The 121,896-nt window shown below is 53.9% G+C and overlaps 2 protein-coding genes across 3 annotated transcripts; one reads left to right on the forward strand and one right to left on the reverse strand.

Moving 5' to 3' along the window:
- Nucleotides 1-80,972: 80,972 nt before the first annotated feature.
- NELFB (negative elongation factor complex member B) lies at nucleotides 80,973-104,062 on the reverse strand. Of its 2 annotated transcripts, XM_075439045.1 has the most exons (14): nucleotides 103,873-104,062; nucleotides 103,493-103,656; nucleotides 103,202-103,301; nucleotides 102,187-102,417; nucleotides 99,978-100,163; nucleotides 98,521-98,633; nucleotides 97,743-97,845; nucleotides 96,670-96,765; nucleotides 95,774-95,916; nucleotides 94,704-94,810; nucleotides 93,606-93,747; nucleotides 92,690-92,798; nucleotides 84,660-84,778; nucleotides 80,973-84,250 (listed from the first exon to the last, which is right to left on the reverse strand). In XM_075439045.1, exons 1-14 carry the CDS (start codon nucleotides 103,972-103,974, stop codon nucleotides 84,175-84,177), a joined length of 1,791 nt encoding a protein of 596 aa, XP_075295160.1. In that variant the 5' UTR covers nucleotides 103,975-104,062; the 3' UTR covers nucleotides 80,973-84,174. The 2 variants fall into 2 exon arrangements, with proteins under 2 accessions (XP_075295160.1, XP_075295161.1); XM_075439046.1 differs by lacking the exon at nucleotides 80,973-84,250 and having other exon boundaries at nucleotides 84,696-92,435.
- A 2,471-nt stretch (nucleotides 104,063-106,533) lies between these two features.
- LOC104335359 (ectonucleoside triphosphate diphosphohydrolase 2) lies at nucleotides 106,534-120,079 on the forward strand. Its single transcript, XM_009941088.2, has 9 exons — nucleotides 106,534-106,647; nucleotides 108,893-109,010; nucleotides 110,675-110,825; nucleotides 111,585-111,732; nucleotides 112,994-113,221; nucleotides 114,314-114,586; nucleotides 115,459-115,554; nucleotides 117,146-117,280; nucleotides 118,335-120,079. Exons 1-9 carry the CDS (start codon nucleotides 106,534-106,536, stop codon nucleotides 118,563-118,565), a joined length of 1,494 nt encoding a protein of 497 aa, XP_009939390.1. The 3' UTR covers nucleotides 118,566-120,079.
- The last annotated feature ends 1,817 nt before the right edge of the window (nucleotides 120,080-121,896 follow it).

Below are 121,896 nucleotides of genomic sequence, written 5' to 3' on the forward strand. Positions count from 1 at the left end.
GCGAAAGGAGCCTGGAAGGGACCCCCCCCATTTCCACGGCTACGTTTGAAGTTTGAGGTGGCAAGACAAGCAAGCAGCCCCAGTCTCGGTGCCTCTGTGCGAGCAGTGCCATGGGCAGATGACGCTGAGCAACAGCTTTCCAGGATAGACCCTTCTGTCTGCCAGCTATCTGCAGACGTTCGCATTTTCGGAGCAGGGCTGCGAAAGGAGCCTGGAAGGGACCCCCCCCATTTCCACGGCTACGTTTGAAGTTTGAGGTGGCAAGACAAGCAAGCAGCCCCAGTCTCGGTGCCTCTGTGCGACCAGTGCCATGGGCAGATGTCGCTGCGCAACAGCTTTCCAGGATAGACCCTTCTGTCTGTGACCTATCTGCAGACGTTTGCATTTTTGGAGCAGGGCTGCAAAAGGAGACTGGCAGGGACAACCCCCATCCCCGGAATACGTTTCAAGTTTGAGGTGTCAAGACAAGCAAGCAGCCCCAGTCTCTGTGCCTCTGTGCGAGCAGTGCCATGGGCAGATGAGGCTTAGCAACAGCTTTCCAGGATAGACCCTTCTGACTGCGTCTTATCTGAAGACGCTCGCATTTTCAGAGCACGGCTGAGAAAGGAGCCTGGAATGGACCCCCCCATTCCCAGGCTACGTTTGAAGTTTGAGCTGGCAAGACAAGCAAGCAGCCCCAGTCTCGGTGCCTCTGCGCGACCAGTGCCATGGGCAGATGAGGCTGAGCAACAGCTTTCCAGGACAGTCCCTTCTGCCTGCGACCTATCTGCAGACGTTCGCATTTTTGGAGCAGGGCTGCAAAAGGAGCCTCGCAGGGACCCCCCCCTAAATAATTAGACTACGTTTGAAGTTTCAGGTGGCAAGACAAGCAAGCAGCCCCAGTCTCTGTGCCTCTGTGCGAGCAATGCCATGAGCAGATGAGGCTGACCAACAGCTTTCCAGGCTAGACCCTTCTGGCTGCGACCTATCTGCAGACGTTCGCATTGTCGGAGCAGGGCTGAGAAAGGAGCCCGGCAGGGTCCCCTTCCATTCCTAGGCAACGTTTGAAGTTTGAGGTGGCAAGACAAGCAAGCAGCCCCAGTCTCGGTGCCTCTGTGCGACCAGTGCCATGGGCAGATGACGCTGAGCAACAGCTTTCCAGGATAGACCCTTCTGGCTGCCAGCTATCTGCAGACGTTCGCATTTTCGGAGCAGGGCTGCGAAAGGAGCCTGGAAGGGACCCCCCCCATTTCCACGGCTACGTTTGAAGTTTGAGGTGGCAAGACAAGCAAGCAGCCCCACTCTGTGTGCCTCTGTGCGAGCAGTGCCATGGGCAGATGACGCTGAGCAACAGCTTTCCAGGATAGACCCTTCTGGCTGCCAGCTATCTGCAGACGTTCGCATTGTCGGAGCAGGGCTGCCAAAGTAGCCTGGCAGGGGCCCCCCCAAGTCTTAAACTACTTTTGAAGTTTGAGGTGGCAAGACAAGCAAGCAGCCCCAGTGTCTGTGCCTCTGTGCGACCAGTGCCATGGGCAGATGAGGCTGAGCAACAGCTTTCCAGGCTAACCCCTTCTGGCTGCCAGCTATCTGCAGACGTTCGCATTGTCGGAGCAGGGCTGCCAAAGTAGCCTGGCAGGGGCCCCCCCAAGTCTTAAACTACTTTTGAAGTTTGAGGTGGCAAGACAAGCAAGCAGCCCCAGTCTCGGTGCCTCTGTGCGAGCAGTGCCATGGGAAGATGACACTGAGCAACAGCTTTCCAGGATAGACCCTTCTGGCTGCCAGCTATCTGCAGACGTTCGCATTTTCGGAGCAGGGCTGCGAAAGGAGCCTGGAAGGGACCCCCCCCATTTCCACGGCTACGTTTGAAGTTTGAGGTGGCAAGACAAGCAAGCAGCCCCAGTCTCGGTGCCTCTGTGCGACCAGTGCCATGGGCAGATGAGGCTGAGCAACAGCTTTCCAGGATAGACCCTTCTGTCTGTGACCTATCTGCAGACGTTTGCATTTTCGGAGCAGGGCTGCGAAAGGAGACTGGCAGGGACACCCCTCCATCCCCAGAATACGTTTGAAGTTTGAGGTGGCAAGACAAGCAAGCAGCCCCAGTCTCTGTGCCTCTGTCCGAGCAGTGCCATGGGCAGATGAGGCTGAGCAACAGCTTTCCCGGCTAACCCCTTCTGGCTGCCAGCTATCTGCAGATGTTCGCATTGTCGGAGCAGGGCTGCGAAAGGAGCCTCGCAGGGACCCCCCCCCCAAATTCTTAGACTACGTTTGAAGTTTGAGGTGGCAAGACAAGCAAGCAGCCCCAGTCTCTGTGCCTCTGTGCGACCAGTGCCATGGGCAGATGACGCTGAGCAACAGCTTTCCAGGCTAGCCCATTCTGACTGCGACCTATCTGCAGACATTCGCATTTTCGGAGCAGGGCTGAGAAAGGAGCTTGGAAGGGACCTCCCCCATTCCCAGGATACATTTGAAGTTTGAGGGGGCAAGACAAGCAAGCAGCCCCAGTCTCTGTGCCTCTGTGCGACCAGTGCCATGGGCAGATGAGGCTGAGCAACAGCTTTCCAGGCTAACCCCTTCTGGCTGCCAGCTATCTGCAGACGTTCGCATTGTCGGAGCAGGGCTGCCAAAGTAGCCTGGCAGGGGCCCCCCCAAGTCTTAAACTACTTTTGAAGTTTGAGGTGGCAAGACAAGCAAGCAGCCCCAGTCTCGGTGCCTCTGTGCGACCAGTGCCATGGGCAGATGACGCTGAGCAACAGCTTTCCAGGATAGACCCTTCTGGCTGCCAGCTATCTGCAGACGTTCGCATTTTCGGAGCAGGGCTGCGAAAGGAGCCTGGCAGGGACCCCCCCCATTTCCACGGCTACGTTTGAAGTTTGAGGTGGCAAGACAAGCAAGCAGCCCCAGTCTCGGTGCCTCTGTGCGAGCAGTGCCATGGGCAGATGACGCTGAGCAACAGCTTTCCAGGATAGACCCTTCTGTCTGTGACCTATCTGCAGACGTTTGCATTTTCGGAGCAGGGCTGCGAAAGGAGACTGGCAGGGACACCCCCCATCCCCAGAATACGTTTGAAGTTTGAGGTGGCAAGACTAGCAAGCAGCCCCAGTCTCTGTGCCTCTGTGCGAGCAGTGCCATGGGCAGATGAGGCTGAGCAACAGCTTTCTAGGCTGGCCCCTTCTGGCTGCCACCTATCTGCAGACGTTCGCATTTTCGGAGCAGGGCTGCGAAAGGAGCCTGGAAGGGACGCCCCCCATTTCCACGGCTACGTTTGAAGTTTGAGGTGGCAAGACAAGCAAGCAGCCCCAGTCTCTGTGCCTCTGTGCGAGCAGTGCCATGGGCAGATGAGGCTGAGCAACAGCTTTCCAGGATAGTCCCTTCTGGCTGCGACCTATCTGCAGACGTTCCCATTTTCGGAGCAGGGCTGAGAATGGAGCCTCGCAGGGATCCCCCCCATTCCCACGCTACGTTTGAAGTTTGAGGTGGCAAGACAAGCAAGCAGCCCCAGTCTCGGTGCCTCTGTGCGACCAGTGCCATGGGCAGATGACGCTGAGAAACAGCTTTCCAGGATAGACCCTTCTGTCTGCGTCCTATCTGCACACGTTTGCATTTTAAGAGCAGGGCTGCCAAAGTAGCCTGGCAGGGGCCCCCCCAAGTCTTAAACTACTTTTGAAGTTTGAGGTGGCAAGACAAGCAAGCAGCCCCAGTCTCGGTGCCTCTGTGCGAGCAGTGCAATGGGCAGATGACGCTGAGCAACAGCTTTCCAGGATAGACCCTTCTGGCTGCCAGCTATCTGCAGACGTTCGCATTTTCGGAGCAGGGCTGCGAAAGGAGCCTGGAAGGGACCCCCCCCATTTCCACGGCTACGTTTGAAGTTTGAGGTGGCAAGACAAGCAAGCAGCCCCAGTCTCGGTGCCTCTGTGCGAGCAGTGCCATGGGCAGATGACGCTGAGCAACAGCTTTCCAGGATAGACCCTTCTGGCTGCCAGCTATCTGCAGACGTTCGCATTTTCGGAGCAGGGCTGCGAAAGGAGCCTGGAAGGGACCCCCCCCATTTCCACGGCTACGTTTGAAGTTTGAGGTGGCAAGACAAGCAAGCAGCCCCAGTCTCGGTGCCTCTGTGCGACCAGTGCCATGGGCAGATGACGCTGAGCAACAGCTTTCCAGGATAGACCCTTCTGTCTGTGACCTATCTGCAGACGTTTGCATTTTTGGAGCAGGGCTGCGAAAGGAGACTGGCAGGGACACCCCCCCATCCCCAGAATACGTTTCAAGTTTGAGGTGGCAAGACAAGCAAGCAGCCCCAGTCTCTGTGCCTCTGTGCGAGCAGTGCCATGGGCAGATGAGGCTGAGCAACAGCTTTCCCGGCTAACCCCTTCTGGCTGCCAGCTATCTGCAGATGTTCGCATTGTCGGAGCAGGGCTGCGAAAGGAGCCTCGCAGGGACCCCCCCCCAAATTCTTAGACTACGTTTGAAGTTTGAGGTGGCAAGACAAGCAAGCAGCCCCACTCTCTGTGCCTCTGTGCGAGCAGTGCCATGGGCAGATGACGGTGAGCAACAGCTTTCCAGGATAGACCCTTCTGACTGCGACCTATCTGCAGACATTCGCATTTTCGGAGCAGGGCTGAGAAAGGAGCTTGGAAGGGACCCCCCCCATTCCCAGGATACATTTGAAGTTTGAGGTGGCAAGACAAGCAAGCAGCCCCAGTCTCTGTGCCTCTGTGCGACCAGTGCCATGGGCAGATGAGGCTGAGCAACAGCTTTCCAGGCTAACCCCTTCTGGCTGCCAGCTATCTGCAGACGTTCGCATTGTCGGAGCAGGGCTGCCAAAGTAGCCTGGCAGGGGCCCCCCCAAGTCTTAAACTACTTTTGAAGTTTGAGGTGGCAAGACAAGCAAGCAGCCCCAGTCTCGGTGCCTCTGTGCGACCAGTGCCATGGGCAGATGACGCTGAGCAACAGCTTTCCAGGATAGACCCTTCTGGCTGCCAGCTATCTGCAGACGTTCGCATTTTCGGAGCAGGGCTGCGAAAGGAGCCTGGAAGGGACCCCCCCCATTTCCACGGCTACGTTTGAAGTTTGAGGTGGCAAGACAAGCAAGCAGCCCCAGTCTCGGTGCCTCTGTGCGAGCAGTGCCATGGGCAGATGACGCTGAGCAACAGCTTTCCAGGATAGACCCTTCTGTCTGTGACCTATCTGCAGACATTTGCGTTTTTGGAGCAGGGCTGCGAAAGGAGACTGGCAGGGACACCCCCCATCCCCAGAGTACGTTTGAAGTTTGAGGTGGCAAGACAAGCAAGCAGCCCCAGTCTCTGAGCCTCTGTGCGAGCAGTGCCATGGCAGATGAGGCTGAGCAACAGCTTTCCAGGATAGACCCTTCTGACTGCGTCTTATCTGAAGACGCTCGCATTTTCAGAGCACGGCTGAGAAAGGAGCCTGGAATGGACCCCCCCATTCCCAGGCTACGTTTGAAGTTTGAGCTGGCAAGACAAGCAAGCAGCCCCAGTCTCTGTGACTCTGTGCGACCAGTGCCATGGGCAGATGAGGCTGAGCAACAGCTTTCCAGGACAGTCCCTTCTGCCTGCGACCTATCTGCAGACGTTTGCATTTTTAGAGCAGGGCTGCCAAAGTAGCCTGGCAGGGGCCCCCCCAAGTCTTAAACTACTTTTGAAGTTTGAGGTGGCAAGACAAGCAAGCAGCCCCAGTCTCGGTGCCTCTGTGCGAGCAGTGCAATGGGCAGATGACGCTGAGCAACAGCTTTCCAGGATAGACCCTTCTGGCTGCCAGCTATCTGCAGACGTTCGCATTTTCGGAGCAGGGCTGCGAAAGGAGCCTGGAAGGGACCCCCCCCATTTCCACGGCTACGTTTGAAGTTTGAGGTGGCAAGACAAGCAAGCAGCCCCAGTCTCGGTGCCTCTGTGCGACCAGTGCCATGGGCAGATGACGCTGAGCAACAGCTTTCCAGGATAGACCCTTCTGGCTGCCAGCTATCTGCAGACGTTCGCATTTTCGGAGCAGGGCTGCGAAAGGAGCCTGGAAGGGACCCCCCCCATTTCCACGGCTACGTTTGAAGTTTGAGGTGGCAAGACAAGCAAGCAGCCCCAGTCTCGGTGCCTCTGTGCGAGCAGTGCCATGGGCAGATGACGCTGAGCAACAGCTTTCCAGGATAGACCCTTCTGGCTGCCAGCTATCTGCAGACGTTCGCATTTTCGGAGCAGGGCTGCGAAAGGAGCCTGGAATGGACCCCCCCCATTTCCACGGCTACGTTTGAAGTTTGAGGTGGCAAGACAAGCAAGCAGCCCCAGTCTCTGAGCCTCTGTGCGAGCAGTGCCATGGGCAGATGAGGCTGAGCAACAGCTTTCCATGATAGTCCCTTCTGGCTGCGACCTATCTGCAGACGTTCCCATTTTCGGAGCAGGGCTGAGAATGGAGCCTCGCAGGGATCCCCCCCATTCCCACGCTACGTTTGAAGTTTGAGGTGGCAAGACAAGCAAGCAGCCCCCGTCTCGGTGCCTCTGTGCGACCAGTGCCATGGGCAGATGAGGCTGAGCAACAGCTTTCCAGGCTGGCCTCTTCTGGCTGCGACCTATCTGCAGACGCTCGCATTTTCGGAGCAGGGCTGCAAAAGTAGCCCGGCAGGGACCCCCCCCCATTCCCAGGCTACGTTTGAAGTTTGAGGTGGCAAGACAAGCAAGCAGCCCCAGTCTCGGTGCCTCTGTGCGAGCAGTGCCATGGGCAGATGACGCTGAGCAACAGCTTTCCAGGATAGACCCTTCTGTCTGTGACCTATCTGCAGACGTTTGCATTTTTGGAGCAGGGCTGCGAAAGGAGACTGGCAGGGACAACCCCCATCCCCGGAATACGTTTCAAGTTTGAGGTGGCAAGACAAGCAAGCAGCCCCAGTCTCTGTGCCTCTGTGCGAGCAGTGCCATGGGCAGATGAGGCTGAGCAACAGCTTTCCAGGATAGACCCTTCTGACTGCGTCTTATCTGAAGACGCTCGCATTTTCAGAGCACGGCTGAGAAAGGAGCCTGGAATGGACCCCCCCATTCCCAGGCTACGTTTGAAGTTTGAGCTGGCAAGACAAGCAAGCAGCCCCAGTCTCTGTGCCTCTGTGCGACCAGTGCCATGGGCAGATGAGGCTGAGCAACAACTTTCCAGGCTAGCCCCTTCTGACTGCGACCTATCTGCAGACGTTCGCATTTTCGGAGCAGGGCTCAGAAAGGAGCCCGGCAGGGACCCCTTCCATTCCTAGGCTACGTTTGAAGTTTGAGGTGGCAAGAAAAGCAAGCAGTCCCAGTCTCTGTGCCTCTGTGCGAGCAGTGCCATGGGCAGATGATGCTGAGCAACAGCTTTCCAGGATAGACCTTCTGTCTGCGTCCTATCTGCAGACGTTTGCATTTTTGGAGCAGGGCTGCCAAAGTAGCCTGGCAGGGGCCCCCCCAAGTCTTAAACTACTTTTGAAGTTTGAGGTGGCAAGACAAGCAAGCAGCCCCAGTCTCGGTGCCTCTGTGCGAGCAGTGCAATGGGCAGATGACGCTGAGCAACAGCTTTCCAGGATAGACCCTTCTGGCTGCCAGCTATCTGCAGACGTTCGCATTTTCGGAGCAGGGCTGCGAAAGGAGCCTGGAAGGGACACACCCATTTCCACGGCGACGTTTGAAGTTTGAGGTGGCAAGACAAGCAAGCAGCCCCACTCTCTGTGCCTCTGTGCGAGCAGTGCCATGGGCAGATGACGCTGAGCAACAGCTTTCCAGGCTAGCCCCTTCTGACTGCGACCTATCTGCAGACATTGGCATTTTCGGAGCAGGGCTGAGAAAGGAGCTTGGAAGGGACCCCCCCCATTCCCAGGCTACGTTTGAAGTTTGAGGTGGCAAGACAAGCAAGCAGCCCCAGTCTCTGTGCCTCTGTGCGACCAGTGCCATGGGCAGATGAGGCTGAGCAACAGCTTTCCAGGCTAACACCTTCTGGCTGCCAGCTATCTGCAGATGTTCGCATTGTCGGAGCAGGGCTGCCAAAGTAGCCTGGCAGGGGCCCCCCCAAGTCTTAAACTACTTTTGAAGTTTGAGGTGGCAAGACAAGCAAGCAGCCCCAGTCTCGGTGCCTCTGTGCGAGCAGTGCCATGGGCAGATGACGCTGAGCAACAGCTTTCCAGGCTGGCCCCTTCTGGCTGCCACCTATCTGCAGACGTTCGCATTTTCGGAGCAGGGCTGCGAAAGGAGCCTGGAAGGGACGCCCCCCATTTCCACGGCTACGTTTGAAGTTTGAGGTGGCAAGACAAGCAAGCAGACCCAGTCTCTGAGCCTCTGTGCGAGCAGTGCCATGGGCACATGACGCTGAGCAACAGCTTTCCAGGATAGACCCTTCTGACTGCGTCTTATCTGAAGACGCTCGCATTTTCAGAGCACGGCTGAGAAAGGAGCCTGGAATGGACCCCCCCATTCCCAGGCTACGTTTGAAGTTTGAGGTGGCAAGACAAGCAAGCAGCCCCAGTCTCGGTGCCTCTGTGCGACCAGTGCCATGGGCAGATGAGGCTGAGCAACAGCTTTCCAGGCTGGCCTCTTCTGGCTGCGACCTATCTGCAGACGCTCGCATTGTCGGAGCAGGGCTGTGAAGGTAGCCCGGCAGGGACCCCCCCCATTCCCAGGCTACGTTTGAAGTTTGAGGTGGCAAGACAAGCAAGCAGCCCCAGTCTCTGTGCCTCTGTGCGAGCAGTGCCATGGGCAGATGACGCTGAGCAACAGCTTTCCAGGATAGACCCTTCTGTCTGCCAGCTATCTGCAGACGTTCGCATTCTCGGAGCAGGGCTGCGAAAGGAGCCTGGAAGGGACCCCCCCCATTTCCACGGCTACGTTTGAAGTTTGAGGTGGCAAGACAAGCAAGCAGCCCCAGTCTCGGTGCCTCTGTGCGACCAGTGCCATGGGCAGATGTCGCTGCGCAACAGCTTTCCAGGCTAGACCCTTCTGTCTGTGACCTATCTGCAGACGTTTGCATTTTTGGAGCAGGGCTGCGAAAGGAGACTGGCAGGGACAACCCCCATCCCCGGAATACGTTTCAAGTTTGAGGTGTCAAGACAAGCAAGCAGCCCCAGTCTCTGTGCCTCTGTGCGAGCAGTGCCATGGGCAGATGAGGCTTAGCAACAGCTTTCCAGGATAGACCCTTCTGACTGCGTCTTATCTGAAGACGCTCGCATTTTCAGAGCACGGCTGAGAAAGGAGCCTGGAATGGACCCCCCCATTCCCAGGCTACGTTTGAAGTTTGAGCTGGCAAGACAAGCAAGCAGCCCCAGTCTCGGTGCCTCTGCGCGACCAGTGCCATGGGCAGATGAGGCTGAGCAACAGCTTTCCAGGACAGTCCCTTCTGCCTGCGACCTATCTGCAGACGTTCGCATTTTTGGAGCAGGGCTGCAAAAGGAGCCTCGCAGGGACCCCCCCCCTAAATAATTAGACTACGTTTGAAGTTTCAGGTGGCAAGACAAGCAAGCAGCCCCAGTCTCTGTGCCTCTGTGCGAGCAATGCCATGAGCAGATGAGGCTGACCAACAGCTTTCCAGGCTAGACCCTTCTGGCTGCGACCTATCTGCAGACGTTCGCATTTTCGGAGCAGGGCTGAGAAAGGAGCCCGGCAGGGACCCCTTCCATTCCTAGGCTACGTTTGAAGTTTGAGGTGGCAAGACAAGCAAGCAGCCCCAGTCTCGGTGCATCTGTGCGAGCAGTGCAATGGGCAGATGACGCTGAGCAACAGCTTTCCAGGATAGACCCTTGTGGCTGCCAGCTATCTGCAGACGTTCGCATTTTCGGAGCAGGGCTGCGAAAGGAGCCTGGAAGGGACCCCCCCCATTTCCACGGCTACGTTTGAAGTTTGAGGTGGCAAGACAAGCAAGCAGTCCCAGTCTCTGTGCCTCTGTGCGAGCAGTGCCATGGGCAGATGAGGCTCAGCAACAGCTTTCCAGGATAGACCCTTCTATCTGCGTCCTATCTGCAGACGTTTGCATTTTTGGAGCAGGGCTGCGAAAGAAGACTGGCAGGGACACCCCCCATCCCCAGAATACGTTTCAAGTTTGAGGTGGCAAGACAAGCAAGCAGCCCCAGTCTCGGTGCCTCTGTGCGACCAGTGCCATGGGCAGATGAGGCTGAGCAACAGCTTTCCAGGATAACCCCTTCTGGCTGCCAGCTATCTGCAGACGTTCGCATTGTCGGAGCAGGGCTGCCAAAGTAGCCTGGCAGGGGCCCCCCCAAATTTTACACTACGTTTGAAGTTTCAGGTGGCAAGACAAGCAAGCAGCCCCAGTCTCGGTGCCTCTGTGCGACCAGTGCCATGGGCAGATGGCGCTGAGCAACAGCTTTCCAGGATAGCCCCTTCTGGCTGACAGCTATTTGACAGACGCTCGCATTTTCAGAGCACGGCTCAGAAAAGAACCTGCAAGGGACCTCCCCCATTCCCAGGCTACGTTTGAAGTTTGAGGTGGCAAGACAAGCAAGCAGCCCCAGTCTCGGTGCCTCTGTGCGACCAGTGCCATGGGCAGATGACGCTGAGCAACAGCTTTTCAGGCTGGCCCCTTCTGGCTGCCACCTATCTGCAGACGTTCGCATTTTCGGAACAGGGCTGAGAAAACAGTCTGGCAGGAACAGCCCATCCCTGTGCTACTTTTGAAATTTGAGGTGGCAAGACAAGCAAGCAGCCCCAGTCTCTGTGCCTCTGTGCGACCAGTGCCATGGGCAGATGAGGCTGAGCAACAGCTTTCCAGGATACCCCCTTCTGGCTGCCACCTATCTGCAGACGTTCGCATTTTCGGAGCAGGGCTGCGATAGGAGCCTGGAAGGGACCCCCCCGATTTCCACGGCTACGTTTGAAGTTTGAGGTGGCAAGACAAGCAAGCAGCCCCAGCCTCGGTGCCTCTGCACGACCAGTGCCATGGGCAGATGAGGCTGAGCAACAGCTTTCCAGGATAGACCCTTCTGGCTGCCACCTATCTGCAGACGTTCCCATTTTCGGAGCAGGGCTGAGAATGGAGCCTCGCAGGGATCCCCCCCATTCCCAGGCTACGTTTGAAGTTTGAGGTGGCAAGACAAGCAAGCAGCCCCAGTCTCGGTGCCTCTGTGCGACCAGTGCCATGGGCAGATGTCGCTGCGCAACAGCTTTCCAGGATAGACCCTTCTGTCTGTGACCTATCTGCAGACGTTTGCATTTTTGGAGCAGGGCTGCGAAAGGAGACTGGCAGGGACAACCCCCATCCCCGGAATACGTTTTAAGTTTGAGGTGTCAAGACAAGCAAGCAGCCCCAGTCTCTGTGCCTCTGTGCGAGCAGTGCCATGGGCACATGACGCTGAGCAACAGCTTTCCAGGATAGACCCTTCTGACTGCGTCTTATCTGAAGACGCTCGCATTTTCAGAGCACGGCTGAGAAAGGAGCCTGGAATGGACCCCCCCATTCCCAGGCTACGTTTGAAGTTTGAGGTGGCAAGACAAGCAAGCAGCCCCAGTCTCTGTGCCTCTGTGCGACCAGTGCCATGGGCAGATGAGGCTGAGCAACAGCTTTCCAGGACAGTCCCTTCTGCCTGCGACCTATCTGCAGACGTTCGCATTTTTGGAGCAGGGCTGCAAAAGGAGCCTCGCAGGGGCCCCCCCAAGTCTTAAACTACTTTTGAAGTTTGAGGTGGCAAGACAAGCAAGCAGCCCCAGTCTCGGTGCCTCTGTGCGACCAGTGCCATGGGCAGATGAGGCTGAGCAACAGCTTTCCAGGCTGGCCTCTTCTGGCTGCGACCTATCTGCAGACGCTCGCATTTTCGGAGCAGGGCTGCGAAAGAAGCCCGGCAGGGACACCCCCCCATTCCCAGGAATACGTTTGAAGTTTGAGGTGGCAAGGCAAGCAAGCAGCCCCAGTCTCGGTGCCTCTGTGCGACCAGTGCCATGGGCAGATGTCGCTGCGCAACAGCTTTCCAGGATAGACCCTTCTGTCTGTGACCTATCTGCAGACGTTTGCATTTTTGGAGCAGGGCTGCGAAAGGAGACTGGCAGGGACAACCCCCATCCCCGGAATACGTTTCAAGTTTGAGGTGTCAAGACAACCAAGCAGCCCCAGTCTCTGTGCCTCTGTGCGAGCAGTGCCATGGGCAGATGAGGCTGAGCAACAGCTTTCCAGGATAGCCCCTTCTGCCTGCGACCTATCTGCAGACGTTCGCATTTTTGGAGCAGGGCTGCGAAAGGAGCCTCGCAGGGACCCCCCCCTAAATAATTAGACTACGTTTGAAGTTTCAGGTGGCAAGACAAGCAAGCAGCCCCAGTCTCTGTGCCTCTGTGCGAGCAATGCCATGAGCAGATGAGGCTGACCAACAACTTTCCAGGCTAGCCCCTTCTGACTGCGACCTATCTGCAGACGTTCGCATTTTCGGAGCAGGGCTCAGAAAGGAGCCCGGCAGGGACCCCTTCCATTCCTAGGCTACGTTTGAAGTTTGAGGTGGCAAGAAAAGCAAGCAGTCCCAGTCTCTGTGCCTCTGTGCGAGCAGTGCCATGGGCAGATGACGCTGAGCAACAGCTTTCCAGGATAGACCCTTCTGTCTGCGTCCTATCTGCAGACGTTTGCATTTTTGGAGCAGGGCTGCCAAAGTAGCCTGGCAGGGGCCCCCCCAAGTCTTAAACTACTTTTGAAGTTTGAGGTGGCAAGACAAGCAAGCAGCCCCAGTCTCGGTGCCTCTGTGCGAGCAGTGCAATGGGCAGATGACGCTGAGCAACAGCTTTCCAGGATAGACCCTTCTGGCTGCCAGCTATCTGCAGACGTTCGCATTTTCGGAGCAGGGCTGCGAAAGGAGCCTGGAAGGGACACACCCATTTCCACGGCGACGTTTGAAGTTTGAGGTGGCAAGACAAGCAAGCAGCCCCACTCTCTGTGCCTCTGTGCGAGCAGTGCCATGGGCAGATGACGCTGAGCAACAGCTTTCCAGGCTAGCCCCTTCTGACTGCGACCTATCTGCAGACATTGGCATTTTCGGAGCAGGGCTGAGAAAGGAGCTTGGAAGGGACCCCCCCCATTCCCAGGCTACGTTTGAAGTTTGAGGTGGCAAGACAAGCAAGCAGCCCCAGTCTCTGTGCCTCTGTGCGACCAGTGCCATGGGCAGATGAGGCTGAGCAACAGCTTTCCAGGCTAACACCTTCTGGCTGCCAGCTATCTGCAGATGTTCGCATTGTCGGAGCAGGGCTGCCAAAGTAGCCTGGCAGGGGCCCCCCCAAGTCTTAAACTACTTTTGAAGTTTGAGGTGGCAAGACAAGCAAGCAGCCCCAGTCTCGGTGCCTCTGTGCGAGCAGTGCCATGGGCAGATGAGGCTGAGCAACAGCTTTCCAGGATAGTCCCTTCTGGCTGCCACCTATCTGCAGACGTTCCCATTTTCGGAGCAGGGCTGAGAATGGAGCCTCGCAGGGATCCCCCCCATTCCCAGGCTACGTTTGAAGTTTGAGGTGGCAAGACAAGCAAGCAGCCCCAGTCTCGGTGCCTCTGTGCGACCAGTGCCATGGGCAGATGGCGCTGCGCAACAGCTTTCCAGGATAGACCCTTCTGTCTGTGACCTATCTGCAGACGTTTGCATTTTTGGAGCAGGGCTGCGAAAGGAGACTGGCAGGGACAACCCCCATCCCCGGAATACGTTTTAAGTTTGAGGTGTCAAGACAAGCAAGCAGCCCCAGTCTCTGTGCCTCTGTGCGAGCAGTGCCATGGGCACATGACGCTGAGCAACAGCTTTCCAGGATAGACCCTTCTGACTGCGTCTTATCTGAAGACGCTCGCATTTTCAGAGCACGGCTGAGAAAGGAGCCTGGAATGGACCCCCCCATTCCCAGGCTACGTTTGAAGTTTGAGGTGGCAAGACAAGCAAGCAGCCCCAGTCTCTGTGCCTCTGTGCGACCAGTGCCATGGGCAGATGAGGCTGAGCAACAGCTTTCCAGGACAGTCCCTTCTGCCTGCGACCTATCTGCAGACGTTCGCATTCTTGGAGCAGGGCTGCAAAAGGAGCCTCGCAGGGGCCCCCCCAAGTCTTAAACTACTTTTGAAGTTTGAGGTGGCAAGACAAGCAAGCAGCCCCAGTCTCGGTGCCTCTGTGCGAGCACTGCCATGGGCAGATGACGCTGAGAAACAGCTTTCCAGGCTGGCCCCTTCTGGCTGCCACCTATCTGCAGACGTTCGCATTTTCGGTGCAGGGCTGAGAAAGTAGCCTGGAAGGGACGCCCCCCATTTCCACGGCTACGTTTGAAGTTTGAGGTGGCAAGACAAGCAAGCAGCCCCAGTCTCTGAGCCTCTGTGCGAGCAGTGCCATGGGCAGATGAGGCTGAGCAACAGCTTTCCAGGATAGTCCCTTCTGGCTGCCACCTATCTGCAGACGTTCCCATTTTCGGAGCAGGGCTGAGAATGGAGCCTCGCAGGGATACCCCCCATTCCTACGCTACGTTTGAAGTTTGAGGTGGCAAGACAAGCAAGCAGCCCCAGCCTCGGTGCCTCTGTGCGACCAGTGCCATGGGCAGATGAGGCTGAGAAACAGCTTTCCAGGATAGACCCTTCTGGCTGCGACCTATCTGCAGACGTTTGCGTTTTTGGAGCAGGGCTGCGAAAGGAGACTGGCAGGGACACCCTCCATCCCCGGAGAACCTTTCAAGTTTGAGGTGGCAAGACAAGCAAGCAGCCCCAGTCTCTGTGCCTCTGTGCGAGCAGTGCCATGGGCAGATGAGGCTGAGCAACAGCTTTCCAGGATAGTCCCTTCTGGCTGCCACCTATCTGCAGACGTTCCCATTTTCGGAGCAGGGCTGAGAATGGAGCCTCGCAGGGATCCCCCCCATTCCCACGCTACGTTTGAAGTTTGAGGTGGCAAGACAAGCAAGCAGCCCCAGTCTCGGTGCCTCTGTGCGACCAGTGCCATGGGCAGATGAGGCTGAGCAACAGCTTTCCAGGCTGGCCTCTTCTGGCTGCGACCTATCTGCAGACGCTCGCATTTTCGGAGCAGGGCTGCGAAAGAAGCCCGGCAGGGACACCCCCCCATTCCCAGGAATACGTTTGAAGTTTGAGGTGGCAAGGCAAGCAAGCAGCCCCAGTCTCGGTGCCTCTGTGCGACCAGTGCCATGGGCAGATGTCGCTGCGCAACAGCTTTCCAGGATAGACCCTTCTGTCTGTGACCTATCTGCAGACGTTTGCATTTTTGGAGCAGGGCTGCGAAAGGAGACTGGCAGGGACAACCCCCATCCCCGGAATACGTTTCAAGTTTGAGGTGTCAAGACAACCAAGCAGCCCCAGTCTCTGTGCCTCTGTGCGAGCAGTGCCATGGGCAGATGAGGCTGAGCAACAGCTTTCCAGGATAGCCCCTTCTGCCTGCGACCTATCTGCAGACGTTCGCATTTTTGGAGCAGGGCTGCGAAAGGAGCCTCGCAGGGACCCCCCCCTAAATAATTAGACTACGTTTGAAGTTTCAGGTGGCAAGACAAGCAAGCAGCCCCAGTCTCTGTGCCTCTGTGCGAGCAATGCCATGAGCAGATGAGGCTGACCAACAACTTTCCAGGCTAGCCCCTTCTGACTGCGACCTATCTGCAGACGTTCGCATTTTCGGAGCAGGGCTCAGAAAGGAGCCCGGCAGGGACCCCTTCCATTCCTAGGCTACGTTTGAAGTTTGAGGTGGCAAGAAAAGCAAGCAGTCCCAGTCTCTGTGCCTCTGTGCGAGCAGTGCCATGGGCAGATGACGCTGAGCAACAGCTTTCCAGGATAGACCCTTCTGTCTGCGTCCTATCTGCAGACGTTTGCATTTTTGGAGCAGGGCTGCCAAAGTAGCCTGGCAGGGGCCCCCCCAAGTCTTAAACTACTTTTGAAGTTTGAGGTGGCAAGACAAGCAAGCAGCCCCAGTCTCGGTGCCTCTGTGCGAGCAGTGCAATGGGCAGATGACGCTGAGCAACAGCTTTCCAGGATAGACCCTTCTGGCTGCCAGCTATCTGCAGACGTTCGCATTTTCGGAGCAGGGCTGCGAAAGGAGCCTGGAAGGGACACACCCATTTCCACGGCGACGTTTGAAGTTTGAGGTGGCAAGACAAGCAAGCAGCCCCACTCTCTGTGCCTCTGTGCGAGCAGTGCCATGGGCAGATGACGCTGAGCAACAGCTTTCCAGGCTAGCCCCTTCTGACTGCGACCTATCTGCAGACATTGGCATTTTCGGAGCAGGGCTGAGAAAGGAGCTTGGAAGGGACCCCCCCCATTCCCAGGCTACGTTTGAAGTTTGAGGTGGCAAGACAAGCAAGCAGCCCCAGTCTCTGTGCCTCTGTGCGACCAGTGCCATGGGCAGATGAGGCTGAGCAACAGCTTTCCAGGCTAACACCTTCTGGCTGCCAGCTATCTGCAGATGTTCGCATTGTCGGAGCAGGGCTGCCAAAGTAGCCTGGCAGGGGCCCCCCCAAGTCTTAAACTACTTTTGAAGTTTGAGGTGGCAAGACAAGCAAGCAGCCCCAGTCTCGGTGCCTCTGTGCGAGCAGTGCCATGGGCAGATGACGCTGAGCAACAGCTTTCCAGGCTGGCCCCTTCTGGCTGCCACCTATCTGCAGACGTTCGCATTTTCGGAGCAGGGCTGCGAAAGGAGCCTGGAAGGGACGCCCCCCATTTCCACGGCTACGTTTGAAGTTTGAGGTGGCAAGACAAGCAAGCAGACCCAGTCTCTGAGCCTCTGTGCGAGCAGTGCCATGGGCAGATGAGGCTGAGCAACAGCTTTCCAGGATAGTCCCTTCTGGCTGCCACCTATCTGCAGACGTTCCCATTTTCGGAGCAGGGCTGAGAATGGAGCCTCGCAGGGATCCCCCCCATTCCCACGCTACGTTTGAAGTTTGAGGTGGCAAGACAAGCAAGCAGCCCCAGTCTCGGTGCCTCTGTGCGACCAGTGCCATGGGCAGATGAGGCTGAGCAACAGCTTTCCAGGCTGGCCTCTTCTGGCTGCGACCTATCTGCAGACGCTCGCATTGTCGGAGCAGGGCTGTGAAGGTAGCCCGGCAGGGACCCCCCCCATTCCCAGGCTACGTTTGAAGTTTGAGGTGGCAAGACAAGCAAGCAGCCCCAGTCTCGGTGCCTCTGTGCGAGCAGTGCCATGGGCAGATGAGGCTGAGCAACAGCTTTCCCGGCTAACCCCTTCTGGCTGCCAGCTATCTGCAGACGTTCGCATTCTCGGAGCAGGGCTGCGAAAGGAGCCTGGAAGGGACCCCCCCCATTTCCACGGCTACGTTTGAAGTTTGAGGTGGCAAGACAAGCAAGCAGCCCCAGTCTCGGTGCCTCTGTGCGACCAGTGCCATGGGCAGATGTCGCTGCGCAACAGCTTTCCAGGATAGACCCTTCTGTCTGTGACCTATCTGCAGACGTTTGCATTTTTGGAGCAGGGCTGCGAAAGGAGACTGGCAGGGACAACCCCCATCCCCGGAATACGTTTCAAGTTTGAGGTGTCAAGACAAGCAAGCAGCCCCAGTCTCTGTGCCTCTGTGCGAGCAGTGCCATGGGCAGATGAGGCTTAGCAACAGCTTTCCAGGATAGACCCTTCTGACTGCGTCTTATCTGAAGACGCTCGCATTTTCAGAGCACGGCTGAGAAAGGAGCCTGGAATGGACCCCCCCATTCCCAGGCTACGTTTGAAGTTTGAGCTGGCAAGACAAGCAAGCAGCCCCAGTCTCGGTGCCTCTGCGCGACCAGTGCCATGGGCAGATGAGGCTGAGCAACAGCTTTCCAGGACAGTCCCTTCTGCCTGCGACCTATCTGCAGACGTTCGCATTTTTGGAGCAGGGCTGCAAAAGGAGCCTCGCAGGGACCCCCCCCATTTCCACGGCTACGTTTGAAGTTTGAGGTGGCAAGACAAGCAAGCAGCCCCAGTCTCGGTGCCTCTGTGCGACCAGTGCCATGGGCAGATGACGCTGAGCAACAGCTTTCCAGGATAGACCCTTCTGTCTGTGACCTATCTGCAGACGTTTGCATTTTTGGAGCAGGGCTGCGAAAGGAGACTGGCAGGGACACCCCCCCATCCCCAGAATACGTTTCAAGTTTGAGGTGGCAAGACAAGCAAGCAGCCCCAGTCTCTGTGCCTCTGTGCGAGCAGTGCCATGAGCAGATGAGGCTGAGCAAGAGCTTTCCTGGCTAACCCCTTCTGGCTGCCAGCTATCTGCAGATGTTCGCATTGTCGGAGCAGGGCTGCGAAAGGAGCCTCGCAGGGACCCCCCCCCAAATTCTTAGACTACGTTTGAAGTTTGAGGTGGCAAGACAAGCAAGCAGCCCCACTCTCTGTGCCTCTGTGCGAGCAGTGCCATGGGCAGATGACGGTGAGCAACAGCTTTCCAGGATAGACCCTTCTGACTGCGACCTATCTGCAGACATTCGCATTTTCGGAGCAGGGCTGAGAAAGGAGCTTGGAAGGGACCCCCCCCATTCCCAGGATACATTTGAAGTTTGAGGTGGCAAGACAAGCAAGCAGCCCCAGTCTCTGTGCCTCTGTGCGACCAGTGCCATGGGCAGATGAGGCTGAGCAACAGCTTTCCAGGCTAACCCCTTCTGGCTGCCACCTATCTGCAGACGTTCGCATTGTCGGAGCAGGGCTGCCAAAGTAGCCTGGCAGGGGCCCCCCCAAGTCTTAAACTACTTTTGAAGTTTGAGGTGGCAAGACAAGCAAGCAGCCCCAGTCTCGGTGCCTCTGTGCGACCAGTGCCATGGGCAGATGACGCTGAGCAACAGCTTTCCAGGATAGACCCTTCTGGCTGCCAGCTATCTGCAGACGTTCGCATTTTCGGAGCAGGGCTGCGAAAGGAGCCTGGAAGGGACCCCCCCCCATTTCCACGGCTACGTTTGAAGTTTGAGGTGGCAAGACAAGCAAGCAGCCCCAGTCTCGGTGCCTCTGTGCGAGCAGTGCCATGGGCAGATGACGCTGAGCAACAGCTTTCCAGGATAGACCCTTCTGTCTGTGACCTATCTGCAGACGTTTGCATTTTTGGAGCAGGGCTGCGAAAGGAGACTGGCAGGGACACCCCCCCATCCCCAGAATACGTTTGAAGTTTGAGGTGGCAAGACAAGCAAGCAGCCCCAGTCTCTGTGTCTCTGTCCGAGCAGTGCCATGGGCAGATGAGGCTGAGCAACAGCTTTCCCGGCTAACCCCTTCTGGCTGCCAGCTATCTGCAGATGTTCGCATTGTCGGAGCAGGGCTGCGAAAGGAGCCTCGCAGGGACCCCCCCCCCAAATTCTTAGACTACGTTTGAAGTTTGAGGTGGCAAGACAAGCAAGCAGCCCCACTCTCTGTGCCTCTGTGCGAGCAGTGCCATGGGCAGATGACGCTGAGCAACAGCTTTCCAGGCTAGCCCCTTCTGACTGCGACCTATCTGCAGACATTCGCATTTTCGGAGCAGGGCTGAGAAAGGAGCTTGGAAGGGACCTCCCCCATTCCCAGGATACATTTGAAGTTTGAGGGGGCAAGACAAGCAAGCAGCCCCAGTCTCTGTGCCTCTGTGCGACCAGTGCCATGGGCAGATGAGGCTGAGCAACAGCTTTCCAGGATAACCCCTTCTGGCTGCCAGCTATCTGCAGACGTTCGCATTGTCGGAGCAGGGCTGCCAAAGTAGCCTGGCAGGGGCCCCCCCAAGTCTTAAACTACTTTTGAAGTTTGAGGTGGCAAGACAAGCAAGCAGCCCCAGTCTCGGTGCCTCTGTGCGAGCAGTGCCATGGGCAGATGACGCTGAGCAACAGCTTTCCAGGATAGACCCTTCTGGCTGCCAGCTATCTGCAGACGTTTGCATTTTCGGAGCAGGGCTGCGAAAGGAGCCTGGAAGGGACCCCCCCCATTTCCACGGCTACGTTTGAAGTTTGAGGTGGCAAGACAAGCAAGCAGCCCCAGTCTCGGTGCCTCTGTGCGAGCAGTGCCATGGGCAGATGACGCTGAGCAACAGCTTTCCAGGATAGACCCTTCTGTCTGTGACCTATCTGCAGACGTTTGCATTTTCGGAGCAGGGCTGCGAAAGGAGACTGGCAGGGACACCCCCCATCCCCAGAATACGTTTGAAGTTTGAGGTGGCAAGACAAGCAAGCAGCCCCAGTCTCGGTGCCTCTGTGCGAGCAGTGCCATGGGCAGATGACGCTGAGCAACAGCTTTCCAGGCTGGCCCCTTCTGGCTGCCACCTATCTGCAGACGTTCGCATTTTCGGAGCAGGGCTGCGAAAGGAGCCTGGAAGGGACGCCCCCCATTTCCACGGCTACGTTTGAAGTTTGAGGTGGCAAGACAAGCAAGCAGCCCCAGTCTCTGTGCCTCTGTGCGAGCAGTGCCATGGGCAGATGAGGCTGAGCAACAGCTTTCCAGGATAGTCCCTTCTGGCTGCGACCTATCTGCAGACGTTCCCATTTTCGGAGCAGGGCTGAGAATGGAGCCTCGCAGCGATCCCCCCCATTCCCACGCTACGTTTGAAGTTTGAGGTGGCAAGACAAGCAAGCAGCCCCAGTCTCGGTGCCTCTGTGCGACCAGTGCCATGGGCAGATGACGCTGAGAAACAGCTTTCCAGGATAGACCCTTCTGTCTGCGTCCTATCTGCAGACGTTTGCATTTTAAGAGCAGGGCTGCCAAAGTAGCCTGGCAGGGGCCCCCCCAAGTCTTAAACTACTTTTGAAGTTTGAGGTGGCAAGACAAGCAAGCAGCCCCAGTCTCGGTGCCTCTGTGCGAGCAGTGCAATGGGCAGATGACGCTGAGCAACAGCTTTCCAGGATAGACCCTTCTGGCTGCCAGCTATCTGCAGACGTTCGCATTGTCGGAGCAGGGCTGCGAAAGGAGCCTGGAAGGGACCCCCCCCATTTCCACGGCTACGTTTGAAGTTTGAGGTGGCAAGACAAGCAAGCAGCCCCAGTCTCGGTGCCTCTGTGCGAGCAGTGCCATGGGCAGATGACGCTGAGCAACAGCTTTCCAGGATAGACCCTTCTGGCTGCCAGCTATCTGCAGACGTTCGCATTTTCGGAGCAGGGCTGCGAAAGGAGCCTGGAAGGGACCCCCCCCATTTCCACGGCTACGTTTGAAGTTTGAGGTGGCAAGACAAGCAAGCAGCCCCAGTCTCGGTGCCTCTGTGCGACCAGTGCCATGGGCAGATGACGCTGAGCAACAGCTTTCCAGGATAGACCCTTCTGTCTGTGACCTATCTGCAGACGTTTGCATTTTTGGAGCAGGGCTGTGAAAGGAGACTGGCAGGGACAACCCCCATCCCCAGAATACGTTTCAAGTTTGAGGTGGCAAGACAAGCAAGCAGCCCCAGTCTCTGTGCCTCTGTGCGAGCAGTGCCATGGGCAGATGAGGCTGAGCAACAGCTTTCCCGGCTAACCCCTTCTGGCTGCCAGCTATCTGCAGATGTTCGCATTGTCGGAGCAGGGCTGCGAAAGGAGCCTCGCAGGGACCCCCCCCCAAATTCTTAGACTACGTTTGAAGTTTGAGGTGGCAAGACAAGCAAGCAGCCCCACTCTCTGTGCCTCTGTGCGAGCAGTGCCATGGGCAGATGACGGTGAGCAACAGCTTTCCAGGATAGACCCTTCTGACTGCGACCTATCTGCAGACATTCGCATTTTCGGAGCAGGGCTGAGAAAGGAGCTTGGAAGGGACCCCCCCCATTCCCAGGATACATTTGAAGTTTGAGGTGGCAAGACAAGCAAGCAGCCCCAGTCTCTGTGCCTCTGTGCGACCAGTGCCATGGGCAGATGAGGCTGAGCAACAGCTTTCCAGGCTAACCCCTTCTGGCTGCCAGCTATCTGCAGACGTTCGCATTGTCGGAGCAGGGCTGCCAAAGTAGCCTGGCAGGGGCCCCCCCAAGTCTTAAACTACTTTTGAAGTTTGAGGTGGCAAGACAAGCAAGCAGCCCCAGTCTCGGTGCCTCTGTGCGAGCAGTGCAATGGGCAGATGACGCTGAGCAACAGCTTTCCAGGATAGACCCTTCTGGCTGCCACCTATCTGCAGACGTTCGCGTTTTCGGAGCAGGGCTGCGAAAGGAGCCTGGAAGGGACCCCCCCCATTTCCACGGTTACGTTTGAAGTTTGAGGTGGCAAGACAAGCAAGCAGCCCCAGTCTCGGTGCCTCTGTGCGAGCAGTGCCATGGGCAGATGACGCTGAGCAACAGCTTTCCAGGATAGACCCTTCTGTCTGTGACCTATCTGCAGACGTTTGCGTTTTTGGAGCAGGGCTGCGAAAGGAGACTAGCAGGGACACCCCCCATCCCCAGAGTACGTTTGAAGTTTGAGGTGGCAAGACAAGCAAGCAGCCCCAGTCTCTGAGCCTCTGTGCGAGCAGTGCCATGGGCAGATGAGGCTGAGCAACAGCTTTCCAGGATAGTCCCTTCTGGCTGCGACCTATCTGCAGACGTTCCCATTTTCGGAGCAGGGCTGAGAATGGAGCCTCGCAGGGATCCCCCCCATTCCCACGCTACATTTGAAGTTTGAGGTGGCAAGACAAGCAAGCAGCCCCAGTCTCGGTGCCTCTGTGCGACCAGTGCCATGGGCAGATGAGGCTCAGCAACAGCTTTCCAGGCTGGCCTCTTCTGGCTGCGACCTATCTGCAGACGCTCGCATTTTCGGAGCAGGGCTGCAAAAGTAGCCCGGCAGGGACCCCCCCCCATTCCCAGGCTACGTTTGAAGTTTGAGGTGGCAAGACAAGCAAGCAGCCCCAGTCTCGGTGCCTCTGTGCGACCAGTGCCATGGGCAGATGACGCTGAGCAACAGCTTTCCAGGATAGACCCTTCTGTCTGCCAGCTATCTGCAGACGTTCGCATTCTCGGAGCAGGGCTGCGAAAGGAGCCTGGCAGGGACAACCCCCATCCCCGGAATACGTTTCAAGTTTGAGGTGGCAAGACAAGCAAGCAGCCCCAGTCTCTGTGCCTCTGTGCGAGCAGTGCCATGGGCAGATGAGGCTGAGCAACAGCTTTCCAGGATAGACCCTTCTGACTGCGTCTTATCTGAAGACGCTCGCATTTTCAGAGCACGGCTGAGAAAGGAGCCTGGAATGGACCCCCCCATTCCCAGGCTACGTTTGAAGTTTGAGCTGGCAAGACAAGCAAGCAGCCCCAGTCTCTGTGCCTCTGTGCGAGCAGTGCCATGGGCAGATGAGGCTGAGCAACAGCTTTCCAGGACAGTCCCTTCTGCCTGCGACCTATCTGCAGACGTTTGCATTTTTAGAGCAGGGCTGCCAAAGTAGCCTCGCAGGGGCCCCCCCAAGTCTTAAACTACTTTTGAAGTTTGAGGTGGCAAGACAAGCAAGCAGCCCCAGTCTCGGTGCCTCTGTGCGAGCAGTGCAATGGGCAGATGACGCTGAGCAACAGCTTTCCAGGATAGACCCTTCTGGCTGCCAGCTATCTGCAGACATTCGCGTTTTCGGAGCAGGGCTGCGAAAGGAGCCTGGAAGGGACCCCCCCCCATTTCCACGGCTACGTTTGAAGTTTGAGGTGGCAAGACAAGCAAGCAGCCCCAGTCTCGGTGCCTCTGTGCGAGCAGTGCCATGGGCAGATGACGCTGAGCAACAGCTTTCCAGGATAGACCCTTCTGTCTGTGACCTATCTGCAGACGTTTGCGTTTTTGGAGCAGGGCTGCGAAAGGAGACTGGCAGGGACACCCCCCATCCCCAGAGTACGTTTGAAGTTTGAGGTGGCAAGACAAGCAAGCAGCCCCAGTCTCTGAGCCTCTGTGCGAGCAGTGCCATGGGCAGATGAGGCTGAGCAACAGCTTTCCAGGATAGTCCCTTCTGGCTGCGACCTATCTGCAGACGTTCCCATTTTCGGAGCAGGGCTGAGAATGGAGCCTCGCAGGGATCCCCCCCATTCCCACGCTACATTTGAAGTTTGAGGTGGCAAGACAAGCAAGCAGCCCCAGTCTCGGTGCCTCTGTGCGACCAGTGCCATGGGCAGATGAGGCTGAGCAACAGCTTTCCAGGCTGGCCTCTTCTGGCTGCGACCTATCTGCAGACGCTCGCATTTTCGGAGCAGGGCTGCAGAAGTAGCCCGGCAGGGACCCCCCCCCATTCCCAGGCTACGTTTGAAGTTTGAGGTGGCAAGACAAGCAAGCAGCCCCAGTCTCGGTGCCTCTGTGCGACCAGTGCCATGGGCAGATGACGCTGAGCAACAGCTTTCCAGGATAGACCCTTCTGTCTGTGACCTATCTGCAGACGTTTGCATTTTTGGAGCAGGGCTGCGAAAGGAGCCTGGCAGGGACAACCCCCATCCCCGGAATACGTTTCAAGTTTGAGGTGGCAAGACAAGCAAGCAGCCCCAGTCTCTGTGCCTCTGTGCGAGCAGTGCCATGGGCAGATGAGGCTGAGCAACAGCTTTCCAGCATAGACCCTTCTGACTGCGTCTTATCTGAAGACGCTCGCATTTTCAGAGCACGGCTGAGAAAGGAGCCTGGAATGGACCCCCCCATTCCCAGGCTACGTTTGAAGTTTGAGCTGGCAAGACAAGCAAGCAGCCCCAGTCTCTGTGCCTCTGTGCGAACAGTGCCATGGGCAGATGAGGCTGAGCAACAGCTTTCCAGGACAGTCCCTTCTGCCTGCGACCTATCTGCAGACGTTTGCATTTTTAGAGCAGGGCTGCCAAAGTAGCCTGGCAGGGGCCCCCCCAAGTCTTAAACTACTTTTGAAGTTTGAGGTGGCAAGACAAGCAAGCAGCCCCAGTCTCGGTGCCTCTGTGCGAGCAGTGCAATGGGCAGATGACGCTGAGCAACAGCTTTCCAGGATAGACCCTTCTGGCTGCCAGCTATCTGCAGACGTTCGCATTTTCGGAGCAGGGCTGCGAAAGGAGCCTGGAAGGGACCCCCCCCATTTCCACGGCTACGTTTGCAGTTTGAGGTGGCAAGACAAGCAAGCAGCCCCAGTCTCGGTGCCTCTGTGCGACCAGTGCCATGGGCAGATGACGCTGAGCAACAGCTTTACAGGATAGACCCTTCTCTCTGTGACCTATCTGCAGACGTTTGCATTTTTGGAGCAGGGCTGCGAAAGGAGACTGGCAGGGACACCCCCCCATCCCCAGAATACGTTTCAAGTTTGAGGTGGCAAGACAAGCAAGCAGCCCCAGTCTCTGTGCCTCTGTGCGAGCAGTGCCATGGGCAGATGAGGCTGAGTAACAGCTTTCTTGGCTAACCCCTTCTGGCTGCCAGCTATCTGCAGATGTTCGCATTGTCGGAGCAGGGCTGCGAAAGGAGCCTCGCAGGGACCCCCCCCCAAAATTCTTAGACTACGTTTGAAGTTTGAGGTGGCAAGACAAGCAAGCAGCCCCAGTCTCTGTGCCTCTGTGCGAGCAGTGCCATGGGCAGATGAGGCTGAGCAACAGCTTTCCAGGATAGTCCCTTCTGGCTGCGACCTATCTGCAGACGTTCCCATTTTCGGAGCAGGGCTGAGAATGGAGCCTCGCAGCGATCCCCCCCATTCCCACGCTACGTTTGAAGTTTGAGGTGGCAAGACAAGCAAGCAGCCCCAGTCTCGGTGCCTCTGTGCGACCAGTGCCATGGGCAGATGACGCTGAGAAACAGCTTTCCAGGTTAGACCCTTCTGTCTGCGTCCTATCTGCAGACGTTTGCATTTTAAGAGCAGGGCTGCCAAAGTAGCCTGGCAGGGGCCCCCCCAAGTCTTAAACTACTTTTGAAGTTTGAGGTGGCAAGACAAGCAAGCAGCCCCAGTCTCGGTGCCTCTGTGCGAGCAGTGCAATGGGCAGATGACGCTGAGCAACAGCTTTCCAGGATAGACCCTTCTGGCTGCCAGCTATCTGCAGACGTTCGCATTTTCGGAGCAGGGCTGCGAAAGGAGCCTGGAAGGGACCCCCCCCATTTACACGGCTACGTTTGAAGTTTGAGGTGGCAAGACAAGCAAGCAGCCCCAGTCTCGGTGTCTCTGTGCGAGCAGTGCCATGGGCAGATGACGCTGAGCAACAGCTTTCCAGGATAGACCCTTCTGGCTGCCAGCTATCTGCAGACGTTCGCATTTTCGGAGCAGGGCTGCGAAAGGAGCCTGGAAGGGACCCCCCCCATTTCCACGGCTACGTTTGAAGTTTGAGGTGGCAAGACAAGCAAGCAGCCCCAGTCTCGGTGCCTCTGTGCGACCAGTGCCAAGGGCAGATGACGCTGAGCAACAGCTTTCCAGGATAGACCCTTCTGTCTGTGACCTATCTGCAGACGTTTGCATTTTTGGAGCAGGGCTGCGAAAGGAGACTGGCAGGGACACCCCCTCATCCCCAGAATACGTTTCAAGTTTGAGGTGGCAAGACAAGCAAGCAGCCCCAGTCTCTGTGCCTCTGTGCGAGCAGTGCCATGGGCAGATGAGGCTGAGCAACAGCTTTCCCGGCTAACCCCTTCTGGCTGCCAGCTATCTGCAGATGTTCGCATTGTCGGAGCAGGGCTGCGAAAGGAGCCTCGCAGGGACCCCCCCCCAAATTCTTAGACTACGTTTGAAGTTTGAGGTGGCAAGACAAGCAAGCAGCCCCACTCTCTGTGCCTCTGTGCGAGCAGTACCATGGGCAGATGACGGTGAGCAACAGCTTTCCAGGATAGACCCTTCTGACTGCGACCTATCTGCAGATATTCGCATTTTCGGAGCAGGGCTGAGAAAGGACCTTGGAAGGGACCCCCCCCATTCCCAGGATACATTTGAAGTTTGAGGTGGCAAGACAAGCAAGCAGCCCCAGTCTCTGTGCCTCTGTGCGACCAGTGCCATGGGCAGATGAGGCTGAGCAACAGCTTTCCAGGCTAACCCCTTCTGGCTGCCAGCTATCTGCAGACGTTCGCATTGTCGGAGCAGGGCTGCCAAAGTAGCCTGGCAGGGGCCCCCCCAAGTCTTAAACTACTTTTGAAGTTTGAGGTGGCAAGACAAGCAAGCAGCCCCAGTATCGGTGCCTCTGTGCGAGCAGTGCAATGGGCAGATGACGCTGAGCAACAGCTTTCCAGGATAGACCCTTCTGGCTGCCAGCTATCTGCAGACGTTCGCATTTTCGGAGCAGGGCTGCGAAAGGAGCCTGGAAGGGACCCCCCCCCATTTCCACGGCTACGTTTGAAGTTTGAGGTGGCAAGACAAGCAAGCAGCCCCAGTCTCGGTGCCTCTGTGCGAGCAGTGCCATGGGCAGATGACGCTGAGCAACAGCTTTCCAGGATAGACCCTTCTGTCTGTGACCTATCTGCAGACGTTTGCGTTTTTGGAGCAGGGCTGCGAAAGGAGACTGGCAGGGACACCCCCCATCCCCAGAGTACGTTTGAAGTTTGAGGTGGCAAGACAAGCAAGCAGCCCCAGTCTCTGAGCCTCTGTGCGAGCAGTGCCATGGGCAGATGAGGCTGAGCAACAGCTTTCCAGGATAGTCCCTTCTGGCTGCGACCTATCTGCAGACGTTCCCATTTTCGGAGCAGGGCTGAGAATGGAGCCTCGCAGGGATCCCCCCCATTCCCACGCTACATTTGAAGTTTGAGGTGGCAAGACAAGCAAGCAGCCCCAGTCTCGGTGCCTCTGTGCGACCAGTGCCATGGGCAGATGAGGCTGAGCAACAGCTTTCCAGGCTGGCCTCTTCTGGCTGTGACCTATCTGCAGACGCTCGCATTTTCGGAGCAGGGCTGCAAAAGTAGCCCGGCAGGGACCCCCCCCCCATTCCCAGGCTACGTTTGAAGTTTGAGGTGGCAAGACAAGCAAGCAGCCCCAGTCTCGGTGCCTCTGTGCGACCAGTGCCATGGGCAGATGACGCTGAGCAACAGCTTTCCAGGATAGACCCTTCTGTCTGCCAGCTATCTGCAGACGTTCGCATTCTCGGAGCAGGGCTGCGAAAGGAGCCTGGCAGGGACAACCCCCATCCCCGGAATACGTTTCAAGTTTGAGGTGGCAAGACAAGCAAGCAGCCCCAGTCTCTGTGCCTCTGTGCGAGCAGTGCCATGGGCAGATGAGGCTGAGCAACAGCTTTCCAGGATAGACCCTTCTGACTGCGTCTTATCTGAAGACGCTCGCATTTTCAGAGCACGGCTGAGAAAGGAGCCTGGAATGGACCCCCCCATTCCCAGGCTACGTTTGAAGTTTGAGCTGGCAAGACAAGCAAGCAGCCCCAGTCTCTGTGCCTCTGTGCGACCAGTGCCATGGGCAGATGAGGCTGAGCAACAGCTTTCCAGGACAGTCCCTTCTGCCTGCGACCTATCTGCAGACGTTTGCATTTTTAGAGCAGGGCTGCCAAAGTAGCCTGGCAGGGGCCCCCCCAAGTCTTAAACTACTTTTGAAGTTTGAGGTGGCAAGACAAGCAAGCAGCCCCAGTCTCGGTGCCTCTGTGCGAGCAGTGCAATGGGCAGATGACGCTGAGCAACAGCTTTCCAGGATAGACCCTTCTGGCTGCCAGCTATCTGCAGACGTTCGCATTTTCGGAGCAGGGCTGCGAAAGGAGCCTGGAAGGGACCCCCCCCATTTCCACGGCTACGTTTGAAGTTTGAGGTGGCAAGACAAGCAAGCAGCCCCAGTCTCGGTGCCTCTGTGCGAGCAGTGCCATGGGCAGATGACGCTGAGCAACAGCTTTCCAGGATAGACCCTTCTGTCTGCCAGCTATCTGCAGACGTTCGCATTTTCGGAGCAGGGCTGCGAAAGGAGCCTGGAAGGGACCCCCCCCATTTCCACGGCTACGTTTGAAGTTTGAGGTGGCAAGACAAGCAAGCAGCCCCAGTCTCGGTGCCTCTGTTCGACCAGTGCCATGGGCAGATGTCGCTGCGCAACAGCTTTCCAGGATAGACCCTTCTGTCTGTGACCTATCTGCAGACGTTTGCATTTTTGGAGCAGGGCTGCAAAAGGAGACTGGCAGGGACAACCCCCATCCCCGGAATACGTTTCAAGTTTGAGGTGTCAAGACAAGCAAGCAGCCCCAGTCTCTGTGCCTCTGTGCGAGCAGTGCCATGGGCAGATGAGGCTTAGCAACAGCTTTCCAGGATAGACCCTTCTGACTGCGTCTTATCTGAAGACGCTCGCATTTTCAGAGCACGGCTGAGAAAGGAGCCTGGAATGGACCCCCCCATTCCCAGGCTACGTTTGAAGTTTGAGCTGGCAAGACAAGCAAGCAGCCCCAGTCTCGGTGCCTCTGCGCGACCAGTGCCATGGGCAGATGAGGCTGAGCAACAGCTTTCCAGGACAGTCCCTTCTGCCTGCGACCTATCTGCAGACGTTCGCATTTTTGGAGCAGGGCTGCAAAAGGAGCCTCGCAGGGACGCCCCCCTAAATAATTAGACTACGTTTGAAGTTTCAGGTGGCAAGACAAGCAAGCAGCCCCAGTCTCTGTGCCTCTGTGCGAGCAATGCCATGAGCAGATGAGGCTGACCAACAGCTTTCCAGGCTAGACCCTTCTGGCTGCGACCTATCTGCAGACGTTCGCATTGTCGGAGCAGGGCTGAGAAAGGAGCCCGGCAGGGTTCCCTTCCATTCCTAGGCTACGTTTGAAGTTTGAGGTGGCAAGACAAGCAAGCAGCCCCAGTCTCGGTGCCTCTGTGCGACCAGTGCCATGGGCAGATGACGCTGAGCAACAGCTTTCCAGGATAGACCCTTCTGGCTGCCAGCTATCTGCAGACGTTCGCATTTTCGGAGCAGGGCTGCGAAAGGAGCCTGGAAGGGACCCCCCCCATTTCCACGGCTACGTTTGAAGTTTGAGGTGGCAAGACAAGCAAGCAGCCCCAGTCTCGGTGTCTCTGTGCGAGCAGTGCCATGGGCAGATGACGCTGAGCAACAGCTTTCCAGGATAGACCCTTCTGGCTGCCAGCTATCTGCAGACGTTCGCATTTTCGGAGCAGGGCTGCGAAAGGAGCCTGGAAGGGACCCCCCCCATTTCCACGGCTACGTTTGAAGTTTGAGGTGGCAAGACAAGCAAGCAGCCCCAGTCTCGGTGCCTCTGTGCGACCAGTGCCAAGGGCAGATGACGCTGAGCAACAGCTTTCCAGGATAGACCCTTCTGTCTGTGACCTATCTGCAGACGTTTGCATTTTTGGAGCAGGGCTGCGAAAGGAGACTGGCAGGGACACCCCCCCATCCCCAGAATACGTTTCAAGTTTGAGGTGGCAAGACAAGCAAGCAGCCCCAGTCTCTGTGCCTCTGTGCGAGCAGTGCCATGGGCAGATGAGGCTGAGCAACAGCTTTCCCGGCTAACCCCTTCTGGCTGCCAGCTATCTGCAGATGTTCGCATTGTCGGAGCAGGGCTGCGAAAGGAGCCTCGCAGGGACCCCCCCCCAAATTCTTAGACTACGTTTGAAGTTTGAGGTGGCAAGACAAGCAAGCAGCCCCACTCTCTGTGCCTCTGTGCGAGCAGTACCATGGGCAGATGACGGTGAGCAACAGCTTTCCAGGATAGACCCTTCTGACTGCGACCTATCTGCAGACATTCGCATTTTCGGAGCAGGGCTGAGAAAGGAGCTTGGAAGGGACCCCCCCCATTCCCAGGATACATTTGAAGTTTGAGGTGGCAAGACAAGCAAGCAGCCCCAGTCTCTGTGCCTCTGTGCGACCAGTGCCATGGGCAGATGAGGCTGAGCAACAGCTTTCCAGGCTAACCCCTTCTGGCTGCCAGCTATCTGCAGACGTTCGCATTGTCGGAGCAGGGCTGCCAAAGTAGCCTGGCAGTGGCCCCCCCAAGTCTTAAACTACTTTTGAAGTTTGAGGTGGCAAGACAAGCAAGCAGCCCCAGTCTCGGTGCCTCTGTGCGAGCAGTGCAATGGGCAGATGACGCTGAGCAACAGCTTTCCAGGATAGACCCTTCTGGCTGCCAGCTATCTGCAGACGTTCGCATTTTCGGAGCAGGGCTGAGAAAGGAGCCTGGAAGGGACCCCCCCCCATTTCCACGGCTACGTTTGAAGTTTGAGGTGGCAAGACAAGCAAGCAGCCCCAGTCTCGGTGCCTCTGTGCGACCAGTGCCATGGGCAGATGAGGCTGAGCAACAGCTTTCCAGGATAGACCCTTCTGTCTGTGACCTATCTGCAGACGTTTGCGTTTTTGGAGCAGGGCTGCGAAAGGAGACTGGCAGGGACACCCCCCATCCCCAGAGTACGTTTGAAGTTTGAGGAGGCAAGACAAGCAAGCAGCCCCAGTCTCTGAGCCTCTGTGCGAGCAGTGCCATGGGCAGATGAGGCTGAGCAACAGCTTTCCAGGATAGTCCCTTCTGGCTGCGACCTATCTGCAGACGTTCCCATTTTCGGAGCAGGGCTGAGAATGGAGCCTCGCAGGGATCCCCCCCATTCCCACGCTACATTTGAAGTTTGAGGTGGCAAGACAAGCAAGCAGCCCCAGTCTCGGTGCCTCTGTGCGACCAGTGCCATGGGCAGATGAGGCTGAGCAACAGCTTTCCAGGCTGGCCTCTTCTGGCTGCGACCTATCTGCAGACGCTCGCATTTTCGGAGCAGGGCTGCAAAAGTAGCCCGGCAGGGACCCCCCCCCCATTCCCAGGCTACGTTTGAAGTTTGAGGTGGCAAGACAAGCAAGCAGCCCCAGTCTCGGTGCCTCTGTGCGACCAGTGCCATGGGCAGATGACGCTGAGCAACAGCTTTCCAGGATAGACCCTTCTGTCTGCCAGCTATCTGCAGACGTTCGCATTCTCGGAGCAGGGCTGCGAAAGGAGCCTGGCAGGGACAACCCCCATCCCCGGAATACGTTTCAAGTTTGAGGTGGCAAGACAAGCAAGCAGCCCCAGTCTCTGTGCCTCTGTGCGAGCAGTGCCATGGGCAGATGAGGCTGAGCAACAGCTTTCCAGGATAGACCCTTCTGACTGCGTCTTATCTGAAGACGCTCGCATTTTCAGAGCACGGCTGAGAAAGGAGCCTGGAATGGACCCCCCCATTCCCAGGCTACGTTTGAAGTTTGAGCTGGCAAGACAAGCAAGCAGCCCCAGTCTCTGTGCCTCTGTGCGACCAGTGCCATGGGCAGATGAGGCTGAGCAACAGCTTTCCAGGACAGTCCCTTCTGCCTGCGACCTATCTGCAGACGTTTGCATTTTTAGAGCAGGGCTGCCAAAGTAGCCTGGCAGGGGCCCCCCCAAGTCTTAAACTACTTTTGAAGTTTGAGGTGGCAAGACAAGCAAGCAGCCCCAGTCTCGGTGCCTCTGTGCGAGCAGTGCAATGGGCAGATGACGCTGAGCAACAGCTTTCCAGGATAGACCCTTCTGGCTGCCAGCTATCTGCAGACGTTCGCATTTTCGGAGCAGGGCTGCGAAAGGAGCCTGGAAGGGACCCCCCCCATTTCCACGGCTACGTTTGAAGTTTGAGGTGGCAAGACAAGCAAGCAGCCCCAGTCTCGGTGCCTCTGTGCGAGCAGTGCCATGGGCAGATGACGCTGAGCAACAGCTTTCCAGGATAGACCCTTCTGTCTGCCAGCTATCTGCAGACGTTCGCATTTTCGGAGCAGGGCTGCGAAAGGAGCCTGGAAGGGACCCCCCCCATTTCCACGGCTACGTTTGAAGTTTGAGGTGGCAAGACAAGCAAGCAGCCCCAGTCTCGGTGCCTCTGTGCGACCAGTGCCATGGGCAGATGTCGCTGCGCAACAGCTTTCCAGGATAGACCCTTCTGTCTGTGACCTATCTGCAGACGTTTGCATTTTTGGAGCAGGGCTGCAAAAGGAGACTGGCAGGGACAACCCCCATCCCCGGAATACGTTTCAAGTTTGAGGTGTCAAGACAAGCAAGCAGCCCCAGTCTCTGTGCCTCTGTGCGAGCAGTGCCATGGGCAGATGAGGCTTAGCAACAGCTTTCCAGGATAGACCCTTCTGACTGCGTCTTATCTGAAGACGCTCGCATTTTCAGAGCACGGCTGAGAAAGGAGCCTGGAATGGACCCCCCCATTCCCAGGCTACGTTTGAAGTTTGAGCTGGCAAGACAAGCAAGCAGCCCCAGTCTCGGTGCCTCTGCGCGACCAGTGCCATGGGCAGATGAGGCTGAGCAACAGCTTTCCAGGACAGTCCCTTCTGCCTGCGACCTATCTGCAGACGTTCGCATTTTTGGAGCAGGGCTGCAAAAGGAGCCTCGCAGGGACCCCCCCCTAAATAATTAGACTACGTTTGAAGTTTCAGGTGGCAAGACAAGCAAGCAGCCCCAGTCTCTGTGCCTCTGTGCGAGCAATGCCATGAGCAGATGAGGCTGACCAACAGCTTTCCAGGCTAGACCCTTCTGGCTGCGACCTATCTGCAGACGTTCGCATTGTCGGAGCAGGGCTGAGAAAGGAGCCCGGCAGGGTCCCCTTCCATTCCTAGGCAACGTTTGAAGTTTGAGGTGGCAAGACAAGCAAGCAGCCCCAGTCTCGGTGCCTCTGTGCGACCAGTGCCATGGGCAGATGACGCTGAGCAACAGCTTTCCAGGATAGACCCTTCTGGCTGCCAGCTATCTGCAGACGTTCGCATTTTCGGAGCAGGGCTGCGAAAGGAGCCTGGAAGGGACCCCCCCCATTTCCACGGCTACGTTTGAAGTTTGAGGTGGCAAGACAAGCAAGCAGCCCCACTCTGTGTGCCTCTGTGCGAGCAGTGCCATGGGCAGATGACGCTGAGCAACAGCTTTCCAGGATAGACCCTTCTGGCTGCCAGCTATCTGCAGACGTTCGCATTGTCGGAGCAGGGCTGCCAAAGTAGCCTGGCAGGGGCCCCCCCAAGTCTTAAACTACTTTTGAAGTTTGAGGTGGCAAGACAAGCAAGCAGCCCCAGTGTCTGTGCCTCTGTGCGACCAGTGCCATGGGCAGATGAGGCTGAGCAACAGCTTTCCAGGCTAACCCCTTCTGGCTGCCAGCTATCTGCAGACGTTCGCATTGTCGGAGCAGGGCTGCCAAAGTAGCCTGGCAGGGGCCCCCCCAAGTCTTAAACTACTTTTGAAGTTTGAGGTGGCAAGACAAGCAAGCAGCCCCAGTCTCGGTGCCTCTGTGCGAGCAGTGCCATGGGAAGATGACACTGAGCAACAGCTTTCCAGGATAGACCCTTCTGGCTGCCAGCTATCTGCAGACGTTCGCATTTTCGGAGCAGGGCTGCGAAAGGAGCCTGGAAGGGACCCCCCCCATTTCCACGGCTACGTTTGAAGTTTGAGGTGGCAAGACAAGCAAGCAGCCCCAGTCTCGGTGCCTCTGTGCGACCAGTGCCATGGGCAGATGAGGCTGAGCAACAGCTTTCCAGGATAGACCCTTCTGTCTGTGACCTATCTGCAGACGTTTGCATTTTCGGAGCAGGGCTGCGAAAGGAGACTGGCAGGGACACCCCTCCATCCCCAGAATACGTTTGAAGTTTGAGGTGGCAAGACAAGCAAGCAGCCCCAGTCTCTGTGCCTCTGTCCGAGCAGTGCCATGGGCAGATGAGGCTGAGCAACAGCTTTCCCGGCTAACCCCTTCTGGCTGCCAGCTATCTGCAGATGTTCGCATTGTCGGAGCAGGGCTGCGAAAGGAGCCTCGCAGGGACCCCCCCCCCAAATTCTTAGACTACGTTTGAAGTTTGAGGTGGCAAGACAAGCAAGCAGCCCCAGTCTCTGTGCCTCTGTGCGACCAGTGCCATGGGCAGATGACGCTGAGCAACAGCTTTCCAGGCTAGCCCATTCTGACTGCGACCTATCTGCAGACATTCGCATTTTCGGAGCAGGGCTGAGAAAGGAGCTTGGAAGGGACCTCCCCCATTCCCAGGATACATTTGAAGTTTGAGGGGGCAAGACAAGCAAGCAGCCCCAGTCTCTGTGCCTCTGTGCGACCAGTGCCATGGGCAGATGAGGCTGAGCAACAGCTTTCCAGGCTAACCCCTTCTGGCTGCCAGCTATCTGCAGACGTTCGCATTGTCGGAGCAGGGCTGCCAAAGTAGCCTGGCAGGGGCCCCCCCAAGTCTTAAACTACTTTTGAAGTTTGAGGTGGCAAGACAAGCAAGCAGCCCCAGTCTCGGTGCCTCTGTGCGACCAGTGCCATGGGCAGATGACGCTGAGCAACAGCTTTCCAGGATAGACCCTTCTGGCTGCCAGCTATCTGCAGACGTTCGCATTTTCGGAGCAGGGCTGCGAAAGGAGCCTGGCAGGGACCCCCCCCATTTCCACGGCTACGTTTGAAGTTTGAGGTGGCAAGACAAGCAAGCAGCCCCAGTCTCGGTGCCTCTGTGCGAGCAGTGCCATGGGCAGATGACGCTGAGCAACAGCTTTCCAGGATAGACCCTTCTGTCTGTGACCTATCTGCAGACGTTTGCATTTTCGGAGCAGGGCTGCGAAAGGAGACTGGCAGGGACACCCCCCATCCCCAGAATACGTTTGAAGTTTGAGGTGGCAAGACTAGCAAGCAGCCCCAGTCTCTGTGCCTCTGTGCGAGCAGTGCCATGGGCAGATGAGGCTGAGCAACAGCTTTCTAGGCTGGCCCCTTCTGGCTGCCACCTATCTGCAGACGTTCGCATTTTCGGAGCAGGGCTGCGAAAGGAGCCTGGAAGGGACGCCCCCCATTTCCACGGCTACGTTTGAAGTTTGAGGTGGCAAGACAAGCAAGCAGCCCCAGTCTCTGTGCCTCTGTGCGAGCAGTGCCATGGGCAGATGAGGCTGAGCAACAGCTTTCCAGGATAGTCCCTTCTGGCTGCGACCTATCTGCAGACGTTCCCATTTTCGGAGCAGGGCTGAGAATGGAGCCTCGCAGGGATCCCCCCCATTCCCACGCTACGTTTGAAGTTTGAGGTGGCAAGACAAGCAAGCAGCCCCAGTCTCGGTGCCTCTGTGCGACCAGTGCCATGGGCAGATGACGCTGAGAAACAGCTTTCCAGGATAGACCCTTCTGTCTGCGTCCTATCTGCACACGTTTGCATTTTAAGAGCAGGGCTGCCAAAGTAGCCTGGCAGGGGCCCCCCCAAGTCTTAAACTACTTTTGAAGTTTGAGGTGGCAAGACAAGCAAGCAGCCCCAGTCTCGGTGCCTCTGTGCGAGCAGTGCAATGGGCAGATGACGCTGAGCAACAGCTTTCCAGGATAGACCCTTCTGGCTGCCAGCTATCTGCAGACGTTCGCATTTTCGGAGCAGGGCTGCGAAAGGAGCCTGGAAGGGACCCCCCCCATTTCCACGGCTACGTTTGAAGTTTGAGGTGGCAAGACAAGCAAGCAGCCCCAGTCTCGGTGCCTCTGTGCGAGCAGTGCCATGGGCAGATGACGCTGAGCAACAGCTTTCCAGGATAGACCCTTCTGGCTGCCAGCTATCTGCAGACGTTCGCATTTTCGGAGCAGGGCTGCGAAAGGAGCCTGGAAGGGACCCCCCCCATTTCCACGGCTACGTTTGAAGTTTGAGGTGGCAAGACAAGCAAGCAGCCCCAGTCTCGGTGCCTCTGTGCGACCAGTGCCATGGGCAGATGACGCTGAGCAACAGCTTTCCAGGATAGACCCTTCTGTCTGTGACCTATCTGCAGACGTTTGCATTTTTGGAGCAGGGCTGCGAAAGGAGACTGGCAGGGACACCCCCCCATCCCCAGAATACGTTTCAAGTTTGAGGTGGCAAGACAAGCAAGCAGCCCCAGTCTCTGTGCCTCTGTGCGAGCAGTGCCATGGGCAGATGAGGCTGAGCAACAGCTTTCCCGGCTAACCCCTTCTGGCTGCCAGCTATCTGCAGATGTTCGCATTGTCGGAGCAGGGCTGCGAAAGGAGCCTCGCAGGGACCCCCCCCCAAATTCTTAGACTACGTTTGAAGTTTGAGGTGGCAAGACAAGCAAGCAGCCCCACTCTCTGTGCCTCTGTGCGAGCAGTGCCATGGGCAGATGACGGTGAGCAACAGCTTTCCAGGATAGACCCTTCTGACTGCGACCTATCTGCAGACATTCGCATTTTCGGAGCAGGGCTGAGAAAGGAGCTTGGAAGGGACCCCCCCCATTCCCAGGATACATTTGAAGTTTGAGGTGGCAAGACAAGCAAGCAGCCCCAGTCTCTGTGCCTCTGTGCGACCAGTGCCATGGGCAGATGAGGCTGAGCAACAGCTTTCCAGGCTAACCCCTTCTGGCTGCCAGCTATCTGCAGACGTTCGCATTGTCGGAGCAGGGCTGCCAAAGTAGCCTGGCAGGGGCCCCCCCAAGTCTTAAACTACTTTTGAAGTTTGAGGTGGCAAGACAAGCAAGCAGCCCCAGTCTCGGTGCCTCTGTGCGACCAGTGCCATGGGCAGATGACGCTGAGCAACAGCTTTCCAGGATAGACCCTTCTGGCTGCCAGCTATCTGCAGACGTTCGCATTTTCGGAGCAGGGCTGCGAAAGGAGCCTGGAAGGGACCCCCCCCATTTCCACGGCTACGTTTGAAGTTTGAGGTGGCAAGACAAGCAAGCAGCCCCAGTCTCGGTGCCTCTGTGCGAGCAGTGCCATGGGCAGATGACGCTGAGCAACAGCTTTCCAGGATAGACCCTTCTGTCTGTGACCTATCTGCAGACATTTGCGTTTTTGGAGCAGGGCTGCGAAAGGAGACTGGCAGGGACACCCCCCATCCCCAGAGTACGTTTGAAGTTTGAGGTGGCAAGACAAGCAAGCAGCCCCAGTCTCTGAGCCTCTGTGCGAGCAGTGCCATGGCAGATGAGGCTGAGCAACAGCTTTCCAGGATAGACCCTTCTGACTGCGTCTTATCTGAAGACGCTCGCATTTTCAGAGCACGGCTGAGAAAGGAGCCTGGAATGGACCCCCCCATTCCCAGGCTACGTTTGAAGTTTGAGCTGGCAAGACAAGCAAGCAGCCCCAGTCTCTGTGACTCTGTGCGACCAGTGCCATGGGCAGATGAGGCTGAGCAACAGCTTTCCAGGACAGTCCCTTCTGCCTGCGACCTATCTGCAGACGTTTGCATTTTTAGAGCAGGGCTGCCAAAGTAGCCTGGCAGGGGCCCCCCCAAGTCTTAAACTACTTTTGAAGTTTGAGGTGGCAAGACAAGCAAGCAGCCCCAGTCTCGGTGCCTCTGTGCGAGCAGTGCAATGGGCAGATGACGCTGAGCAACAGCTTTCCAGGATAGACCCTTCTGGCTGCCAGCTATCTGCAGACGTTCGCATTTTCGGAGCAGGGCTGCGAAAGGAGCCTGGAAGGGACCCCCCCCATTTCCACGGCTACGTTTGAAGTTTGAGGTGGCAAGACAAGCAAGCAGCCCCAGTCTCGGTGCCTCTGTGCGACCAGTGCCATGGGCAGATGACGCTGAGCAACAGCTTTCCAGGATAGACCCTTCTGGCTGCCAGCTATCTGCAGACGTTCGCATTTTCGGAGCAGGGCTGCGAAAGGAGCCTGGAAGGGACCCCCCCCATTTCCACGGCTACGTTTGAAGTTTGAGGTGGCAAGACAAGCAAGCAGCCCCAGTCTCGGTGCCTCTGTGCGAGCAGTGCCATGGGCAGATGACGCTGAGCAACAGCTTTCCAGGATAGACCCTTCTGGCTGCCAGCTATCTGCAGACGTTCGCATTTTCGGAGCAGGGCTGCGAAAGGAGCCTGGAATGGACCCCCCCCATTTCCACGGCTACGTTTGAAGTTTGAGGTGGCAAGACAAGCAAGCAGCCCCAGTCTCTGAGCCTCTGTGCGAGCAGTGCCATGGGCAGATGAGGCTGAGCAACAGCTTTCCATGATAGTCCCTTCTGGCTGCGACCTATCTGCAGACGTTCCCATTTTCGGAGCAGGGCTGAGAATGGAGCCTCGCAGGGATCCCCCCCATTCCCACGCTACGTTTGAAGTTTGAGGTGGCAAGACAAGCAAGCAGCCCCCGTCTCGGTGCCTCTGTGCGACCAGTGCCATGGGCAGATGAGGCTGAGCAACAGCTTTCCAGGCTGGCCTCTTCTGGCTGCGACCTATCTGCAGACGCTCGCATTTTCGGAGCAGGGCTGCAAAAGTAGCCCGGCAGGGACCCCCCCCCATTCCCAGGCTACGTTTGAAGTTTGAGGTGGCAAGACAAGCAAGCAGCCCCAGTCTCGGTGCCTCTGTGCGAGCAGTGCCATGGGCAGATGACGCTGAGCAACAGCTTTCCAGGATAGACCCTTCTGTCTGTGACCTATCTGCAGACGTTTGCATTTTTGGAGCAGGGCTGCGAAAGGAGACTGGCAGGGACAACCCCCATCCCCGGAATACGTTTCAAGTTTGAGGTGGCAAGACAAGCAAGCAGCCCCAGTCTCTGTGCCTCTGTGCGAGCAGTGCCATGGGCAGATGAGGCTGAGCAACAGCTTTCCAGGATAGACCCTTCTGACTGCGTCTTATCTGAAGACGCTCGCATTTTCAGAGCACGGCTGAGAAAGGAGCCTGGAATGGACCCCCCCATTCCCAGGCTACGTTTGAAGTTTGAGCTGGCAAGACAAGCAAGCAGCCCCAGTCTCTGTGCCTCTGTGCGACCAGTGCCATGGGCAGATGAGGCTGAGCAACAGCTTTCCAGGACAGTCCCTTCTGCCTGCGACCTATCTGCAGACGTTTGCATTTTTAGAGCAGGGCTGCCAAAGTAGCCTGGCAGGGGCCCCCCCAAGTCTTAAACTACTTTTGAAGTTTGAGGTGGCAAGACAAGCAAGCAGCCCCAGTCTCGGTGCCTCTGTGCGAGCAGTGCCATGGGCAGATGAGGCTGAGCAACAGCTTTCCAGGATAGACCCTTCTGGCTGCCAGCTATCTGCAGACGTTCGCATTTTCGGAGCAGGGCTGCGAAAGGAGCCTGGAAGGGACCCCCCCCATTTCCACGGCTACGTTTGAAGTTTGAGGTGGCAAGACAAGCAAGCAGCCCCAGTATCGGTGCCTCTGTGCGACCAGTGCCATGGGCAGATGACGCTGAGCAACAGCTTTACAGGATAGACCCTTCTCTCTGTGACCTATCTGCAGACGTTTGCATTTTTGGAGCAGGGCTGCGAAAGGAGACTGGCAGGGACACCCCCCCATCCCCAGAATACGTTTCAAGTTTGAGGTGGCAAGACAAGCAAGCAGCCCCAGTCTCTGTGCCTCTGTGCGAGCAGTGCCATGGGCAGATGAGGCTGAGCAACAGCTTTCTTGGCTAACCCCTTCTGGCTGCCAGCTATCTGCAGATGTTCCCATTGTCGGAGCAGGGCTGCGAAAGGAGCCTCGCAGGGACCCCCCCCCAAAATTCTTAGACTACGTTTGAAGTTTGAGGTGGCAAGACAAGCAAGCAGCCCCAGTCTCGGTGCCTCTGTGCGAGCAGTGCCATGGGCAGATGACGCTGAGCAACAGCTTTCCAGGCTGGCCCCTTCTGACTGCGACCTATCTGCAGACATTCGCATTTTCGGAGCAGGGCTGAGAAAGGAGCTTGGAAGGGACCCCCCCCATTCCCAGGCTACATTTGAAGTTTGAGGTGGCAAGACAAGCAAGCAGCCCCAGTCTCTGTGCCTCTGTGCGACCAGTGCCATGGGCAGATGAGGCTGAGCAACAGCTTTCCAGGCTAACCCCTTCTGGCTGCCAGCTATCTGCAGACGTTCGCATTGTCGGAGCAGGGCTGCCAAAGTAGCCTGGCAGGGGCCCCCCCAAGTCTTAAACTACTTTTGAAGTTTGAGGTGGCAAGACAAGCAAGCAGCCCCAGTCTCGGTGCCTCTGTGCGAGCAGTGCAATGGGCAGATGACGCTGAGCAACAGCTTTCCAGGATAGACCCTTCTGGCTGCCAGCTATCTGCAGACGTTCGCATTTTCGGAGCAGGGCTGCGAAAGGAGCCTGGAAGGGACCCCCCCCATTTCCACGGCTACGTTTGAAGTTTGAGGTGGCAAGACAAGCAAGCAGCCCCAGTCTCGGTGCCTCTGTGCGACCAGTGCCATGGGCAGATGACGCTGAGCAACAGCTTTCCAGGATAGACCCTTCTGGCTGCCAGCTATCTGCAGACGTTCGCATTTTCGGAGCAGGGCTGCGAAAGGAGCCTGGAAGGGACCCCCCCCATTTCCACGGCTACGTTTGAAGTTTGAGGTGGCAAGACAAGCAAGCAGCCCCAGTCTCGGTGCCTCTGTGCGACCAGTGCCATGGGCAGATGACGCTGAGCAACAGCTTTCCAGGATAGACCCTTCTGTCTGTGACCTATCTGCAGACGTTTGCATTTTTGGAGCAGGGCTGCGAAAGGAGACTGGCAGGGACACCCCCCCATCCCCAGAATACGTTTGAAGTTTGAGGTGGCAAGACAAGCAAGCAGCCCCAGTCTCTGTGCCTCTGTGCGAGCAGTGCCATGGGCAGATGAGGCTGAGCAACAGCTTTCCCGGCTAACCCCTTCTGGCTGCCAGCTATCTGCAGATGTTCGCATTGTCGGAGCAGGGCTGCGAAAGGAGCCTCGCAGGGACCCCCCCCCAAATTCTTAGACTACGTTTGAAGTTTGAGGTGGCAAGACAAGCAAGCAGCCCCACTCTCTGTGCCTCTGTGCGAGCAGTGCCATGGGCAGATGACGGTGAGCAACAGCTTTCCAGGATAGACCCTTCTGACTGCGACCTATCTGCAGACATTCGCATTTTCGGAGCAGGGCTGAGAAAGGAGCTTGGAAGGGACCCCCCCCATTCCCAGGATACATTTGAAGTTTGAGGTGGCAAGACAAGCAAGCAGCCCCAGTCTCTGTGCCTCTGTGCGACCAGTGCCATGGGCAGATGAGGCTGAGCAACAGCTTTCCAGGCTAACCCCTTCTGGCTGTCAGCTATCTGCAGACGTTCGCATTGTCGGAGCAGGGCTGCCAAAGTAGCCTGGCAGGGGCCCCCCCAAGTCTTAAACTACTTTTGAAGTTTGAGGTGGCAAGACAAGCAAGCAGCCCCAGTCTCGGTGCCTCTGTGCGAGCAGTGCAATGGGCAGATGACGCTGAGCAACAGCTTTCCAGGATAGACCCTTCTGGCTGCCAGCTATCTGCAGACGTTCGCATTTTCGGAGCAGGGCTGCGAAAGGAGCCTGGAAGGGACCCCCCCCATTTCCACGGCTACGTTTGAAGTTTGAGGTGGCAAGACAAGCAAGCAGCCCCAGTCTCGGTGCCTCTGTGCGAGCAGTGCCATGGGCAGATGACGCTGAGCAACAGCTTTCCAGGATAGACCCTTCTGTCTGTGACCTATCTGCAGACGTTTGCGTTTTTGGAGCAGGGCTGCGAAAGGAGACTGGCAGGGACAACCCCCATCCCCGGAATACGTTTCAAGTTTGAGGTGGCAAGACAAGCAAGCAGCCCCAGTCTCTGTGCCTCTGTGCGAGCAGTGCCATGGGCAGATGAGGCTGAGCAACAGCTTTCCAGGATAGTCCCTTCTGGCTGCGACCTATCTGCAGACGTTCCCATTTTCGGAGCAGGGCTGAGAATGGAGCCTCGCAGGGATCCCCCCCATTCCCACGCTACATTTGAAGTTTGAGGTGGCAAGACAAGCAAGCAGCCCCAGTCTCGGTGCCTCTGTGCGACCAGTGCCATGGGCAGATGAGGCTGAGCAACAGCTTTCCAGGCTGGCCTCTTCTGGCTGCGACCTATCTGCAGACGCTCGCATTTTCGGAGCAGGGCTGCAAAAGTAGCCCGGCAGGGACCCCCCCCCCCATTCCCAGGCTACGTTTGAAGTTTGAGGTGGCAAGACAAGCAAGCAGCCCCAGTCTCGGTGCCTCTGTGCGACCAGTGCCATGGGCAGATGACGCTGAGCAACAGCTTTCCAGGATAGACCCTTCTGTCTGCCAGCTATCTGCAGACGTTCGCATTCTCGGAGCAGGGCTGCGAAAGGAGCCTGGCAGGGACAACCCCCATCCCCGGAATACGTTTCAAGTTTGAGGTGGCAAGACAAGCAAGCAGCCCCAGTCTCTGTGCCTCTGTGCGAGCAGTGCCATGGGCAGATGAGGCTGAGCAACAGCTTTCCAGGATAGACCCTTCTGACTGCGTCTTATCTGAAGACGCTCGCATTTTCAGAGCACGGCTGAGAAAGGAGCCTGGAATGGACCCCCCCATTCCCAGGCTACGTTTGAAGTTTGAGCTGGCAAGACAAGCAAGCAGCCCCAGTCTCTGTGCCTCTGTGCGACCAGTGCCATGGGCAGATGAGGCTGAGCAACAGCTTTCCCGGCTAACCCCTTCTGGCTGCCAGCTATCTGCAGATGTTCGCATTGTCGGAGCAGGGCTGCGAAAGGAGCCTCGCAGGGACCCCCCCCCAAATTCTTAGACTACGTTTGAAGTTTGAGGTGGCAAGACAAGCAAGCAGCCCCACTCTCTGTGCCTCTGTGCGAGCAGTGCCATGGGCAGATGACGGTGAGCAACAGCTTTCCAGGATAGACCCTTCTGACTGCGACCTATCTGCAGACATTCGCATTTTCGGAGCAGGGCTGAGAAAGGAGCTTGGAAGGGACCCCCCCCATTCCCAGGATACATTTGAAGTTTGAGGTGGCAAGACAAGCAAGCAGCCCCAGTCTCTGTGCCTCTGTGCGACCAGTGCCATGGGCAGATGAGGCTGAGCAACAGCTTTCCAGGCTAACCCCTTCTGGCTGTCAGCTATCTGCAGACGTTCGCATTGTCGGAGCAGGGCTGCCAAAGTAGCCTGGCAGGGGCCCCCCCAAGTCTTAAACTACTTTTGAAGTTTGAGGTGGCAAGACAAGCAAGCAGCCCCAGTCTCGGTGCCTCTGTGCGACCAGTGCCATGGGCAGATGACGCTGAGCAACAGCTTTCCAGGATAGACCCTTCTGTCTGTGACCTATCTGCAGACGTTTGCGTTTTTGGAGCAGGGCTGCGAAAGGAGACTGGCAGGGACACCCCCCATCCCCAGAGTACGTTTGAAGTTTGAGGTGGCAAGACAAGCAAGCAGCCCCAGTCTCTGAGCCTCTGTGCGAGCAGTGCCATGGGCAGATGAGGCTGAGCAACAGCTTTCCAGGATAGTCCCTTCTGGCTGCGACCTATCTGCAGACGTTCCCATTTTCGGAGCAGGGCTGAGAATGGAGCCTCGCAGGGATCCCCCCCATTCCCACGCTACATTTGAAGTTTGAGGTGGCAAGACAAGCAAGCAGCCCCAGTCTCGGTGCCTCTGTGCGACCAGTGCCATGGGCAGATGAGGCTGAGCAACAGCTTTCCAGGCTGGCCTCTTCTGGCTGCGACCTATCTGCAGACGCTCGCATTTTCGGAGCAGGGCTGCAAAAGTAGCCCGGCAGGGACCCCCCCCCCATTCCCAGGCTACGTTTGAAGTTTGAGGTGGCAAGACAAGCAAGCAGCCCCAGTCTCGGTGCCTCTGTGCGACCAGTGCCATGGGCAGATGACGCTGAGCAACAGCTTTCCAGGATAGACCCTTCTGTCTGCCAGCTATCTGCAGACGTTCGCATTCTCGGAGCAGGGCTGCGAAAGGAGCCTGGCAGGGACAACCCCCATCCCCGGAATACGTTTCAAGTTTGAGGTGGCAAGACAAGCAAGCAGCCCCAGTCTCTGTGCCTCTGTGCGAGCAGTGCCATGGGCAGATGAGGCTGAGCAACAGCTTTCCAGGATAGACCCTTCTGACTGCGTCTTATCTGAAGACGCTCGCATTTTCAGAGCACGGCTGAGAAAGGAGCCTGGAATGGACCCCCCCATTCCCAGGCTACGTTTGAAGTTTGAGCTGGCAAGACAAGCAAGCAGCCCCAGTCTCTGTGCCTCTGTGCGACCAGTGCCATGGGCAGATGAGGCTGAGCAACAGCTTTCCAGGCTAACCCCTTCTGGCTGTCAGCTATCTGCAGACGTTTGCATTGTCGGAGCAGGGCTGCCAAAGTAGCCTGGCAGGGGCCCCCCCAAGTCTTAAACTACTTTTGAAGTTTGAGGTGGCAAGACAAGCAAGCAGCCCCAGTCTCGGTGCCTCTGTGCGAGCAGTGCAATGGGCAGATGACGCTGAGCAACAGCTTTCCAGGATAGACCCTTCTGGCTGCCAGCTATCTGCAGACGTTCGCATTTTCGGAGCAGGGCTGCGAAAGGAGCCTGGAAGGGACCCCCCCCATTTCCACGGCTACGTTTGAAGTTTGAGGTGGCAAGACAAGCAAGCAGCCCCAGTCTCGGTGCCTCTGTGCGACCAGTGCCATGGGCAGATGACGCTGAGCAACAGCTTTCCAGGATAGACCCTTCTGTCTGTGACCTATCTGCAGACGTTTGCGTTTTTGGAGCAGGGCTGCGAAAGGAGACTGGCAGGGACAACCCCCATCCCCGGAATACGTTTCAAGTTTGAGGTGGCAAGACAAGCAAGCAGCCCCAGTCTCTGTGCCTCTGTGCGAGCAGTGCCATGGGCAGATGAGGCTGAGCAACAGCTTTCCAGGATAGACCCTTCTGACTGCGTCTTATCTGAAGACGCTCGCATTTTCAGAGCACGGCTGAGAAAGGAGCCTGGAATGGACCCCCCCATTCCCAGGCTACGTTTGAAGTTTGAGCTGGCAAGACAAGCAAGCAGCCCCAGTCTCTGTGACTCTGTGCGACCAGTGCCATGGGCAGATGAGGCTGAGCAACAGCTTTCCAGGACAGTCCCTTCTGCCTGCGACCTATCTGCAGACGTTTGCATTTTTAGAGCAGGGCTGCCAAAGTAGCCTGGCAGGGGCCCCCCCAAGTCTTAAACTACTTTTGAAGTTTGAGGTGGCAAGACAAGCAAGCAGCCCCAGTCTCGGTGCCTCTGTGCGAGCAGTGCAATGGGCAGATGACGCTGAGCAACAGCTTTCCAGGATAGACCCTTCTGGCTGCCAGCTATCTGCAGACGTTCGCATTGTCGGAGCAGGGCTGCCAAAGTAGCCTGGCAGGGGCCCCCCCAAGTCTTAAACTACTTTTGAAGTTTGAGGTGGCAAGACAAGCAAGCAGCCCCAGTCTCGGTGCCTCTGTGCGACCAGTGCCATGGGCAGATGACGCTGAGCAACAGCTTTCCAGGATAGACCCTTCTGTCTGTGACCTATCTGCAGACGTTTGCGTTTTTGGAGCAGGGCTGCGAAAGGAGACTGGCAGGGACACCCCCCATCCCCAGAGTACGTTTGAAGTTTGAGGTGGCAAGACAAGCAAGCAGCCCCAGTCTCTGAGCCTCTGTGCGAGCAGTGCCATGGGCAGATGAGGCTGAGCAACAGCTTTCCAGGATAGTCCCTTCTGGCTGCGACCTATCTGCAGACGTTCACATTTTCGGAGCAGGGCTGAGAATGGAGCCTCGCAGGGATCCCCCCCATTCCCACGCTACATTTGAAGTTTGAGGTGGCAAGACAAGCAAGCAGCCCCAGTCTCGGTGCCTCTGTGCGACCAGTGCCATGGGCAGATGAGGCTGAGCAACAGCTTTCCAGGCTGGCCTCTTCTGGCTGCGACCTATCTGCAGACGCTCGCATTTTCGGAGCAGGGCTGCAAAAGTAGCCCGGCAGGGACCCCCCCCCCATTCCCAGGCTACGTTTGAAGTTTGAGGTGGCAAGACAAGCAAGCAGCCCCAGTCTCGGTGCCTCTGTGCGACCAGTGCCATGGGCAGATGACGCTGAGCAACAGCTTTCCAGGATAGACCCTTCTGTCTGCCAGCTATCTGCAGACGTTCGCATTCTCGGAGCAGGGCTGCGAAAGGAGCCTGGCAGGGACAACCCCCATCCCCGGAATACGTTTCAAGTTTGAGCTGGCAAGACAAGCAAGCAGCCCCAGTCTCTGTGCCTCTGTGCGAGCAGTGCCATGGGCAGATGAGGCTGAGCAACAGCTTTCCCGGCTAACCCCTTCTGGCTGCCAGCTATCTGCAGATGTTCGCATTGTCGGAGCAGGGCTGCGAAAGGAGCCTCGCAGGGACCCCCCCCCAAATTCTTAGACTACGTTTGAAGTTTGAGGTGGCAAGACAAGCAAGCAGCCCCACTCTCTGTGCCTCTGTGCGAGCAGTGCCATGGGCAGATGACGGTGAGCAACAGCTTTCCAGGATAGACCCTTCTGACTGCGACCTATCTGCAGACATTCGCATTTTCGGAGCAGGGCTGAGAAAGGAGCTTGGAAGGGACCCCCCCCATTCCCAGGATACATTTGAAGTTTGAGGTGGCAAGACAAGCAAGCAGCCCCAGTCTCTGTGCCTCTGTGCGACCAGTGCCATGGGCAGATGAGGCTGAGCAACAGCTTTCCAGGCTAACCCCTTCTGGCTGTCAGCTATCTGCAGACGTTCGCATTGTCGGAGCAGGGCTGCCAAAGTAGCCTGGCAGGGGCCCCCCCAAGTCTTAAACTACTTTTGAAGTTTGAGGTGGCAAGACAAGCAAGCAGCCCCAGTCTCGGTGCCTCTGTGCGAGCAGTGCAATGGGCAGATGACGCTGAGCAACAGCTTTCCAGGATAGACCCTTCTGGCTGCCAGCTATCTGCAGACGTTCGCATTTTCGGAGCAGGGCTGCGAAAGGAGCCTGGAAGGGACCCCCCCCATTTCCACGGCTACGTTTGAAGTTTGAGGTGGCAAGACAAGCAAGCAGCCCCAGTCTCGGTGCCTCTGTGCGAGCAGTGCCATGGGCAGATGACGCTGAGCAACAGCTTTCCAGGATAGACCCTTCTGTCTGTGACCTATCTGCAGACGTTTGCGTTTTTGGAGCAGGGCTGCGAAAGGAGACTGGCAGGGACAACCCCCATCCCCGGAATACGTTTCAAGTTTGAGGTGGCAAGACAAGCAAGCAGCCCCAGTCTCTGTGCCTCTGTGCGAGCAGTGCCATGGGCAGATGAGGCTGAGCAACAGCTTTCCAGGATAGACCCTTCTGACTGCGTCTTATCTGAAGACGCTCGCATTTTCAGAGCACGGCTGAGAAAGGAGCCTGGAATGGACCCCCCCATTCCCAGGCTACGTTTGAAGTTTGAGCTGGCAAGACAAGCAAGCAGCCCCAGTCTCGGTGACTCTGTGCGACCAGTGCCATGGGCAGATGAGGCTGAGCAACAGCTTTCCAGGACAGTCCCTTCTGCCTGCGACCTATCTGCAGACGTTTGCATTTTTAGAGCAGGGCTGCCAAAGTAGCCTGGCAGGGGCCCCCCCAAGTCTTAAACTACTTTTGAAGTTTGAGGTGGCAAGACAAGCAAGCAGCCCCAGTCTCGGTGCCTCTGTGCGAGCAGTGCAATGGGCAGATGACGCTGAGCAACAGCTTTCCAGGATAGACCCTTCTGGCTGCCAGCTATCTGCAGACGTTCGCATTGTCGGAGCAGGGCTGCCAAAGTAGCCTGGCAGGGGCCCCCCCAAGTCTTAAACTACTTTTGAAGTTTGAGGTGGCAAGACAAGCAAGCAGCCCCAGTCTCGGTGCCTCAGTGCGACCAGTGCCATGGGCAGATGACGCTGAGCAACAGCTTTCCAGGATAGACCCTTCTGGCTGCCAGCTATCTGCAGACGTTTGCGTTTTTGGAGCAGGGCTGCGAAAGGAGACTGGCAGGGACACCCCCCATCCCCAGAGTACGTTTGAAGTTTGAGGTGGCAAGACAAGCAAGCAGCCCCAGTCTCTGAGCCTCTGTGTGAGCAGTGCCATGGGCAGATGAGGCTGAGCAACAGCTTTCCAGGATAGTCCCTTCTGGCTGCGACCTATCTGCAGACGTTCCCATTTTCGGAGCAGGGCTGAGAATGGAGCCTCGCAGGGATCCCCCCCATTCCCACGCTACATTTGAAGTTTGAGGTGGCAAGACAAGCAAGCAGCCCCAGTCTCGGTGCCTCTGTGCGACCAGTGCCATGGGCAGATGAGGCTGAGCAACAGCTTTCCAGGCTGGCCTCTTCTGGCTGCGACCTATCTGCAGACGCTCGCATTTTCGGAGCAGGGCTGCAAAAGTAGCCCGGCAGGGACCCCCCCCCATTCCCAGGCTACGTTTGAAGTTTGAGGTGGCAAGACAAGCAAGCAGCCCCAGTCTCGGTGCCTCTGTGCGACCAGTGCCATGGGCAGATGACGCTGAGCAACAGCTTTCCAGGATAGACCCTTCTGTCTGCCAGCTATCTGCAGACGTTCGCATTCTCGGAGCAGGGCTGCGAAAGGAGCCTGGCAGGGACAACCCCCATCCCCGGAATACGTTTCAAGTTTGAGCTGGCAAGACAAGCAAGCAGCCCCAGTCTCTGTGCCTCTGTGCGAGCAGTGCCATGGGCAGATGAGGCTGAGCAACAGCTTTCCAGGATAGACCCTTCTGACTGCGTCTTATCTGAAGACGCTCGCATTTTCAGAGCACGGCTGAGAAAGGAGCCTGGAATGGACCCCCCCATTCCCAGGCTACGTTTGAAGTTTGAGCTGGCAAGACAAGCAAGCAGCCCCAGTCTCTGTGCCTCTGTGCGACCAGTGCCATGGGCAGATGAGGCTGAGCAACAGCTTTCCAGGACAGTCCCTTCTGCCTGCGACCTATCTGCAGACGTTTGCATTTTTAGAGCAGGGCTGCCAAAGTAGCCTGGCAGGGGCCCCCCCAAGTCTTAAACTACTTTTGAAGTTTGAGGTGGCAAGACAAGCAAGCAGCCCCAGTCTCGGTGCCTCTGTGCGAGCAGTGCAATGGGCAGATGACGCTGAGCAACAGCTTTCCAGGATAGACCCTTCTGGCTGCCAGCTATCTGCAGACGTTCGCATTTTCGGAGCAGGGCTGCGAAAGGAGCCTGGAAGGGACCCCCCCCATTTCCACGGCTACGTTTGAAGTTTGAGGTGGCAAGACAAGCAAGCAGCCCCAGTCTCGGTGCCTCTGTGCGAGCAGTGCCATGGGCAGATGAGGCTGAGCAACAGCTTTCCAGGATAGACCCTTCTGGCTGCCAGCTATCTGCAGACGTTCGCATTTTCGGAGCAGGGCTGCGAAAGGAGCCTGGAAGGGACCCCCCCCATTTCCACGGCTACGTTTGAAGTTTGAGGTGGCAAGACAAGCAAGCAGCCCCAGTCTCGGTGCCTCTGTGCGAGCAGTGCCATGGGCAGATGACGCTGAGCAACAGCTTTCCAGGATAGACCCTTCTGGCTGCCAGCTATCTGCAGACGTTCGCATTTTCGGAGCAGGGCTGCGAAAGGAGCCTGGAAGGGACCCCCCCCATTTCCACGGCTACGTTTGAAGTTTGAGGTGGCAAGACAAGCAAGCAGCCCCAGTCTCTGAGCCTCTGTGCGAGCAGTGCCATGGGCAGATGAGGCTGAGCAACAGCTTTCCAGGATAGTCCCTTCTGGCTGCGACCTATCTGCAGACGTTCCCATTTTCGGAGCAGGGCTGAGAATGGAGCCTCGCAGGGATCCCCCCCATTCCCACGCTACGTTTGAAGTTTGAGGTGGCAAGACAAGCAAGCAGCCCCCGTCTCGGTGCCTCTGTGCGACCAGTGCCATGGGCAGATGAGGCTGAGCAACAGCTTTCCAGGCTGGCCTCTTCTGGCTGCGACCTATCTGCAGACGCTCGCATTTTCGGAGCAGGGCTGCAAAAGTAGCCCGGCAGGGACCCCCCCCCATTCCCAGGCTACGTTTGAAGTTTGAGGTGGCAAGACAAGCAAGCAGCCCCAGTCTCGGTGCCTCTGTGCGACCAGTGCCATGGGCAGATGACGCTGAGCAACAGCTTTCCAGGATAGACCCTTCTGTCTGTGACCTATCTGCAGACGTTTGCATTTTTGGAGCAGGGCTGCGAAAGGAGACTGGCAGGGACAACCCCCATCCCCGGAATACGTTTCAAGTTTGAGGTGGCAAGACAAGCAAGCAGCCCCAGTCTCTGTGCCTCTGTGCGAGCAGTGCCATGGGCAGATGAGGCTGAGCAACAGCTTTCCAGGATAGACCCTTCTGACTGCGTCTTATCTGAAGACGCTCGCATTTTCAGAGCACGGCTGAGAAAGGAGCCTGGAATGGACCCCCCCATTCCCAGGCTACGTTTGAAGTTTGAGCTGGCAAGACAAGCAAGCAGCCCCAGTCTCTGTGCCTCTGTGCGACCAGTGCCATGGGCAGATGAGGCTGAGCAACAGCTTTCCAGGACAGTCCCTTCTGCCTGCGACCTATCTGCAGACGTTTGCATTTTTAGAGCAGGGCTGCCAAAGTAGCCTGGCAGGGGCCCCCCCAAGTCTTAAACTACTTTTGAAGTTTGAGGTGGCAAGACAAGCAAGCAGCCCCAGTCTCGGTGCCTCTGTGCGAGCAGTGCCATGGGCAGATGAGGCTGAGCAACAGCTTTCCAGGATAGACCCTTCTGGCTGCCAGCTATCTGCAGACGTTCGCATTTTCGGAGCAGGGCTGCGAAAGGAGCCTGGAAGGGACCCCCCCCATTTCCACGGCTACGTTTGAAGTTTGAGGTGGCAAGACAAGCAAGCAGCCCCAGTCTCGGTGCCTCTGTGCGACCAGTGCCATGGGCAGATGACGCTGAGCAACAGCTTTACAGGATAGACCCTTCTCTCTGTGACCTATCTGCAGACGTTTGCATTTTTGGAGCAGGGCTGCGAAAGGAGACTGGCAGGGACACCCCCCCATCCCCAGAATACGTTTCAAGTTTGAGGTGGCAAGACAAGCAAGCAGCCCCAGTCTCTGTGCCTCTGTGCGAGCAGTGCCATGGGCAGATGAGGCTGAGCAACAGCTTTCTTGGCTAACCCCTTCTGGCTGCCAGCTATCTGCAGATGTTCGCATTGTCGGAGCAGGGCTGCGAAAGGAGCCTCGCAGGGACCCCCCCCCAAAATTCTTAGACTACGTTTGAAGTTTGAGGTGGCAAGACAAGCAAGCAGCCCCAATCTCGGTGCCTCTGTGCGAGCAGTGCCATGGGCAGATGACGCTGAGCAACAGCTTTCCAGGCTGGCCCCTTCTGACTGCGACCTATCTGCAGACATTCGCATTTTCGGAGCAGGGCTGAGAAAGGAGCTTGGAAGGGACCCCCCCCATTCCCAGGCTACATTTGAAGTTTGAGGTGGCAAGACAAGCAAGCAGCCCCAGTCTCTGTGCCTCTGTGCGACCAGTGCCATGGGCAGATGAGGCTGAGCAACAGCTTTCCAGGCTAACCCCTTCTGGCTGCCAGCTATCTGCAGACGTTCGCATTGTCGGAGCAGGGCTGCCAAAGTAGCCTGGCAGGGGCCCCCCCAAGTCTTAAACTACTTTTGAAGTTTGAGGTGGCAAGACAAGCAAGCAGCCCCAGTCTCGGTGCCTCTGTGCGAGCAGTGCAATGGGCAGATGACGCTGAGCAACAGCTTTCCAGGATAGACCCTTCTGGCTGCCAGCTATCTGCAGACGTTCGCATTGTCGGAGCAGGGCTGCCAAAGTAGCCTGGCAGGGGCCCCCCCAAGTCTTAAACTACTTTTGAAGTTTGAGGTGGCAAGACAAGCAAGCAGCCCCAGTCTCGGTGCCTCTGTGCGACCAGTGCCATGGGCAGATGACGCTGAGCAACAGCTTTCCAGGATAGACCCTTCTGTCTGTGACCTATCTGCAGACGTTTGCGTTTTTGGAGCAGGGCTGCGAAAGGAGACTGGCAGGGACACCCCCCATCCCCAGAGTACGTTTGAAGTTTGAGGTGGCAAGACAAGCAAGCAGCCCCAGTCTCGGTGCCTCTGTGCGACCAGTGCCATGGGCAGATGACGCTGAGCAACAGCTTTCCAGGATAGACCCTTCTGTCTGCCAGCTATCTGCAGACGTTCGCATTCTCGGAGCAGGGCTGCGAAAGGAGCCTGGCAGGGACAACCCCCATCCCCGGAATACGTTTCAAGTTTGAGCTGGCAAGACAAGCAAGCAGCCCCAGTCTCTGTGCCTCTGTGCGACCAGTGCCATGGGCAGATGAGGCTGAGCAACAGCTTTCCCGGCTAACCCCTTCTGGCTGCCAGCTATCTGCAGATGTTCGCATTGTCGGAGCAGGGCTGCGAAAGGAGCCTCGCAGGGACCCCCCCCCAAATTCTTAGACTACGTTTGAAGTTTGAGGTGGCAAGACAAGCAAGCAGCCCCAGTCTCTGTGCCTCTGTGCGAGCAGTGCCATGGGCAGATGACGGTGAGCAACAGCTTTCCAGGATAGACCCTTCTGACTGCGACCTATCTGCAGACATTCGCATTTTCGGAGCAGGGCTGAGAAAGGAGCTTGGAAGGGACCCCCCCCATTCCCAGGATACATTTGAAGTTTGAGGTGGCAAGACAAGCAAGCAGCCCCAGTCTCTGTGCCTCTGTGCGACCAGTGCCATGGGCAGATGAGGCTGAGCAACAGCTTTCCAGGCTAACCCCTTCTGGCTGTCAGCTATCTGCAGACGTTCGCATTGTCGGAGCAGGGCTGCCAAAGTAGCCTGGCAGGGGCCCCCCCAAGTCTTAAACTACTTTTGAAGTTTGAGGTGGCAAGACAAGCAAGCAGCCCCAGTCTCGGTGCCTCTGTGCGAGCAGTGCAATGGGCAGATGACGCTGAGCAACAGCTTTCCAGGATAGACCCTTCTGGCTGCCAGCTATCTGCAGACGTTCGCATTTTCGGAGCAGGGCTGCGAAAGGAGCCTGGAAGGGACCCCCCCCATTTCCACGGCTACGTTTGAAGTTTGAGGTGGCAAGACAAGCAAGCAGCCCCAGTCTCGGTGCCTCTGTGCGAGCAGTGCCATGGGCAGATGACGCTGAGCAACAGCTTTCCAGGATAGACCCTTCTGTCTGTGACCTATCTGCAGACGTTTGCGTTTTTGGAGCAGGGCTGCGAAAGGAGACTGGCAGGGACAACCCCCATCCCCGGAATACGTTTCAAGTTTGAGGTGGCAAGACAAGCAAGCAGCCCCAGTCTCTGTGCCTCTGTGCGAGCAGTGCCATGGGCAGATGAGGCTGAGCAACAGCTTTCCAGGATAGACCCTTCTGACTGCGTCTTATCTGAAGACGCTCGCATTTTCAGAGCACGGCTGAGAAAGGAGCCTGGAATGGACCCCCCCATTCCCAGGCTACGTTTGAAGTTTGAGCTGGCAAGACAAGCAAGCAGCCCCAGTCTCGGTGACTCTGTGCGACCAGTGCCATGGGCAGATGAGGCTGAGCAACAGCTTTCCAGGACAGTCCCTTCTGCCTGCGACCTATCTGCAGACGTTTGCATTTTTAGAGCAGGGCTGCCAAAGTAGCCTGGCAGGGGCCCCCCCAAGTCTTAAACTACTTTTGAAGTTTGAGGTGGCAAGACAAGCAAGCAGCCCCAGTCTCGGTGCCTCTGTGCGAGCAGTGCAATGGGCAGATGACGCTGAGCAACAGCTTTCCAGGATAGACCCTTCTGGCTGCCAGCTATCTGCAGACGTTCGCATTGTCGGAGCAGGGCTGCCAAAGTAGCCTGGCAGGGGCCCCCCCAAGTCTTAAACTACTTTTGAAGTTTGAGGTGGCAAGACAAGCAAGCAGCCCCAGTCTCGGTGCCTCTGTGCGACCAGTGCCATGGGCAGATGACGCTGAGCAACAGCTTTCCAGGATAGACCCTTCTGTCTGTGACCTATCTGCAGACGTTTGCGTTTTTGGAGCAGGGCTGCGAAAGGAGACTGGCAGGGACACCCCCCATCCCCAGAGTACGTTTGAAGTTTGAGGTGGCAAGACAAGCAAGCAGCCCCAGTCTCTGAGCCTCTGTGTGAGCAGTGCCATGGGCAGATGAGGCTGAGCAACAGCTTTCCAGGATAGTCCCTTCTGGCTGCGACCTATCTGCAGACGTTCCCATTTTCGGAGCAGGGCTGAGAATGGAGCCTCGCAGGGATCCCCCCCATTCCCACGCTACATTTGAAGTTTGAGGTGGCAAGACAAGCAAGCAGCCCCAGTCTCGGTGCCTCTGTGCGACCAGTGCCATGGGCAGATGAGGCTGAGCAACAGCTTTCCAGGCTGGCCTCTTCTGGCTGCGACCTATCTGCAGACGCTCGCATTTTCGGAGCAGGGCTGCAAAAGTAGCCCGGCAGGGACCCCCCCCCATTCCCAGGCTACGTTTGAAGTTTGAGGTGGCAAGACAAGCAAGCAGCCCCAGTCTCGGTGCCTCTGTGCGACCAGTGCCATGGGCAGATGACGCTGAGCAACAGCTTTCCAGGATAGACCCTTCTGTCTGCCAGCTATCTGCAGACGTTCGCATTCTCGGAGCAGGGCTGCGAAAGGAGCCTGGCAGGGACAACCCCCATCCCCGGAATACGTTTCAAGTTTGAGCTGGCAAGACAAGCAAGCAGCCCCAGTCTCTGTGCCTCTGTGCGAGCAGTGCCATGGGCAGATGAGGCTGAGCAACAGCTTTCCAGGATAGACCCTTCTGACTGCGTCTTATCTGAAGACGCTCGCATTTTCAGAGCACGGCTGAGAAAGGAGCCTGGAATGGACCCCCCCATTCCCAGGCTACGTTTGAAGTTTGAGCTGGCAAGACAAGCAAGCAGCCCCAGTCTCTGTGCCTCTGTGCGACCAGTGCCATGGGCAGATGAGGCTGAGCAACAGCTTTCCAGGACAGTCCCTTCTGCCTGCGACCTATCTGCAGACGTTTGCATTTTTAGAGCAGGGCTGCCAAAGTAGCCTGGCAGGGGCCCCCCCAAGTCTTAAACTACTTTTGAAGTTTGAGGTGGCAAGACAAGCAAGCAGCCCCAGTCTCGGTGCCTCTGTGCGAGCAGTGCAATGGGCAGATGACGCTGAGCAACAGCTTTCCAGGATAGACCCTTCTGGCTGCCAGCTATCTGCAGACGTTCGCATTTTCGGAGCAGGGCTGCGAAAGGAGCCTGGAAGGGACCCCCCCCATTTCCACGGCTACGTTTGAAGTTTGAGGTGGCAAGACAAGCAAGCAGCCCCAGTCTCGGTGCCTCTGTGCGAGCAGTGCCATGGGCAGATGACGCTGAGCAACAGCTTTCCAGGATAGACCCTTCTGGCTGCCAGCTATCTGCAGACGTTCGCATTTTCGGAGCAGGGCTGCGAAAGGAGCCTGGAAGGGACCCCCCCCATTTCCACGGCTACGTTTGAAGTTTGAGGTGGCAAGACAAGCAAGCAGCCCCAGTCTCGGTGCCTCTGTGCGAGCAGTGCCATGGGCAGATGACGCTGAGCAACAGCTTTCCAGGATAGACCCTTCTGGCTGCCAGCTATCTGCAGACGTTCGCATTTTCGGAGCAGGGCTGCGAAAGGAGCCTGGAAGGGACCCCCCCCATTTCCACGGCTACGTTTGAAGTTTGAGGTGGCAAGACAAGCAAGCAGCCCCAGTCTCTGAGCCTCTGTGCGAGCAGTGCCATGGGCAGATGAGGCTGAGCAACAGCTTTCCAGGATAGTCCCTTCTGGCTGCGACCTATCTGCAGACGTTCCCATTTTCGGAGCAGGGCTGAGAATGGAGCCTCGCAGGGATCCCCCCCATTCCCACGCTACGTTTGAAGTTTGAGGTGGCAAGACAAGCAAGCAGCCCCCGTCTCGGTGCCTCTGTGCGACCAGTGCCATGGGCAGATGAGGCTGAGCAACAGCTTTCCAGGCTGGCCTCTTCTGGCTGCGACCTATCTGCAGACGCTCGCATTTTCGGAGCAGGGCTGCAAAAGTAGCCCGGCAGGGACCCCCCCCCATTCCCAGGCTACGTTTGAAGTTTGAGGTGGCAAGACAAGCAAGCAGCCCCAGTCTCGGTGCCTCTGTGCGACCAGTGCCATGGGCAGATGACGCTGAGCAACAGCTTTCCAGGATAGACCCTTCTGTCTGTGACCTATCTGCAGACGTTTGCATTTTTGGAGCAGGGCTGCGAAAGGAGACTGGCAGGGACAACCCCCATCCCCGGAATACGTTTCAAGTTTGAGGTGGCAAGACAAGCAAGCAGCCCCAGTCTCTGTGCCTCTGTGCGAGCAGTGCCATGGGCAGATGAGGCTGAGCAACAGCTTTCCAGGATAGACCCTTCTGACTGCGTCTTATCTGAAGACGCTCGCATTTTCAGAGCACGGCTGAGAAAGGAGCCTGGAATGGACCCCCCCATTCCCAGGCTACGTTTGAAGTTTGAGCTGGCAAGACAAGCAAGCAGCCCCAGTCTCTGTGCCTCTGTGCGACCAGTGCCATGGGCAGATGAGGCTGAGCAACAGCTTTCCAGGACAGTCCCTTCTGCCTGCGACCTATCTGCAGACGTTTGCATTTTTAGAGCAGGGCTGCCAAAGTAGCCTGGCAGGGGCCCCCCCAAGTCTTAAACTACTTTTGAAGTTTGAGGTGGCAAGACAAGCAAGCAGCCCCAGTCTCGGTGCCTCTGTGCGAGCAGTGCAATGGGCAGATGACGCTGAGCAACAGCTTTCCAGGATAGACCCTTCTGGCTGCCAGCTATCTGCAGACGTTCGCATTTTCGGAGCAGGGCTGCGAAAGGAGCCTGGAAGGGACCCCCCCCATTTCCACGGCTACGTTTGAAGTTTGAGGTGGCAAGACAAGCAAGCAGCCCCAGTCTCGGTGCCTCTGTGCGACCAGTGCCATGGGCAGATGACGCTGAGCAACAGCTTTACAGGATAGACCCTTCTCTCTGTGACCTATCTGCAGACGTTTGCATTTTTGGAGCAGGGCTGCGAAAGGAGACTGGCAGGGACACCCCCCCATCCCCAGAATACGTTTCAAGTTTGAGGTGGCAAGACAAGCAAGCAGCCCCAGTCTCTGTGCCTCTGTGCGAGCAGTGCCATGGGCAGATGAGGCTGAGCAACAGCTTTCTTGGCTAACCCCTTCTGGCTGCCAGCTATCTGCAGATGTTCGCATTGTCGGAGCAGGGCTGCGAAAGGAGCCTCGCAGGGACCCCCCCCCAAAATTCTTAGACTACGTTTGAAGTTTGAGGTGGCAAGACAAGCAAGCAGCCCCAATCTCGGTGCCTCTGTGCGAGCAGTGCCATGGGCAGATGACGCTGAGCAACAGCTTTCCAGGCTGGCCCCTTCTGACTGCGACCTATCTGCAGACATTCGCATTTTCGGAGCAGGGCTGAGAAAGGAGCTTGGAAGGGACCCCCCCCATTCCCAGGCTACATTTGAAGTTTGAGGTGGCAAGACAAGCAAGCAGCCCCAGTCTCTGTGCCTCTGTGCGACCAGTGCCATGGGCAGATGAGGCTGAGCAACAGCTTTCCAGGCTAACCCCTTCTGGCTGCCAGCTATCTGCAGACGTTCGCATTGTCGGAGCAGGGCTGCCAAAGTAGCCTGGCAGGGGCCCCCCCAAGTCTTAAACTACTTTTGAAGTTTGAGGTGGCAAGACAAGCAAGCAGCCCCAGTCTCGGTGCCTCTGTGCGAGCAGTGCAATGGGCAGATGACGCTGAGCAACAGCTTTCCAGGATAGACCCTTCTGGCTGCCAGCTATCTGCAGACGTTCGCATTTTCGGAGCAGGGCTGCGAAAGGAGCCTGGAAGGGACCCCCCCCATTTCCACGGCTACGTTTGAAGTTTGAGGTGGCAAGACAAGCAAGCAGCCCCAGTCTCGGTGCCTCTGTGCGAGCAGTGCCATGGGCAGATGACGCTGAGCAACAGCTTTCCAGGATAGACCCTTCTGGCTGCCAGCTATCTGCAGACGTTCGCATTGTCGGAGCAGGGCTGCGAAAGGAGCCTGGAAGGGACCCCCCCCATTTCCACGGCTACGTTTGAAGTTTGAGGTGGCAAGACAAGCAAGCAGCCCCAGTCTCGGTGCCTCTGTGCGACCAGTGCCATGGGCAGATGACGCTGAGCAACAGCTTTCCAGGATAGACCCTTCTGTCTGTGACCTATCTGCAGACGTTTGCATTTTTGGAGCAGGGCTGCGAAAGGAGACTGGCAGGGACACCCCCCCATCCCCAGAATACGTTTCAAGTTTGAGGTGGCAAGACAAGCAAGCAGCCCCAGTCTCTGTGCCTCTGTGCGACCAGTGCCATGGGCAGATGACGCTGAGCAACAGCTTTCCCGGCTAACCCCTTCTGGCTGCCAGCTATCTGCAGATGTTCGCATTGTCGGAGCAGGGCTGCGAAAGGAGCCTCGCAGGGACCCCCCCCCAAATTCTTAGACTACGTTTGAAGTTTGAGGTGGCAAGACAAGCAAGCAGCCCCACTCTCTGTGCCTCTGTGCGAGCAGTGCCATGGGCAGATGACGGTGAGCAACAGCTTTCCAGGATAGACCCTTCTGACTGCGACCTATCTGCAGACATTCGCATTTTCGGAGCAGGGCTGAGAAAGGAGCTTGGAAGGGAACCCCCCCATTCCCAGGATACATTTGAAGTTTGAGGTGGCAAGACAAGCAAGCAGCCCCAGTCTCTGTGCCTCTGTGCGACCAGTGCCATGGGCAGATGAGGCTGAGCAACAGCTTTCCAGGCTAACCCCTTCTGGCTGTCAGCTATCTGCAGACGTTCGCATTGTCGGAGCAGGGCTGCCAAAGTAGCCTGGCAGGGGCCCCCCCAAGTCTTAAACTACTTTTGAAGTTTGAGGTGGCAAGACAAGCAAGCAGCCCCAGTCTCGGTGCCTCTGTGCGAGCAGTGCAATGGGCAGATGACGCTGAGCAACAGCTTTCCAGGATAGACCCTTCTGGCTGCCAGCTATCTGCAGACGTTCGCATTTTCGGAGCAGGGCTGCGAAAGGAGCCTGGAAGGGACCCCCCCCATTTCCACGGCTACGTTTGAAGTTTGAGGTGGCAAGACAAGCAAGCAGCCCCAGTCTCGGTGCCTCTGTGCGAGCAGTGCCATGGGCAGATGACGCTGAGCAACAGCTTTCCAGGATAGACCCTTCTGTCTGTGACCTATCTGCAGACGTTTGCGTTTTTGGAGCAGGGCTGCGAAAGCAGACTGGCAGGGACACCCCCCATCCCCAGAGTACGTTTGAAGTTTGAGGTGGCAAGACAAGCAAGCAGCCCCAGTCTCTGAGCCTCTGTGCGAGCAGTGCCATGGGCAGATGAGGCTGAGCAACAGCTTTCCAGGATAGTCCCTTCTGGCTGCGACCTATCTGCAGACGTTCCCATTTTCGGAGCAGGGCTGAGAATGGAGCCTCGCAGGGATCCCCCCCATTCCCACGCTACATTTGAAGTTTGAGGTGGCAAGACAAGCAAGCAGCCCCAGTCTCGGTGCCTCTGTGCGACCAGTGCCATGGGCAGATGAGGCTGAGCAACAGCTTTCCAGGCTGGCCTCTTCTGGCTGCGACCTATCTGCAGACGCTCGCATTTTCGGAGCAGGGCTGCAAAAGTAGCCCGGCAGGGACCCCCCCCCATTCCCAGGCTACGTTTGAAGTTTGAGGTGGCAAGACAAGCAAGCAGCCCCAGTCTCGGTGCCTCTGTGCGACCAGTGCCATGGGCAGATGAGGCTGAGCAACAGCTTTCCAGGATAGACCCTTCTGTCTGCCAGCTATCTGCAGACGTTCGCATTCTCGGAGCAGGGCTGCGAAAGGAGCCTGGCAGGGACAACCCCCATCCCCGGAATACGTTTCAAGTTTGAGGTGGCAAGACAAGCAAGCAGCCCCAGTCTCTGTGCCTCTGTGCGACCAGTGCCATGGGCAGATGAGGCTGAGCAACAGCTTTCCAGGATAGACTCTTCTGACTGCGTCTTATCTGAAGACGCTCGCATTTTCAGAGCACGGCTGAGAAAGGAGCCTGGAATGGACCCCCCCATTCCCAGGCTACGTTTGAAGTTTGAGCTGGCAAGACAAGCAAGCAGCCCCAGTCTCTGTGCCTCTGTGCGACCAGTGCCATGGGCAGATGAGGCTGAGCAACAGCTTTCCAGGACAGTCCCTTCTGCCTGCGACCTATCTGCAGACGTTTGCATTTTTAGAGCAGGGCTGCCAAAGTAGCCTGGCAGGGGCCCCCCCAAGTCTTAAACTACTTTTGAAGTTTGAGGTGGCAAGACAAGCAAGCAGCCCCAGTCTCGGTGCCTCTGTGCGAGCAGTGCAATGGGCAGATGACGCTGAGCAACAGCTTTCCAGGATAGACCCTTCTGGCTGCCAGCTATCTGCAGACGTTCGCATTTTCGGAGCAGGGCTGCGAAAGGAGCCTGGAAGGGACCCCCCCCATTTCCACGGCTACGTTTGAAGTTTGAGGTGGCAAGACAAGCAAGCAGCCCCAGTCTCGGTGCCTCTGTGCGACCAGTGCCATGGGCAGATGACGCTGAGCAACAGCTTTCCAGGATAGACCCTTCCGGCTGCCAGCTATCTGCAGACGTTCGCATTTTCGGAGCAGGGCTGCGAAAGGAGCCTGGAAGGGACCCCCCCCATTTCCACGGCTACGTTTGAAGTTTGAGGTGGCAAGACAAGCAAGCAGCCCCAGTCTCGGTGCCTCTGTGCGACCAGTGCCATGGGCAGATGACGCTGAGCAACAGCTTTCCAGGATAGACCCTTCTGTCTGCCAGCTATCTGCAGACGTTCGCATTTTTGGAGCAGGGCTGCGAAAGGAGACTGGCAGGGACACCCCTCCATCCCCAGAATACGTTTCAAGTTTGAGGTGGCAAGACAAGCAAGCAGCCCCAGTCTCTGTGCCTCTGTGCGAGCAGTGCCATGGGCAGATGAGGCTGAGCAACAGCTTTCCCGGCTAACCCCTTCTGGCTGCCAGCTATCTGCAGATGTTCGCATTGTCGGAGCAGGGCTGCGAAAGGAGCCTCGCAGGGACCCCCCCCCAAATTCTTAGACTACGTTTGAAGTTTGAGGTGGCAAGACAAGCAAGCAGCCCCAGTCTCGGTGCCTCTGTGCGAGCAGTGCCATGGCAGATGACGGTGAGCAACAGCTTTCCAGGATAGACCCTTCTGACTGCGACCTATCTGCAGACATTCGCATTTTCGGAGCAGGGCTGAGAAAGGAGCTTGGAAGGGACCCCCCCCATTCCCAGGATACATTTGAAGTTTGAGGTGGCAAGACAAGCAAGCAGCCCCAGTCTCTGTGCCTCTGTGCGACCAGTGCCATGGGCAGATGAGGCTGAGCAACAGCTTTCCAGGCTAACCCCTTCTGGCTGCCAGCTATCTGCAGACGTTCGCATTGTCGGAGCAGGGCTGCCAAAGTAGCCTGGCAGGGGCCCCCCCAAGTCTTAAACTACTTTTGAAGTTTGAGGTGGCAAGACAAGCAAGCAGCCCCAGTCTCGGTGCCTCTGTGCGAGCAGTGCAATGGGCAGATGACGCTGAGCAACAGCTTTCCAGGATAGACCCTTCTGGCTGCCAGCTATCTGCAGACGTTCGCATTTTCGGAGCAGGGCTGCGAAAGGAGCCTGGAAGGGACCCCCCCCATTTCCACGGCTACGTTTGAAGTTTGAGGTGGCAAGACAAGCAAGCAGCCCCAGTCTCGGTGCCTCTGTGCGACCAGTGCCATGGGCAGATGACGCTGAGCAACAGCTTTCCAGGATAGACCCTTCTGTCTGCCAGCTATCTGCAGACGTTCGCATTTTTGGAGCAGGGCTGCGAAAGGAGACTGGCAGGGACACCCCTCCATCCCCAGAATACGTTTCAAGTTTGAGGTGGCAAGACAAGCAAGCAGCCCCAGTCTCTGTGCCTCTGTGCGAGCAGTGCCATGGGCAGATGAGGCTGAGCAACAGCTTTCCCGGCTAACCCCTTCTGGCTGCCAGCTATCTGCAGATGTTCGCATTGTCGGAGCAGGGCTGCGAAAGGAGCCTCGCAGGGACCCCCCCCCAAATTCTTAGACTACGTTTGAAGTTTGAGGTGGCAAGACAAGCAAGCAGCCCCACTCTCTGTGCCTCTGTGCGAGCAGTGCCATGGGCAGATGACGGTGAGCAACAGCTTTCCAGGATAGACCCTTCTGACTGCGACCTATCTGCAGACATTCGCATTTTCGGAGCAGGGCTGAGAAAGGAGCTTGGAAGGGACCCCCCCCATTCCCAGGATACATTTGAAGTTTGAGGTGGCAAGACAAGCAAGCAGCCCCAGTCTCTGTGCCTCTGTGCGACCAGTGCCATGGGCAGATGAGGCTGAGCAACAGCTTTCCAGGCTAACCCCTTCTGGCTGCCAGCTATCTGCAGACGTTCGCATTGTCGGAGCAGGGCTGCCAAAGTAGCCTGGCAGGGGCCCCCCCAAGTCTTAAACTACTTTTGAAGTTTGAGGTGGCAAGACAAGCAAGCAGCCCCAGTCTCGGTGCCTCTGTGCGAGCAGTGCAATGGGCAGATGACGCTGAGCAACAGCTTTCCAGGATAGACCCTTCTGGCTGCCAGCTATCTGCAGACGTTCGCATTTTCGGAGCAGGGCTGCGAAAGGAGCCTGGAAGGGACCCCCCCCATTTCCACGGCTACGTTTGAAGTTTGAGGTGGCAAGACAAGCAAGCAGCCCCAGTCTCGGTGCCTCTGTGCGAGCAGTGCCATGGGCAGATGACGCTGAGCAACAGCTTTCCAGGATAGACCCTTCTGTCTGTGACCTATCTGCAGACGTTTGCGTTTTTGGAGCAGGGCTGCGAAAGGAGACTGGCAGGGACACCCCCCATCCCCAGAGTACGTTTGAAGTTTGAGGTGGCAAGACAAGCAAGCAGCCCCAGTCTCTGAGCCTCTGTGCGAGCAGTGCCATGGGCAGATGAGGCTGAGCAACAGCTTTCTTGGCTAACCCCTTCTGGCTGCGACCTATCTGCAGACGTTCCCATTTTCGGAGCAGGGCTGAGAATGGAGCCTCGCAGGGATCCCCCCCATTCCCACGCTACATTTGAAGTTTGAGGTGGCAAGACAAGCAAGCAGCCCCAGTCTCGGTGCCTCTGTGCGACCAGTGCCATGGGCAGATGAGGCTGAGCAACAGCTTTCCAGGCTGGCCTCTTCTGGCTGCGACCTATCTGCAGACGCTCGCATTTTCGGAGCAGGGCTGCAAAAGTAGCCCGGCAGGGACCCCCCCCCATTCCCAGGCTACGTTTGAAGTTTGAGGTGGCAAGACAAGCAAGCAGCCCCAGTCTCGGTGCCTCTGTGCGACCAGTGCCATGGGCAGATGACGCTGAGCAACAGCTTTCCAGGATAGACCCTTATGTCTGCCAGCTATCTGCAGACGTTCGCATTCTCGGAGCAGGGCTGCGAAAGGAGCCTGGCAGGGACAACCCCCATCCCCGGAATACGTTTCAAGTTTGAGGTGGCAAGACAAGCAAGCAGCCCCAGTCTCTGTGCCTCTGTGCGAGCAGTGCCATGGGCAGATGAGGCTGAGCAACAGCTTTCCAGGATAGACCCTTCTGACTGCGTCTTATCTGAAGACGCTCGCATTTTCAGAGCACGGCTGAGAAAGGAGCCTGGAATGGACCCCCCCATTCCCAGGCTACGTTTGAAGTTTGAGCTGGCAAGACAAGCAAGCAGCCCCAGTCTCTGTGCCTCTGTGCGACCAGTGCCATGGGCAGATGAGGCTGAGCAACAGCTTTCCAGGACAGTCCCTTCTGCCTGCGACCTATCTGCAGACGTTTGCATTTTTAGAGCAGGGCTGCCAAAGTAGCCTGGCAGGGGCCCCCCCAAGTCTTAAACTACTTTTGAAGTTTGAGGTGGCAAGACAAGCAAGCAGCCCCAGTCTCGGTGCCTCTGTGCGAGCAGTGCAATGGGCAGATGACGCTGAGCAACAGCTTTCCAGGATAGACCCTTCTGGCTGCCAGCTATCTGCAGACGTTCGCATTTTCGGAGCAGGGCTGCGAAAGGAGCCTGGAAGGGACCCCCCCCATTTCCACGGCTACGTTTGAAGTTTGAGGTGGCAAGACAAGCAAGCAGCCCCAGTCTCGGTGCCTCTGTGCGACCAGTGCCATGGGCAGATGACGCTGAGCAACAGCTTTCCAGGATAGACCCTTCTGTCTGTGACCTATCTGCAGACGTTCGCATTTTCGGAGCAGGGCTGCGAAAGGAGCCTGGAAGGGACCCCCCCCATTTCCACGGCTACGTTTGAAGTTTGAGGTGGCAAGACAAGCAAGCAGCCCCAGTCTCTGAGCCTCTGTGCGAGCAGTGCCATGGGCAGATGAGGCTGAGCAACAGCTTTCCAGGATAGTCCCTTCTGGCTGCGACCTATCTGCAGACGTTCCCATTTTCGGAGCAGGGCTGAGAATGGAGCCTCGCAGGGATCCCCCCCATTCCCACGCTACGTTTGAAGTTTGAGGTGGCAAGACAAGCAAGCAGCCCCAGTCTCGGTGCCTCTGTGCGAGCAGTGCCATGGGCAGATGAGGCTGAGCAACAGCTTTCCAGGCTGGCCTCTTCTGGCTGCGACCTATCTGCAGACGCTCGCATTTTCGGAGCAGGGCTGCAAAAGTAGCCCGGCAGGGACCCCCCCCCATTCCCAGGCTACGTTTGAAGTTTGAGGTGGCAAGACAAGCAAGCAGCCCCAGTCTCGGTGCCTCTGTGCGACCAGTGCCATGGGCAGATGACGCTGAGCAACAGCTTTACAGGATAGACCCTTCTGTCTGTGACCTATCTGCAGACGTTTGCATTTTTGGAGCAGGGCTGCGAAAGGAGACTGGCAGGGACAACCCCCATCCCCGGAATACGTTTCAAGTTTGAGGTGGCAAGACAAGCAAGCAGCCCCAGTCTCTGTGCCTCTGTGCGAGCAGTGCCATGGGCAGATGAGGCTGAGCAACAGCTTTCCAGGATAGACCCTTCTGACTGCGTCTTATCTGAAGACGCTCGCATTTTCAGAGCACGGCTGAGAAAGGAGCCTGGAATGGACCCCCCCATTCCCAGGCTACGTTTGAAGTTTGAGCTGGCAAGACAAGCAAGCAGCCCCAGTCTCTGTGCCTCTGTGCGACCAGTGCCATGGGCAGATGAGGCTGAGCAACAGCTTTCCAGGACAGTCCCTTCTGCCTGCGACCTATCTGCAGACGTTTGCATTTTTAGAGCAGGGCTGCCAAAGTAGCCTGGCAGGGGCCCCCCCAAGTCTTAAACTACTTTTGAAGTTTGAGGTGGCAAGACAAGCAAGCAGCCCCAGTCTCGGTGCCTCTGTGCGAGCAGTGCAATGGGCAGATGACGCTGAGCAACAGCTTTCCAGGATAGACCCTTCTGGCTGCCAGCTATCTGCAGACGTTCGCATTTTCGGAGCAGGGCTGCGAAAGGAGCCTGGAAGGGACCCCCCCCATTTCCACGGCTACGTTTGAAGTTTGAGGTGGCAAGACAAGCAAGCAGCCCCAGTCTCGGTGCCTCTGTGCGACCAGTGCCATGGGCAGATGACGCTGAGCAACAGCTTTCCAGGATAGACCCTTCTGACTGCGTCTTATCTGCAGACGCTCGCATTTTCAGAGCACGGCTGAGAAAGGAGCCTGGAATGGACCCCCCCATTCCCAGGCTACGTCTGAAGTTTGAGCTGGCAAGACAAGCAAGCAGCCCCAGTCTCTGAGCCTCTGTGCGACCAGTGCCATGGGCAGATGAGGCTGAGCAACAGCTTTCCAGGATAGACCCTTCTGCCTGCGACCTATCTGCAGACGTTCGCATTTTTGGAGCAGGGCTGCGAAAGGAGCCTTCCAGGGACCCCCCCCCAAATAATTAGACTACGTTTGAAGTTTGAGGTGGCAAGACAAGCAAGCAGCCCCAGTCTCTGTGCCTCTGTGCGAGCAATGCCATGAGCAGATGAGGCTGACCAAGAGCTTTCCAGGCTAGCCCCTTCTGGCTGCGACCTATCTGCAGACGTTCGCATTTTCGGAGCAGGGCTGAGAAAGGAGCCCGGCAGGGACCCCTTCCATTCCTAGGCTACGTTTGAAGTTTGAGGTGGCCAGACAAGCAAGCAGTCCCAGTCTCTGTGCCTCTGTGCGAGCAGTGCCATGGGCAGATGAGGCTCAGCAACAGCTTTCCAGGCTAACCCCTTCTGGCTGCCAGCTATCTGCAGATGTTCGCATTGTCGGAGCAGGGCTGCCAAAGTATCCTGGCAGGGGCCCCCCCAAATCTTAAACTACGTGTGAAGTTTGAGGTGGCAAGACAAGCAAGCAGCCCCAGTCTCGGTGCCTCTGTGCGAGCAGTGCAATGGGCAGATGAGGCTGAGCAACAGCTTTCCAGGATACCCCCTTCTGGCTGCCACCTATCTGCAGACGTTCGCATTTTCGGAGCACGGCTGCGAAAGGAGCCTGGAAGGGACACCCCCCATTTCCACGGCTACGTTTGAAGTTTGAGGTGGCAAGACAAGCAAGCAGCCCCAGTCTCTGTGCCTCCCCCAGGCATGCACTGTGACATCCCCCAACCATTCATCGTCACATGCCCCAGCCTTACAGCGTCACGTGACCCAGCCGTGCACTGTGACATCGCAGCCCGCGCTGCTCAAATTCGGCCGCCCAGCCTCTCCCAGCTGGCTCGCGCCTTCGCTCCAGCTGAGCGTTTCAGCGAGGCTCGGAGTGCGGATCAAGCGTTTGGCTCGGCGCTGGGCTGGTGCCCTGGGAACTGGTGGCTGAAGCTCTTAGTGCCCACCCCCCAGAGCCGCTGCGGGTTTGTTCCCGGCCCTGCCCACTTCAGGCAGCCGGGGCACCCACAGGCGCCGCAGAGGTGAGCTGTGCGGGGACCCCCGCCACTGCAGCGTAAGACAGGAGGACGAGGCCATCGCCACCAGCTCTTCCCAGCCCGCTGCAGCATGAGCAGAGCTTGGTCACGGCCTCACAGGGCCACTGCCCGATATGCCTTGGCCCCTGGGACAACGTTGTCTACAACATGCCGTGCCTCAGCCTCTTCTGTTTCAACTGTATCCAGCTGTGGGCAGAGTTCAAGCCCCATTGCCCCTTCTGCATGCAGAGGCTGACTTATCCGGCGCTCGCTGCGGGGGGAAGAATTTGAAGAGCTCCTCATTGCACCACTGGCGGCATCACTCTCCCCGAAAATAAAGACAGCAAAATCACAGAGTGAGTCTCGGTGTTCTTAACAATGTGGCTGGCGTCATTCTCCCCACCCATGCTGCGTCCCCCCCCACTTCAGAGAGTTAGGTGATCCCCACTTCCCCATCTCAGCCATTGGCTGCGTTTCAGGGATGAACCAGGGCTTGGGGCTAGGGCAAACCCACATCAGTTTAAACCACGTTGGAAAAGACGGTGTCAAGGTCTGGAAACCTGAAAGTGGCAGAGGTCAGTCATCCAAAGCCAGCAGTGTCTTCATCTTTGCTTAAATCTAGAAACCGTGTTTGCCTTATGAGTCACACCTCTGGTGCTCTGGGCAAGTGGTCTGTCTTGTTCCTTCGGGGCGAGGGGCCAGCTCCAGTGCAGATGCAGCTATCGAGCAGTGATAAACCAGATTTAACCAAATAATGGTATGGTCATGCTCCATATAAGCACATGAGTTCATCTCAGAATGGCATAAGAAAACCACTTTAAAATATTAAAAGCTTAAAACCGTTTTCATCATAGCAACTGGTTGCCGAGGCTGAGGTAGGAAATCCGGAGTGGAGCAACGGGGATGATCAGGATATCTCCCAGGACCAGGCTGAACTCCAGGATCATGCCCGAATCCCACTGCTTGATGCGGAAGTAGAACACCCAGAAGCTCATGCTGTTCAGCAGGACGCAGCCCAGCACGAGAAGGGTCCCCAGGGCAGGGATGGTGGGGTGCAGCCTCTGGGGCAAGCAGTCCACGCTGGCATTCATGAAGGCAGGGGAGGCCAGTGGCTCCAAGGACTTAGGAGACGTCTCTGTGCTGACCTGCGAGGCGAGGGGTGGAAAACAGAAAGCAGTGAAACCACATGAGCTCACCATCCTTAGGCTGAGCTCGATCAGAGGCAACAGTGGCTGAAGCAGCAGAGGCAGGTCTTCACATGACCCCTGATCCTGAAGGCCTGCGGCCAAAATTTGACCAGATTTATCCCAGCCTCCACAGGAGGAGACCTGGCAGGGGGCCAAATCTTGCATTTCACATGAAATTGTGTGACCTCGTGGGAGTCAGACTCGAACCTGCCACGCTCAGCTTGGCTCTCTCTGACTGTGCTGCCAAGGAAAGGGCTACAAAGAAACCGCAGGAGCGGCTTAAACGTTCACCGCTACCAGCTACCAATGGGGGAAGATGAAATGGATGATGCTGTTACTGCTTGGCTCCGAAAGCCTCTGCATTTAAAATCACGTGTGAGATCCCAGCATCCAGCACGACTGTTTACCTGCAGCTGGCCTGAGAAAGGCCTGTTTTCCTGCAGCCAGCCTGGGAAAGGTTTGCTTCCCCACAACTAGCCTGAGAAAAGCTTTGAGGCCTGTGCTGCTTGAAGCCTGCACTACTACAAATCAATCGAGTCCATATTCAGAGTGTCTGGGTTGCTCAAAATATGTCCCTGTTTCTCCAGAAACCCTACAGGGGAAGATGAAATGGGTGATGCTGTTACAGCTTGGCTCCGAAAGCCTCTGCATTTAAAATCACGTGTGAGATCCCAGCATCACCCGCGCTACAACTATTTCAGCCAGTTTTGTTACAGCGCAGCTGGCAATCGGCTCTCTGACCTGCTCCCCCTCCTGCTGCCAGACCTCGCAGCCCTGCAGACAGCAGCCCCCCACACCCTCCGTCCGCCTCGCTCGGCTGTCGTACCCAGACTTCTCCCACTGTCCCCACCAGCAGGACAACCTGCTGGGCACGAAGTGCTGCTGTATCTTCACAGCCTGGTGAAGCGAACATCTCCAGCGCAAGGGCTGAGCCTGTCTCTCCTGGAGGGAGGACCATGGGGCAGGCGGCTGTCGCTGCTCCCTCCACCCGTGCCGACTCACACCCGTTCGGTACCTCCTCACCGCTGGCAGCACCAACAGCCGAGAGGCTGGCTGGGGGCACAGCCCCCCCCAAAGCTGCTCTTTCCGTTGACCACGATCGTAACCACGGGGTGACCCAACTTTGTGGCAGGCTCCTGTTGGCAGGAGCAATGGTGGGGCGAGGAGAGAGGCTGCCGCGCAGCACCGAGGAGCTCTGCCTGGCAGGCACCAAGCCCTGACCCTTTTTGGGAGGCAGCTTTTAAGCCCATTGGCATCTCACCAGCAGGAAAACATTTCCCTGGCTGCCTGGCACTCTCCCACCTCTATCTGGACCATCCTGAAATCAGACAATTTTGCTTATGCTTAAGCACTTGGATTTATACCCTGGCTTCATACCCATCATTGTTTGCTCTGCCTTTGGGGTACGACCACGCCGCTCCCCAGCACGTCCCCAAAATGCTCAGAGTCCCTTTGGGATAACGGCTCTACACAACAAGCCTTTTCCTGGAAGATGCTCTCAGCCGCAGCTCATGGCTCTGCACCGCAACCCCAGGGATGGGGCAGGGCAGCTCCTGACCAGCTGCCTGCCCGGGAACTGACCCTGCCAAGAAAATGGGCTTGCAGGCATTTTCACGGCCAATTCGTTTTTAGACAGAGGCACCTTTGGTCTCTCCTGGCTTCGGTCAGCCAGAGAAAGTTGCTCAAAGTTGTTCAATGGGGTGCTGTTTACTCTTTTGGCTCTGTAAATCTTCAGATTCGGTGGGATCATAAGGGCTGCATGGGGAAGCATGCCCCTGAGTCGCAGCAAACCCTCCAAACAAGCATCATATCGTAGGTCAGAAAATGTGAATTCCTGAGACCATCTCCCTGCTTCTTTCCCGAGCAAAAGAAAACCCCCAAAGGGCTTTGCTGAGATATTCAGACGATGATCTCCAGTGTGCTGACTCCGGCAGTCTTCTGATCCAAGACCAGCTCGTGAAACTCACTGCCACCAGCTTTAACTCGTAGAAACCCTTTGCTTCATACGGCAGGACAACATCCATCGCTGAGATCGAAAGCTCAGAGGGTGAAATCCCCAGGCTCCATCCCAAAGAACTCCTTGGGACCAGACGGAAACCGTCCCTGCAGGAAGGTTGCTCCGCAGATGGGCGAAACTTGGTGCTTTGAAACCTCCCCGAAGGTTCCTGCTGGCAGCCAGCACCAGGGCGATCCGGGCTTTCACTGGCTCGCTGTGCCAGGGTTGGAAACTTCCCTGAACCATTTCAAGCCAAAAGGGAAGTTTTTAAGAAAAGCGTGGTTCAGCATGCAGTCTACAGCCCACGGAGTCTATTTCGAGCAGAGCCAGCAGCCGCCGCAGCCTCCCATCCGTGGGACTTCATCCGACGCCATGTGAAGCCACGCGAGGTGACTTCCTTCCACAGCATCATGCAGCACCCGGAGCGAAGCGCTGCACATCGCGGGCTGCGGCTGGGCTTACAGTAAGGGCTGTGTTCACAGGGGGCGGCTCATTTGTTTTTAATAGTAAAGAGCAGGGCTCAGTGCAGCGGCTACGCTGGTTTTGTGTCGGAGGTGTTGCTGGCTACGGGGCATGGGGCGTCTTCTCGGGGGTTCCTGTTCAGCCGTTTCTTGTGCACCACGACACTACGGCACAGCCCTTCCTCACCGAGCGGTCACCCGCCTGCCCTGAGCGGGGTAGATGTCCATGGGTGCTGCGGGGAACAGCGGGGTGAGAGTGCAGGATCAGACCCAAATCACCCCGGGGACCGAGGTTACCTCAGCAGACAGATGCGAGCTGCCCACCCTTGACTGCATCCTGGTTAGCCTGGACCTTCGGTCAACCCAGTTAACTGTGCAAACACCAACCCAAAGGCAAGTCCCCGCAGGGCCTGGCCTCAGGCTGTTGGGCTGCATCGCTCCCTCAGCTCCCTGGAGGTCCGCTCCACTGAAGATCGGGGGATCCTGAGCTCTCCGCCACCATCAGCTCGCACCACAAGGTGCGTTTCTTGGGCAGGACATTCTCCAACAGAGCTGCAGAGCAACCTCAATATTTGAAAAAAAAAACACAAAGCAAAGCCTGCAACCATCTGAAACAAGACTCTGGTTTGCAGTCACGTGTTCCTCTGCATAAAGGATGAGAGAACAAACATTTGTGCTATGAATTCAGCATCAAAAATGCTTTTAGCCGTACTGGATCCCCCCTTGCACCACCAGCTGTCCCTCTGGGGTGGCTTCCAGCCACCACCTTGGCTGGCTCCCAGGCTGGGAAAGCCAAAACCAGTAGAGAGAGACGCAAGGCCTGAAAAAGAACAGAGCCAATCCAAACACCATATATGTAAAAGAGTTTATTGGAAGTAAACATGACAATATTTACAGGGGTGAATCCAGCATGTGATCAGCAGAGCAAGGCATCCCTGTCTCTCCACTGTTCCCTGATGGTGCAGCAGTCGGGACATCTGCCTGCCCCGTTCACGTCCATCATCTGTCCCTGCTCAGGCTCATCCGCCCCGTCGGGGCCAGGAGCCCAGCTGCTAAGGTGAGGCCAGTCCTGTCCTGCACCACTTCAGTAACTAATTTAAACACTTTTTGCATAGCAAATGCTCCCAGCACATTCACACACACCCTAGCAGGAGAGCAGGGGTAACGTCCAGCTGCACGCCCCCTGTAACACCAGGGCAGACGCATCTCTGGGAAAGCAACGTCCCCCACCACTCAGAAACGCTTTCTGACTGTTTTTCCTCCTGACATCGACTCCGTTTGTCGTTCCGTTTGTTACCTGTGGATGCACCTGCGTGTATCGGGCTAGGCAGGGGACACCTGGGGAAGGAGCCACAGCGTCGCAGAGCCGAGGCGCGTCTTTGCAGAGAGTTTATGCTTTGAAATGTGCAGAAAGCGTTAATTGCTACTCCTGTCTCCTTTTTCAGGAATAACCCAATGCAAGGCAGGAACTTCATCTCCCCTAAGAGCAGAGCTCTACCTCCAAGCTACCCATCCAGCCTCCCCAGGACAGAGGATCGGGCGCTTCCAGAGCGCGGCTCAGCCAGCTTTCCTTGATGTTTACCTTTGGAGGAGAAGAACCGCAGCCCCTCACGTGCCCCTCTGCGCAGCACGGGGCTTGGGACGCTCGCTCAGGTGTGGACCTCTGCCTCGGGCGAGGTGACTCCCGCCCTGGGTGACTGAGCAAACACAGCGTCGACCGACAGGAACAGTTTGCAAACAACTCAGCGGCAGACAGACGTGCAAATGTATCTGGTGGCTGGTTCTGGATAACGAATGCATGATCTGCACCGACTCCCTCCCCTATCTACTGCTGGGTAATGCGTCTGTGAGCCTGACTCAGGTTTGTAAATGGTTGGCAAGGAGAAAAACAGGCTGCGTCTGAGCCAAACGTTATGTTCAGCAAATAAAGCCGGCAGTTTTGCCACAGACAGCAGCTGCCAGAGCTCAGTGTCAGAATCCCTCCAGCGCCCGGCGGTTCCCACCCTGTGTACAGCCGCTACGTGGGGTCGCAGGATGCAAAAACTGACTGCTGCGTATAAAACGTCATTTTATGCCTAAACCGCAGACTCTAATGAAAGGGCAATATTGTGTTCCTTTCCCACCTATCTGCTCATTAGAAAGCCGCTCTTGCATTTGGCTCAGCTGCTGGGAAGGCTCCAAAGAAAGCTAATTACAAGGTCATTGCAGTAAATTGCATTCGGTGGCATAACTCTGAGTCACCGGTTCAGGGCACTTTCCCCCTTCCACCCTCGAGTAACTCATTTAATGAGGGTGAAGAAAAGCAGAAAAACATTTACAGACTCCCAGTGCTCGAGACTTGACAGGGAGCCAGCATTTCCAAGTGTCATGACTTCTGGGTGCTCCAGTGGAGGCAAGTTCTCCTGGGACCAGCGACAAACCGGACAACAAAGATTTTCCTGTCACTTTGGGAAACGCTGTTAACCAGCCACACAGCCCTCGAGCGGGAGGAGAGGAGCCTGAAACTATCTGGAGGCTTCCCAGCGTTGCCCATGCAAGAGCAAATGTCATTCTTCCCCCAAGAAATCTACTCTCCATCTACTCAACCCTTTGGGAGTAAGAAACAAAAGTCACTTGGCTGTGTTGGGTGGCAAAAGCCTTGTCCCACCTCCGCTGCTGGCTGAGGTGTCTCAGCCCGGCTGCTCACCAGGCAGGGACAGGTTCCCAGGAGGAAGGGGCTAGCTCCTTCTTGGTCGTGCCAGGCTCAGGGAAGAGAAGCAAGCTGCAGGTTGCAGATCACCGTGCCTGGAGGATGCCCTCACGCCAGCTGCTGCTGCTGCAAGGTGGTAAGTCGGTGCAGACCTCGTGACGGACAGTTGCCGCTGGCACAGTCACCTCTCCCCACGCTCCCCGGTAGATGCATCCTCACGCTTTCCGGATGATCCGCCCCGGTTTCCTCCAGTCCCTGTACCTCTCCCTGCGCACGGAGTGGACCAGAGGCCTGGAGAAGCTGGAGTGGTTTGATCTGGTGGTGTTGCTAGTGAGGAACAAAGTGAGATATCGTTACTGGTGTGGGCCAGAGCCTGGGCATCCCTCCCGCATCTAGCGGAGGCTCCTAAAAGGACAGGGAATTATGGTCAGCAGAAAGGGGTTCCCCACCACTGCTTCCACGCGAAGGGCCAGTGCTGGATCCTGCTGCAGCCCCTGATGCTCAAGGTGCCTGGACAGTGGAGACCCAGGAGCGACCCTCCTTTATACACCTGAAGTGGTGATGGGGACCCTCCCTGTCCCAGCTACCAGAGGTCTTAGAAGCAGCTGCCGAACTAAAAGGGGACAAATGTGAGCTCAGAACCCCATGAACAGCCCGTCAGAGCCCAGAGGGCCATCGCTCTGGCCAGGTGGGTCACTGAAAACAACCCCCTCGGCTCTTCAGAACTTCCACTTCAAATACCTTTGAGTAGTTTGCCTTAAAACGACTAAACCCACCAACGTGCACACCTGGCAGTTCTTTGGACTTTTGCCACCCTTGTCACAGTCTGCTTTCTCTCAGGGGGTTATCCAGGGTGCAAACCAACCACGCCACGAACCAACCACACCACGAACAACCACGCCATGCACAGAGACACCAAGGACAGCCCAGCAGAGCTGGGTGGGCTGCAGGAGCCGTGGGGCTGCGTTCACCCAGGGCTCTCCTGGGATGACTCAGTGCTCAGGCCCACTTGCCCTTGGCATTTATCCTCTCCCTAGGTGCTGTGTCCCAGGCTGTGCTTTCCTCCCTCCTGGCTAACACCTTCCCTACCCGTTTTTATATTCAGCTTTTCCAAAGACTGCCAAAGAGCGGTGCAGTGAACATGCAGTCTCCTGCCAGTGCAGAGGGTGATGCGGGGCACAACAGCAGGAATTTGCAGCGAGATTCACACGGGGTGAAGCGCATCCCCTCCTCATCCCTGCCACAAAGACTGCGGCGAGGTGGAGATCTCAGGCTGGCGATTAGAGATCTCTGCTCTCGTTGGACCCGGCTCAGAGAGGTTCCTCCTGCAATCCCAGTGGCCTTATCAGTAAAATCATCCAGGCTCCTTCTCCCCCCATGACGTAAGCGGTGGAGGAGGACGGTGAGGACCGGCCGGTGGCGAGCCGGCACGCCGTGGGACGCCAGCAGCAGCTGGTGAATGGAGGCCGGGAGCGGGGGAGCCGCCAGCCGCTCCAGGGGCGGAGGAAGACACGGCTGGGGAAAAGCTGTGAAAGTGAGAAAACGCTGCTTCACAACGGAGCTTGTTACTATTCAGCATCCACAAAAGGAGGAAGAGCCCTGAAATTCCTGCCTATGCTGAGGGTGTGCAGTCAAGAGACGGTTCTCTCATGTCCTAATTAACTTGCTGCTTTATAACTTCATTTCCTAATTGGTTTTCAAGTTCATTACTTCTAACAAACAGGCTGGGGAACTGGCAGCTCAGGCCCTGTGGCAGGAGATGAAGCTTTACCTCTGCAGCAGTGGCCCAGCTCCAGGCCGCGCTGGGAAGCGAGGTGGCCTTCCATCCATCTCTTCCCAGGAGGTCTGCCTTGCTCCTAGCTGGGGTTTCAGCTCTTACTGGAAGGTTTTGGGTGACTTCCTCGGCAACGTCTGCAAATCCTTCCTAAAAGTCAGGAATGCTGGGATCTCAGATGGCACCAGCCCCTCGCTCTCCTTCCTCCTAGCTCCAGATGGTGCCCAGCCGCGAGAGGCGGCTCGACGGCTGCATGCACGGAGGGAGCAGCCATCACACCCCACTGCTGCCGACACCGGGGCTGAGCTCAGCCAGGTGCCCCAGACCCGTACGTTCGGTCTGGTGCAGGTGTGGGCGTACAGCTACTTTCTGTCAATTAAATCAAAGTCAATATTGCAGCTTGCTTTATGCTCTCATTCTGGCACTGTATTCGCTGCCAGAGGACGGGTGATTCTTGGGCCAGACTGCCATGGTAGATGGTACCTGGTCCAGCACTAAACCAAGTGGAGTGAATCTCACTTTTGAGCTGGCTTTGTGCTGTGGTGCTCCTAACCTGACGCAAGGCCTGAGGAAGCCTCCTCGCGCTGCTGAGCCATGGCTTGAACCCTTCGGAGAACCAGGCTACAGGTGTCGCAACCATTTCTGAGCATTTTCTAAGCCCAAGCCTGTACTGAAGGGTGAACATCTGGCTCCAGCTGTGCTCTCTGAGCACTGTGAAACCTGGCCTCGAGGGCCCATCGCTCAAGAAAGCTTCAGCATTATTGCAGCAGGGGTGTACGAGCCCAGGCTACACCAGAATTTGCATGTCCATGAAGGACAGTCTTAATTCCAATGAGGATCCCAGTTCATCCTGCAATTTCCCAGTTCCTCAGGCCACAGACCTTCACCTGTTTATGGTGCAACCTGTGGGCGATCCAAGTGACATGCACAGACCCGGCGGCTCTGCTTTCCCAGGCTGGCTGGAGTCAGCCGGGGGAGCAGCAGGAGCAGCTAGCAGGGCAGGGAGAGGCTGGGTGAAGCAGGCAGGCTGCCTGTGTGTTCAGCCCAGGTGGAGATGGTTGGGATGCCCCCAGGGCATGGGGCACTGCTCAGATCATTCGGCTTGGTCCCACCTCCCCAGATGAGGCTGGGGTAGATGGCAGCCCCTGGAGATTTTTAGGTTAGATGGCAGCCCCTAGAGGTTTTTGGGTTAGATGGGTACAGAATTCCCTTGGGTTCTCTTAAAAAAAAAAAAACAAAAACAAAACCGTCCTATAATGTCATTATCCGGCTTGATGCATGTTGTTTGGTGGCCTCTAGCAAACAAAATCATTCCACTAGGTTCTCTGCATTGCATCTTTTTGCTAGCATTGGGATACCTCAGACCTCAGCGCAAGTTATTGTCCAACGCCTCCCTGCACTCCTCCTTGAAGACAGCGAGGAAACCTGTCTCTGATTTCAATTATAATCCAGCCAGCCTCATTGCTTTCCAGCTATTTCTGCTCTCGAGCCGCCTCCACCTATGGCTGTGTTCCCAGTGCTAATCGTTTTACTCGTACGACCAGGCAGCGCAAGGTGCAGCTCAGCGTTGCTGGTCGGGAAATTCAGCCAGCGGATTTATCCCCAAACTGCAGACGAGGAGACTGGTATCTGCCGGCTGCCTATTTTCAGCAAGCCACAGGCACGTCCTTGCACCACGGTGTTCTCTCGGTGGTCTCGTCCACAGAGACGCCTTTGGGGTGGGCTTGTGCAGCCCCAGGCAGAGCGGGGCTGTAATCGCGGCTGACTGCTGCGCGTCAGAGGATGAGGATGAGGAGTGAGCTCTGCACACCCGCGCTGCAGCTGTCAGACCTGGAGCAAACTGGGTCACAGGCATCTCTGTAGGTCCAAAGCTACAAGGTGTTGCTGTGCCATCGCCTGAGATCCGGTGGGAGGTGAATTTTGGGTCCCAGGCTGCGAGGCTTTAATCATGCAGCCGATGGATAGCTGTCAAGATATCTTTCATTATATGACCCCAACAATATTAAGACCACCGTTACCCCAAACACTACTACACATGAACAAGGTGTAAACAATGTTTGCAGAAATATATCTGATTTGTAAGGGCACACAGCATTTCTCTTTTACATCCTTATTTCCCCAGCTCATTTCTGTTGTTGGGCAGAGAATAAGACAGGGATTAGTGTAGTGGGCACAGCCCAGAGAGTGGGAGGAGACGGCGAGATAGTGACATGCACGCTCGTGATTTAACATGAAATACTCTGATTGCAAAGTCTCTAGAGGTTTGTGCCTCATTGATGAATATCATGCGTGAAGCGTAGCTCCTTGTGCTATCCACATTTCCACAAAAAAAACCCCAAACCACGGGCATATTTATCTGCAAGTATGTCAAATGCACAGTACATTCAGGCAACACAGGCTCAAAAGATTAACAGAGCTTAATCCTCCCTCTGTGCATTAATACACAGCAGATGATGCACACACGCAGACACCTATAAGGACCGATGTACGCACACAAAAGGCAATCTTCCCCATCAAAATATACCCAAGCTATTCACCTCTTGGAAAGATAATAGGCATTAACTCACCTAGAAGACCAAACTGGACCCGCCTGCTTCTTTGGCTTGGCTATCTGCTTCTGGTACTCCATCCAGCCACTCACCAGCTCGTGAAGGATCATCACATAGAGCAGAAAAATAAGAATCCTGGGATCCATTCGTGGCACTTCAGTGTCTGCTTCGCTGGGTACGGGTGACATTTGTTCGAGAGCAACGGGAGGTCAGCCGGAGGGGTGCAGCTCCTGCGGGCAGGGCTCTCGGGGACGGGGGGAGCTGGAGGGATGAAAAGGTCGCTGCTGAAGAGGAGCCTTGCAGGCTGGGTTTTGTGCAGAGTGAATTAATGCTGTAAAAATCTCCCGGGGGTAGGAGAGGCTGGTGCCTATTGCGTGAAGCAGCATAAACACAGCCACGGAGGCTACGGACGTTTCCTTTAATGGGGTGGATCACATCTTCTGGGACTCCATCCCTTTTGTCTTCCGCTCACTCGTGCTTTGTCTGCATTACTCTGCAGCCATGAGCTTCCCACACCTTTATCGCAGGAGCAGCCCCACTTTGATTGGCGGCGGGGGGGAGAGCCGGCTGCTGTGCCCGCAAGCCGGCAACCGGAGCACTGTCTGGCTGCGAGGAATACACGAAAAACCCCAGCCAGGGATTAGGGATTCTCCGAGCTGTCGCTTCCCGGTGTCTCAGGATTTTGGGCTGTACTGAGCCAATGCTGACTGGGAGCGTTACCGAGTATTTTGCAGCCGAGAAATCTTTTCTTCTGCTCCCTTTTTTCACGCTCTTATTTTGTTCTCCTCGTTACTATTCCTTACCTAAATCTTCAGCTGCTGTTTCCCCAGTGGTAAAGCTCTGGCAGAGTACCTGATGTGCAGGTAAACCCTGGTGCCGCAGCTTCCAGCCTTTTCCACACCACAGCCCCTCTCCCAGCCCCCCTCAACCTCGTTCTGTTTAGCTGCGTAGGGTCTTGCTCAAACAAGATCTGGCTGGGACACCAGATCCCCTCGGCCTCTCCCCTGCTTCCCCCACGGAGAGCCCCAGGACAGGACGCGATACGCATGCCTGGTATTTCTAGCAGGGTGAAAGCATAACCCTGTCTTGCTCAGACACTTGGGGGCATTTTTTAATTTGATTCATACAAAAATGTGTTTCTAAGACCTTACTCAAATGTCTTCACAGAATCACAGAATGGTAGGGGTTGGAAGGGACCTCTGTGGGTCACCCAGTCCAACCCTCCTGCCAAAGCAGGGTCACCTACAGTAGGCTGTAGAGGACCTTGTCCAGGTGGGTCTTGAATATCTCCAGAGAAGGAGACTCCACAACCTCCCTGGGCAGCCTGTTCCAGGGCTCCGTCACCCTAAGAAGAAGTTCTTCCTCATGTTCAGACGGAACTTCCTGTGCTTCAGTTTGTGCCCATTGCCCCTTGTCCTGTCGCTGGGCACTACTGAAAAGAGCTTGGCCCCAAAGACTAGACCTTACTTAAGATCTTACTCAAAAATCATGTTATTCCAGTCATATATTTCCAGTCACATATTTCCCCAAGTGAAACAGTAAACCCTCAACAACTACATAATTATCAGGATCATCTCGGAGCAAGGAGGCAGATCGAACAACCTACCTTTGCTTATGGAGCTGTGCTCATTCAGTCCAGATAAGGGGCACAAACAGCGACCCTCGTGGTCTTCAACTCCCCAGCTCCCACACAAACACAGGGACCGCTAGGCTTGCTCTCTAATGTGGAGCCGCCGGTCAGTGCAATTCCTCAAGGACAGGCGTGGATAACACACAACCTCACAATAAACGTACCATGAGGAAGCCTCTGCTCAGCCCACTCAGGTGATGTTACCTGTGGGTTTAACACTTGAGGTTAGACGTTTCTCAGAGACTTTTGCCTTTTGGTATATAACCGCAGCCAAGTGTGCAGAAGCCTGGGGTTTTGATAATTTTCTATAAAGTACAAATTTAATGCACATTCGGGGATGCTAATTATGCAGTACCTCTGCATATTAAATAAACCCAAAAGCAGCATCAACATCCCAGTCAAACGTGCACCTCAAAGTCCTGTGTGACTTTCCTCCAGCTCACTAATGTGCTTTCATTTATGAGTCCAGAAGTGCTGAGTAACTCTCAGTTGGGAAGAGAAGATCTCACGGATGGGAGCGAGCAAGTGAATGAAACAAGCCTGGACCGGAGGTGTTCTAGCAGCTACGAAAATGGGCATACTTGAGGTTCTCTGTGAAAAGATAGTGGAGCCGTTCCTATAGCAACGGAAACAGTTGCCAGGCTGCGGGAGACGAGTTCTGATGTATGGCACCAGTCAAACGCCGTGAGGGATTTTAGACTAAAGACAACACTGATATTTCACACAGATGCAATTTTTAATGAGTAAAGACAGCGTGACTCCTTTGTTCAGGGGAGAGCAGCTTTTTACACAAAATCAAAGAAAGAAATTACTGGGAAAGAGTGGCAGAATAACTCATTGCAACTTACTCCTACTTTTGCATTAGGTGCTCCATCTTCTGAATACAAAATCATTTAAAAAAATCTGCTCATTCCTGAATATTACAGCTCAATTGACTCACGCTCCTTTTAAAATCCCAACAGACTGCAGACTGCCTCTGCCCTGCCTCTGCCCTTTTGCCATCTTCAAGTAAACATTGCCTAGGTCCAAAAGAATCTTCTTGACTCTTAACAAAGTTATCTGAACTTCAACACTCAATCTTTTTCAAAAAGTTTTACCAATCCATCCTTAATACTACATAAGGTAGAAGAGCCAACAACCCATGAGTTCCTGCCAGAGCCAGCAGCTCTGAAAACGGCAGCTGGCTTCCACACAGCCTGGTGACCAGGCACAAGCAGGAAGTTCTTTGACAAACGATTCAAAAAATGAAGCAGAAAGGCTGATTTTAGAGTGATGGAAGCCCGGTTTGGGAGGGCAGGGTGGGGCAACAGCTAGCAGGGGTTGAAGGACCCCTCCGGCAGCCAGAGGGTACAGGACCCCACACAGCAACATGGTGCCCCGAGACCCCCCGTGAAGCTGTAGGTGTTTCCCCTCTACCCCCAGGCTGCACTGCTGCATGAATTCAGGCCAAGGGCACAGCCTTGGCGTTGTCCTGGAGAGGTCTGGTGGGAGCAGCACCTCCTGCATAGGACCTTCAATGTCACAGAATCACAGAATGGTTTGGGTTGGAAGCGACCTTATAGATCACCCAGTTCCAACCCCTCTGCCATGGGCCGGGACCCCTTCCACCAGCCCAGGGTGCTCAGAGCCCCGTCCAGCCTGGCCTTGAACCCTGCCAGGGAGCAGGCAGCCACAGCTTCTCTGGGCAGCCTGGGCCACCACCCTCACAGAGAAGAATTTCTTCCATCTAATCTGAATCCACCCTTACCCAGCTTGAACCCATCACCCCTTGTCCTATCCCCCCACACCCTTGTCAAAAGTCCCTCTCCACCCCTCCCACAAGCCCCCTTGAAGCCCTGGCAGGCCGCAGTCAGGTCTCCCCGCAGCCTTCTCCTCCCCAGGCTGAGCAGCCCCAGCTCTCCCAGCCTTTCCTCCCAGCAGAGGGGTTCCAGCCCTCAGATCATTGCTGGGGCCTCCTCTCGCCCCGCTCCCACATCCAGCTCTGCCCTGGGCTGAGGGCTCCGGAGCTGGACGTAGGGCTCCCAGGGAGTCTCAGCAGAGCGGGGCAGAGAGGCAGAATCCCCTCCCTCGCCCTGTGCCCACGATTTGTGCATGCAATTTGTGCACATACTCTCAGCAGAGTCAATAAGCAGGTAGCAAACTCACTGGGGACTCCTCAGGGTTTGGAGCAATTCACCGCTGGGCTGCTGCACACTTCGACAGCCATCAGTACAAGACAGATAACGCCAATAAAATGTGTACACAAGGTTATGGCGTAACATAGGCACCTGAGTGCTGAAACAGACCTCACCTGCAGACCAGAGCCTTGATCTGCTTTTCGAGATGTCCATTGCCCTGCAAACGGTTTTAATTACGAGCCAACACTCCTCAGATACACCATTTCTCTCTCCTGCTGTTTTCAGACAACTCTACAAAAATGCCAAATAGGTCAAATATGGATGAAGGCTGTGTGAAAGAAGCAGCATAGAAAAAAGTTCCCCAAGCCCGAAGTGAGCAGGAACCAGGACCTGAGATGACATCAGAGAGCCTGGAACTCAGGCAGGCTCTGGGGTAGAGAGCAGCCTGCCCTAGTTTTGGTGGGGCAGAAACCCACGCAGAGGACAACTCTTTCAACTCACAGTTTAAGCAGATGCAAAAGGAACGGCGACATAGCTGAGCTGCTGACGCACTGACAAACTCCCATTCTGAAGCCGTGGAAGCAGCAGCCTGCGCAGGTTTGCAATTCCTGTGTGACAGCAGGGTGGAAATGCGGTCAGGCTCCTTTGCCCAAGGCACTCCGTCCAGCTAGCTGGGCTGGAAGGAAAACCCAGAACCCTTCAGTGGCCACCGAGCCCTTCATTCCTTGCAAGCCTGACTGCTGCAGCGTTCCCACTCTTATGGGCTGTGTATTGTTGGAGCAAAGGCACTGAGGAACGGGACTGCCATTCTGGTACTTGGGGCTTATGTCCCACTGTTGGATGACAATCTAGGCCCCTCTACTTCTAAAGAGATGGTAACAAACAGAGGTGGCAGGTACCAGTTAGTATTTATATTCATTGCAGTCCCAAGGGCACACTGCAACACCAAAAATCACCTTCCTTCAGGGTCCTTGGGAGCACCCATCGCCCCATTCTTCCTCTTGGAAGATGGCATAACTGACCAACCAACTGGAACACCCACCCCTCCTAAGGCTCACCATTGACCCACAACTCCTACACTCTCCCGACCGCATCACAGAAAGGCAGCAATAACAGTTTTGCCACAGTAAATCACAGTTGACCTAAACTGTGTGTTTGACTTGTTGCAATTATTGGCTTTTTAGCAGGAACTTCTGAGCATCACTAAAAAGACAGTGATCTGCATTCCCCTCGTACGGAAAGGCAGCAGGAATCCCTCCAGCTAACAGGACAGTCGAGCACTGGGAACATCAAACCTCCCCCACACAGGCTGAACTGAAAGATCAGGCCAAGCAGCTCCTACAATGGGCCATGGGGTTACCGTCCAAAATTCTGGTGGCATCCAGAAGATCTGGTGACCCCCCACAGGTAGCAGCCAGGCCACAAACAGCTGCAAGTGGAGGTACCTGTACTTCGATACAGTGCTGGTAAAGGTAGATCTGAGGTCCTAGGGTCTGGTGTCTTCAGACACGCCGAGCAGGACCCTGTTAGCTGCAGGCGTGCTTCCCGCATCTCCACACACACTTGTCCTCAGCCAAAGCCCATGAATGCTGTCCTGCCAGGACAGGCGAGATGGAAAACAGATCCCCTTCTCTGCCTTTTGGCTGCTCTTCAAGGAATCTGCTTGTAAAAATCCCTCTGTAATTATATGATTACTCATTAGAGATTAAACAGACACCACGGTGCTCATTTGGAGCAGGCTGTGGGCCAGTAACATATCTGGCTATGACCTACTGGACCAGATGCTTTGTTGTTGCTACCCAGGCTTCGTTTCGCAAGTCAGTAATGACTTCGTCCCAGCGACACTGACTTCTCGAATGAGGCTTCATGTGCAGTTCAGAGGAACGAGCAGCACCTGCAGACACATCTCTTTCTCTCTCATTTATATCAGTGCTTCCTTCCTAAGCTCAGAAGTCAAACAGATCTGGACAAGAGGGGAAAGTGGAAATACAACTGCCAACAGAGCCAGAAGAGAGCAGAGCTCAGCCTTCACAGCAGACAGGAAAATGGATTTTCAGACTTCAAAAGAAAAAAGATACTGCAGAATCTGTTAGCACCTTCCATAGCCTCACACGAGCCACCAGTTAATAAAAGACAATGAACAGATGCTCCGAGACATATTTCTTCTGAGGATTTTTAATTGCTTCTACCTAGAAATGTGGTTGAAAAGGTGGTAATGTGAAACTTGCGCTCTCAGTCATCAGACTGCTTTGTATCAGATTGCTAATGACTCATCACGAGGATTTTATGAACATTTCACCACTTTTCAATTCTGTTAACCCTGACCAGACAACACAGCTTTGCCACAGCAAATTGATGCTGGTCCGAGGGAAAAAGATCGCGTTCAAAACTACAAGTAATAATAATTGTCTCCTGAGTTCTGGACTTTTTTTTCTATGACAACGGCACACAAACCAGCAAGGGTTAGTCTGACTCAAGCTACATGGCTGGTTACAGGAATTATTTTTCTTACTTCCTCGCCACAGAACTGACATTCACAGAACCTGGGGAAGGAGAGAAAGAGACCGATACTTCTGGGCTGCTGCCTTGAACACAGGCAGAGGCAGAAGCTGTGGTCTAATACTGATGCTCTTCCTCTTTCCTGAGCACAGGCCCTGCTGATCGGGAGAAGCAGCGACATGGACTCATCTCAGCGTAGCAGTCTATGAGCCCAGGTGAGATACCTTTGCCCCTTGTGCAATTGTTTTGCAAGAAAGGGAAGCTGGTTTCACTGCATCCAGTCGTTCAGCTTTGTCCTCATCAAACTCCCCTCGCAGGTCCAGCAGGCCAAAATCCACCCACGCAGATGGTTCAGCTGCTTTCTGTGAAGTTGTCCTTCAAGCTGGACCGACCTCATTATCTTTGGTATGGTCTCTACGTGCTGATGGATACTGCTCTATCGGCTGATGGTCCTTTTTGCACTACAGAGGATGGTATTAGCCTGATTCCCCTAGAAAGCAAGAAACTTTCTGACATCAGTGTCTCCTGCCAGAAAAATCTTATTATTAGGGGCTGATATACAAACCCAGCACAAAACTAGAGTCAGTTTGCAATAGAATTGCCAGCACACAAGATGACTGACAACAGGCAAGTACAAGCTGCTCACATGTGTGAGCCCCAGGTCCCTAAACACCCCAAGGCAAGCTGTGTTTTGCCCCCAGGCAGAGACCACCAAGCTGTAAACGCAAAGGGAACTGGGGATCAAGCACGCACAGCCACACATCACCCCTCTCTCTGCCCAGCCAAGCTGCCAATGCCGGGCCCGGCTGAATGTCCTGCTACCCTGGCCATAGAAGCACCGTGTGCCAGCCTCCCTCAGGAACCCAGCCAGAGAAAAGGGTTAAGGCACCTGCGCTCACCTAGATGGGAAAGATCTCTGCCATTCACACTGCCCAGGAGAGGAGACAGCAGCAGAGAAGGCAACCGAGCTGAAGATGATGGCAAGCAGTGCCAGGTGCCCCAGGGCAAGGAGGAGAATCTGGAAAAGAGCAGTGAATGCAGAGGATATCCATGAATGGCAAAGGCTGGAGCAACCATAGAGCTGAAACCCTGTCTGATGTGTTCTCAACACAGAGTGACCTGTACTTGGGTGGAGCTGCCCTTAATCCATGTTTCACACCCACCTGAAGCTCTGAGAAGCTGACCTGCTCCTTGTTTTTACTGCTGAGCCTGGCTCTGGTGGGGGGAGACTGCTGGCAAGGATACCCAGAGCATGCCTGTGGGTTCAGAGCCATGGGGACAGAGCTTGGATCGGTCCAGGAGCCCTGCTGGGATCAGCCCTTATTAATGTAACAGCCTGCAGGCGAAATCAAGGTGAGAAAGCAAGCTGGAGAATGCAGAAAGCTCTGCGGTCACAGTGGGATCTCTCAGAGCTGCAAAGATGATTGCAGAAATACTTACTCCTCCTGAAAAGCTGCTCCATCGAGACATCTCTCCAGAGAGACAGCTGTATTAATAATGGCATTTGTATGCCACGACAGACTTCTTACCGCTGTACAAAAGCAAACATAAAGCAGCATCCGTGTGCCATCCATCAAAATTGCAATAAAGGCCAGAAACTCTAAATCGCCCTGTGTTGTTCAGTCTCCTCCCTGCTTCTGGGAGAGACCCGGAGCACTCGGGCACAGGCTGCGGCACAGCTCCTGCCCCACACAGCCCTGCTGCTGGTCACCTCCAACCACCACCTCCTGTTGACCGAGACACAGCCCCAGCCAGAGGAGGTCTAAAATAGAATTTAGAGCGGCTACAAGTACCTTTATGTACACCTAGAGGCAAAGTCTGTGTTGTTCTCCATTCTCAAATGGCTAAACTATTCTGAAAAAAAGAATTAACAAGTTTTTTCACGTTATTTCATTTTCTGGGCTAGATGCAACTCTTCCAAAGTCAAAGCAAGATATGCTTCTCAAGGGAAGCTGGATACAGGGCTCCCCACTTACAGGGGAAGTCCCACACCAAGACTCCCACCACGCACAGCTCATCAGAATTAACTTAAAGGCAACTGTGAAGCCTGAACCATACAGCAGCTCCACCAGAAAAGTATCTTGGAGAGTGGTAATTCAGTTTGCTGCGCACTCCAGACTTTGTTAGACGCTTCTTTTAAATGTCCATCTTCCCTCCAGCCATCTGCATCACAACCCATTGTTCCCGACCACTGTTCCAACGGATCCACAGCACTACGGAGAGAACAGGGTGTTCTGCCAACAGGCAGATGCTTTTGAGCGTTCAGACTCGTCAAGATGCAGCACAATGCCTTCCAGTGCTGGGTCCCCATCTCTTATTATCCTTCAAGCCACAGCCTAACAGACCCCACCCTTGTGAGGGTCCCAGCTGTGGCTTTTGTGGGACTATTTGGGAAATAGCGTCAATGGGTTGGAAACCAGGAGCTGGCAGCCAGTGCTCTCCAGGAGGATGACTTCCTGGCTATTCTTTTCCACCAATTTTGGTTTAATCCAGAGAAGTGCAGGAGTTGCAGGCTGTCAGAATCCAGCCCTCTTTCTGAACAAAAGGCTTCCTCTTACGGGTGGAAATTGGTGCGATGGAGTTTCTCACTGCACCCCTAATGGTCCTACCAAGGCCACAGCACAACCGCAAGGGTTCTTCAAAAGCAAGACCTCTGAATACACGGTTGTAAGAGTAGCTATATCCTACCTGCCAAGCTCCTCAGCTTCCTTGTTGTCCTCCCACTACTTCAGAGCAAAGGGGGCATGAGAGATAAAATGTTTAAATCTTTGAGACTTCTCCTAAAGCACTGGGTGGACACTCACGGTCCCTTGTCAAAAGGCCAAGGCTTACATGCCTAAATTGGATGGATCTCAGTAGGAAATCAGATGTAGGGGAGTACTAAAAAATAAAATGGCATTTTAACATGGTCTTTTTGAGCACATTCTAGCCAAGCAGGACCTGGGTAGATGTCGTCAAGGCACTGAAATAGCATCCGCAAGAACCACACGGGTGTCTTCTTTCCAACTGTCAGGTTGTGGAGTGGCTCTGCAGGCAGGGAGCGTGCTGCTGTCCCACTGCTCCTCTTTTCTTTCCTCCTGGAGGAATCCACTGAGCAACACCCCTGGTGAGCTGCAGGAAGATTTTTAAAGCTCAGGGACTTCTCACAGCACATCCGAGCTGATGCACCAGGTCAGCAAACCAGTGCTGACCAGTGGAAGGCTGTGCATCTGCCAGGTCAAACGACATGCCCTTCCCCAAAATAGAGCTCCAGGGAAGCAGGAACAGAGTTACTGAACCACAGACAAAGCCAGGATGGTCAGTAACCCCAACAGCACAGGACAACCAGGGCGACGGTCACATCATACCCTGGTTTGACCTCCCACTCACAGCAGATGAAGGTGCACACTGGGAATCAGAACCTACCATGCAGTTTTGTTCTTCTCCACATCAGAAGTCTCATCAGGCAAACACCTGCTTCCACCACACACTTCTACAGTAGCCAACCTTTTAAATCATAGCAAGTGCAATTTGGTGGGTCTGCAGGCATTCCAGTAGTAAGGAGAAAAGTGAGGCTGTTTTCTCTGGGATTGACAGCCTCTGTCTCTTCCCAGGGAAGCCCTCATGACCAGCGTCCTCCTTCCATTGTCAGGTGATGAACAGGTACAGCAGAGGAGGTAGCAAAGGATGCATCATGTGAAAACGCCATGGATAACTCTCTGCAACCCCATGCCTGCGGAAACCATTGACATCCCTGCAGGAACCCACCTCTGCCACTCCAGAGTCTTGGTGGAAAGGGGAGGAGGGACGGTCACTTGTAAGCCTCAGGCCCTGCTCCTTGCTTTGGCCAAAAATTGAGCTTTACTTGAGGCCACACAGTGGGCCAAGATATGAAATTAGAAGAACAGGGGATTGATAGTTGCTTCTAGCATTTCAGGTAGAAACGTGATGGGCCCAAGTGTTATAGCTGAGTTTAAGGCAGGGGAGATGTCTGTAAATCATCATTTCCTTGGCACAGGGCTATGCCAGGACCTGCCCAGCCTTGAAAGGTGAAAGCTAGTCCCTGGTAATTGCTGACAACTCTCCATATGCAAAGAACCGGCCACTCCACCGGCGAGGGACCTGTACTCTGGAGCCAGACACACAGTGACCATGGGGCAAAATTCACGACAACCTGAGTTTTGCATTCACCTCTGCAAGAACACAGGCCAGATGGGGAGGCAATGTGCCTTCCCAAACCCAGCCACTCCAGTTCAGCACAGGAATCAAACAGATCTTGGCAGAACCTATCCTGCACGCTTCCTCCCCACGCTGTACTCGCTGCTGGAATCTTCTTTTCGTTTTGGGGAGGAAGCTCTGAGGTCTCCCTCATAACTGGTCCTCTCTTTCGATTCAACACCTAAGCCCCAGCCATTTCTGAGGCTGAACTAACACCCTTCTTTGCCCTGTTGGTTAAGAAACTCCACTGCTCTGGATTGCAGTTAAATGCACAGAAATTGGGAAAAATTATTTCCTCTGGATTTCAGCCGTTTCCTTTCTTAAAGTGCTTGCAAGAGAGTCAAGATAACAAATCCCCAATATCCCGGAGCTGGAATTTCAGCCCAACCCACCACCTTCCTTTGGGAACTGACGTTCTCACACACTAAGGAAGTCTCCAGTATAACATTCCCAACAGAGCAGATACCACAGACCTCCACAGTGAACCAAAACCAGGCTCCTGAACCAAACATGCTCCTGCTTTCAGCAGGAAGCAGTCTAATCAGCACTGCATGTGCACATTAACAAATTCATTTATCTTCAAAATTAAACCTACGACAGGTTTCCTTTACACTGTTGTATAGAGAGAGGGCCTGGAATCACGTAAAAAACAAACAGTTCCTGGCAAAATAGAGAGGACTCACAACAGCTGAGGGGTATCCACGGGGTCTTCGTATTCTTTCTGGCCAAGGAGATTTGTTTGGTCTCCTTTTATCTCAATCCATAAAGAACTACCTACATCAAATCAATATGTCAAGTAGAACTGGCTGTGTTTTGAAGTGATGCGAGGCATGCTTTGGGTCTCAGGTAGTTTGGCAGTAAGTAATATTTCACTATAGTAATTGTCTTTTCCAGTAATTTCATATGAGACCTGGTTCCTCTGCTAGCACAGGCCTCAGTAACTGGCTTCTACTAACTATTGCACTTACAGTGCTCTACCAATCTTCCAACGTACCTCAATCCAAATTATTTGTTTCACAGCTCAACGTAAAATTTCAGTTCAATGTTAACCATCCAAAAAGCTTGAAGAACCCCTCTGGGCTGTTACTCTGATCTCTCAGGAAAAGCACACAGAGAGGACCAGATTGCTCGAGCTAGTAAGAATTCATCATAAAAACTCACTCCCCAGTCAGGCACAGGCAGTTTGCAGAGAAGACACAATTTTTTGTATCACAGGTATCACAGTCCTATTGTACAGAGAAACTGTGACACCAGTGCAAACGCGGAGATCCCAGCTCCCTGTGCCATGCCTGCTGGGAGGGATTTCCTGCAGCAGCAGCGCAGGCAGGGCGGGCAGGGGTGCACCACCCTCTAGTGTGCACCCACAGCAGCACACGCTGCGCAGCACCTCAGCTGGCATCACTCTCACAGGGCTACGAACAGAGGCACTACGAATAAAGATTAAAAAAAAAAAACTCCCTTGCACAGTCCAGCTGTGCTTCGCCCATTCCTTGTGCTGCAGGACAGCACAGTGTGACACAACAGCATCTGGAGGAGCGGGAGAGAGTGAGCCTCTCCGAGCAGGAACTAGAGCAGAGCCCCGAGACGTCCTGGCCCTGGACCAGGCAGAAAGCGAGCACCCTGCACCCAGCTGCAGCCAGCTCCTGCCACAGCCCGTGAGGAGCTTTATACATACAACAGCAGTCCACTTTCTGGCACTGCAGTGAAACCACTGTCATCTCAAAGAATGGAAATGGACCAAGGTGTTCACTACTAAAACAATGTTTTCTGAAAAGTCTCTCCTATTACCACACCTTTGTGCAGAAGGCAGGCCAGGTGAGCACAGACTGGCAGCCCCTCTCAGCTGCCCAGACTTCCCCTCCTCAGCCGAAGCAGCCACCAGGCACAGCTAACGGCCAGTTTGTGCGCTGGGATGCAATTCCTTCGTGGATCTAAAAACCTGGAAAAAATCACCAGCAGGGATCTCAGTACTGTGGGTACAGGCTGAAACACAAGAGCTTTTTCTACCAAGTCATATATCACACGGTCAGTCTGGATTAAAAGTTCTTGCTGCAGGAGAGTACCAAGTCAGCACGCGGTATAAGGGAAACCTTTAGTGACAAGAGAATCTCTGACAGAAAGCTAAAGCAGCCTCCGAGTCTGAGCAGCGGATGTGCCCGTGTAGGTTCACGGCGAAAGGTTCGCCAGCAGCGTGGGATGTTATTTTGTGTAAGTTACCATAACAGTTTAAACAGTTTTTAAAAACAACTTTGCAAGAAAGACCCAATTGTTAACACCCAGTTCCTCTTTCCAACAAGTCAGATGCCAGACGTGCCGAGAGCTTGCCAAAGACAACACAGACCCCAGTAGCTAAGGTGCACAACAGCAGTGTGGACTAGAGGACAGTGCCCTCGTCTCATACACAAACCTAACCTGCCTCCCCCGTTCTCCCACAAGATACAGACAAATCCCTGCATGAAAGGAGAAACAAAGCACTGAGGCGATGAAGAGGTGACACTCGCTTTCCTCATGCAGCACTCGAGAACACAGGAGGAATAAAACCACACAAAGAGGGAGTCAGCAGTTTTGGGGAGGGATTTCCACCTCTACTTAACTAGTGTCATTTCTTTTTGGACACAGCTTCAGGAAATGGAAAAGTCTCATGAGCATGACTTGGCACTGGGACTACTCATGTCCCAGGAAACAAGGGTGACAGGGGAAAAAAAAAAATATCCAGAAACACAACAGACAAGAAAGTGACAGGTTGTGGCCAACGTGGACGGGCAAACTCCAGGGGTTAATCATGCCTGACAAACCCAATAACCTCCTACAAAGAGATGCCTGGCTTGCTGGGTGGGGGAGCGCACTGGGTAGCTTACCTTGGCTTTAAATAGCTTTTGCCACAGCTGTCTGCAGAATCCATACAGCCAGATCGTTTTGCTGCAGTTCAGAGAGCAGCACAGAAAACCAGCAGCAAAACCAGGCTCAGAGGGTGGTGATCAACAGCACAAAGTCCAACTTGTGGCCCTCAGGGGTCATTAACAGGGCTAATATTGTTTAATGCCTCCATTTACTACCTGAAGACAGAACATGTCCTCAGCAAGTCTGCAAACAATGCCAGGTTGCGGGCATGGCTGATACAGCGGGCAGGGCTGCTCTTCACGGGGACCCCCCTCAACGGGCTGGAGAAACGGCCCAACAGAAACCTCATGAAACTCAAAGAGAAATACAAAGTCCTGCTCTTGAGCAACCTCACCTAGGCTGGCCCTGCTCTGAGCCAGGGGGTAGACCCTCGGAGGTGCCTTCCTACCCGAATTACTCTGCGATTCAGAATAATTCCTATAGGCAGCTTTCTGCTTACAAAGGACTGGCACGATTCTTTTCAGGCATATTGTACCTACTGAAATCAGTGTAAAATCAGCTATAAACTCACACAACTCGTTCTTCTCTGATGCCCATCTTCCTGCACACTCTACCTGAGGCTTACACTGAGGCTGCAATAAAAGCAGAACAGGAATTAACTGTAAGAGCACAGACAGCGACACAAGTGAGCCATGAAGAACAGGCTGTTTTTTCAAGGACAGAAGTGCACTCCACCTACACTCAAACGCTATAGTCATTTGGGAACATGCTAGTCTTGGTTTTCTTCAATGGCTCCAGGACTCATTTCAAACTATGCCTTTGGAGAAAAGTGGGGAGAAAAGGAGAAAGAATGATTCAATTCCTGGCCTTCTGTGTAAGAGCCTAGCTGAGAAGATGGCTGCTCGCTGCTTCTTGGTCTACTGACAGTGGTGGACATCTCTGACTAATGCAGCATGTCTTACCATGTACCAAATGAGCTAGAATCTCAAACAGGAAATTGTATCAGTGGAGCTCATCTCCTCTGACATTTCCTTCTGTTGAGCATCTTCTCCAAAGACCCAGAGGAGCAATCTAACAGCTGAAGAATGCTATGGTTAGCCTTCAGGAGTTCACACTACCTGCTCAGCCATAACGGATTTAAACACTCATTGATCAGTTCTTAAAGTAGAGTTTAAAAATACAAGATGCCAAGTTTAAAAATACGCATTTTCTTTTTGGAAAAAAAAAAAAATGTACAGTCAGATTTGAAGTGGATCTACAAGAAGACACTCAGCTATCTTTAAGAAAAGTAAACCTTTGCAATGCACTGCATACGGAGTTTTCTAGCCAGCAAGAGCCAGTGAGCTGGGTAAACTGCAGTGTTTCCTGAAAGAGCTTCAGTGGCTTTTTTTAGTTTCCACCCCACGGGCAGAGACGCTTGAAAGGCAGTACAGTGCCTTCACGCTGCAGAGCACTAAGTTAGTTCTTTGCCTGTCTCGCTCTTGCACTACAGACAGAGCTCAGCGTGAGGCTGGTGTGGGCACAGTGGGCAAGGGCAGTTCCATGGAGGGAGTCTCAGTCACTTCGGCTGGACTAGGCTTGCGAAGCTCCAGTTTCTCAGTGAGCTGGTTATAAAGCTCCTTCACAGCTTCCCCACTCTGCAGAATGAGAATTAGGGAGGGGAAAACCAGAAGAGTCATACTTCGTTCTAGCTGCTACTAGATACAACACTAAGTATGCCATTACCCTGTGTGTTTTAAAACAACCAACACAGAAAGAGGAAATTACAAGGTAATTAAGAAACAACTTGGTACATTTGGAAAGCAGAGCCCGTGTTCAATTAAGCAATGCCAGGACAAGCAGCTGCTTTCATTTGCAATTAGTTTTCCCTTTCTCATGCTTTCCTTCTTACCTGCTTGGTGGGTTCCAAAGCCTTCTGGAGAGACTCTAATTTGGCAGGCGCCACTTTGTGATGCAGATGAAGCAGCAGCCTTAGCACATGTCTATGTACGTTTTCCTTTCTGCAAAAAGCAATTTCAAAGCAGAGTAACTGATATAAACAAACACCATCTTGAGAACAAGAAAGATACAGCAACAGTAGCAGAGTAATTCACACCCCCACAGGCTGCCAGCTTTGTTACAGCTTTCCAAAACACCTGAGAATTGTAGCCTGCGTGCTACAAAGTGCTAACCCTGCCTCAGATTTCCAAGCCATTAATGTAATTATTCAACAGGGGTGGACTATCTGTAGCAACCACGAGGAAGGAGCAGGAGATTTTAGCCACAGACTGCAGCATGTGGCAGCAGCTGGTGTTTCTGCTGGATGGGCCGTAGGCACATGCTGGAGGACATTTGTCCCTCCGCATGTGTGGAGGAAGGGGTAGCCACAGCAGCACAGGCTGCTATGCCTGAACAGCAGTTCTAGTTGCTTTTGGGGAAGCCTTAGAAAGGTCAGATCAGATCTGGTCCGACCTGACAGAATTAACAGATACAAATACATTTTCTGTGTGCAGCTGATACTGCAAAGAGCTGAAGTTAATTCTTCATGTTCACAGCTACTGCAAAGCATGAAGGATATTGTCTTTTGCAACTTCAACTTATGAATAATAAATTACAGTTTAGGTAATAATTTATAATAAACATTTTACAATTTTCCTGTCAAAAACTTTATCACAAAACACCAACTTTTCCTTAAAGATAAACAGCATCAGGCTACTATTTCCACTATACATAAAAAGACTGCTAAATGATTAAACTGTAGTTCAAAGTAGTATAACCTCTCTCAGGTATCCTGTAAACTCACTCCCCCAGAGGAAAATCAGATTTACCTTGAGCAGGCAGTGAGAAAGAAGCCATCAAAGAGACTGGTGCAGAACTCCTCGAGTGCAAATTCATCGCCCAACAGCGTGAGGTTACCAGTAAGCAGATGCAGAAATACATCACTGAAGGCCAGGTCACTGAACGTCTCAACTATACAACATGAAAGGAAAAAGACCAAGAGTGACGTGGATGTGCCAAACCCTGATTACACAGCAGATGTTCCTGCTGAAAACTTTGCAGTGAAATTTCCTTTTAAAATAGGTGGCCCAGGCAGGTGGCTTTGAACTTCCAGACGCAAAAGATTAGGTGCAGAGGGGTGAGAAGAATACAGACAAAGCCCATGTCTCCAAGGAGGCTGAAGTCACAGAGTAGCTTGCTCTTGTGAAAATCACAAAGTCCCCGACTATCCTTCTCCACCACCCTCTGTTCACGGTCACATCCACCTCCTCGCACTCCTCAGACCCTGTATGAGCAGATACAAATCACTTCACAGTGGAAAACTCAGCTGCGTAAACGAGCTGACAGCTCAGCAAAGGGTTCCAAGAACACCGGAGCTGGGGTGAGGGAGTGGGAAGTGCCCCCCCCCCCCCCCCCCCATTATGGGGAACTGCAATTCCTAAACTTGCTTCAGAGCTCTCATGCCACTTACCCCAGAGAAATCAGTGGAGAGGGTAATCTGAAGAATTTCAGACTGTGTTCGGTCCTGTTTTGTTGCAGGTTTTTTCACCACACAAACCCAAGTCCCAAGAATTTTTGGCCACGTGCAATTACTATGAGCAGCGGCAGAATTAAGCCACATTAAGCTCTTTCATTTCTCAGATTCATTCCAAACAGGTCTCAGGTAATCTCTTTAATACAGCCTTTGATCTAAGGAACTACTGACCTTCAGCCACTATCCCTAAGTTCCTGGATCAGCAGAAAATTATCCCAATTGCAGACAAAACCAAACACCTCTTTCAGTGCCTTACAACTAAGTCACCAGAAGAGCCAAAGGCAGAACATTACGTCTCTGACTCTGAAATCACTTTCACTCCAGACTTACTTGCCTGCTGGGTGTCCAGTACAAGGCAAACAGCTATAGAATAGAAGACAAGACAAAAACTTACCTAGTGCTGGCAGGAGCCTAAGGAAAGCATTCTTGTTCCTCTGTTTAGTGATGTGAAGGATGTAATACAGCCCAATCTCACAAGCTATTCTGTTCTCCTGCAAGAATCTGTTACGGCAGAAGCAAAGTTTCTTAACCAATAAAGCTAAAACAGATTCTATTTTTTAAAAAGAGGGTTTACAGTACTGTTGGATAGCAATCAAGCAGTTACAGCAGTGGCTAACCTCAAACCCACTGAAAAGCAGCTACTCAGTGACCGAGCAGATGATCATCACTACGTTCACTACCGTGGTCCAGAAAAATTTACCACTCAGCAAACATTGCGCTGTCTCACAAACAGTTGGATTTGATTGTGAACATTTGTAACAGTATTAATGAAAAAAAGTGCTATTCAGAATGGGGTTTAGAAGAAGCCCAAATACTCAAAAATGATACAAAGTCCAATACTGTTTTGTTTTAGTTTCCCAAAGGTCAAAGATCAACACTGTCATAGAGGAACTTACACCTACCAGGATACAGCATTCCAGATTCTGGCATACAGATAAGAATTGTGCTGCAGATTAGCACAAGATCTGAACATAACAGAGCACACAGAGGTTTTATTATCTCTGACTTCCCTGGAGTGATAGGCTATCAACAGAGAATGAGTGTCTGGGTGACAAAAATGCAAACTTTATGACTTACAATAGCACTCTCCAGACCCAAGCATGGGTACTCGCCCAGCTGCAGGGCACTATCACTCAAACACCCACCATTCACTGCTTGGGAAGCTACACAAGCAGCATACTTGAAAGCAGTCATAGCAAACACTTTAATATTCAATTTGACAAAAAAACCAGTCATTACAATAAATATTACTTTTTGTAGGTAAATTTTATTTGAGGACTCACGGTGGAAATCTGTTCTGCTAAAGGCAAAGCTCAGCCTTGACTAACCAGGACTATACCTTATTCCAAGAAAGCCTTCATTTTATCACATACATTATTTTTTCCTATGAGCGTTGGCTGGCTCCTTGATGTTGTGCTTTGGTAACAAGACTGTATGTACAAGTCGGTACAGCAGATTACGTACTTGGTGAAAGCTTCAGGAATAGTGCTGGGGTAGGGAACTGGTCCCTTCTCCTCGGCGGGCAGTTTCTGGTCTACATTGAATGTATGGTCATCCACCACAAAGGACATGAGCATAGGCAAGAACTTCGTGATCAACTCAGCTTCCTTAGAGGGACAGCAGAACAGGGAGAAAAGATCAACGCTTTCATTATTCAGTTCATGCCGTGCAATGGTCCTAGAGTACTGTAACAAACAGTGAGGTGGTAGTATTGGGCCCACCCAACAGTTCGGAAAACAAGCTTTCAGACATCCAGTTTCAGTCAAAATTCTTGAATAACTCACTTCCACCTGTTCCACTGGTAATTAGGAAAACTGTACTTCACCTCATCTACAGAAATATTCCTGCTCAAATTCTTTCTTTGGACAATTATGTAGCCTTTCTTCCGATAAACCTTTTCCAATACTGCTGCAAGCTCTGCATGTTAGTGACAGTACCAAACTGCTTTTACCAACAATTACAAATCATTTTGTACATTATTTAAAACGACAGGCATCAATGCATAGCTAACACAGCATCAACAAAGAGCATCTTCTCGCACAAGGCAGATCAACCTATGCTGTATCAGGTTCACAGTCAGGGGTTACAGCTTGTAGCAATCACAAATAAAACAGGTTTTAAATACAGATTTGGAGATTCCCTTTAGGAAAGATGTTCAAAGTTTCTTTCTATGAGATTCATGAGAGCACCTCTGCCAGTCAAATCACAGCTGCTGCTCTGTGATCACTGACGTTTTTTCTAAGAAAGCTGTGATGAGAGGTATGCAGAGTGAATGTTAAATCAGGGATGCAATAAAATAACAAACAAGTCTAAATTTATTTAATTAAATATGTTAAATTCTAAACATCAAAATGGCTCACCATTTTTGGTTCCTTGAAGACTTGACTGTCAATCATGTCCCAGGCCCCCTGTCCCAAAGACAGCATCCTAAGGAGCAGCAGCAGATCCGGGCTTTCCTCGAATTTTAAGGGGAGGAGAAAAACAACTATTTTGATCTTCCACAAGTTGCACATTTAGATACTTCTTTGGAAGTAGCGGTTTCTATCCAAGCTCTCCTGGATTAGCAGCTTTATTAAAGACTGCTAGAGGCATTCAGTTGGCCAATTTAATTGACAACTGATTCCTCAAATGGGAATCAAATAGCAGACACATCTGAGAGTTTGTGGGTTTTTATAACATTTTATAGTGCGCCAAGAAGTATGCAGAAAATCTGATCACTACATCATTTTTAAATGTGGCTAGCCAAATAAGTGCACTGAAATATAATGTGTGACAGGACAAATCAAGTCATCTCAGCAGAACTAAGAAAGCACGTGTAAAAATGGCAATGTTTTTTGTTTCTGTTGTGCACTGAAACAAAAACAATTTTCAGTCTTAAACTGTCATGAGGAAGTTATTCAATCCAACAATAAAATTTAACTACTCAGGGATAAAACCCACAAATGCCTCACACTGCTCAGACACCTGTAAAGCTACTCTCCTTTAACATTTAAGCACATCCTGCAGCCACTACTTGCAGGAACTGTATTATATCACAGCCAACAGACCAGAACAGTGTAAACTAATCCATCGCATTCACTGTGGCAGGGAGAAAAGGCTGCTGCTGTTAGGCAAACCAATGGAAGGACAAAGCAGGGAGGCACATATTGTATATATGACTCTACACATGCATAGCTGTTAGCACAGAATGAGCCGTGCAAAGAATTCGTTGTCAATTCGGAGAGCTCCAAAACACCTGTCTCCAAGCAATGCTCCTGCAGAGCTCTAAGGTACATGCTGCAAATGGACAGGCAGTATCATGTTTCCCTTATTTCAGTTCACACATGCATTTGAGAACTTAATCGTGCTTCTTCTACAGTGCCAGTCCTTTGCTGATGAACACTATTCAGTTAAGACCATAGTTCAGATTAGGTACACGAGCTGCAACACTCACCCTGGGTAAGGTGTCCTGCCCAACCAGGTCTTGCAGGTGCCTTATGGTACTCAGGGCTAAGGTGTTAATGGCAAAGGGATCACACAAGATCATTGATAAGTCCCTGAGAAGAAGTAAAAATCAAATCCATGTCATACATAACAAACAACCCTACTGTAGAGTTCCATATCAGCTGCAGGACACCAGTGTGTTTCACTAGAGTAAGATGTTTAAGCCTACTCTTTGCTGTAATGCTGTCAGCTTTCAGATGTATCATCGAAGTAGTGTATGCATGTGTACACTACATTTTCATAAGCACACACACACTGCTGTGTTTAAGAGAGGCAGACACAAGGCAACTACTGTAACAATACCCTTACGATGATAATATAAAACCTGAATGTCTGTCTTCTGTTACCTACAGGTGTCCACCTGACGAACCTTCTCCTGCCTTGTAAAAACACCGTGAATATTGTTTCTTTGACTTGAAAGAGTATGTTACCTGAAACAATTACTAAAAGTCTTCTGCACTGAAATCAAGCAGATCTCACACAGTCAGTTACCAGTCCACGGGGAGACTCAGCGGCGGTAACCTAAGCAGCACAAGCTACGTCACCAGAAGGTGCTTGGCCACATCCTAGTGCATTAACGCTCACAAACGTACTGGATTTGACCACACAGCAGAGCTACTGGCTGTTAGCTGGCTCTAGGCAAGAATTAACACCCACAACACCTGTCAGATGCTGTGACTGCCAGGAACCCATTTTCAGTTTCTCCATAAACAGCCCAAGTGCCTTACCCCAACACTTGTTCTTGCCCTTTCTTCACTCCATCCAGAAACCCTTGCAATTCCCGAGCTCTCTTGTTGTCCACAAACTTCTCCCGAATGCAAGCATCAAGGCACCAGGTGAACTGTTAAAAAAAAGAAGAAAGCTTTATGAATCACAGCAACTCATTCAACCAGCAATAAAATACACAATGTCATAGAAAAAAAGGCTCTGAATGACCTCCAAATATCTGGAATTAATACATTTTATTAATTATTACTTCGGTATGGTACCAAGCCGGTCACAAATACAGCAGATGTCAGAAACATAAGCATCCCAAAAGGAGGTCAGAGATATCAACGTGAGTTAACCTGGTGTCATTTTCTCTCTCCCAAGAAAGGCATTCCTTGGCAATTGAGGAGCAGCAATTAACACACTGCTGCCCAGCCCACCTGATCAATGTGGATTTACACAAGTAGGAAGCCGAGAAAAAGGCAGCATCACTTAGCAATAACACGGGATATTTTAGCCATTGCATGACCACTCCCACCCTCTAAGCAGGGGATATTTGCAGTGGAGGTGCTTCTGCTTTAGAGCTGTATTGTCAAAATGGAAAAAGACAGCTAAGTGAAATGTTTTGGTTGACCCAAAATTAAGGGCTTTTTTCCCCTTTCAGAAAACCAACATTTCAGCTGTCAAAAATGAACAACTTACTGAATTTTCTGAAATGCTTTCATCATGACTTACCACCCTTGCGGCACTCACGGCATTTTGCGGTGGCAAAATGAGGTCACTGAAAATAATCTGTAACTTGAATAAGAATTGCCCTTTTCTACCCGGTCACTGTCTGTATACTGAATTTGGGACTCTTGATCAGAAGACATTAAAAAGCATGCAGTAACATTTATCACCACTCTAGGACATAATCCCTATAAGCAAAATACACATAAAACTTAGCACCATTACTTGAAAGAAAAAGCCTTGTTCTAGATCAGAGTGATGCTAACTCTGGACAAAGGACCAGTAACAAGATCCTGGAGTGACATTAACATCTCTGTCACCCCCAGTCTTAATATTTTCTTGTAATTCAAGATCCAAAGTATTTTATAGTACAGTTTATTGACAGACGGAGTATATCACACCAGGCACAAGGCAGGAAGAAAGCTTTAAGAACCTGGGCCTAGCTAACGTTTCTGATTATTTTTTGCAGCATCTCCATAGGTCAGATTAGACACTGCTTTTAACACTGCACAAGTGCCATAAATTTGAATGATTTATGGGTTATGAAATGAAAGCAAGCTGCTGGTTAACCAAGATGAAATTTTCACCAGAAGTTCCAAGGAACATAAGATGACTTTTGGATTCAAAGTCTGAACTCTCTTCACAGAGAGGAGTCATCTCCTCTGGGCTGAAGTCCTGCAGGGCAGCAGGAGTGGGCAAAACAGAAAATTCTCCAGTAATACTCCTACCTGTCCCACATGATCAATACCTTATGACAGGGGTCAACGGTGCAGATTTCACTGATTTCCAGGTCATGCAGCGACATCAGGAGCTCTGCCCGTAACGTGCAGTAATGAACATTCCTTGTCCGAAGGAACAAGGTTCTCAGAAACTGCAACACCATATCGTAGAGCTTCACGTTCTTCCCAATCATCTGGGTCAGCTTCTGAACCACCTAAATTCAAATTGGAAAAAACGTGCACTCAGTATAAAGACATACTGTTATTCCACACACACAGAATGTAAATTAATTCTTCTACATGGTTCACCTAGACTGAAACTTCCACGTTGACACAAGTTCCTGAAAAGGAACAATTTATACCAAGACTTCCAAGCACACTTGTTCAAGAGATGTTCACCAAATCTTTCACAGCCATAATGAAAGAATAAAGAATGTCAAGAAAAGACCCGCTTGGAAAAGCAAATTGAAGCATTTGTAAAATAAGGTGCTCAGCTATGTGAAGCAGGTAAGAAGCAGCACCTGTTATCGATGAATATAATCTATATTTATTGTAACATGAACAAAACCCACTTTTCTTTGGAAGTCTTTTTGTATTTCTACCTACCCTCAGGCTACAGGCATGAGAATGAAGGCGAAACCTTCTACTGGTTTTGGCTGGGACAGAGTTAAGTTTCTTCACAGTAGCTTGTATGGGGCTCTGCTCTGGATGTGTGCTGGAAACAGCGTTGCTAAGGCACTGATGTTTTAGTTACTCCTGAGCAGTGCTCACACACCACCAAGGCCTCTTCTGCTCCTCACACCGTCCTGCCAGCGAGTAGGCTGCAGCTGCAGAGAAAGCTGGGAGGGGGACACAGCTGGGACAGCCCACCCCAACCGCCCAAAGGGACAGCCCACGCCACAGGGCGTCATGCCTGGGGCGGAGGTTGGCCAGGGGCAGCTGCTCAGCTGGGCATCGGTCGGTTGGTGCGGAGCAACGGTTTTATTTTGCGTTGCTTGTTTTTCCTGGGCTTTATTTCCCCCTCTTTGTTATCTTTTTCCTTACATTTTACTTTAAATTTCTCTTTAATTACTAAACTGTTTTTGTCTCAACTCACAAGTTTATTTCTCACTTTTACCCTTTCAATTCTCCCCCCCATCCCAAAGGAGAGTGAGCAAGCAGAAGTGTGCTGCTTAGTTGCTGGCTGGGGTTAAACCGCAAGTCTGCAGCGTAAACCTGAAGTAAACGGCACCAGACCCAAACCAAACCCCCACATAACAGATGTGCTAGCCTCTCTGAAACTAAAGCTTTATACTGCCTTATCACTGCAATTCCTTAGCATTCTTGATAGCGAGGTCCTCACAGAAACGCTGGTATTTCCCTTCTGGAGCAAAAGCCCCCTGAGGCAAAGCAACATACTATAGCTGAACCACCCTAATGGCTTGCAGTTGCCAAGCAGAGGAGAGACCCGCTCCTCCTAACGCCTACGCCACTGCTCCCTCCCACATCAAGCCTGCCAGTGCGATCCAGCCCATCTCTTGGCAATGGCTTTGGTGCCAGCTGATCTCTTCTCTGAGCAGATCCAAGTCACTGTCTTGGAAACCTACTTACCGATTCTATTCGCTGGAGTTTCTGTAGCAACTGCTGAGCTGAATCAGCTCATGGAAGGGTCTGGTAATCGCCAGAGCTACAGGGAGGGAGCAGAGGAGCAGCACCTGCCCTTCCCGTGGCTGAGTGTAAGACCAGCTCAACCACTTCACGTAATTCCACTCAAAGCGCAGATTATCTGAATGCCAGCTTAGCTACAACTTTCAATGTCCCCTTCCACTTTTTTTTTTTTTTTGGGGGGGGGAGGTTTTCTTGGGCTATGTCCTGCTAAAAAAAAGGTCCCAGGAAAAGAAATTTCAGATATTCAAACAGAATTGATAAGAGACACTCTTCATTCAGAACAGCTGGGGGGTATTAAAGCCAGACTGAGCAATAAAGGAAAAAATCTGGCCTTGTTATTTTTAAAAAAAGTAAACAGTCTAGAACATTAATCAATTATTACACTGCACTCACTAACTATTAAAATAACTCCTGCTGCTTCCATCAAGATACATAGGAGAGAAGAGCCTGGTATTTCTTGCAAATACTTTGCCTAGTCAAACAACTCAGGTGAAGCTGGGTGGGTGAAATGGACACTGCTATCTGATGAGGTTGACTGAAAGCTGATGAATTCCATTCACAAGCATGTTGCAAGACATTTCCTCTCCTTACCTCTCCTTGACGTCTTGTTTTGGGAGACGGACTGAAGAAATTGTGCAGGACAGAAATATCATTGCTGAAGAGAATATTTTCTTTCTCCACGATATATTGCTTCAGCAGTGGAGACACCTCATCACCGAACAGGGCCTGGTTATCCTGCCAAATCTGGCGCTTCACCTCCACTGCACACGCTTTGTACAAATCCTTATCGGCCATTACTAACTTCAGCTTCTTCTCGGGGACCTACGATCAACAGAGCAGTTACCAAAGTGCAGAGCAGCTCACCTGCCTGACGGTCCAAGTAATAGGTAACTGACTACAGAAGACATCCAAATCATCTCAGGCAGTCTGGTAATCTACACAGCAATGTAACTGAACAAAAGCAAGTATCGCAGACTGGTCTTTTCCCCTCCCTACTGCTGTCACAGTAAGCCAGTCCTAAGACACTCAACTTCTTCAAAACTACGTTACACACCAAGCTTTTCCTTACTTCTTTCAAAGAGGATAAGACGTCCTTCAAACCTGTGACACTAAGATTTGGGGTGAGGTTTCAAAACTCAGTAATTTATAAAAGTTCCAGTAGCAGTTCTGAATCCGTTACCTTAAGCACAATATGATGCTTTTAATAAGGCTACTCCTAGAGATTTTTGTTTCCCAGATCTGAATCTCACCCCTGTCTACTTCCAGTTGCATTCTTCAAATCTTCTTTTCCACTTGTTATAGATTTTTAAATAAGTTGTGGAAAAATTAACCTATCTGTGAACTTGACTACTTTTAGGAAGCTGCATGTATTGAATAAAATAAGGAAATGGTCTCATCCGATTATGAAAATGTAAAACGCCTTTTGAATTCTACTAAGTTGTTACCAGATACAAGAATGTAGTAAATATTCAGTCAGTTCCTAACACTGACCAACAGACTCGCAGAGGGTCTGCAGACGGAGCACAGAGCCCAGCTGACAGGCCAGCCAAGAGAAGCCATACAACAGACAGGTAACGGAACAGGCCAGCTGGCAGAGCAGTTTTACCTTGGGCAAGTGTTTCATGACACACATTACCACAGGCTGTATGGAAGGCATCTTGACCAGGGAAAAGCTCTTCTCTAGGAGATCTTCTAGCTTCTTATACCTGAAAACAGGTAAGAGCAAGAAACTAAGCACCACAGTACATTAAAGACCACAGTGGCTCATCTCTAAGCCACTGGAACTTGCTCCCCCAAGAAGCTAACTCTCCTTCGCAGAAGTCACTCGTCCACTGTAACTACCTTTCACACAGAATTCCCAGCTCCCTCCGAATAACCAGCAGGATTGCCGACAAACCTCTCCTCAACCTTCCCTTCCAAGGCGATGGCAGAGACCCTCTCCAGCAGCTTCTCTCTCAGCTCATCGAACACCGACTGGTGGAACTCCAGCCGGGGGGTGCCGTGCAGGTCCAGGAAGGGCAGGGCCGACTGCAGCGAGGGCAGGAGCACTCCATTTTCTGTCTGCCAACACAAACACCGGACAGGGACAGAGGCGGGGGCGTCAGCCGCCTCCGCCGGCCAGCAAACGACAGCAGGGACTGCTAGAGACATGCTGGTTAAAAGATAAAAAGAGTGAAAACTCCACAAAACAGAGCCCACTTCGGGCCTTCTCGTGCTCCCTACCATCCCCCAGCCCCGGCCCCCGCCGCCCAGGCATCCCCAGGCCCCCCGCCCCACCTGGAACTGCTCGATGGCCTTCAGCGGCTCCGTGCAGTTGGTCAGCGTCTCCTTCAGGTCCTCGCCGTTGGCCACCCCCAGCTCCTGCAGCCCCGCGTACATGGCGGCCTGCCCGGGCCCCGCCGGACCCGCTCCCGCCACAGCTGCCGGGGCTCCACGGGCCGCCCGGCTCCCGACTCCCTCCGGCCCCGCGCGGTCCGCCGCTCTTCCCCGCCCCCGCGGAACGCGCTGCGCCGCGCAAAGGTTCCGCCGCGCCAAGGTTCCGCCGCGGGGCTCCCGGTGTCCCCGCACCCCCCGCCGGCACCGACACGGGGGCCAGGGCATGTCGGGGTGCGTGGAGTGTCCCCCTCGGCACGGCGGCCGCCACTTCTCGCCCAATCTCTGGCAGACAGCGGTGAAAACACAAAACACCAACAAAAAACTGCGTCAGGAAGGAGACGTGGCTCTCCTCCCCCGTTCATGGCATGACCTTTGCAGGCCCGTACTTTCAGGACAGCCGCTACAGAGTGGGGGGAAAATAATCCTAATTGTGCCGTTCGTGAGATCTGCAGCCAGGCGACGGGGTTGTACAGAGCGGCACCAGCCGAACCCAGCGCAGAAACCCCTTTGGGGTCTGCCCACCAGTTAGTATAACCAGCAAGGCAAAACCTGTGTGATTTAGAGCCCCCCAAAACACCCGGCTCTGCCGACAAGCCCCCGTGAACCCCAACATCGCGGCGAGAGAACAGATGTGCTCCGCCATCCCCAGCCGCGAGCCGCTGCAACGTCCTTCGCTCCCTCATCTCCCCACTCCGTGTCCCCTGCACGGTTTGCGGGGCCGCTCTGCCGGCGCGTGGCTGCTGTGGGAGTGAAGCGGGACTGGCCTGACCATGGCAGGATCTGGCAGCGCCCCACTAGCTGCCGGGTATCCTGATATATCGCAATATTGGTATAAACTACCATGAGCAGCCCACCAGCACCGTCAATCAGCCAACCGCCGCAGCGTGAGCGGCCGTTGCACCCATCCCACGTGCAGCGTTTCTCTGAGAAAGGCGGGTGCTTGGGGCACCTGTTTTGTGGAGCTGAACTTCTGCAGGAGTCCTCACCAGTGACGAGCGTGACAGCCTGCCGGTCCTCCCGGGCAGGCGTGAGGGCAGGGGGAGGAGGACTGTCAGTGCTCTGGCAGTTTAATCCCTGTCTCTGTTGCTAAGCAGAGCATTATCAGCCCAAGCATAAGCAAAACAAAGAATCACAGAATGGTCTGGGTTGGCAGGGACGTTCAAAGATCACCGAGTCCTCCCCCCTGCCATGGGCAGGGACATCTTTCACAAGAGGAGGTTACTCCAAGCCCCATCCAACCTGACCTTGAACACTTCCAGTGATGGGGCATCCGTGACTTATCCGGGCAACCTGTTTCAGGGTCTCACCCCCCTCATGGTAAAAAATGTCTTCCTCAGGTGCAGTCTAAACCTACCCTCTTTCAGCTTAAAACTGTTGCCCCTTGCCCTGTCACTACAGGACATCTGCAGATGCATTCCAATTGCTGACCAGCAAAATCTGAACTGGAGTCTAAACTCTGCAGGAAGACAAGGCGTTTCTAGCACTTTGCTTAAAACAACTGTAAGATGGAGAGATGTGTCTCCAAACACCCCTGCAAGACCAAGAAGGTTTCATTCCTTTACTTCTGTAGACAGAGGCCTGGCTGGTGCAGTCCTCTGGTCGGGACGGGATGGCTTTGCCAATAAACGGTCCAGCTCACACAAACAAAAGCAATTCCTGAAAGAAGTTGCACTTTTATTTGTAGACCCAGTCTCTGGGAAACAGCTGGGGACAGCCTGAAAGAAGCACCTCTCTTGGGACTAACACATTTTTCATCAGGAATTTTGGTTTCGGGGCTGCGTCTTTGTGGCATCGGAAAGGAGAGAGCGGGCGCGTGCTTTGTAAAGCCTGGGGGTTGGCTGCCTGTCATGGGGAGGCTGGCGGGAAGGGGAAGGCAGGCATCTATGCTGGCTCTGCCCTTCTGGGGGCAAAAGACACGAGCAGCCCCCCGTCACCTCCCCCCCACCGCAAAGACCAAACCAGTCAGAGTCTCCTGTGGGTGGAAACCCAAACCTGCAGATGTTTTCCTGTTCCAGTTTCCTGTGAAGGAGAAGGCAGGAGCAGTCTGAAGGAACCGGGCAGGGCACCCACGCTCTGCCCCAACCCGATGGACACGTGCTTGCAGGGAAACACCCCAAGTCCACCCCAGAGCCCTCAGATATAAAGTAAACTCAGCGACAAGGAGTTTCCCCACTTCTAATTTTGGCAGCTAGCACTGCCAGGCACAGAATACCAAACGGATGAGTTTTGCCTGCATTCTGCTTATTACACATCTGAGTTAACCCTACATTTCTGTTTACCTCAACCCTCGGGCAGTTTCGAGGTTGCAAAGCTAGCACTGGAGCGGGCATGAAGCCGTTGGTTTATTTATTGTGTGGAGCGATGGCAGGGAGAACAGCCTGACGCCTCGTGGCTTGGCCCATGCTCTCCTTGTGGTCCCTGTGGCTTGGGGCTGGGCTCAAGTCAAAGCCTGGCCCCGGCCCCGCCTTTCTCCTTTTTTTAAAGGTTGCAAAAAGCAGCCGCTGTCAGTTTGCTGCTCCGTTGCTTCCTCTTCTGATTCTTTGCGAAAGGAGAAAGTACTCCATGTCTTGGCGTGAGCTCCTTCCCCCCTGGCTGGTGATCGTAGCGGGACTGACGGGCATCGTGCTCCTTTGCGTCTCCACGAAAGATGTGCCCGTCACCCCTCCCAGGACCAAGGTAAGGGCATCTGCCTGCCCGAGCGGTGGCCAAGCTGGGGGTCAAGCAGGGCAATAAGAAGAGGACCTTCTCCTCGTCTGTGGGGCTGCTTCTTAAGGAGAACCTGCCTGTTTCCTTGTGCAAACTGGGAATTTAAACTAAAACTTCTTGTATTTTGTTGCTTTTTACATTCACTGCACTCCTGACTTAGTTACTAACCCAAATCAACAGAACGAGGAGAAGACTAGCACAAGACTGCAAGGACGAGTTGGCATCCTTTAACATGCTGTAGCTTTTCAAACTGAAAACAAGCCAGCCCCTTTGGCTGGTGAGGGAGGCACAGGCTGGATGTGGTCCGCTGATCGGCAGAGATGCTCACCGCAGGCTGGGGAGAGGCAGCCCACGTCGGGAGCTACCCCAGAGCAGCAAGGGACCAGTGGTGCTGGTGGAGGGAAAGAGCTAAGTAGGAATTTGGCCCTGAACTGCTGCTTCTGTCTTGGAAAAAAAAAAAAAAAACACCAAACTAAAAACCTCTTCCATGCCATTTCCTCTTCTGTTCTCTGCTGATTTTAACCGAACAGCCAACCTGCTCTGCGCAGCGGGGTCAGACCTGCCTGGTGACCAGGGGGTTAATGCCCATCCGCTCTGCCTCTCGACGCACCACCGCTGAGGTGAGATCAGTGGCACGCGATGGTTTACTCGAACAGAATTAAGTTAGCCTGCACGCACAGAGATGCTACCCCTCCTCCACGCTCCTCTCAGAAACAAAATTGGATTATAAAAACCTCTTGCTGCTCCATGCTCTGCCCAGCAAGCACTCTGCCCTTCCCTGGTGTTGAGCTGGGGCAGAAACACAGCAATCCCTTCTCCTCCCTTGTGCTCTCAACAGCAGCCTCTCATTTTGTGAGTGAAGAAAAAAAATCCAAGTTTCTTTGCCAATACCATTGGTTTCTTCCTCTTCTGTGGCAGCTGACACGTCCCTGTGAGAAATACGAGCTGTCACTCGTGTGGGAGGATGCCAGCAGGCTTGGGAAGGGAGCTCCGTCCTCCTTCCGCATTTCTGCTTCAGCTCCAGTCCCACCAGCTACTGGCCCAGGCGGTGTGTCTGGTGCAGCTGGGAGCTCCCAGGAAGGCAGCAGGCAGCCAGCTTCGTTCGGAGTCTGCAGCCAGGCTCTGTCTTGTCCTAAAACCCTTCCGATGGTGCTAACATCAACTTCTCAGGAGGTTTCTCCTCCCACTCAGTCACAGCTACTACTATTTCTGTGCAAGATACAGCTTAGACTCTGCGCTACCACATACCTCCCAGACCTCATGAGTTTCTTTCCTGTCTGTGTAGGAGATGTCCCAGTTCGGGGTCCTGTAACAGGGGGGAGAGGAGGAGACCCTAGGCTAGCAGCGGGGCTATCCAGAACAGCCACGGAGCTGTGCTGCAGGGTACCCCAATTGCCTCTCACTTCCTAACCCTCACGTATGAGGTGCAGCTCAGCAAGGCTTGGTCATCAGCAGAGACCAGATGCTGGCCTGCAAAGGGACGAAGCCAGCCCTCAGCCTCACTGCTAGGCAATAGGAGAACTGCCAGTGGATGAGGGGTCGAGAAATACCACGTCTGCTGCGGCTGTTTCTGCCAGGACATCATCTCGGTCTCCCCAGGGCTGCTGCGCTGGACAGTGTACGTGCTGATCGGTCCCAGCACCCTGCAGCTCCCACAGATCTGGCACGCATCGGGGCAAACCCAGCCCGTGTCACACCGTCTCTGCAACGTGGCGTCAAGCAGATGTGGGAGTCTCGGGTTCCTCAGAAGCAGGACCAAGCCGCAGCCCTCTAATTGCTGCATGAAACCCTTATCTCTTTAGCAAACCAATTCAGCAGCAGTTTGAGTCCCAGAATCAGTCGAGGGCCTGTATAGTGCCATTGCCCACTGCTTAAAGACCTGTTTTTCCAGAGCTCCAGGTGGCTCAGCTCTCAGTGGAAGCCCTCTACTTGATTTCAGGAACAGCTACAGAGCATGCTACCATAGGTCTGACGTATGTCTGGGTGTTTCTCTCCTCCTGCTGCTCCTCATGTATATTCAGAAATGCAGATGGTTCCCTACAAATCCACATCATCTACTGGCTTCATCCTTTCTTTGAACGTAAAAGCTAACTCCAATACTGCAGTGCAGGCCCATGGGTTCCCCAGAATACCTGTGGAACGCTAAGCAACCCTACAATAACAAAGCAGCGTGCATTCAGTGGTGTTTATCTAGAACGTTTTGGGGTTTTTCCAGTATGGCATTGTTCTGGATGCTGGCCCATCCCGCACCATCCTGTTCATCTACCAGTGGACCACCACCAAGGCAAACAAAACTGGGGTGATCAGGGAATGCAGTTCCTGTCTTGCGCAAGGTAAGGTGCCCGGTTCACGCTCGGTGGTCTGTGGGACTGGCATGGGATGGATGGAAGCCTAGAGATCTGTGCATGGACCATTGCTGCAATTTCCCTGGCTCCTGTAGCATCCAGCTGTACATGGAAATAGCAGTGACAGTGAAGCACAGGCTGCTTATTTTCAGCATGGGTCTCCTCAACACGGGCAGATTTAGCCATACACAGCTGGACCTCAGAGCACCCAGCAGTAGCAGGTGACAGGATTTTTGGCCTCCCGCAGGTAGGGAAGCACACAGAGGGTCTGGGGCTGGTCCTGATGTCCACATGGATCAGTGGCAGAGCCAGGGTTGCTGAGCTACTCACCCAGGGGAGACACTGAACAGCAACAAAGCCAAGTCCGGCTGCAGGGTGACTCCTGGTATCTTCTGCCTCCTCCTGACTGTACTCTGGGAAGTAAAGGGACAATAGAGCTGTGAAGACTTCAACCCCCTATGCAAGGTTTGACAGCACGGGTTCAGTTTGGTTTTAGGTGTCCCATTTTGGAGAATATTGAGGTCATCCTCATTAGTTCGAATTAGTTTGGCCCCACCAAAGCCAGCTGACAGGGTTTCATGCATGATCGCTTGGGGTTTTCCTTCTATATCTCTCAGTGTGGCTTTGATGTTGAAGCCCGATTATAGCAGGATGCTGGGAAACCCTGAACTCTCAGTAGCATCGTGCTGTGGGAGGACATCTGCGCAGCAGGCAGGGAAGAAGGTTCGTACCCTTGCAGACTGTAAGCAATACAAACCACATACAGAAGATGCAATAAAGGCTCCTTGAAACCTTGTATGTGTCCCTTGACTGCTGCCATGTTTACCAGCTGGGTTAAAAACTGCGACTGTAGCTTGGTGCTTGAAGTGTTCTTTGAATGTGCTGCTGCAAGAGTGTGTCAGCAGCAGCAAGAGGTCCAGGCACGTCTCTCTCCCAGATGTATTTGCCTTTGGTCGGCATGGCAGGATGGTCACAGCCTTTGAGGGGCTGTAGGCAAGCTGCAGCTCAGCCCTGTTGGAGGGCAGAGCAGAGCACATGGTGAGGGAGTCACGCAGCCAGAAGACAGGGAAGTGAGGTTCTTTCTGGGTAGCAGTGCAAACCCAGCATTTAAGACCCCATTGAATCTTGCTGGAAATATGAGTCAGGGCTTGCACACAATTTCTCTCTGCACAGCACTAGCTTCCTCTAGAGCAGAGGTGTCTTGCTTGCAGGCGCAGGGCTCGGAAGCCACCTCCGCCAACACAAGAGGAAGTGGCCGGAGGAGAGAGCTGACACATCACCCTCAGCTCTGTCTGCATGGCAGTGTGGCCTTTTGCTTATGTTTTATAGCAGCTAAAGCCACAGTTACTCCTCTGTGGGCTGAGACAGCCTCAGCTGTTGCAGTAGTTATGTGGCTGATACGTGGTCATCCACAGGAAGACTCAGCAGAAGAGCTAGGGTTCTTTTTGTGCAATTTGGGATTTACACACCTGTGCTGTTCTGCTCCCCATATCATATTTTAGCAGGATGGCTACCTGGAGGAACTCCTTCATTCCGCCTGTGACAGGTCCTTTCTTTAACCATGCCCTGGGACAGCAATCTCTTGGGTAACAGCTCTCACACTTCTCCCATACCTTTCATTAGAGAATTTAATTCTTTCTGCTGGTCCTCAGGTCCAGGAGTCTCCACCTACTCAAATTTTCACCAGAAAGTGGAGAAGAGCTTGGAGACATGTTTGAACTGGGCTCAGACAGAGATCCCGGCAGAGCAGCACAGCCAAACTCCCCTCTACTTGGGAGCAACCGCCAGCACGAGGCAGCTGAAGTGAGTGAATGTTGCAAACCCACACCCAGAGATCAGCACACGTCATGCGGATCATTCTGTAAATGCATCTTACCTTGTCTGCACTGCAGTGTGTTCCATCCCTAACCTGCTAGTCAGGTAAACCTTCTTCAGGTCCCCACGCACTCGAGGGGAGTATGGCATGACTGTGTCTTCGTACTTGTCTCCCCAGCCAGCCATGAGGATGACAGTCTTGCTTTTGCTGCCAGTCAGTGTAAAGTCTCCTCCACAATTAGGGCTTGGAAAAACATGTCAGTCTCGAAGCTGAAATGTTTTCAGTTTATGTGACAACCCACATGGGCTTGCAGGGGTGCTTCTCGTCAGCAGGTTGGGAGCAGTGGTGGGAAGATCCTCCTTCTCAGACACGCTTTTGTGGATCCTGTTCTCAGTCACCTCGTTACTGGGACCTTTATCTCCTTTTAGACACTGGGGAAAAGTAAGGTCTGGAGGGGGCCAGGCCAGTGGGGCAAGGCCACAGGATCTCTCAGTGGCAAAGGGTAATGAACTCCTAAATTCTTGAACGGTGGCACAACTGCTCAAATCACCCCTCTGCTGTTCTTGCCCCCAGTGCCATGTGAGGGAAGAGGGAAGTAGCAGCAGGAGTGGGATTGTCATTGTGTCTCTGCACTACTACTCAAAGTGGGGAGCACAGCAGAAGCCCTGCAGCTGTGCCCCCACTGCAGGCTGCTCCTGGTAGGGTCCTGTAACAACAAATGTGCCTTCTTTTTCTTTTGTGTTTAGCCTCACCCATCCCACCCTCTTTGATGGTCTCCTTGCAGCCCTGAAGTCATCCCCCTTTGACTTTCAGGGGGCACAAATCCTGTCCAGTGCAGATGAGGAAGCATTCAATTGGGTTGCTGTTAATTATGTCCTGGAGAACTTCTTCAAGGTAAAGGACAATCCTGCCTGGGGAGCACAGAACTGAGCTGAGCAATTCCCATTAGCAAACAGCCACAGAGACATGTGGCGGGATCTTTAAAGCCCTGTACTATAAGCAATCCTTAAGCACAGCTTCCACTGTCTTTTAGAGGAGGCAGGTTACCTCCAACACCAGCTGGATGGGGGACATAGTGTGGGACGGTTCAAACAAGGCTGAAGGACCAAACCTCTAGTATAGCCCTTCACAGACATGTTCGTGCAGTAGCCCTGACAGATGTGAGGCTTTCTGGAGAGCACATGCTACATAGCCTGGCGCTGGGGTGTCAGCAAGAACTCCACTCCCCTGAATCCCTGCAGCTCTAGCTCAGCACCTCTGTCCAACAGCCATTGCTTGCTCTCTGTGGGGTGCTGCGGGATTGCCACTGTCCCAAGGGACAGCCTGTAGCTGGTGGACAGAGAAGCAGAGGCTTTTGCTGCCAAAGCAAAAGCCCATCCATTTTCCTCTCACTGGGATGCTAGTGAGAGTGTAGCTGGGTGTCCCCAGCACAGGGGCTGGGTCTATATTCAGAAGGCACACACTAAACAGAGAGAACACATTTAGTTTCCTTGCTCTACCCACAGCTTCTCAAGCCAAAGGATCTCAAGAACTCCAAGGGCAAGAGAAAGGTGGGTTAGATGGAGTTATTCCACAGCAGGGAAGTGAAAGCCAGTTCTGACAGCCAGCAGCAAGCATGTGCTGGTTAGGGAATCACTAGCCCTGCCGGCAGCAGCACAGCCTCCCCTGGCCAGGGACAGAGTGCTTACCCCTGCAGTCAGCACAAACCTTCCTGCCCGTACTGCTATCAAAAAACAGTTCTGCAAGACAGTAGGAGGTGAAACCACTGAGTTCTCCTGACAGGAGGATCACTTTAGCATCAGTGCAGCACTTGAAGCCCATGTCTGCCCATCTGGAAACCTGCTTCCCATTTTCTCCCACCGCCATCCTCTCCTCTCTCCCCAGCTCCTACCTGCCGAGACCACAGCCTGGAACAGCCATCCAGGATGGTGAGCCCTGTTTGCTCTTGCTGGCTGTGGGCAGCTCGCTGCACAGATGGTAGTTCTTGTACAATGGCTCCTCTGTTCCCTCCAAAGCCACTAGTGTAGCATCCTTAAGTCCTGAGGGGAAAAAAAAAAAAAGCTGGACCGTACTGTAGCAGAAAGCTGCTTGGATCTGACCACAACCCAGATGTAGAACTTTTAAGAACTGACCTTTCTGGTTCTTTTTGGCTCAGTACGACTGGCGAGGACAGTTGGTCCCCTCTGGGAAAGAGACGGCAGGAGTCCTGTCCGTGGGAGGAAGCTCAACATGGCTCACTTCCAAGGTAGAAGAAGAGAACCAGGCACCAAAAGAGGGAGTGAGGCTGCAGCTGTATGGAGGGACGCACAATGTGCACACTCAGCACTGCCCCTGCCACGGCACGGACCAGCTCCGCAGCAGGCTGCTCGCTATGCTCATCCAAGTGAGTACCTGTCAGAAGGGCATTTGCAAAGTTCCTGGATACAATATCACTAAATGACAGTTGCATAAGTTGTAGCTGCTAATGGGCAAAATTTCACTGTCTTTAATAGAAGGCATCTGCATATATCTAAAAAAGCCCAGTGCATTTGTAAAACGTATTCTCTGTGCCCGAATCAACGCCCTCCAAGCAGGCACACAGGCGCCCATTCATGAGCTTCCTACTTGCAGGCTCTATTTGGTTCCTTACTTAATACACAAGAGCACAAAGTTGCTCTCCAGAGGTCCTAAGATCACCTTCAGGGTGGAGTGAGGCAAAGACTTCCCTTGGCTCCTCTGAACTGCCCCTCCATCCTAGAATAGGAGCCTCAACAGCAGCACCCAGGAATCAGCTGGGACCTTCCATCTGGGGTATTTGTGTCTTTGCTGACTTTAACCCTGAAGCAGTCATTTAAAGAGCAATATTTCATTTTGAAAACAAGTATTTTGATTCTTCCAAACTTTGTTTCACTTTAGGGGGAACTGGCAGGATCTGATGGAAACTCAGGAATCATTTTAGTCTCCACCAAAACTGAGTTTTTCAAAAATAAACTACTTACTGCCCATCCACTTGCCTCCCTGTAAACCACACCTCCCCTTAGTTGAGACCTGAATGTCCCACACTGACACTCACTACACCACAGTTCTATTGGGGAAGTCCTAGAGATGACAAACGCTGACTCTCGAGGGGCTGAGCCATTTGGAAGGCAGACCAGAACAGCCTCTTTCTTGCAACTAGAAAGAGTACAGAATTCATTGAAATGGTATTTCTGGTCTAAGGGAGAGCAGGTAGGGCTGGGACTCCTCAGCCTCCTACAGCAGGTCTGGGCATTCCAGCTCGCCCCGAGCTCTGCAGGAGCTGGGAGCCTGCTGCGCCAGTCTTGCAGTGGTAGCTGCGACAAGGTTTGGCAAACCTTTTGCAGCCTGCCTGCTCGATTACGACATCGTGGTGCCAGAGGAAAACTGTTCTTCCCTGTGTTACATTTTGTCTTCCTTTGCAAAGCCCTGGGATGCCAATGTCCTCTCCTGCTGCCTCTGTTTTACCCTGCGTCTCCAGGAGCAAAGGAGTGCTAAAATTGTCTCTAATCCCTGCTGGCCCCTCACCTACTACCGGGAAGTGCAGTGGCGTTCAGTGCATGCCGGCCCTTGTGCTGCCAGTGATAACACATCAGACATCCCCAGCCCTGAGGAGGTCTTCAACATCACTGGCTCCAGCAATCTCACCGCCTGCATGAGACTCGTGCAAAGCCTGCTCAACTCTTCCTCCTCCTGCAGCTTCATCGAGCGTTCCCTCAACAGCGGTTTCAAGCCTGTCCGGACCAGGTTTCTGGTGGGTTCTCATCTACACTGGGTTAGACAAATGATATGGGGAACCAATGAAATGGGACCAGTTTGGTCATTAATACAGTGGGAACAGCCATGCTGTGCCCTCTGCTAGCCAAGAGGGCCAGTGCTCTGGCTAACACTGCACACAGAGTGCTAATGCTGTACACATGCACTCCTGCCCTCACCCCCGACAAAGCTGTTCAAACATGGACCACAGCTTCTCACCAACAACTGTGGCAGGGCTTTCTTCATCCATGTTCCAGCAATGTCAGCTTCTGAGACAAACTTTGGGGCTCCACAGAGCCATAAAGGACCTCACGTGAGCCAGCAAGCATAGGGCAGTCAGGAGTTGTGTGCTGAGAAGGTCTTACCATACCAAGGACGTGTTGAAGCTGAAGATCCTCTGCCACTCCCTTGGCAAAGATCTGGGCATGCTCCACCACAAGCATGCTTATATTTGAGACCCTGAATCTAGTGTCCAAAGTCATTGAGTGGTTAAGTCCGGACCACCTCCTAGATCCTAGGACAAACTGAGTGCATTTCAGAGGGAGAAATTACAGAAATTTCCCCAGCTCCCTGCTCCTGAGAGCTTCCCACAGACACGGTGCCAAGGTGCGTAAGGACTTGTCTACTTACCCAAGACGGGCCAGGAAGGCTGTGACATGCAAGCTAGGAACGAACAGTCCTGTTTCCGTCTCCAGACAGTAACAGATCTGCTCATCTTCCTTGCACCCACTGAAGGCCCTGTAACCACCAACACAAGCACACAGCAAGGGCACCCTGGCAACGCACCCACAGCTACCGCCACCCACTATCCTACAGGCATCGTATGCAGAGTGCAGTCCAACCTGATGAATATTTCTGCTGCTGTTGTAGGTGACTTCTGAGGCCATGGACTTCATGAGAGAAACTGTACCCTCTCCTGACCTGGGTCAGGCAGTCAACAGGCTTTGCGGACTGTCCATCAAAGAGGTAAATGGGGAATAACTTCGTGTGCAGAGTGGGAAGCAAGGAACAAACAGGCTGTTGTAAAAGGCAATGTGGCTCAGACTGACAAAGCCATACATGACTGCCTCCCTCAGGGGAAAACTTGCATTTGCCTTGTTTTTTTGTGTTTTGGGTTTTTTTTTTGTTTTACTTTGAAGAAACAAGCACCACATTTTTTTTTGCTTTCTCTCAAATCTCAGCTGCTGCTGGTAACACCTGGACTTGAATTAAAAGCCACAAGTACCTTGTACTGCACATTCATGGAATCAGAGAATGGTTTGGGTTGGAAGGGACCTTACAGATCACCCAGTTCCAACCCCCTGCCATGGGCAGGGACCCCTTCCACCAGCCCAGGGTGCTCAGAGCCCTGTCCAGCCTGGCCTTGAACCCTGCCAGGGAGCAGGCAGCCACAGCTTCTCTGGGCAGCTTGGGCCAGGGCCCCACCACTCCCAGAGTGAAGAATTTCTTCCTTATATCTAATATGAATCCACCCTTATCCAGCTTGAACCCATCACCCCTTGTCCTATCCCCCATGCCCTTGTCAAAAGTCTCTCTCCACCTTTCCCACAAGCCCCCTTGAAGCCCTGGCAGGCCGCAGTCAGGTCTCCCTGCAGCCTTCTCCTCCCCAGGCTGAGCAGCCCCAGCTCTCCCAGCCCTTCCTCCCAGCAGAGGGGTTCCAGCCCTTGGATCATTGCTGGGGCCTCCTCTGGCCCCGCTCCCACAGCTCCAGCTCTGTCCTGGGCTGAGGGCTCCGGAGCTGGACGCAGGGCTCCCGGGGGGTCTGTGAGGAGTAGAGGGGCAGAATCTCCTCCCTTGCCCTGCTGGCCACACTTCTCTTGATGCAGCCCAGGATGTGGTTGGCCCTCTGGGCTGCCAGCGCACATTGCCGGCTCATGTTGAGCTTCTCATCAACCAGCAGGAAGGCTGTCTACTCACTCCTGTGTATCACCTTGGTCTTCCTGTTATCCTCTGCTCCTGAAGTGCGAGGAACACACCCACTCGGACTCCAGGGGCTTTCCCACTTCATCTGGGCCCATGGAGAACAAGTTGGGGGAACTTGTAAGTTCTTTCCTTCAGTGGCTTACGAGGTCACCCTCATTTGCACGTCCACTGACCAAGCATCCATGGTAACATTCAAACTGGACAATTTCTACAGGTTTGCTAATGGGGTAGCAAAGCCCCTAAGCAGTTCCCTAAAGCTTCTGGATAGAAGAGAAAGATCTTGTTAATGTTCTATCAAGAGAAAGGCTGCAGCATTAGCTCAACCTAATTAGAGAGCAGAGAATCACAGCAAGCAGTTGACCTGCAAGGCAACTGTAGCAGTGGCTGGCAGTCCTGCTGCTCTTGGAACTGCCTGGCCTTTAATCAGATGGGAACAAAGGCACTAAGAGATGACAGGGGCTCCCAGACCACAGCCCAGTGGGTGCAGGAAACAGTTTCAGCCTGCACAGAACACAAACCCCCCCGCTCCAGTCCCAGAGCAGGAGAGGAGAGGTTATTGCAGGCCTGAAATTCAGCTACTGAATATTTACTACTTTTATTTTTTTCCCCCATCTTCTTTCGGAAATGACACCAGCTGGTTAAGGAGTCCCAAACAAGCCTGGATACACTTGTTGATTACTGTGTGGTGTCTGCCTTCCTCTTTCACCTCAGCACAAAGGGATACGCACTTGACTTTGACCGGTCTGTTTGGACTGCATTCCAGAAGAAGGTCAGTTACCTACAGCGCGGTATTTCCAATTACAAGGGAGGGCTGGTTTAAGTAAAGCCAGCCTGTCCCCACTCCTACAAGCCCTAACCAGCTGGGTTTCTCCAGAAAGCTGTTTTTGAAAAATAAATTCATGATTGTAATAAGCAAGAAAACCAGTGTCAGAGAGCTAGAGATTACACTTGTCACCACTGAAAAACAGATAGGTCAAAAACCTTACCTGAAGCAATATCACCTTTAAGAGTCTATGCCCAATCAGGAAGGAAGTATGGCTTGATCGCCACTTAATGCTGAGGACAAACTGCTGATAATATTTCCTGAGCCAAGAGGCACTGCCTTACCTCTTTGCAATTACTTTTATACTAGTGAGGGTTTACAACTGGCTTACAAGGTCTGAAATTGCTTCAGGATTCAGAGCCCCTAAGGCAAGAAAGATTTGATTCAGGTCTTCCACCTCACAAATGAATAGAAAGCCTACTCCCAGACCTCTTCAAAGCTCACCAGCAAAGGCATGGTCCCACTGAGCAGGGCCACATCAGTGGCACCAGGTCAGCCAGCCACGTGGTAATCATCAGGCTAAGGCAAGGTAACGAGGCAGGTCCAGAATCCATCCAGAGAGCCTAGCCTGGAAAACCAGAGACAAGCAACATACAGCATCGGGCTGAGGTCCAACCAGGCACCAGGGCCAGAGGCAGAACTCCCCACAACATAGACCTGAGGTCCACCAGGGAAAACCAGTCAGTAAGCAGGAGAAGGAACAGCACACACCTACAGCACAGCTCAGGAAAGAGGTGGCTGCCCAGGCCAGAGCTTAAACGGAGCTCCCAGGCCCATGGGCAGAGGGGGTGGGTGGAAGCCCCAGGTGAGACTGGTCAGGGTAATTAAGGGCTATTAGTGCACTCAGGGCACTGAGAGTGGGGGAGCTCCTCAGTTCAAGCCTCATCCTTGGATCGGGTTCAAATAAAGCATACGAGGCGTTGCACCTGTGCACAGAAACACAGCTGGGGTGCAGGCTGTCTGCTTCTCTTCTAACCTCTCCTCCTTTTTGTCTCAGCAGATGGGTGATAGATCATCTGGCTGGACCCTCGGGTACCTGCTGAGTCTGACCAATGCCATCCCCCAGGACCCCCCAAGCTTCCTCAAGGGGATAGAGCCAGGGGTCTGGTCGTTGCTCCTCATCCTCTTTGTCGTGCTGCTCACTGGCTCTTTCATGCGCATCTCATACCGTGTGATGGTCAAGGAAAACAGCTTCAGTAACAGGAACAGCAGTGTTTTTGATGACAACTGACAGTTATCCTGGGACTCGATGCTCCTGCCAGAGGGCAGCTAACAGGGTACACGCAGAAATCACACAGGTCTAAGTCACTGGACGATGCAAGTGATCTTCCTGTAGGACTCCCAGAACTTCAGTGGCTTATTTCAGCTTGCCAGCACTTGCACTACTGTACTTGGAGACAATGGATGCCGCTCCGCAGCAAGCCTGTGGTTCCCGGTGGATGGCATTCTATTCGTTCTCCAAATGGGAGCTGCCTGCGCAGATCTTGCTTGGGCTGCAGCTGAGATTACTGGTGTTGACCTAAGGAAACGATACCTCTGAGCAGGCAGGTCCTGGGCTATTGTAAAGTTAATATTGAATAATTCTGCCTAATCAGGAGAGATCGTGTCTGAAAAAGGTGCTTTGTCCTCTTCTGTGCCTACAAGAGAGATGATACCTGCAGTATCACCACTAGTGAAGACTGGAACAGCATTAAAATATAACCAGAATATAACAGCCAACTTGCTTCCACGGTCTAGGAAAGAGAGCAGCTATTTTCTGCCCACTACTACTGCTCTGTCTGTTCTTCACCTCAGTGACACTATCCATGCACCCCACCCAGCGAATGCTCCTGCTGACCGAGAATCCTTCAGAAGCAATGGGGTTTGGTCTTGGCCTCTTCAAAACGGGCAGAGCATCAAAGGAGGAACAAAGGGCACAGACGCACAGCTGAGTCCCTGTCTCTCAGCTGAGTCATGGCAACGCAGGGTTAAAATTGCCAATTTAAACTCTATAACCAGGACTTATATTAACACATTTCATTTCACATCTACGAAAACCAGGTGTATGCTGTGCTGAAGTTCACCAGTTCATTCATTTGCACCGAACTGCTTGTCTTGCTGACTCTGAAAATGAAGTATCTTATCTCATACTGTCCTTTAGAGAAGAGCAGACCCAGGAACAGAAGCTTTCCTAATCGTCAGTCCAATGCCTTTCATATTAGACTGTGACCAGAGTTGCTTTATAATCCAATACTCAGGATTCCTCTGGGACTTGGCAGTCGTTCCAGCTCCTCTGGTCTGGTTTGTTCTTGTCGTCTAACAGATGAGGTGCTGTACAAATTCCCCACATTATTGTGAAGAAGAGGGATGGACTCAGACTTACTCTGTCCTTTGACTAAAGCATTCAGAGTCCACTTCTCGTGTTGCTTTAGAGACTTAAACACACAGGCTGTTAAACACACAGGCTGTTAAAAGCCTAAGGGATGAGAGTCTCCTACTCATTTCAGACCAATTTAAACAGAAATTTAAATACTCGCAGTGCAGTGATGCGCCTTGCAGGATTTTTCAAGCTACCATGGCATCCAAATCCTCTCAAATCTGATTAATCCCTTGTGCTCCCAACTCATGTATAGGACACCCCCCCTCCCCCGTAATACTGGGTTATTCATAAATTTTCAGGCCAGTTAATGAAGGTTTGGAACCTGTCAGTCAAGTTTGGAGGGGTGTGGAAACAGATTTAAACAAGCTTCATATTAATTTCTTTGAGTTGCACGTTAGATATTTTTTAATTATATCATGTTATTAAAGATGTTTTAATAGACTGTCTGTGTTAGTCTTGGCAAGAGATCAAAGCGGGGGTTTTATTGTGAATACAGAGTGTTTCAGTGAGGAGGATGGGGGATGCTGATTTTGCCTCTGTTTACTCAAGAGCGGTTGCACTGTGTACTTTCGGGGTACACAATGAGAACCCCTGAAGGCACTTTCTTCCCAGTGGCAGGCAGGCAACAAATGACTTCAGATAACCTGGCTGCTGGTATTTAGTTGATGAGAGACATGTCTATGTCTTTGATGTGTTCTTTGCTCAAACCATCTGAAGAAGGTAGGAGGGATTCCAGCAAGCCTGCATAGAAAAAAAAATGAGGTTATCAGGGAGTCAGCGATATCAGAGAAATTCCTGAGACTTCATTCCTCCCGCATCTGGAAATGCAATCATTAAACAGAGCTCTGGCACTGTGACCTGTCAGCACACAGCAGAACTGTGGGATTCCTGGCTGAGATTTGCAACCTGCCCAAGAAGAATTTTACTGCTGTCAGAAATTCAAATAAGCCAGGGAGATGCCAGGAGCCCCAGGACTTCAGGTGTTCTGGCCTGCTCAGTCATTACACCTTCTTGGTTTTGAATACTAGATCATGGGGTCCAAGAGTAAGGACATTGGCTGGAACTTCCCCAAGTCTAGAAGCTTTGAGATTTCCATGCAGATAAGCGAGCAACTAGGCAAGAAGCTCAGCATGTCCTCCTGACACTTTACTTTTGCCTCGCACAGGCCACTGAGCTATACTGGGTGATGACTAACTTGCCCCATTAAATCCATGACACTTGAGCCACCATTTGACACCGAGCCACCATTCTGCAATACAAAAGCAGCCCACAACCACTTGATTCAGAGCAGATCCTAAACTCTTGAGCTAAAAGCTGCTGTGCCCATCAAATGCACAGTGAGACATTTTGATGGCTGAAGTTCTTTCCCCGGTGGTCCACACACCGCAAGCGGCAGCTCCACTCCCTCCTTTCCCATCGCTGTCCTTCCAAATACCACCACTGCTGTCTCCTGCAGGCAGGCTGCAGGGGCAGGCATACGTGTTCCCATGTAACGACCGTGCTGCCCATCCCAAGCTGCAGCCCCAGTACCTAGGGTTACCAGGTGAACTGGGCTTTGAATCATAGAATCATGGAATGGTTTGGGTTGGAAAGGACCTTTAAAGGCCATTTAGCCCACCCCCTGCAGTGAGCAGGGATGTCTTCAACTAGACCAGGTTGCTCAGAGCCCCGTCCAACCTGGCCTTGAATGTTTCCAGGGATGGGGCCTCCGCTACTTCTCTGGGCAACCCGTTCCAGTGTTTCACCACCCTCATGGTAAAAAATTTCTTCCTTATATCCAGTCTAAATCTACCCTCCCTTAGTTTACAACCATTACTGCTTGTCCTGTCACAACAGGCCTCGCTAAAAAGCTTGTCCCCAATGGGGCAGTACCGACGGTGCATATCATCATTTTTTCTGTCCGGCAGGAAAAAAACCACACTTACAGATGTATTTCCTAGATGATGAGATAGACTGGTATTTTAAAAGCCTTCAGGTGTGGTTTTAGTCACTACAAAGGCAAAACATAACAAACTTGGGAACCTATGAGAAGAATGGAAACTAATAAAAGTAACATGTTCTTTTCTCCCAGCTCTCTATAGAAGCAGCTCCTTCATGTCAGCACTGTGTAAATTTGCCGAACTAATCCCCAGATTACCTGGACAGCAGAAATCTACTTAAAAGGAGATTCTAGATTAACTCACTTTGAAACGAAGATGCTTGC

The sequence above is a fragment of the Opisthocomus hoazin genome, chromosome 19, assembly GCF_030867145.1.
Source record: "Opisthocomus hoazin isolate bOpiHoa1 chromosome 19, bOpiHoa1.hap1, whole genome shotgun sequence".
NCBI classification, from domain to species: Eukaryota; Metazoa; Chordata; class Aves; order Opisthocomiformes; family Opisthocomidae; genus Opisthocomus; species Opisthocomus hoazin.

What these genes read in the sequence shown, in the direction of transcription:
- NELFB (XM_075439045.1), bottom strand. Translation starts at nt 103,974, where the DNA reads ATGTACGCGGGGCTGCAGGAGCTGGGGGTGGCCAACGGCGAGGACCTG. An exon ending in AGGCCATCGAGCAGTTCCAG is followed by an intron (nt 103,657 to 103,872) that starts GTGGGGCGGGGG and finishes TTGTGTTGGCAG; the next exon opens with ACAGAAAATGGAGTGCTCCT. An exon ending in GAAGGGAAGGTTGAGGAGAG is followed by an intron (nt 103,302 to 103,492) that starts GTTTGTCGGCAA and finishes ACCTGTTTTCAG; the next exon opens with GTATAAGAAGCTAGAAGATC.
- LOC104335359 (XM_009941088.2), top strand. Translation starts at nt 106,534, where the DNA reads ATGTCTTGGCGTGAGCTCCTTCCCCCCTGGCTGGTGATCGTAGCGGGA. An exon ending in TCCTGGAGAACTTCTTCAAG is followed by an intron (nt 111,733 to 112,993) that starts GTAAAGGACAAT and finishes TTTTTGGCTCAG; the next exon opens with TACGACTGGCGAGGACAGTT. An exon ending in CTGTCCGGACCAGGTTTCTG is followed by an intron (nt 114,587 to 115,458) that starts GTGGGTTCTCAT and finishes CTGCTGTTGTAG; the next exon opens with GTGACTTCTGAGGCCATGGA.